The sequence below is a fragment of the Xyrauchen texanus genome, chromosome 13, assembly GCF_025860055.1.
Source record: "Xyrauchen texanus isolate HMW12.3.18 chromosome 13, RBS_HiC_50CHRs, whole genome shotgun sequence".
NCBI classification, from domain to species: domain Eukaryota; kingdom Metazoa; phylum Chordata; class Actinopteri; order Cypriniformes; family Catostomidae; genus Xyrauchen; species Xyrauchen texanus.
The window spans coordinates 9,847,073-9,991,251 of record NC_068288.1 but is presented as its reverse complement, the minus strand read 5'-3'; the positions used below and the strand labels follow the sequence as shown (position 1 = coordinate 9,991,251).

The window sequence follows — 144,179 nt, the reverse complement described above, 5'->3', positions numbered from 1 at the left end:
AGCACAATTCTGTTGGATTTATATTGTGATTTAGACCAACTCTTTGAAAGTGAACAGAATGTTGTACTGTTGTTAAGTTGAAGATATAGCAAGTTGTTAGCAGTTTGTTAACCACATGCAGGTGAAGTATGACCACAGCAAAATAAACTAGAGAATATGAAGAAACCATATGAACAAATGGAAGAACAATGTATTATGCATCATTTGTACTGGAGCATACATTTATGACCACATTAGATTGTATGTTTTTAAGATTAACATTTGAGTTATTAAAAATGCTCATTTGAATAGGTTATGCAGCCGAATACTGTAAAAGGTCTGTATGAAAAAGAAAGTCATGCAAAATAAACATACACAAACCCTTTATTAACAATAAAGTAAATACAGTAAAACAATATCTAATAAATATGATTTTTAAGATAAAGACGACATAAAAAGGTATTGAACTGTTTTAAAAGTCGCAATAAACTTGAAACGCACGTCATCGGTGTTGTCAGTGAATCCGGCCAATCGTGGATCAGTTGTGTCGTCATCAGAACCTGTGCAGCTGCGCTGGCTGAGACACAGAGTTTAGGATCTCGCGCACTCTGCCTAGTCTCCACAGCTTGCATTGCATAGGGAATCATACAAGCGGTACACTGTTGTTGCAAGATGGCAATGAAATTAGCTTACTGGGATATACGTGGGCTTGCTCAACCAATCCGTCTGCTGTTGGAATACACTGGAACTAAGTATGAGGAAAAAATGTATTCTTGTGGTGAAGCTCCCAACTATGACAAAAGTTGCTGGTTTGATGAGAAAAGCAAACTTGGAATAGACTTTCCTAATTTGCCTTACCTAGAGGACGGTGACAGGAAAATAGTCCAAAGCAATGCTATAATGAGATACATCGCCCGCAAACACAACCTGTGTGGGGAAACTGAAGAAGAGCAGGTGAGAGTTGACATCTTGGAGAATCAGGCAATGGACTTCAGGAATGGTTTTGTCCAGCTCTGTTATGGAGACTTTGACAAAATCAAACCGTGTTACAATGAGTCACTGCCAGGATCTCTCAAGCAGTTTTCTGAATTTCTTGGTGACAGGAAATGGTTTGCTGGAGACAAGATCACATTTGTGGACTTCATCATGTTTGAATTGTTGGATCAGCACCGTATGTTTGAGCCCACATGCCTGGATGACTACAAAAACCTAAGATGTTTTCTGGATCGTTTTGAGAGTTTGGAGAAGATTGTAGCATACATGAAGTCAAGCAAGTTCATGAAAACACCTGTAAACAACAAGATGGCCAAATGGGGAAACAAGAAGGAGTGAAAATTACAAGATATATATTCTTCATGGTTACAGTACCAGTATATGTTAGTTAAATGATTTTCAGTGCACATGTGGTGAATATTCTTTGGTACCACTGTATTAAATCTTACTGATAAGTGAGCAATATAAGGATAATTGGTTACAGTTCTGTGTTACAATTAGGCATCAATTATTGAAAACATTACAAAACTGTCAGAATTCTTGCTGTCTATAGAAATAATGCAGTTGAAAAGCACTTATATTTGAATTAAACCCATTTAGTGATAATTTTGCACCTTTGATTCAATAAAAAGGAAAAGCATTTAACTGTTTTATTAGAGATTTTGCTGTTTGAAGTCTTTACATTAGAGTTGTAACACGGAATAAACATTAAATGCAATTCTTTAATTTGAGTCAACCTTTTTTGTTCATTGAATTTAAAAAATGCCCTTAATTGATGTTGACAAATTAAACTGATTGCATTTTAAAATTAAAAAAAAAAAAAAAGAGAAGCTGCGCTGGCTGAGTCCTCCGGCTACTCTCGAATCGCTCTCGCGGTACTTTGATTGCATACGTCACAGTCGGCGTCGGCGCTGTATCAAGTCGGACAAAATTTCTAACCGGCATGCACTGCTTCAAGTCAGCCGCCGATCGGTCTGCGCAGAGCTGCATGAAGTCGAACAAGCCTTTCGACGGATGAGAGAGAACGTGCATACCGGAAGAATCCAGAATCCTCACATTCTGATTGGTCAAAACAAGTTACAATGTAATGACGTAAGGGTAGACGTAGACTAGCAGACGTAGACCACCCATGAGGACACCAGTGTAGTATGTAAAGAAGTACATTTGAATTTTTGGACAACTTTGCAATGCCAGTTATGCAAGAGTGTGCTCTGTTTGATGCCATACCTCAAAAAGTTAATGTGATGCGAGGCCGCATATGTGAAACATAGTTTGTTTATAGGAGATATTGACATACATAAACACAACTGAACTAACAATCATAGGTGAAACAGCTACCAGTAAAAGTTTATTATGGACATCTGTATAAAAAAAAAAGAAGAAAAAAAAACTGGAACAAAGCAAATATTGGAACAATAAATATTGTTTAGGTAAAATAAGTCACATTTAAAATGTTACATACATATCCAGCTTAAAGTGTACTGAAGATTTTAATTAGATACTATTAGACTATTTCTGTGATTTGTGTTTATTAAAAAAAAAATCTTTCTTACCATTCTATAAACACAAAGGTTTTTGGGATTTATATGGCTAATTTAATTAGAAAGAAAACTGATTTTGTGTTTAGGCTGAAGGATTTTGGCATTTGTTTACATTATTCTGATGATGGTTATAATACTAATACTAATAAGAATAATAATAGATGTATTTTTCATTCCACAAATTATTGTTATTTTTAGGAATATTTGTACATAAGATGAAATTGTCAGTCTCCAGGCCAAATTTAATTCCTTCAGGAGCGAAATATTGTTAATAAAAAAGCATAGAAATAGCACATTTGATGAATGAATTTGGACACTCTGGCTGTTTTGTGTATATATTTGTGTTAATTTGTATACTTTGTTTTAGCAATAAAAATGCAAAGAATGATGAGATAATCAGTATTTGTGTTGTTTTCACATTTTCCTTTTAACCCTGTCTCTATAAGAGCGTTTTCTATTATAGATTATTTCAGATTTTGTGTGTGAAAAAATATGGAGAACTGGAAATATTTGTTGTAAAAATAACATCACTTCACATTACAAATTCATGTTAAGAACACATTTTCAACATGTTTTAATTTTCTTTTTTAACCACAATTAGTTTTTCTTGAGCCAGAATTTAGTCTTAAGAATTAAACCTTCTGTTTCTTCTGTTTACATACACCATGTTAATTACTATATAAATATCAACCACCTGATTTCATCATTATGCCCTGATTTTTTTAGGGGTAGTCCTAGCATTGTTGGTAAATGTCATTAGACAAAATAATTAATTTAAAAAGAATATTTGTTTTGTACAACCTTTTTTGATGTAGGCTATTTTATATAGTATAAATACTGTATATTAAGGGAATATAAGTTGTTGTCTACATGTGTTTACAATATTGTTTTCATTACAAATTCATAGTTTGCTTGTTTTAAGAAACTATAATTACATCTTACCATAGTAATGATGAGCATGGTTTTAACTGTGATTACCATATTTTACTAATACCACAGTTAAACCCTGGATCCCATCCAAGAACTGTGGTAAACTTTCATAAAAGCACAAAGAAGAACAAAAAGAGCTTTAAAACCTGGACCCCTGTGAATTAAAGATAAAGCTATGAGTTTTTCTAATCTGTTATCAACTTTAATGGAAGGGAAAAAAAGCTAAATATATAATGAAGAGCAAATATATCAATATCAGCATATATAGGGTGCGTGCGTGTATTTGAATGTACAGAAAAGTTTAAGGGCTCTTAAATGTTGTGTGTCATATCACAAACAGTAATGATCCATGTACGACATCACCGCTTCTGAAGCAAAATTCCAGGGCGTTGGAAACCATACAGATGTGTCACATACTGTAAGACACCACTCTTTTGCAGCTGAGTGCTGCTGTGACAGCAAGGCCACGCCTTCCCATCTCTGGCTACGCCCACACACAGGAGTGAGTGAACTCGCTGCTCATGCACTAGTGAGTACACCTGTCAATCTAAGGAAGGATTTGCCCACTGGTGCTGTGAGAGATTCAGAAGACCCACTGAGACAAAAGTGATAGAAACAGATACAGCAATTAATTCAGAATTAGTTTTTTATTCTGAAACCAAAAGTACCGATATTGGTGGGATAACTAAGATGAAATAAGTTGAATTCGGCTCGTAATGCGTTCTTAACATGACAGCGGGAGGGTGATGGTTCAACCAATTATTTCCTCCCCTTTCTGTACTACACTACTATGAATAAACAATAATGAAACTAATAATAAGGATGTATGTGTTTGTGATCAACAACTGAAAAATGTTGCACATGGAAAGATATAAAGAATGTGCAAAATCAAAACCAAAAACGTGAATATCTATAGAGAATAACATGCTACCCAACAACATTTAACAAAACATAAAAATGTCAGCATATGACCTTTTACACACAAACTTACCCTCGATTGTGAACTATATCGTGAATGCACTGATCTTTGTGGTATCGTACAAACTGTGTACAAGTAAGACGAATCTCTTCTGGCACAACAGTGGACTCAGGGCTTTCATCCTGAGCAAAACCACACAGAGCAGCTAGCCTACACACACACAAAGTAGGTACTGAAACTACAGCCAGAAATAGTAATGTTAGAGTTAAGATTAATCCAGTGGTTCTCAACTAGGTGGCCAGGAATGGGCCCATGGAATACAAAAATATTTTTTGGTTGTATTCAAAGCAGAATACAACCAAAATAAAAAGAATACAATACAATGGTCAGGAACTGAATAGAAGAGAATCAGAAGAGAACAGAAAAAAGAATAGAAACTGAAAATAATTAAATAGAACCTGAAGAAAATAGAATAGATCAAAGTAAAATTCAACTGAATAGAACAGAATAGAATAATACAGAATAGAACTAGAAAAGAGCAGAAGAGAACAGAATTGATCAGAATACAACCACAACAAAATCAGAACAGAACCAGAAGAGAAGATACGATAATCAAATATAATGGAATAGGATCAACCCCTGAAGAGAACAGAACAGAATATAATTACAAGTAGGCACATTTCTATTTTTTTCCAGCTTCAACTTTTCCCCCCACATTTTTTCATCATTTAAAAACACCTCCAAAGTCTAAAATCTGATAGCACAGACCAACCCACACACACTCACCCGGGCTATGAGGCTGACACTGCTGATGTTAAAGCTCACATTCTGTAGCTCCTTCACCAGGGATGTTGCCTCCATCCATGGAATAGTCAGTAACCATGCCGACGCATACATGATGGGTGCAGACAGGAATGTGCTGTTGACCACCTGAGGTCACAACACACACAAAAACATGTTCTGATCCGTCTAGACTCCATGTTTGTGTAACATTTGCAGAAACAACCTCCAGTGACTCATTCAGCATATCAATCAGTGAAAAACAATATACATGTTTTCTACACTCACCACCTCAAGCTTCATATTGTATTGGGCAGCATAGATGGCCACACTGGGAGTGGTAGGGAAGACCCCATACAGGAACACATTGTCAGACAGATTGGAGTGAATCACAGAGCTGGTATTACCAGCATCCAACAGCTCCACCATGTCCTTACACATCAACGGCATAATTAGCCTGGACAACACAAACATAACATTTTACAGAAACACATTGGAAATGCTTTACCACACCAGAAACTAAAACATGAATACCTAATCACTTATGCTGGTCGCAAGTAGTAACCTAATGGTTAAGGATTTGAGTAACCTAGCATTAAGTGCCTTTATGATATCCTGAATACTGACAGCTCGTCAATACTTACCAAATAAAATGACAACATTTTTAAAAACAATTGTAAAAAATACAAAAGATTAGATGTATTAAATTAAATTTTAAAAATATTATTATTTATTAAGGATACTGGCCAAATTAAAAAACAAAATATATCAAATTATGTATAAAATACCACATACTGTATAAATTACGCGTACATAATGAAAAAATACCAAGTGAAAATAAGTGGTTAATAGTAAATCATAAACCATTGTTATAGTTAAAATACATAAGCTATTATTATCTTTGTTATTAACAATAATATTATTAAAAATAACAAAAATAAATTAATATTATTGTTCTTGTTGTTGTACAATAACATCCGGATATGTTTAACTCTTCTAAATCTTGTATGCTATTTACAGTAGAAAATAAGTCTTCTGTCTTTTGATCGATAAACGGGTTACATGCACTGACCTATATATATATATATATATATATATATATATATATATATATATATATATATATATATATCAGTGGTTACATATCATTTCGAATAAAAACAAGTCCGAAACATCCATGCTTTAACTCTGATTTCAGCATCTCAAGCGCTTCGGCACTCCGTTGCTTTCCAATGTCAAATAACTGGTTGACTGACGCTTTAGTCCGCCTATAGCGTCGACAAACCCCGCCTTATCTCGTCTGGTCATGGCGATGATTGGTGGAGAGGTGTACAGCATGCTCATATTCGTGGGTTATTCACATGTGATTGGTCACAGTCTTGCGTGCTAGCGGAATGGGCTTCGTGTTGCTGCTGATATATATTAATTCACCAATAATGGATAATTTTCTAACCGTAACCAAATTAATTTCAGTCAAAATAAAAATGACTATAAATATAAATGAATGATAATTAATAAAATGTTTTATATTTTATTATAGTATTATATCTATAGTTATATTAGTATAGTTATACATAATATAATATAGCATCATATTGTAATATAGTAGCCCATATTACAGTGGTATATCTTGCATTAACAACTGAATGGCATCAAGTGCCATTCAGTCCAGGATTTGAAACTGTAGGTTAAAGATTAAAGAAGGGTACTAAAGATGCTGACTACCACACCTGGAGTCACAAGTTCAAATCCAAGGCTTGCTGAGTGACTCCAGTCAGGCTTCCTAAGCCACCAATTGGCTCGGTAGTTAGGGTGGGTTGAGTAAAGTTGGGTTAACCTCCTCGTGGTCACTATAATGTGGGGTGCGTGCTAAGTTGTTAATGGATGCCACAGAGAATAGCGTGAGCCTCAACAAGGCAACTGAGATTCAGCGAGTCACAACACCATCACAAGGACCTAGAGCGTATTTGGGATTGGGCATGCCAAATTGGGGGAAAAAGGGGACACAAAGCATATGATGAAAATATATATTTATTTGATTGAATATTGATGGAGCTATAAATTTGTCTGAAAATATATATATTTTTTAAATGATTAACAATCATTGAAAAAATATTACAGCAAGATTAACAAGCTGCACCCAGGGGAGTAATAGTGGTACAGTATAGTATAAATAAAGGGCCAATAATGATGCAAAATATGTCATCTTATGCGAATATCTTTAATATAACAAGAGATGCTTTCATTTACATTTTTAGTGAATACACAGTGCAATCCTGGAGCTTCGGTGTAAGTATAGACATATTCTTACATACAAAACAATATTACAATAGATAGGATAGAAGTCAAATTGGGCCCACATTGCACATCACTCAAAACAAATCCATTTTCCCCTTATGGTAAAATTACACTATATATATATATATATATATATATATATATATATATATATATTGCAGTACAGGAATCCTATATTTCCCCCAATGATTTTGTTGTTCTTTGTCACCATGATGGGACATTTGAAAAGGGGACTTTTACCCCCAAATTGGCTCCTATCTTATTAAACAGTTACTGAAAAAACTTCAAATGCTACATATAGAGTATAGCACTGTAAAAAAGATTTATAAGAACTTTTTTTTATTTTTTAAAAAGGGACAAAATCCATCTTTACTTCAATGTTTATTTAGAAAACATTTTCATCAAAACAATCTATTTGACAAAAGATTGGTTGTAATAAAGAAAATGTACAAATAAAACAAATATATTGTTTGAAACTGAAATGTTCTCGTACCGGCACATTAGGATAACCTCTATAGTATCGCATTAAGCATCTGTCACACACTGATGTCAGTGACGTGTGCAAATCACAACATCATAACTCAGAGGCCTCACCATTTTGTTGGTGTCAAATAATGTTTTTTCTTTTTTCGTTATGCAATAATTGTTCTGCATCTCATTCACTTCTTCTTATCTAATTTAAGACACTGCAGAAATTACATTACATTACTTTAATGAGTTATATTATCACTTCTGAATCTGTAATTGTCCTCCTTTACTGACTAATTTACTTTTCTTTCTTTTTTGCATTAGAAGGCTTTTGCCAACTCTTCTCTTAATGTGAATATTATAACAGTCAAGCCAGGCCAGCCAGCTCGCCTCACCTTGGCTTCTTGATTCTTTCCAGAAGTGCATTGAGGAAGAGGCAAACTATACATTTAACACAATGTACCTAATTTTAATGATTATACTTTTTGTAAGCTTAGTTTCTCTCTGACAGACATCATGCATCTTTGATATATACATAAGGCACCGCACTACTGAGCTAACAAACAAAACAAGCAAGTGCACATGTAAATGATAAAATATAACACTTCTTAAACACATCCTTGGCTTTTTGTCTTACATCAACAACACAGATACAATCCCATAATACATAAAGACACTTACATGGTAATGTAAGGCACATCATCCTTCATTTTAAGATTAGTCCTCTCTACAAAATCCACAGATTTTATAAATGCTATATATATTTATATAGCATTTCAATGCTCTATAATACCATGTTGTTTGGCAATTGGAATGTAGGGGGCGCCACAAATCATATCTTATTAAAAAGGTTCCTAATATTACCAATGCTCTAATGGGACCAGCACAGATTACTTTTGCATTATTTATTTATTTTAACGTTTTCAATTACAGCACCATCAAATTAAAATACAATATGCTTCTATGATGACTGCACCTTTAATCCAAGGGTATGTCTGCATTGATTTATAATTATAGATTGGTTTTCAGACAAAAAACAAAATGTTGTCCAACACAGAAAATTGCTGAAAAATATAAAGTAAAACTCTGCTGTAGTATTTCTCTATATCTCACCACTTGATATCAAAGCAAACAAACAATTGTTTTCATCAATCTCTAAAGCAAAAAAAAATAAAAAAAATAATTAGCACAAAGTGGCTATTACATGACGACAATTTTGTCCATTATAGAACACCCTTTGCTGTTTTTTTATGCATCTTTAATAGATCAATGGACTATTCTGGCAGAACATTATGAGTACATATAGTACAGACAGCACCAGAGAAAATTGGTACTGGTAGATAATTGGGAAAGGGAAGGTTTGTCAACCCCTGAATAAACAATCAATTTCTTTCACCTAGGAATAGGAGGCAGGGGAGGTGCACCTCTCTCTTTCTTTCCAGAACCTGAAACAGACAGACAGACAGAGAGAGAGAGAGAGAGAGCACACACACACACACACACATTATTCCAAATATTCAGTGGCATGTGGAAGAGACTGCTGTAGGTAAATTTAGTCACGCACAACAACAGTCAGTGTTAAGATCAGAAAACACGGCCCTGATTGGTTACCTCGGCTTTCGTTCTTGGCTAGTTTGCTAGGATAGGTCTTCTGACAGGGGATGTAGGGTTCTGGAGGTGGAAGATCTGATAAAGGTCGGAATGTGAAGCGAGATTCCCACTCATCTTGGATAAATATACAAACAAAAACAAATGCATACACAACTGTTACAATCAATCTGCTACATGATCTATACTGGAGTAAGACTGATATATCGGTTTTATCAGAGTGTTGAGAGGTGCAAATCTTGACGGCGATTCTTAGAAGAAAATAACATTTTCCGTGCAGAGTACGAGAGAGAGTTTATCGGCACACTGAAAATGAAGTCCAAAACAGAGCAATTTCTTTTTTGATCTGTCAAATACAATCAATATATCAGCCACACTGCAGAAAAAACACAATCAGAAATTAAAGGGGGACTATAAAACATACAGGGTGCAAAACATACACACCCCCTCACACACACAAAAATGAACTGGTGAAACTATAACACCGAGAATATTTTGAAATTTGTCAAATAAATCCAATAAATCAGCCACAATGCTGAACATACACATACTAAGAAATGAAGGGGTGAGACAATAACACACCCAAAATGCAGAACAAAAACACACAGAAAAAAATGGTGAGACTAAAACAGCCAGGAAGCAGGACACACAACATTACACACACACACAACATTACACACACACACACAAACATAAAGTTGTGCAAATTGTCTCTCAAGAGACATTAAAACTAGAGTGGTGTGCAAAATATGCAAAATATAAATCTGCAAGGTACTACATGCCAGCATAACTTCACACTGCAACAGATGCATGAAAGCATACAGACGTTGTTTTACTGTTTTTTATAGTTTACTGTTTGTTCTCTTTTTTGCATTTATTGTAATTCCTTCCTTCCTGATAACCTCACTGACTAGAAAATATTAGAAAAATAAATGTTAACTATAGAAAGTTTTAAATTTCAAAATGTTATTCTGTTTTATACTCTTAATTTCATTTTTAAAATGTTGCAGTTAATCTATGCTAACTACAAAAACTGACACTTCAAATCAATTAAAACAATTCTAAACTTTGACAAATAATAGTTTGATAATGTCTAAATACATATCCAAATGTATAACTTGTGATACAATATAAGATTAGGTTACAACAAGCAATCAGACTACACATTAGATGGCTGCATAGAACACTACAGCCACCTACTGGCCATTATTGTCACAATTTTAAAGTCAAGTTATTTATAGATTAAAAAACGAAATTCGGTAAATTCTGAAGATCTTCAAAAAACATATGAAAGTGCTCTTGAAAGATGAAATAATAATCCAAAAAGAAAAAAGGAAAATCAAGGAACTCTTCCAGAGTAAGTTACTTTTGTGTGTTGTTTGTGTTATTGTTATAGCCATTGAAAAAGGCTTTTTAACCATATTTTTGATCTGGAAGTGTGCCTTGATTTTGCTTTTTTCTTCATGTTATTTATATTTGTTCACTAGACGGCAGCAATCTGCCTCCAATCTCTCACATTCTAAGATTTTCTTTATGTTTCATCTTATAGTGTAGGTTTCTACTGTACTAAAGTTGAATACATTTGCATATGCAAATTAATAGTAAAATATAGACATTTACATGTCAATAAGATCAAAATAGCATAAAATCCCAAAAGAAGTGCATCATTTAATTTTTATTACTTCAGGGAAGAAGAAATGGTATCATTATTAACATTAAAAAAAAAAAAAGTTACACCTTTACACTTTCCGGTCAAAAATGACCAGGAGGACCATAGGGTAGGGCTTATTTATGAAGACCATAGGAGGGTTAAACCCAGAGCATTCATTTTATACAAATTTTATATTGTCTCCAAAGGGGTAAAACTACACATATCACAAGGCCTCTTGGTAAATTGTTGTAGTTCAAACAATCATAAACTTTGTTTTTTTATTTTGTAACATCCAGCCAATCAATTATCAATGGTTGAATCAAACAAGTACTCTGTGCACATAATCACTCACACACATCCCCATACCTATATGATGTCCTTGATTGTGGTAACCATTGTCCATAGGTGGGGGAGAAGGATGTAGAGGTCCACAGTTGGGTCTGTCGGGTGGGAGGGGTGGTCTATTGCCACCACGGTGAGGCTCCATCCCTGGTCTGCTTGGCGGTGGGGGAGCTGGTGATGACCTTATGCTTCCTCCTCCTGGACGCCCTGAAGGAGGTGGAGGTGGAAGGGGACCTGAGCACACAAACAAACACACAGCCACAAATATAAATATACAAACAGTTGGATCATAGTTGACGGGTCACAACCCAGAAATGGTTCACAGGTCTATTCTGATATTGTAAACCATACAATCATACATAGTTAGCTAAATAAATAGGCTTATCAACTTATAAATGAGAGGTGAAAATCCTTCCCATATCTTTTGTTGTTGACGTCAAAGACAAACCTTATGGTATTTTCACTTTGTATAAGCCAGTGAAATTAGACAGATACCAACATGGACAGATTGCAAGACATGCCCTTATCTTTGAAAACCATAAACAAAACTATGCATGGTGAAAGAAGATACAGTGGAAAGTATTCAGACCCCCTTAAATTTTTCACTCTTTGTTATATTGCAGCCATTTGCTAAAATCATTTAAGTTCATTTTTTTCCTCATTATTGTACACACAGCACCCCATATTGACAGAAAAACAGAATTGCTGACATTTTTGCACATTTATTAAAAAAGAAAAACTGAAATATCACATGGTCCTAAGTATTCAGACCCTTTGCTGTGACACTCATATATTTAACTCAGGTGCTGTCCATTTCTTCTGATCATCCTTGAGATGGTTCTACACCTTCAATTGAGTCCAGCTGTGTTTGATTATACTGATTGGACTTGATTAGGAAAGCCACACACCTGTCTATATAAGACCTTACAGCTCACAGTGCATGTCAGAGTTTTTTGACGGGAGGCGAGTTGGTCGGTTCAAGGCACCGGACTGGAGACGAGAGATCGTTTGTTTGCCATCAAGATAAGTTTGTTAAACCGCCATAAAACACCAAAAAGGTATTTCGGATAGTTTTAGACGGCTGTTGTGCAGTCATGGAGGAAGATTCTGAAGAATCGATAATAGAGGATAGGGAAGGATTTACGGAGGTATTGGGAAAAAGCCAAAAGAAAAAAAATTCAAAACGTAAGAAATTCAAGGATCAAGAGGATAGCGAAGATATGACGGAACTAATGCAGGATAAAGTAAAAAAAAAGACAAAAGAAAATCAAGAAATTGTAAGAGAGCAAACTGTACAAAATGTTAAGGAGTCTGGATTCAAAGTTATGTTGACATTTGAAAAGAGTACAGGAATACATTTGCATCCAATAAGACTATCCAAGGCAATCGATAAAATCATTGGGTCAGTTGTTTTGGCTAAATGTTTGGGACTTGGGAGAGTTTTGATCATAGTGAAAGATATTGGGAAAAAAACAAACTTCTCAAGATTAAAGAAATGAATGGAGAAAAGGTCACAACCAAAGAGATTGGAGTAGAAAAGGTGGAAAAAGGGGTTATATATGGAATTCCAACATATATATCCACTGACTGAAATGTATGAGAATTTAAGAGGAGGTAAGGTTATTAATGTGAGAAGACTGTATAAAACAAAGGAAGGACAACGACAAGAAAGTTTAAGTGTCTTGTTGACATTTGAAGGAAAATGCCTGAAAAGGTTCAAATGGGATATATAAGTTACCCAGTAAGAGTGTATGTCCCAATGCCATTGAGATGTTTTAAATGTCAACTGAATAGGACATGTGGCTGCAGTGTGTCGGGGAAGGTAAGATGTGTAAAATGTGGAGGTGAGCATGAATATGATAAATGCACAGAGGTGAATGGATTAAAATGCTGCAACTGTGGAGGTGCTCACAGTGCAGCATATGGAGGATGTGAGGTACAAGTTAAAGCAAGAGAAGTACAAAAATACAAGTCTGAGCATAAAGTCACTTATGCGGAAGCAGTGAAGATCTGTAAAAGTAAGGAGGTCAGGAGGGAAGAGAAGAGGGATAATTTCAATCAAGACCCAAGGGACCTAAGAATGGAGAAAGCTAAAGAATCAGAACAACAGTGTGATATAAAAGATAGTACTTTAATAATGACTAAAGAGAACTTTCTAGCCTTTATTGTTAAGGTAATTAATGTCACTGCTATGTTGCCAAGCAGATCGGCCAAGATTAAAACAATTCTAGAAGCTGCATCAGAATTCCTAGGGATCTCTGGGATTTCAGTGAACGCAATTCATGAAATTCTAACTAGAGAAGCAGCAGTAGTAGTTTCACAGGTATCTGAGTAGTTAAATGGTGATTCATGTAATGCAATGGAACGCAAGGAGCCTTGTAGCAAATGGTCAAGAACTAAAAAAACTGTTTTGGATATGGATCATAAACCAAGTGTAATTTGTGTTCAAGAGTCTTGGCTTAAGCCAAATCTGCAATTTGTACTACCAGGATATAAGTCTGTTCGAAAGGATAGAGTTGGGAAACAAGGGGAGGGGTGGTAACATTTATAAAAGAAGGAACTATTTATAGGGAATTAAGTGAGGTCAAGGATATGGAATGTGTTGTGGTTGAAATATATTTTAGAGAAGAATCAGTTGTAATATATAATTTTTATAATCCATGTAAGAAGATTTCTATTAAGTTGTTTGATAAGATTAAGAAAGAGACAAAGGAATTATGGTGTGGTGATTTCAATGCTCATAATTGTCTATGGGGGAGCTCAAATATAGATTATAATGGGGAAGTAATAGAACAGCTCATGGATGACAGATCACTAGTATGTTTAAATACAGGAGAAGGTACTAGGTATAATGTAGCAGAAAATACGGTTTCAAGTATAGATCTAACACTAATATCAAATGGTATGGCTGACCTATGTGAATGGAAAGTAAATAGCGAGAACACAATTGGAAGTGATCATTTTCCAATTATTTGTAAAATAAATATTGATAATAATCCAGAATGTGTTCTACAAAAGAAATGGTTGTATGAGAAGGCAGATTGGAATTCTTTTAGTAAGCATTGTGAAGAAAATAAAGATTTAGTGGTAAAAGATTCAGTAGAAACATTTTGTGATTCAATTACAAATATAATAATGGAAGCTGCAACATTATATATACCTCAAAGAAGGACAGGTCAGAAAAACAAAAATATTCCATGGTGGAAGGAAGAGTGCAGTAATGCAATTAAAGAAAGAAATAAGGCATTTAAACATCTCAGGGAAAATATGAATATGAGTAATTTGTTGGAATATAAGAAAGCAAGAGCTAAAACAAGAAGAATAATTAAGAATGCTGAAGAAAGAAGGATGGAGAGAATTTTGTTCTACCATAGGAAAAGATACTCCTTTGGATAAAATATGGAATATGTTAAGGAATATGAGTGGGAAAGGAAGGAAGTCTACTCTAATACCAGTTTTAATTGAAGAAGGCAAAGTTGCAGTAATAGATATAGATAAAGCAAACATGTTAGGTAAGGTATTAGAAAGTGCACATAGAATAGATTTGGGAGAAGAATATGAGATAAGGAGAAAGGAAATTTTAGACAAAAATCCTGATATAATGAAGAAAAGAAATAGCAATAAAAGCTGTATGGATGTAGAGTTTTCACTTACAGAATTGAAAGTAGCTTTACATAAATGTGTAAATACTACTCCTGGGGTTGATAGAGTAAGCTATAATATGATAAAGCATCTGTCAGATAATATATTATTAAAGATTCTTGAGCTATATAATAAAATATGGATGGAAGGAATTATTCCAAAAATATGGAAGAAAGCTGTAGTAATTCCAATTTTAAAGCCAGGAAAAATCTCAGCTAACCCAGGAAGTTATCGTCCAATTGCTCTGACTTCAAATTTATGTAAATTAATGGAAAAGATTATAGTTCATAGACTAACATATGATCTAGAGAAAAAGGGTAAATTAAGTAAGTATCAATGTGGATTTAGAGGTAAAAGATCAACCATGGATGCATTAATCAAGGTCAGTAATGAAGTAGAGAAGACAATAGCTATGAAAGAGATTATGGCAGTAGTGTATTTTGATATAGAAAAAGCGTATGACACGGTGTGGAGAGAAGGGTTGTTAATTAAAGCTTCAAGGATAGGAATAGATGGGAATATGTATAATTGGTTATCTCAATTTCTGTTTGAAAGAACATTTGTAGTTCAAGTGGGAGGGTGTCAATCTTTAATTTATAAAGCAGAAAATGGTATTCCTCAAGGGAGTGTTGTAAGTCCAATTCTTTTTAATATCATGATTAATGATATTTTTGACAATTTAGGATATGGTGTGGGATGTGCACTGTATGCTGATGATGGGGCTATTTGGAAGAGAGGAAGAAATTTCAAACAAGTGATGTCAGGTATGCAAACAGCTATTAAAAAGGTGGAAGAATGGAGTATAGAATGGAGTTTTAAAATGTCAACTAGTAAATCATGTTATATGATATTCAGTAGAAAAAAAGATTTTAAGGATAATGAATTACTATTGTATGGGAAACCTTTAGAACAAGTTAAAACATTTAAATATTTAGGAATGTGGTTAGATGGGAGATACACTTGGAAAAAACATATTGAGGAAGTTGATAAAAAATGCAGGAGGATTTTAAATGTGATGAGGGCAATAGCTGGGAAAGAATGGGGAGCAGAAAGAGACTCAATGCTAACAATATATCAAGCCTTGATCAGATCTTCTATTGATTATGGATGCATAATTTATGGGGCAGCTTCAGAATCACTATTAAAAAGTCTAGATAGAATTCAATATAGAGCCCTTAGAATATGTTTAGGAGCAATTAAAACTACTCCAGTCAATGCATTATTAGTAGAAGTGAATGAAATGCCATTGAATTTAAGGAGAGAGAAACTGTCTTTGGTATTATGGACATCTTTAATGAGTTACACTGGAGGAAATATAGCTAAAGATGTTTTAAATAATTGTTGGGAATATTTAAGTAGAATTGAGAGAGGATATGGATGGAAGATAAATCAGTTAACAGAGAAATATCAGATTGCAAATATTGAGTGTAGTGTGTCACCTGTATGGGGAGAGGTTCGAACTGGATTATTCCTGAGGTTAAAATTGATTTAGGAATATTAGATAAGAAATGGGAATGGGAGGAAATGGGTATAATTAAGTCTCAAGTTAATAAGTACATAAAGGAAAGATTTTATGCAAGTATGAACATTTATACTGATGGATCTAAAGATCCAAGAACAGGGATTACAGGAATAGGAGTGTATATTCCAGAGTTCAGAATATCAATATCTAAACGATTAACTTCTAGATTGTCAATTTATGCTGTTGAAATGGTCGCTATTATAATAGGACTAACATGGGTAGAGGAGGTTAGGCCTGACAGAATAGTGATATGCTCTGATTCTGCTTCTGTCTTAACATCACTACTTACTAATTGTACTTCTAGAGAAGATTTGATGTGCGAAATATTTTCATTAATATGGCGAATACAAAGGAAAGGAGTAGAAGTTGGATTCTGTTGGGTGCCAGCGCATGTAGGAGTAGCTGGTAATGAGTATGCTGATGAGTTAGCAAAAAATGCTTTAAAAAGGGAAGAAATAGATTTTAATGTTCCATTAAGTAAAAGTGAAGTTAAATCTATTATTAAGGAAAATATTATTAAAGAGTGGCAGGAAAAGTGGAATACAGATATTAAGGGACGATACTTATATAATATTAAAAAAATGGTAGATACTAAGAAAAGCATAAATGGTAGAAATAGGAAAGAAGAGGTCATTATGACTAGGATGAGACTTGGTCATTCAAGATTGAATGCATCAGCTCTTTATAATTGGAGTTCATGAGTCAGGCTTATGTGAGAATTGTGGGGAGAAAGAGTCAGTGGAGCATGTGATATATGATTGTAAAAGGTATGAGGAGGAAAGGAAGGAATTGATATCATATTTAAATGAAAGAGGGAAGGTTAATAGGGATTTATCATATTTGTTAGGTTATGAGTTTAATAAGGATAGAGAAGGATATAGAATATTAATGAAATACATATATAATACTGGATTAAGTGAAAGGATTTAGTTTAGAATAAGGATGGTCTGTTTTGTCCCAGATTTTATAGTCCAGTTTGGAGGAGCTGAACACGTAGCGCCAAGCGGACTATGGGAGATGGAATGAGATGGAGCATCAAATAAATAAGGATGATTATGTGAGAAAGAATCAAAGGAAATAATAATAATAATAAGGAAAACCTGATTAAAAGAAATCATGACTGCATAACAGCAAAGGTAGGTGGCGATATGCACTAAGAATGCAACGCGCCAATAAACGAAAGAAGAAGAAGAAGAAGAAGTGCATGTCAGAGCAAGTGAGAATCATGAGGTCAAAGGAACTGCCTGAAGAGCTCAGAGACAGAATTGTGGCAAGGCACAGATCTGGCCAAGGTTACAAAAAAAACTTCTGCTGCCCTTAAGGTTCATAAGAGCACAGTGGCCTCCATAATCCTTAAATGGAAGACGTTTGGGACGACCAGAACCCTTCCTAGAGCTGGCCGTCCGGCCAAACTGAGCTATCGGGGGAGAAGAGCCTTGGTGAGAGAGGTAAAGAAGAACCCAAAGATCACTGTGGCTGAGCTCCAGAGATGCAGTCGGGAGATGGGAGAAAGTTGTAGTAAGTCAACCATCACTGCAGCCATCCACCAGTCGGGGGCTTTATGGCAGAGTGGCCCGACGGAGGCCTCTCCTCAGTGCAAGACACAAAAAACACCTGAATGACTCCAAGATGGTGATAAATAAGATTCTCTGGTCTGATGAGACCAAGATGGAACTTTTTGGCCTTAATTCTAAGCGGTATGTGTGGAGAAAACCAGGCACTGCTCATCACCTGTCCAATACAGTCTCAACAGTGAAGCATGGTGGTGGCAGCATCATGCTGTGGGGGTGTTTTTCAGCTGCAGGGACAGGACGACTGGTTGCAATCGAGGGAAAGATGAATGCGGCCAAGTACAGGGATATCCTGGACTGAAAACCTTCTCCAGAGTGCTCTGGACCTCAGACTGGGCGAAGGTTCACCTTCCAACAAGACAATGACCCTAAGCACACCGCTAAAATAACGAAGGAGTGGCTTCACAACAACTCCGTGACTGTTCTTGAATGGCCCAGCCAGAGCCCCGACTTAAACCCAATTGAGCATCTCTGGAGAGACCTGAAAATGGCTGTCCACCAACGTTTACCATCCAACCTGACAGAACTGGAGAGGATCTGCAAGGAGGAATGGCAGAGGATACCCAAATCCAGATGTGAAAAACTTGTTGCATCTTTCCCAAAAAGACTCATGGCTGTATTACATCAAAAGGGTGCTTCTACTAAATACTGAACAAAGGGTCTGAATACTTAGGACCATGTGATATTTCAGTTTTTCTTTTTTAATAAATGTGCAAAAATGTCAACAATTCTGTGTTTTTCTGTCAATATGGGGTGCTGTGTGTACAATAATGAGGACAAAAAATGAACTTAAATGATTTTAGCAAATGGCTGCAATATAACAAAGAGTGAAAAATGTAAGGGGGTCTGAATACTTTCCGTACCCACTGTACATTCCAGACTACATTAAATTTGGACAAAGGATAAGAGGATAAAAATTGTTTGTGCTGAGTGACCACAATGTGCATGGAACACAATAATACAATACAATTTTTTAGAGATATTAAGAAATAATTTACCATTTTCCTATTCAGCCTATGTGAAGTTTGTAATTTTGGACAAAGTACTAGTATCTTAGTTCCTCCTAAGGTTTCTTGATTCCTGCCATGGTTTCTTCCTTATATACTTATACATCTTGGGATGATTTTCTTTGCCACTGTTGCCTTTTGCTTTCTCACTGTGGGGTTTGTAAAGCCTCTTTGGAACAACATGTATTGTTTGAACAACTTGCAATGTAAAGCGCTTTACAAATAAATGTAATTCAAACTGAATATTGTGTTGGGTCGCCACTTGATGTCAACATAAATTCTGGGTCCTAAAACAAAACCAGTTGAGGACCACTGCAAATACTCTACCCTTACCTGTTCGCCCAGTTGCATTCCTGCCAAATGCAGGCGGTCTCTCAGAAGGTGGTGGAGGAAGGGGGCCGGATCTCCCAGGTGGAGGGGCAGGGGGATTCGAGCCCAGTGACAGGTTCCGTTCAGGAAGGCGTGGTACAAGCTCCTCGGTAGTAGACGGGTTTGGGCGTCCCGGTGGTAGCGGAGGTGCTGAGCTTGCAGGTGGCCGCAGTGAGGCAGGAGCAGGAGTTGGAGGAGGAGTTGGTTTACTACTTGTAGATGGAGGAGGTGGTGGGCTGTCCCGTGTGAGGAGCAAAGATGAACGGTTTCCAAGAGGAACAGGTGGAGGACGGTCATCAATTCGACCGGGGGCAGGGGGAGGAGGGGGTCGGCCGGCGTAGCTCACTGGGGGTGAAGGAATGGAAGGAGGACGACAAAATCCACCCGGAACAGGTGGAGGTGCAGGCTGTCGACCAATAGGGTTTGGAGGTGAAGGGTTTGTTGCGGAACTTGGCCGGGGTGTCCCCGGAAGTGAGGGTGGTCCTCTGCTCTGTGGGCCACTCTGAAAGGGTCGTGGGGCACTGGGAAGAGGGGGAGGTGGCCCACCAGGTGTTTCAGGCCGGGGTGGAGTCATCCGTGGCCGTGGAGGGTCAACGGATTCACTGCGTGGCATAGTAAAACGAGGGGCCGAGCCAGATCCTCCCCCAAAGGGCCGTGGACCTGAGCTACGAGCGCCAGGTGGAAGAACTGGAGGCCTGACACTAGCAGAGTCTGAAAGAATAGAGCGTTAATGTAATTATTTAGTGATTAGGAATGTCACAAAATATCAACATATCAATTATTGATCGCCATGTTATGTTCTCTATACATTTTAGAGGCATCTATATAGTGTATTAACATTGGCCAACATTTAAATTAGAAGCCTAATTTGTGTTCTTTCCAATTCATTGTCAGTTAGCCTTCTGTTTACTGTCATAGTGTTGGGAGACCACAAGGGGTAACATAACATTGTGGGTAGGCACAGGTATCACACAGGACGCACTGATGCGGTGTAGGTGGAAGTTGTGAATAAAATGACGTTGAGGAGTTTGCAGGTTAGTGTTTGAAACTGGTGTAACTGTACAAAAGAATTATTAGAAATGGCGACTCCGTGGCACTACAGAAATTTGAGCAGAGATAATAATAATTTCTAATTTGGGAACGCATCATGTCATCCGCCAGAAGCATCCGGTGTGCAACCCTTCAAGTTACCCTGTCACGCACACTTTACCAAAGTTGTATTTTACCAAAACTACTGTGCAACGAGTAGCCCTATTTTATCTGGAAAAATGCTGATGCAGATCGATAATCATTGGAAAATTTTCTGATTATTGATCAGTAATCTAAATGCACATTTAATTTTTATTTTTTTCACTTTTTAAAGGTCGTTTAATGGTTACACTCACATGGTCAGTGATTTCTTTTTTACCACAGAATGAATCAGGTTTAGGGCTGGAGCACTCAAACAATATACTTTTTTTGTTATGATAACTACAGTTATTCATGTATTTAAACTGTTCATTATAATGTTTTGATGTTAGATTTCATTTAGCATGTAAAATTCAAAATTAGAGTTTTACAATGGCCAATGTACAGTATAAAAAGAAAAAATGACAAAAGATTATATATACATATTGGTTATCAACCAATACATAAAATCTATCAGATTTCTATATTCTGCAGGTGCATTCCTAGTGAGTCTGAAGTTGAGTGTGCTTTAAAATACATGTGTGGGTTCTTACCATCTCTAGTGGAGCGCAGCTTTGGCATCCCCCCCTGGAAGAGCCCACCTAGACCAGCCGGGGATCCACCCCCAAAACCCCCCCCTCCTCCTCCTCCACCACCACCACCCCCCCCACCTCCAGACCCACCACCTCCTCCTCCACCACCACCTTTCGGTTCTGTCAAAACAAATACAGCAGTAAATATTACTGAATAAAAATGGATGTGTACAAGAGCCATGATTTGCAACCACCAAGGTAGAAAAGGCTAGACTAGAGGATAACCATGATATGCTCTTATTGCACTAAGCTCTTTAAATTATAGAAAAAACTGTTTTGAGTGACACATTTAATCATGTATTGTTTTGTGAACAAAGACGATGCTTTTGAAGAATGGGGCAGTGCTAACTATAGTTCACTTGACAGCAAACCAACATTTCACATGCAAAGAGGTCATAACCAATCGTAATTGAGTTCACTTACGCAGAAGTATTAAAATACATTTTTAAGAAATTATCAAATTTAAAATATTTTTATTCTCTCATCATTTACTCACCCATATGCCATCCCAGATGTGTATGACTTTCTTTCATCTACTGAACACTAACAAAGAATATCTCAGCTCAGTAGGCCTTCACAAAATGGGTACCAAATTTTTTTAAGCTCCAAAAAGCACAAAGGCAGCATAAAAGTAATCAATATGACTCCAGTGGTTAAATCCATATCCATATCTTCAGAAGTGATATAAGTGTGAGTGAGAAACAAATCCATATTTAATTCCTTTTTTACTTTTAATCTCCACTAGCACTTTCATATTCTTCTTCTTTTGTTTTTGTTGATTTGCATTCTTCGTGCATATCGCCACCTACTGGGCAGGGAGGAGAATTTATAGTAAAAAAAACTTAAATATAGATCGGTTTCTGACCCACATCTAACTTATCACTTCTGAAGATACAGATTTATCCACTGGCGTACGTTTACGTGGATTACTTTTGCATTACCTTTATGTGCTTTTTTGAGCCTTGAAATTCTGGTCACCATACACTTGCATTGAATGGACCTACTGAGCTGAAATATTCTTCTAAAAATCTTTGTTTGTGTTCTGCAGAAGATAGAAAGTCATCCACATCTGGAATTGCATGAGCGTGAATAAATGAGAATTTTCATTTTTGGGTAAACTATCCCATTAACAGTACAGTAACAAGTAATTCTAAGTGTCAAAGAGAAGGTGGGAAATGGTTCCATAAACATATTTTTTTCTTTCCTGCAAGAAAACTTGCTGACATTTTGAGTGATAAAAAAAATGTAATAAAGTTTAACTTAAAATACATATTTGTGTATATTTAGAATAAGACACAGATCTTACGATCAAGTATAGGGCACTGCGGTCATTAGTAACAGCTTTCTTCAGCTTTGCTCCTTTGCTGATGTCAGACAGCAGAGCGTTCCTGCCCTGTTGCTCTGACTTTTTCAAGGCCGGCTTCTCAGTGTTCGCCTGTGAGTGGATTCAAACCCAAACTGCATCAGTGCAAATAAGAAAACACTGATGCTACTTACCTTTAATATGTGTGAAAAGGTCATTTGTTTGTGTAATTATTTGTGGATGTACCTGAGAGAGGGTGGGCGGTGGGGGAGGTGGGGGAGGCACTGGCATTTTTTGTTTTTGGAATCACCACCTCTCAATGGGACCTGACAAACAGAAAGAAAAACACAAGTTTTTATATAAGCTCCAGAAAACATGAGTGGTGCTTGCCACCATGATGCAAGGGGGTGCTGGATGGTTGCCAGGGCGTTGCTGTGCAGTTTCTAGGGTGATCTTGGATCCCTCCTTCAATGTAAGTTGTAAGTTTACGTTTGTAAGGCAAAGTTTGTAATAAGTAATAGCATACGTAAGTCATAGCATACTTTTCCAAGTCAACTGATTTATGTTTGCATTACAAACAGTGGAGGACAAGTTTGAAGAAGAAGAAAAAAAGAAAAAACATAACCCTACGTATTAGTAAAACACTTAACAAAAACCCAACTGTGGCATAATTAGCAAGATGTGAAACACCACCACACTAAAAAAATAAAATAAAAAAAAAACCTGGCCAAATTCATAATCACTAAATCACTGTAGACTACACTCTAACCATGCCACATGACCTTCCAAACTGACTCATAGTGGTCTCACACAGCCGCAAAGTTTTTGCAATGGTTCAGTGGTGAGAGGTCTCTCTCTCTCTCTCTCTCATATTATATTATACTGTATATATCCTATAGTGTTATATTCAAGTAAATTTTTTGTGTTGTCAAAATGTGGGAAAGTCCATAAAAACAAAAAGGTGAATTCTGAGATGTAGAAAACATACTGATACCATACCGACACTACTTATGTAAGCACTCTCTCACAAACACATAACATGTTACTGTACACAAGCTTTTTGTTACAAAGCTGAATGAACTAATAAAGTAATACACTAAAGGAAATGTTTTTAACACCATATTCTATCACACCATTTCATAACACCCACAATTACATACTTTCTTCTTTCTCTCTCAATATGCAAGTTCTATGAAGGTCCCTCAGAGTTAACTTCTGGAAGAGAGCGTAAACAGGAAGAGCTCAAGCATCTGTACCGCTCACTTCTCATTCTCTCTATCATATACATACACTGGTGCCCAAAAGTTTCAAATAATGAACAGGTTTTGCTCTTATGGAAAGAAATTGGTACTTTTATTCACCAAAGTGGCATTCAACTGATCACAATGTATAGTCAGGACATTAATAATGTGAAAAAGTACAATTAAAATAAAAAAGAAATAAAAAGAAATCAGAACTTCTTAAACTACTTCAATGAGTTCTCATCAAAACATCCTCCTTGTGCATCAATGACAGATTTGCAGATCCTTGGCATTCTAGCAGTCAGTTTGTCCAGATACACAGGTGACATTTCACCCCACACTTCCTGTAGCACTCGACATAGATGTCTTGTTGGGCACTTCTCACACTAGCTGATCCCATAAAAGCTCAATGGGTTAAGATCCATAACACACTTTTCTTTTGTTTCAAACGTGGCTTGCACCCCTGAGTCTTCTCTTTACTGTTGTACATGAAACTGGTGTTGAGCATGTAGAATTCAATGAAGCTGTCAGCGGAGGACATGTGAGGTGTCTATTACTATACCTGACTATACATTTAATCAGCTCAATACCACTTTGGAAAAATATTTACATTATTCCAAACTCTTGGCCCCCAGTGTACATACATAAACAAAATCTAGACAAAGAAAAAGTGAATGATTTAAAAGATAAATCACTTGAAACCTGGGTAATAATTTAGCCCAATATAATAATAAAATATAAATATATTATGTATAAAGCCTATTTTTAATATGGACAAATAAGATTTTTTTTTTTTTACAACAGTATTTTCATGACAAAAACCCCCCTCCCCACCTCCACTAATAATGTGTTTAATAAATATGTATTGTTTAATAAAATATAATTAAACGTATTTAATGTTTTAAACATTATGTATTATTTAAATTATAAAGTATTTATACATAAACAGTGTTTATTGTCTTTAATATATTCTTCAATAAAAAACAATGTATTATTGAAATCCTTTTACTGTAATACTGCCACAAATGACTATTACAGTAATGACAATTTAATTGAGAACATCGGGAATCACAAAAAAATGATTATATTAAAAATATAAGGAATAAGAACTTGGACCTTTTCTTTCAGCAAAATACAACTTCTTATTCTATTCTTTTTATTTCAGGGTCAAATGTGACCTGGACATGTTTTTGTGACACTAACCCTTAAAGAAAGAATGAAAAAGAGAACAAGCAGATACACACAGAGAGATGAATGGTGACACTCACAGTTTACAAGCTCTTTATACCATCTGTTCTTTCATCCCTTCAAGATGTCTCAAGTTTAACAGCACGAGTAACAGACAGCCACAACACACTATTACGTTTCTCTCCCCTACTCTCTTTCACTTCCTCTTTATTTCTCTCTCTCTCTCTCTCTCTCTCGCTCTCTCTCTCGCTCTCTCTCTCGCTCGTTTCCCTCTCATAATTGTATTAAATTCTGAGCTGAGGTAAGCGGACATCCCGTCAGCATGGCAAATGCTCTGCTCACTAATGCAAATGCAGTGGGAAGTGAAATTCATGATACTGTGGAAAGTACCATTGTTACGGATTACACACTGTCAGGAATTCAGTACAATCTCAATCAAGCAGAAATGTAATTTAAAGGTGATGTAATTTTTTCTCTATATTAAAAGCCATTTGTTGGTTAATGCCCCCTAAAATTAAAAGCACTGTAGCTCTGAGGAGCTATCAAATCATTGCTTGCATTGATTGGTTGAGCAGCCCAACACAGCAACACTGGCTCAACCACTGGTGTGAGTTTGTGTCTGTTTTCCGACCAATAGCAGACAGGAGGAGTGTTCAGGAAACCTGTTTGAAAACAGTCGTTATGTTGGCTTGACAAACATAATGGCTCTCAAATTTCAAGGCTTTAACACTTTTTTAAACTTTCAGGCAAGGCTTTTTCAGGTGAACATCAAACTTTCTTTGTCTAGTAATTCTTGCGAATCATTTTGATGTAATTCTAGTAACATAGAAATTACGCACTTCACATTTAAGCCATATGAGAAATCCAGATTAGGGCAAAGAGTGAAGATGACAGGAAGAGAGAAAGAAACAAGAAGAAAGGGTGAGAGGAGAGGGAGCATGGAGTGGAGGGGAGGACTAAAGAGGATTCTGCACAGTAAAAGTTCTTGGACAGGGACTTTATTTACATTCCAGTGTCTTTAGCGAGCACAGTGGAGATAGACTATGTAAAATGCAATGCTGGCAATTCAACCTGATACAGCTGCACTGTTCAAATGCTGCTCAACAGACAACAGTCTGAAATGTCATCATGCCAGGCACTTTGGCTGGACATTATGTTCTTTTCGGAACTTCTTCCAGGTCTGTGTTTTAGTGTGGCAGTGTCTTATACAAGGCCATAATGCATTTCACCTTTGTAGCAGTTAAACCCTATGGCCCAATTTGCATAATATATCTGTCCCAAACAGTATAAAAGATTAGAGCCATTACATACTAAATCAGAGCAACAGTGTTTCCCTAGGATTTATTTTTCCACCATTTTTATTAAACATAAATACAAATAGATAAAATACACCGATTTAACAGAACATAGGGCTGCACGATAATGACAAAAATGGTAATTTTGATTATTTTCCTTGATATTGTAATCAAGATTATTAATTTCAATTAATTGAAAAAAAAAATTGGGCTAAATTACAATCCGTAACTTTTCTGTATGCTATACTGCCAAAAACAAGCTAAGAACTTTAATTATTGCTATGTCATGTCATTATATTATAATGGGATAATTCTAATAATTAAGTTTAGTTGCACCATTATTGATAGGCTTATGTACTCATCATGTCTGCGATTGGTTACAATGCTCAACCACTGACATTTTTATTTTATTTTAAACTTATTTTATTAAACAGGAGTAAATCTAAATCGAATGCTGAAATTAACACTGTTCATGATTAGTTCATTTTAGCAGCCATACATTTAATCTTCATTCTTTTTATTAATTGTGCAGCAACAAAAGAACATAACAGCAAAAGATACATTAAGTTTTCTCTCCCAAAAGTTGATGAGACCATTTATAAATATGAGCCTTTTATATTTATTATCCTGTTTATTTCCTAATATCAAACATCACTAAAACAGAATGTATATTACACAGGGGGGAAACTTTGTGCAGGATTAGTCCACAAGTCTTGGTGGTCTAGACTTTAAAACCGAGACTTTTCAATGCCATATAGGCCAAGCACTGAAGACCTTGGGTCCGCATTATTGATTTTACTATGAAAGTATAACATTTTTGTCATAATATCACTTCTAATGTTACTACTGTAAAATTGTGATAAATTTTAGCAAGGATGAAGGTGTGCCATTTAAAAATACATTTATTTTGCTTCTTTGGTGCTCAATGCTGTTTAGCATGTCAGTGCGGTCTACTGTTTGAAAGGTTAGACTTTCTCCAAAACGCTTCTCACTAATGGATCAGTTTTTTGGTCTGCGCCATGATATTGAGGGAAACCCACACTCCAGCAAGTGGTTCAGTGATGGTACGTGCCAAACTCAAGCGAAAACCAGGCTTCAATTGCACCATGAAAATACAGCAGATATACACTCACCTAAAGGGATTATTAGGAACACCATACTAATACTGTGTTTGACCCCCTTTCGCCTTCAGAACTGCCTTAATTCTACATGGCATTGATTCAACAAGGTGCTGAAAGCATTCTTTAGAAATGTTGGCCCATATTGATAGGATAGCATCTTGCAGTTGATGGAGATTTGTGGGATGCACATCCAGGGCACGAAGTTCCCGTTCCACCACATCCCAAAGATGCTCTATTGGGTTGAGATCTGGTGACTGTGGGGGCCATTTTAGTACAGTGAACTCATTGTCATGTTCAAGAAACCAATTTGAAATGATTCGAGCTTTGTGACATGGTGCATTATCCTGCTGGAAGTAGCCATCAGAGGATGGGTACATGGTGGCCATAAAGGGATGGACATGGTCAGAAACAATGCTCAGGTAGGCCGTGGCATTTAAGCGATGCCCAATTGGCACTAAGGGGCCTAAAGTGTGCCAAGAAAACATCCCCACACCATTACACCACCAGCCTGCACAGTGGTAACAAGGCATGATGGATCCATGTTCTCATTCTGTTTATGCCAAATTCTGACTCTACCATCTGAATGTCTCAACAGAAATCGAGACTCATCAGACCAGGCAACATTTTTCTAGTCTTCAACTGTCCAATTTTGGTGAGCTCTTGCAAATTGTAGCCTCTTTTTCCTATTTGTAGTGGAGATGAGTGGTACCCGGTGGGGTCTTCTGCTGTTGTAGCCCATCCGCCTCAAGGTTGTGCGTGTTGTGGCTTCACAAATGCTTTGCTGCATACCTCGGTTGTAGCAGTGGTTATTTCAGGCAAAGTTGCTCTTCTATCAGCTTGAATCAGTCGGCCCATTCTCCTCTGACCTCTAGCATCAACAAGGCATTTTAGCCCACAGGACTGCCGCATACTGGATGTTTTTCCTTTTCACACCATTCTTTGTAAACCCTAGAAATGGTTGTGCGTGAAAATCCCAGTAACTGAGCAGATTGTGAAATACTCAGACCGGCCAGTCTGGCTCCAACAACCATGCCACGCTCAAAATTGCTTAAATCACCTTTCTTTCCCATTCTGACATTCAGTTTGGAGTTCAGGAGATTGTCTTGACCAGGACCACACCCCTAAATGCATTGAAGCAACTGCCATGTGATTGGTTGATTAGATAATTGCATTAATGAGAAATTGAACAGGTGTTCCTAATAATCCTTTAGGTGAGTGTAGATGGAAGGATATTTAGCGTGTGTAAAGTGCCGAACTGGATATTATCATAAAAAGTTCCCCTTGCACTTGGGTGGCCGTCGAAAAATGTTCAATGCAGGGACAACCATGGCAGTGCTCTTTCCATGCGGTCCGCAAACCTCTCCGACCAGATCTAGCAATACTTATGCTCCGTCAAGAATATTAAAGAACCATGTGAAATAGCAGCAGTGGCGCTCATAATTCAGCAGTGGCAAGGAATCCTTGCAATTTGCCTCAAACTCATTAAATTGACTGAGCCAATAGTTTTATGTCTGGTCCAGTTGTATCACTCAAACCAAGGAGATCTAGAATACCTGGAGAGAGGTATCCGTTTGCATTCCTTCTCATAACTGAATATAAAAAGGAACAATTTTGATTTCATGTTGACTTCAAAGGTTAAAGCTGAAGTGTGTAATTTCTGTGCCACTAGAGTTACAAGTTGGAATTACTCAGATTTCTGGGTTTGCAACATGGAAGTACTAGTGGTGATTGGGAGACCACAGCAAATATTATTTTTGTGTTCCCATTTGCTCCTACAACTAAAGAAAAATTCCACTATTACTTTTTTAAATGCGTCATCACAGTCTGTGGAAAGGGTCCATATTGCCGTGTCAGGCTGGACTTGCAGCTCTAACAAACAGTGAAATGTTTTAATAGTGTCACAGTGAACAGAGCACATCTGTGAAATCAACCTTATTTATAGTTGACTCTGCATTTTAAGTATTTAAAACGCATCAGCTTTAAACTGAATACACCAAACTCTCATCGTGTTAATTCAAGTAAAAACTTGAGATGGGTGGAGTCCTTCAAAGAGCCCACAAATTTGCTACATCATACATGCAGAATCATACAGGAAGGGGCCACCCACAGAGCACCATGTGTTGTAAAGCAGAATTTCTATCATTTGCTCTTTGCAATGCTTGCTGTCTGCAAAAAGTGGCTTAGAAATGCTTAACTAGCATAACGTGAGCATGTTCAAGCCAAAAACATGTATTGTATTATCCACTTCCGTTCTGACACTCATCATTGTTGACACCTCTGGCTACATGCAAGCTTGAATTGAATGGGTGCACTCTGACCCCAGCTTAGCTAGGATATGTGAAAACTAATAAATTTCACTGTATATATGCAAAAAACTTTGTGAGCAAAATAAAGGTTTCTATTTGATTCTGATCTCAATGATTCATCACATGATTTCTGCATCACACACGTTGCTTGAATAGATGACTGAGGCAAACAATAGAGAAGTAGAAGTCATATCAGTACTTCTCTCAAAGAGAGGAAGTTAATGTAGAGAGAACTCTATTTGTGCGGTTTTTGAAACCTAAAATGGCTTACTTCTACTTCAGTCCTCACTACAAACTACATGCCTACTGTCAGCAGTGCACAGTGATTGTAATCCAATCACAGTTGTATAACAGTGTCAAATTTCACACTTGCTGTAAGCCACATGAAAACAAAAATCACAGGACAAGATGGGGTTGAAATCAGCAGTCAGGGGAGTTAAAAATGGCATATCATACTACTATTACTATTTTTGACATATCTATATAAGGTAATGCTTAATAGTAGTATTATTAGGAGAATCATTCCGAAGTCTGAGGCATAGTCTAATACAATTCTTTAAAGGAGTAGTTCACCTAAAATTCTCTCATCATATACACAGACTTCCTCAGACTTATGCCATCCCAGTTGTGTATGACTTTCTTTTTTTCTGCTAAACAAAAACAAAGATTTTTAGAAGAATATTTCAGCTTTGTGGGTCCTCACAATGCAAGTGAATGGTGACCAGAAAAACCAGCTCCAAAAAGCACATAAAGGCCATATAAAAGTAATCAAAACAACTCCAGTGATGAAATCAATGTCTTAAGACTATGATACATGATAAGTGAGGGTGAGAAACAGATCAATATTGAAGTCCTTTTTTATTATAATTTTCCACATTCACTTCCACATTTTTCATCTTTTGTTTATGGTGATTCACATTTTCCTTGCATATCATCACCTACTGGGCAGGGTACCTATCAGATCGCTTCTGAAGATGTGGATTAAACCACTGGAGTGTAATGGTTACATTTATGCTGCCTTTATGCACTTTTTGGAAGTGCCTAAAACTTTTGCACTTTTGCTGTATTTTAAGGCCAACCTTCAAACTCAGTGCCTCTTTGCTTGACAATCAAAAGATCAATCAAAAAAATCAAAAGAAATCAGCCAAGACCTCAGAAAACAAATTGTGGACATCCACAAGTCTTGGTTCATCCTTGGGAGCCATTTCCAAATGACTGAAGGTACCAGGGGTGTACCCCAGAAGGCAGGTTATGCAACATACCTAGGTATGTTTACGGATAAGTTAACGTATAACCTCAGCTTTCGGTTCCAAAAACGGAGGTAACTTTCAGGGTATGTTAGTAGCCATATCAACTTACTCTCTGAACATAACCTACTCCGTAATAGGTAATTTTCCAGAGTTAGTTTATTTCAGGTAGATGTTAGTGCATTTTAGAGGCTGTCAGCGCATACGTGCCCTTTTAATAGTGGCACAGTGGGCGAGAAAGTTTAGATTACACACAATATTATAGTTTTTAAGTCAGTATTACGGTAAACTGCAATCTTTACCTCACAAATCTTCTTTACTCTGGCATTTCCAGTCTCACACTGCAGATTTGCATTCAAAAGTAAACAAACTGTGCACATTGTGCTTTAACTTTTAATGGGAAGGTTTTAATACTGTAATATTTTTAATGCAGTACACACTGAAAAGTCCCCCACACTCTTCACTGTGAAGACAGGGCTTTATGTTTTTATATTTAACCCTTCTAATAAAAAATTATAGCACCCACATTCTATTTACAGTTCCTTCAGTCAGTGAATATGAATGTTATTTATAAAATGACATTCCATATGTAGGTAATGTCTGCCAATTAAAAGCTTAAGCAAACTCGTGGATACAGTGATCTGCTGAGAATGCCTTTCTAAGTACACCATAAATGTGCACAAACTCAGAAAGGCATTCTCAGCAGATCACTGTATCCACGAGTCACCATGGAAACAGACGTGCAAAGAAGAAGAACGGCGCGCCATATTTCAGCGAAGCTGAACTTTAAGTTTTAATGACTGCAAACGAGCATTATTTTATACTCAACCAAGAGTTTGAAACTCAAAGTACACCATAAATGTGCACAAACTCTGAGTTTCAAACTCTTGGTTGAGTGAACTAACCCTGTGCAGGTGTTCTGGATCCAACATACCCAGAGAAAGAAAGAAATGGGTTAATCAACCGAGAGTTCAGTGTATATGTTACGGTAAGTTAACCCTGCTTTCTGAAATACAGCCCAACTGTACAAACAATAGTACGCAAGAATAAACACCATGGGACCACACAGCCATCATACCGCTCAGGAAGGAGACACATTCTCTCTCCCAGAGATTAAAGTAGTTTGGTGATAAACGTGCAAATCAATTCCAGAACAACAGCAAAGGACTTTGTGAAGATGCTGGAGGAAACAGGTAGACAAGTATCTATATCCACAGTAATACAAGTCCAATATCAACATAACCTGAAAGGCTACACAGCAAGGAAGAAGCCACTGCTCCAAAACTGGCATAAAAAAGCCAGACTACAGTTTGCAAGTGCACATGGGGACAAAGATATTACATTCTGGATAAATGTCCTCTGGTGTAATGAAACAAAAATTGTACAGTTAGGCCATAATGAGCATTGTTATGTTTGGAGGTAAAATGGTGAGGCTTGCAAGCCATAGAATATGGCAGTTGTGGGTGTGCTTTGCTGCAGGAGGTACTGGTGCATTTCACAAATAGATGGCATTATGAGGAAGGAAAATGATGTGCATATATTGAAGCAACATCTCAAGACCTCAGCCATGAAGTTAAAGCTCAGTCACAAATGGGTCTTTCAAATGGACAACGACCACAAGCATACCTCCAACATTGTGGGAAAATGGCTTAAGGACAACAAAGTCAAGGTGTGGCCATTGACCTCATTCCGATATAATATGTGGGCAGAACCGAAAAAGCCTGTGTGAGCAAGGATGCTTACAAACCTGATTCCATCACACCAGTTCTGTCTGGAGGAATGGGCCAAAATTCCAGAAACTTATTGTGAGAAGCTTGTGGAAGGCTACCCAAAAAGTTTGACCCAAGTTATATTAACTTTTAGTTAAAATACTAAAAAAAGTGTATGTAAACGTCTGACCCACTGGGAATGTGATGAAAGAAATAAAAGCTCAAATAAATCACTCTCTCCACTATTATTCTGACATTTCACATTCTTAAAATAAAGCAGTGACCCTAACTGACCTAAGACAGGGAATGTTTTCTACGATTAAATGTCAGGAATTGTGAAAAACCGAGTTTAAATGTATTTGGCTAAGGTGTATGTAAACTTCTGACTTCAACTGTACATCTGGGATGGCATGAGGGTAAGTAAACGAGGAGGTAATTTTCATTTTTGGGTGAACTAAGAAAGCCTCACGGGTTGTCAGCTTTAAGTATATTTTTATAGCAGTAATCTTTTAGACTCACTGACATTTACTCCGAAGTGTGCCTTTTATGTTTTACAATGCATTCCACATGAGTAAACACTCAGACCCACACAATACAAAACAAGACGCTTTTATGAAACCTATATAAGGAAGTGAATTTGCAAAATAATGAATAATAATCTGTTTTGAATCATTAGTAAAATTGACAGCACAGAAGTACCATAGCCTTTCGTTCCCATAAATAAGGAAGTAGAAAAAAGGAGAAAAGGAAGGAAAAAAAGCATATGACTTGCTTTGGATCAGACTGTGGAGAACCCATGGCCTTTCAAATTAGAACCACATGCTCCAACAGCAACAAACAGTCTTTAGAATTGGACCCTCTGCTACAATATATCACAATGTGCAGATGTTTAGTAGGATTTGATTGCCAGACAAAAACAATTCCATTTTTGCTTCCCTAAAAATACAGAGAAAAAAGATTTAACTCGTTTACCCTGCCACATACACACGCACAAACTGGCAGCACAGGAAGTGGGGGAGAACTTTCTTCCCCTAAAAGTTGGCGGTGCTCGCGCTTTTGTGGATAAAAAATAAGTTGGCTATTAAGCAATTACACTTTATCCGAACATTAACAAACTAAGCGAATACTTTCAAGTTTTGGAGAGTAAATAAAACACGGGGGCATCAAATTAGTTCCTTAAGTTGCAAGTTTTTATAAGTAACAAGCCCACGCTAACACTCACCGGCGTTGTGCGTCTTTTCCCCCGCGTCCTGCAGAGCTGCTCATGGACCAAATGCAGCAACAATCATCATCATCATCTTGAAGCATCTACACAAACACAGAGGAACACAAGCTTTGGGCCACTCCTTCGTAGCAGAAAACACACACACACACAAAACTCCCCACTGTTTCCGCCCGCGCGCGCTGCGCTCACTTACAGTCCCATCATCGCATTTACTGGGGGGAAAACTTTCGAAGCGAATTCACATTGCATGGGGAAATTCAGTAAATCCCCCCAGTATCACATCTCTTTAAATGAGTGAAGCTGAGCGCGAGACGCGAGATCTCCTAATTCGTTCTTTACCCAAGTTTTCATTCATCCACTCTTCGTTCCCTTTATACGGGAAATTCGTCTGTTATGCACCGTTTCCAGATGCGCGAGACCGCCTCGAGCTGCGCTGTCAAAACAGCGTGTTTGTGTGTGAGACAGAAAAGCTGAGCTCGGAATAAATGTGTGGTAACATTATCTAGATTGAATTCAAACATTTCGTATTGCTTATCAGAAAAAAAGCATGAAAATGCATAGAATTATATAAAAATAATAATGCAATTGACAAAAACAATGATGATAATATTCATATTACAGTAATACAACAAAAACACTATGATAAGAGGAATATCGTATGCATTACAAGATAAATGTTCTATTTTTCAATCAAGCCTGCATGATTAGCCTTTTTGTTTTTAATGATTTGTTAAAAGGGGGGATTGTGTGTGTGTGTTTTGTTTTTTTTTTTTTACCCTCCACTCTTGTTGATTTGGTTGACTTTATTTATATCATATGTACATATTGCTGAATTATATAAAACACGTTATATGTTATATTATGTTTTGTTATATTTATGACTATGCATCTGGGTATATCTGTGTATGTGTAAAGTGGATATAGTTCTTTCCAAGTAATTTGTTAAAGAAGTAGTTCACCCAAAAATGAAAATTCTCTCAACAGTATACTCACCCTCATGCCATCCCAGAAATGTATGACTTGCTTTCTTTTGCAGAACACTAATGAAGATTTTAGGAGAATATTTCAGCTCTGTAGGTCCATACAATGCAAGTGAATGGTGACCAGAACAGATAGGTTCCATAAAGCACATAAATGCAGCATAAAAGTAATCCAGATGACACCAGTGGTTAAATCCATGTATTCAGAACTGATATGATAGATGTGTGTGAGAAACAGATCAATATTTAAGCCCTTTCTTCTATAAATCTACACTTTCTCTGTCACAGTCAGCCACCTACTGGTTGGGGCTGTTCAAATGATGAGATTTATAGTAAAAAAGGACTTAAATAATGTTTGTTTCTTAACAATCTGTTGCTCACATATAACTATCATATCGCTTCTGAATACATGGATTTAACCACTGGTGTCGTCTGGATTACTTTATGCTAATCACCATTGGATCACCATTCACTTGCTTTGTATCTATTTAGGACCTACAGAGCTGAAATATTCTTCTAAAAATCTTCATGAGTGTTCTGCAAAAGAAATAAAGTCATACACATCTGGGATGGCATGAGGGTGAGTAAATGTTGGAAGAATTTTCATTCTGTGAACTATCCCTTTAAAGGAAGCACACACAAAAAACACCAGCATGATTAATCATAAAAGCCTCCAGAAAAGAAAGAAACTTTAACAATTAAATATTTGTAGTAATTTGGTCAAATACAAACACAGAGGGATAAACAGTCACCAAAATGCATATACAACATCATCATCAACTTCAACCATTTCCATTTATTTGATGTTCTTCAGGTTCATTTCTTGTTTAATATGCAGTTTTATACAATCAAATACAGTTTATTCGATTTCTTCTCTTTCTATATGTAAACCCATTCAAGTACATTGGTTATTAACCATGGAAAACAGACCAACAACAGTGGTCTTCAAAAAAGCCAAACTAAAACACAGGGGGAAATCTAATATAAAATGTAAACAGAATACAATAATCTACTTCTACATAAAATAACACCACAAATTCTCATATTGCTGTCTTTACGGTCAGATCCATTCTGTCAAGTTCTGCAGATACATGTAAATACAGTATATTGAGAATCTGGGAGGAAGGAGCAAGCAGCTGTGATACAGAACCGTAAATGGGGGAAACAAATCTGTGAATGTGTGTGTCTAATTTTCAAGTTGTTGACTAATCTCACTGTTCCATTCACATCTGGTCTGAGCAGGCACTTTGCTAGAGGCCGGCTGAGGCCGGCATTTCACTGCAGTCCCTGCGGCTTCTTTTAGGCCTTTGGGCTCTCACAGCATACTGAGCTCGATCGGGCATCCGGCAAAGACCCCAACTGTGCCAGTAATACACACTGCCATGAACACACATAGAAGAATGTGATCCAGTACCATAGTGACAAACTTCCATTCCTCTGCAGCCTAGAATAAAAGAAAGAGAGTTAAAAAAAACAGATGTGGTCAGATGTAGGGAGATGAGAAAGAGGTAGCAAACGTGAAAAATAGGAATTGAGAAAGGGAGAGGGTAGAAACGAGGTGAAAGAAATCATGAGAAATATAAAGATTGTGAAAGGATGCGACGGCCAGGGATAAAAGTTCTCACACTGTTAGACTCCTCGCCGCTTTTCCTGGTGTTCCTGTGATGATCGCTTCACCGTGGAGAAAAACATCATGCTTGGGATGGTGTCTAGGGAGATCTGTGAGAAAGAGAGTAAAAATCAATGTGCATCTCTGATCCAACTAGATATCTCATCAGGTTTATCAATGGTTTAGTGTAAGTCAAAAATATCTAAAATACACTTCCAGTTAAAAGTTTGGATACACTTGACTTCATTAATGAAATCTTAAAAACCTTTGAATCTAAAGAAGGCTTATGCTTAAAGGAATATTTTGGGTTCAATAAAAGTTATGATCAATCGACAGCATCTTCCCATATTTACCTTGCGGACCCAAGCGGGCATAGTGTGTGTGCTGAGGTAGCGGTGGTGTATGTTAATGACAATCACAGTGATGATGATGGAGGCGATGACAAAGATCATGATGAAGAGCATGTATTTGCCAATGAGTGGAACGGCAATGGAGGTGGAGGGGATCAGCTCAACAATCAACAGCAAGAACACAGTCAGAGAGAGCAGGACAGGGATACTGAGGGTCATCTTCTCCTACACACACAGAGATGCACCATAAGACAGAGACACAGGAATTACTTAAAGGAATAGTTCACCTCAAAATGACAATTCTTTCATCATTTACTCACTCTGATGTCGTCTCAAACTCGTATGACTAATTGATGAATTGATGGGGTCCAATGGCCAAAATGTTACTCCTTTTTCACTATAAAACTTGACATCTGCAGTGTCCTTGGCGCGTTCATTATTTAAAGCTCGATTATACTTCCTCGGGTTTGACGCATTAGCTGAGCCATGCATGATCATGCAAAGGAGACTGCAGATGACAAGAATTATAGTGGGGAAAAGTAACATTTAGGACTCACCCAAAACCAATCAAATTTCTTCAGAAGACATGGATTAGACCACTCTTGTTTTATGGATTCCCTCCATAATGCCTTTATGTCATTTTTGGAGCTTGAAAGTGTTGGATCCCATTGACTTGCAATATATGGACAAAACCTCATATCTCCTTCAAAAAATAATTGGTTGTGCTCTGCAGAAGAAATAGTCATACAAGTTTGAGATAGCATAAGAGTGGGTAAATGAGCTTGTTACATGCACACCAATGTGCTGATTACTCCCCAAAATAAACTTATTTTAAAAAATCCAACAAAGCAAGAAAAACCCATTTTCTCACCCTTATGCAATCCCAGATGTGTATGACTTTTTTCGTCTGCAGAACTAAAATTAAGATTGTTTTGAAAAATATCTCAGCTCTTTTGGTCCATACAATGCAAGTGAATTGGTGCCAAAATTCTGAAGCTCCAAAAATCCCATAATTCAGCATAAAAGTAATCCATAAGACTCCAGTGGTTAAATCAATATCTTCAGGAGCGGTTTGATAGGTGTAGGTGAGAAACAGATCAATATTAAACAAAGAAACACGAAGGAATGCGAAAATACAGAGAGTGACTTATTCCAAACAACAAGACGAGGATGAAGATGTAAGGGGTGTTATTAGGCACAACACAAAGCTGAGTTTACATTGTTGACAGTTGAAAAGCAACATGATGCATTAATAAAGAATTAAAATAATTTACCATCACAGGTGTGCCTATTTTTACATATACATAACGTATATAATGTATAATGGCTTTAAGCTTGACTCATCCATCTAGAATTTAAAGACAGGCCTATCAATTTAAAATGTTAGTTTGACTTTTTTTACTTTTGTTTGAGCCTTTTGTTTTTAATTTGTTGTGATATAAGATTTTGGTCATATTTGATACCTCAAATCATGTGGTTTATTAAGGAGTGCCAAGCTATTGCTTTTATAAGCATTCAGATTTACAATTTTCACCTGTTGGATGCTAAAACAAATGTCTCCCATAGACTTCCATTAAAGGAAAGGCACAGGCCATATCTAGAGATCAGGTCTTGGGGGTGGGATCTTTCATTTTGGCTGGTTTCTAACCACTTGGCAACCGCCCTGAAATATTGTTCTAAAAATCTTTGTTTGTGTTCTGCAGAAGAAAGAAAGTTATACACATCTGGGATGGCATGAGGGTGAGTTTATTTTTGGGTGAAAAATGCTTTAAATGCCTTTATAGGTAAAGTGAGCATTTTTTTTTATTCTCATATTCCAGATTAATATGCAGAGACAATTCTAAGACATTCATTGGTTAATAAACCAATTCAAAACATTGCTCTGTTTGTTTGAGCGCCCCATCCAGCCCAACATAGCAACGTTGGCTCAGAGCAACAATGGCTGCCTGAAACTCATGCCCTAAACTGGGAGTGCTTAAGAAACTTGATTGAAAACATTAATTATTTTTGCAATACCATTTGATAGTGCAGAAAATACACACTTCAACTTTAAGTGAAAGTTTGTGATATTACTTTGTAACGGGAACCTAAAAAAATACACCAAATAAATGTATTAGTGTGTATGCATGTTTATGTCAACAACATTGCAATGTTAACACCCTTCTGCTTTTTCTAAAGTTTTCTGAAACTGAATTGAAGAGAGAAAATGTACCACACTGATAAGCTGAATGAGTTGTAGTCCTACAGTGACGACCACTGGATTTTAATATGGCTGACAGGACAGACCACCTTGTTATCTCCTGTGAACAGAGTCTTTACTAATCTTGTCTCATCATCCGATCACAGTGCTCATACTGGTCCTGCAACACACACACAAACACACACTGGTTAGTTACTCACACACAAACATCCATCCTCAGCTGCACACAGGATTAAAGTTAATGGAGACAAGCAACTGCGTGTGAAACTCAAGAACACACATTAACACAAAGACACGCAAAATGATGCATCTGTGCCAACAAATCTGAGTTTGAGGAATGTGAAACTACTGTTTTTAACCAGGATTGAAAGAAATAGTTGCAAATAATTGACATTATCATGTAACTGGGTTTCAGTAGGTCATGGAATTGAGGATATTTTTGTTTCTTCCTTTCTGAACTATTGTGTGGATAGAATGAAGCAGGAGAAAATAATTGCGGCCTTGTTACATATTTCTGTTCCTTTTTTTCAGGGCTGGCAAAGGCCCTCTTCCTCTTCTTCCTTTTTGAATACACACAGAGCCATTTAACAACAACAAAAGCAAGTGTATGAGAGATTTTGCGATATTATCTTGTGGAATGATTTTATTTCCACATTTCAATACCATAAGTCTGAATATGCAGTTTGATGCCCGGGCTCCCACAGGTGAGTGAATGAGTGAGCATATAATCCCACTGGTGGATCTATTTTCGATAAACACATCAACTGAATTTTTTATCCACTGTATCAATTCATCCTGCATAATGTATACTGCAGGCTCAGTGGTTGGTCTCAGTGGTTAATCACACTGAATTATATATATATATATATATATATATATATATATATATATATATATATATATATATATATATATATATATTAATTCAGTGTGATTAATTTTATTAAAAATAACGTATATAAAAAATGTACGCAAGTAATTGCAATAATAAAAAAACATAATAAGGAAGATTCCTGAGAAATGTTACTTGTAGTACCACCTGTTTACTCCAGAGGGCAGTAAGTGAAACTTCAGCTGTATGAGCAACACGCAGTTTATACATTGAACAAAACAACCATCCAGCAGCAGCACAACACAGACATGCGTTATGTTCTTGCGTTCAAAACACTTGATGGAGCGCAAATTCGAACTAATGGATCTCAAGATGTGTTCTAAGTATCAAACTATATTTAACTTGACACAGTGTCCTAAAAATTTTATGTTTATGATGCAACGCACCCGAGACGCTACACAAGCATGTCTGACGCAGGTGTAAATTGACGGGTTCTTAAACAAGCCCTCACAATAAATCTGGAACTGATTGACAAATTCACAATTCAGATTGCTGTGAACTGTGTGCCAATGATTGTCTTGATCAATAATATGGTAGTAAACAATACATTGTATTCTAAAGTTGCTTTTTGTATTGTCTTATCAATGATTAACTCTTCTGCCACAAGAATGTAATGCATTATAATTATCTGAATATTTTTATTTTATATATATGTATATATTTAAAGATAACTATGTATAATTATTTAATTATATATTGAATTATTGTTATATGAGGGGCTTTCTCAGCAAATATTTGTTGTAATATACAACAATTGTGATATTGTGAATTGTAATTTAATTGTGATTAATTAATCGGGACACCATGTAATTCATTACATTACACATTTTTATAGATTGACAGCCCTAATATATATATATATATAAATAAATTCCAAGTTGAAATATTACCGAATCCCAAGAATGACCCACATAATAGGCCACTGATGTCTCATTTAGCCACAATGTTATTGAATGTGACCAACAGGCCGCGCATTTGCACCTGTCAATCAAACAGGACTCATAGTGTGCATTCCACATACAGTAGTCTACAGAATTTTTAAGGGCCAGGGTGGGATTGGGGATTGGGAGGGGGGAGGGGGAACAGTGGGGGTTAATGTTGATTCTGTGTATATATGTTTTGTTATTCTATGTTCAAAAATGTGTATCAATAAAAATTGTTAACCTGAAAAATCTTAAAAGAATTTAAAAGCATGTGAACAACTCGTCAACGTATGAGTCTGGCTGAAAAGTAAATTGTGTCAGTTCATCATGAAAAGCTTGGATAGAAAATAATGATTTTTTTTTGTACTGCAGCCGGGGCATTGCTAGACTTCAGTGACATCTAGGGCTTAGCCCACAGTCCATATTATAATAGAAAAATAAGAAGAATCCTTCCTTCCTTGACCACCCTACATGTTAAATAACAATTAGGGCCTGTATTATGCACACAACACTGACACCGGATCAGAACTTTATATGAGCAAACATCAGGTGCACTATACATTAATCAAAAGCGTTTTTAATTTAAATTGCAATTGTCGTCTCATCATTTATAGTGCAGAAACTAACGCTTAGGTTATTTAATTTAAATTACAATTGTCATTTATCATAATACATTGAGAATTAAGTAAAAAATTACAAAAAGAAAGTCAAAGCATTTTGAGATTAAAGTCGTAATATTTTGAGACTAAATTGAAAGGAACGTTATGTGGTGGACAACAGCAAAATGAAGTGTCCAGGTTTTTACATACACCATCACTAACCAGGGAGATAACTTGGCTATGCAATCGAGCTGAATTTGTGGGAAGTTTTGCGAGCTCTCTGTTCTGTGTGCATTAGTACTTGAGTTTTCAACATGTGGGCGCCTGTTAAGGGAGGCACGAGATATAGGCTCACACTCAAGTGAGGCAAAAAATAATTGGAACTGCTGTGAATTATATTCAGTAGGTCCATTTCAAGACACTGTATGTGGTAACATCCCCTCAGTTACAATATTGTTTAGAGAGGAAACCCAATAACAATGCCGAGCGGGAATGCTCAAATCTGTAAGGTTTTTTCTCCTGAATAAATGTAATTTTCTACATAACCACTGCAGAGTCTAGATACTAACAACTCTGTACCAAAAGACCAAGGATTTCTTTATTGCTAAATCCTAAACTAAAGTAGGCCAATGATTTAACATCCTCCACATCCATCTCTTACATTAACAAAGCTGTGTGGTGTCTGTTCTATTGTTGTGATAATGACACTCTGTTTAGCCTAATATTGAGATTTTGTTTCCCTCTAATATTCTACATTATTCTCACAATGCTTCAACTTTATTCTCGTAATTTTGACTTTATCCGCAGAGCATTTTCCGAATTATTAACACAATATTATCTTTTCATTTTTTATTTAACGTGGCAATAAAACGCCATCATGGGATCACCAAGTAAAGTTTAAAATAACGATTTTTTATAAATGCATCTCGAAACACCTATACTGGGTTTCATGATTACAGTTTGTTATTAACAAAGCAAAGATTCAACGCTTGATAAAAGGTTGCTCTGGTGTGCAGATTAAGTACAATAATTTGACAAGTTCAAAGTAATTTCATTTGCAACCATTTAAAAACCAAGGCACCACAAAGAGGCAATTTAACTCCACACACATGACATGGAAATGTGAACCAGCCCGGAAAGAGCGCATATACAGGTAGTGACAGTTTGATCATTTTTGTTTGAATTTATCATTTTAAGACTTTTGTTTTGTGCTATTTATGCTTATAGCTCACTGTGCTGCTATTTTGAGTTGTGTTTGAGGAAATTCCATTGCAATAAACGCTGTTGTTTTTCAACCCTGATGTAATGAACATTAAGCCTTACTTTTTCATCACACACACACACACACACACACACACACACACACACACACACACACACACACTCACACAAAAAAGAAACATTCGGGGCTTTTAACAAAAGATCCAGGGTTTTAGTCCTTTCAGCCAGGGTCTAGTACGCCGCTGTACTGCAGTACTCATAGAGGTTATTTCTAGACACCCTCTCACTGTATTGGCTTCTATAGCAGTTAAAACATAGTATAATATTAATTAAGGGGTTTGCTGTATATTTCACAGATAACTTACCAATAGAAAACAAAGTGGTTATACTCACCAAACAAAGTAAAATTAATTATAAAAATTTTTATTTTTTTAAATGAAAGTTATAATCTCAGAAGTGATAAAGTCCGCGAAATGCCTTGAATAATTAAATAGTTTGTAAGAGTAAGCACAGCTAAATAGATCTGTGCATCCAGGCGCTTGAACAGAGGTGGCGGCAGCCGATTTTGCCGGGGCTTCATCCCCGAATGTTTTGAGTGTAGCCCCGAATGTATTTTGAAAAGTTGACTGACAAATATGAAACCGGACAATAGCCTATGTAAACCCCCGAAATCATAAGTTGCCTTATTTCATTGTGTTTTGGCTTTGCACATACTTCATACAGCCTGTAAAAATAGACATAGGCATAATCTAGCCTATAGAATAAGTTTCTTTGCTGTCGGTAGCCTATGGGCGACTCCGTTTCTTCCTCTCTGTTGAATATGCAGCAGGTAGGGGAGGAGCTGACATCAACTTACGTTACTTAGTGGCGAGTTAACAGCAGTTAGCAGGAAAGACAGCAAAAACCTTGTCTCTGGACAGCATGTCTGCTCCCTGGTTCAGGGCGCCTGGCACATGCGCTGCTCTCAGCGAGCGCAGGTGGTATTGTGACCATAAGATGAGCTCCCTGGCCATAGAGTGCAGGGAGCTCGACCTGAGTCCACCCTGGCGATTTATATACTGAAACTACCGTCATGTTGTCCGTTCGGACCAGGGCGTGTTACGTTTTCAGGTACGGAAGCAGGGCTCTGAGAGCCAAGGCGACCGCTTTCATTTCCAGACAGTTTATATGTAGGCGCTTTTCGGGTTTGACCAAAAGCCGGATACAGGCCTGCCCTCGTAAAGGGCCCCCCATCCTATTTTGGAGGCATCTGTCGTGATCATTTTTCTCCGCGTATTTACGCCCAGACTCACGCCGGTTTGATACCAGTTGACGGCTTTCCAGGGCGTCAGGGCTTTTATACAGCCGTGATTCGCTCTGATCAAAAAGTGGCCCGAGCGCCACGCGTGAGTGGGGACACGGCTCTTGAGCCAGCGCTGGAGAGGACGCATGTGCAACAATCCTAACTGGAGTACAGCTGATGCCGAGGCCATGAGACCAAGCATTCTTTGAAATCGTTTGATGGGGGCGTGTGCGACCATTCTGAATGATGTTGCAAGGCGTCGAATAGAGAGCGCGCGCTCTGATGAGAGGTGCGCTGTCATCTGCACTGAGTCTAGCACTATTCCCAGAAAAGAGATATTCTGGCTGGGGGATAGCACGCTCTTTGCAAAATTGATTCTCAGACCCAGGCATTCTAGATGGCTGATAATCCAAGATCTGTGCGTCGTTAACTGACCCTCTGATTGTGCTATGATTAGCCAATCGTCGAGGTAATTCAGTATTCGCACTCCCCGCTGTCTCAGGGGGGAAAGTGCCGCGTCCATACATTTCGTGAATGTACGGGGGCCAATGCTAGGCCGAATGGTAGTACTGTGTACTGGTATGACTGTCCCTCGAAAGCGAATCTCAGAAAAGGCCTGTGATGAGGTGCTATCGGAATGTGAAAGTAAGCGTCTTTCAAATCCACTGATAGAAACCAATCCCCGGGGCAAACTTGCGCAAGGATATGTTTGGTTGTTAACATTCTGAACGAGCGAATCATTAACGCTTTGTTCAGATGTCTGAGATCTAGGATGGGGCGAAGGCCACCGTCCTTTTTCGGGACGAGAAAATAGCAGCTGTAAAAACCCGCCTCGCTCATAGAGGGAGGAACAGTTTCTATAGCGCCCTTCTCTATCAGTTTGAGCACCTCGGTGCGTAGAACATGTGACACATCTTTCCTCACTTTCGTCTCGACCACCGCTGAAAAGTGGGGCGGTCTGCTAGCGAATTGAAGTGAGTAACCGTGTTTTATTATGTTCAAAACCCATTTCGGCATGTCGGGGATTTTTTCCCAGGCTTTTGCTCGCACAGATATGGGCTGAATGCTGGCTGGGGGCATGTCGCTGTGACGTATGGGCCCCACCGGCAAATTGCCTTGTGCTAACACTGAGTTTACAGCTCTCAGAGGCGCAGGTGCGCGCTGAGCAGCCGTATTGAGTGCCGAGTGCAGAGGTGCATGTGAGAGTACAGGCACGCGCGCTATCTCCGAAATGCTTGCAGCATGAGTCGAAGAAATGCTTGAAACTGTATGAACAGAGTTTTCGGGTGGGGGTGCATACATCGTAATAGGCACGCACGCTACATTCATAAAGCTTCCCGCTTTTAGCGGGGCGTCTCTTGGCTCGCGCATCGCATCTGTGATGTTTGCGGCATGAGACAGAGAACTGTTTGAAACTGTATGGGCAGCACTTATGGGTGGGGGTGCATATAATGTAGTAGGCACGCGCACCACTTTCATAAAGTCTTCCGCTCGCGGCAGGGTTTTTTTGGCTATGCATACAGTGTTTGTGTGTAGGGGTGCATGCAGGACAGCAGGCACACGTGCTACCTTTATAGTATTTCCCGCTTTTACTGGGGAAGTGTTTATAACTGTGGGAACAGTGCTTGTGTGTAGTGGTGCATACATGACAATAGGCACACGATCTACATTTATTGGACGTCCAGCCTGAGCTGGGGAAGTATTTGGCACTGTTTGGACAGTATTGGTATGTGGGAATGCGCACTTTAGTCTGGACATGTGAACCCTTAGTGACACAGGCAGAAAATGACTCTTTTCGTGATTTCTGTGTGTCGCCGTTAAAACGGTGTTTGATTGCAGGTGAGCGAGTTCTGTGACTGGCCTATTGACTGCTGTACAGACATTTCCAACCGCCTGTAAGGGGACTGGATAATGTTTTACATGTGGTCCGGCCTTTGCGAGACACGTACTCTCTCTTTTTCTTCCTATTGCTAGGAAGACTTACGAGGCTCCGGGTTCAGCACAATCTTGGGCCGAGGACCTCGTTGCTCAGGCGGCTTTCTTTGGCCAGCGGAACGCGAGCGGCGTCGAGCGTCCGTTTCAGGTCTGCTCTTCGGCTTTTGGGAGACGGGAGGGGCCGCCCTGGCTGGCTGCTGCTGCTGAGGCGGTCTCTGGTGAGACGAGCTGGAGCGCTTGGGCAGGAAGTGACGCATAGCTTGCGAATCCTTCCGGGCCTCAGTGAAGCGTTCAGCGAATTCTTTTACCGCTGATCCGAACAGGCCGCTTGGAGCGATAGGCGCGTCAAGGAATGGCACCTTATCCGCGTCCTTCATCTCCATTAGCGTCAGCCACAAATGGCGCTCAAGGACAGTCAAATTAGCCATGGCCCGGCCGATGGATTGGGCGGTGGCCTTCGTGGCTCGCAGGGCTACGTCAGTGGCGCTGCGCGGGTCCTTGAAAGCTTCAGGTTCAGGTCCAGACTCGTCCATGGTGCGGAGAAGTTTGGCCTGGTAAACCGCCATTGAATGAAGTGCTGACGCAGCTTGGCCGGCAGCGGCGTATGCGCGACCGGCGAGAGCTGAGGTGGATCTGCAGGGCTTTGAGGGATGAGAAGCTTTGGCTTTCCATCCGGCGGTGGAGGGTGGGCACAGATGGTTGGCCACAGCCTCCTCGAGGGGCGGAGTTCCCTCGTAGCCTTCTTCTCTTGCGCCGTCCACTGAGGAGAGCGAGGAAGAAAAAAGAAGGCTTCAGGCGAGCAGAGTGCGGGGCTTTCCACGACTTTGTGAGTTCGTCGTGCACTTCGGGGAAGAAAGGAGATGGTCTCTGTCGAGGGGCCTGCCGGCGCCCCTGCAGGAACCACTCGTCCAGCCGGCTGCGGGTGGGTTCTTCCGGAGAAGACCAGTCGAGCTGAGGTCTTCTACGGCTTTGGAAAGGATGCGGACGATCTCAGAGCTCGTGTCCGCTGATTTCGATGGCGCGGGGTCGAAACTCGAGCCCGGCCAGTCGTCGGATGCAGCGTCAATAGAGAGGCTGTCATCCTTTTCATCATCATCCCCTGACGCGCCGAACGAGGCGAGACCCACCGCTCTGCTGGAGGGGTGCTGGTCCGTCTTCATAAAATGGACTGGCGGCGGGGAGATCTCAGGCAGCGGTGAAGCACGCGGGGACTGGGCCGGCGTGACATCACCGAAGTCTATGTGCTCTGGCAGCCTCTGTGAGCGGCGCTTTTTCTTGCGCGGCTCGAACGGAGGGGGCGGCAGCACGGTGGAAGCAGGCTCGATTGCGGCAAAAGCGGCAAAGCGAGCGCGCAGCTCGGCGAGGCCCAGGGAGTCATATTCGGGGCATCCGCCCTGAATGAGAGCAGCTTCTTCGTGGTCCGGTCCCAGGCAGCGAGTGCAAATGATGTGACAATCCCCATCAGGAAGAGGGCCTCTGCACGAGGCGCAGGCTGAAGGCATTTGCAACAACACCTTGAAAAAATTGCTCTTTTACTAATCAAAAGCGTCGCAGGGGCGAGCGCTTGCAGTAAAGGATATAGCGTTGCGCGCCGGATGGCATAGCAGAAGGCTTTGAAGGCGGCTGAAGATGCCGGCGTCCTCTTAGCAGTCCTGCTGTAGGCTTTTCGACGGCGGGCAAAAGACTCCAACAATCCGGAGAATCCAGCGAAGAGAAGGTCTTTGCTGAAGGAGATTAAATCTAAAGGAACTCGCATGACGGGGTGCCCATTATATAGCCTGGCTATGCTAATTTCGGCGGGCTCTGAGCGTGCGAGCGCGAGGCGCGCGCCCATTGGTCGCGCGTTCAGAGTCGCCCCGTCATTGGTTCGAGCATTTGCCGCAGCACAGCCAATGACCGAGCTGCCTCGCTCATTACTGTCTGCTGTGCAGCTGCAATGCGTTTTACATAAAGACTTCAATATTTCTCGAGACACTGAGTTTTCCCATAGCGTAAGCTACTTACGCAATAGGAGAGACCTCTCGATAGGGAACCAATAAGCATTAGCATAAAATGGATGTGTGACTTGTTTTGTGATATTAGTTTGTAGTAAATATACACTTTGAGGGTAGCAAAGATGTGTCAGAATCAGGCATGGAAACTGGTAACAATTAATCAGTCACTTTACTTTAGAGAAAGTTAAAAGTGAAACATTGTTTATCCCAATGCTCCTAATGAAAGGATTTTGACAGATGAACATGGAGAATTATATACCGTTCGATGCCATTGTGTCTATGAACTTAGACTAAAGTCATTCATGTATTGATTTAACTTAGGATCTTATACATCATTTTGACTATTTATGTCAAAAAATATAAATTATTTATATTAAAAAACATTTTTTACTTCACTTTACTCACTATAATATAACTCTTTTGTGATGACTTTATGTTAATGTACATGAAAATTCAAGAATCATGATAGATATTAGGGCAATTCCACTGATCTGCTCTTCCCAATACATTTTCTTCAATGGTATTGATCTACAATTTGATATATGTAGCACTTGATGAATTAGTTGTTTGAAGCTGATTTGCAATAAGTTATGTGCTGTATCAGTTCTTTTGCATCACAGATGATTCAGGGAGGAGAGAGGATGTTGAGGATAGAACTAGAGTGGAAGATTTAGGAACTGTAGAAACAGGCCCAGCCAGAGCAAAACTCAAAGAATACCCTCTCACCAGCTCTGGACTACAGGGAAGTGGTTGCTAGTGTGAAAATAAAATGGTTTGGGCTAAGCCCAGGATAAGTCCTTCAATGCTGGAAACGCCTCTGCGCTTGAACCGTGTGTTGTGGCACGAGCTGGCAGCTGTCAAGAGCCTCAGAGCAAGACAAACATTGCAGAACGTGCTAGATGGAGTTACATATGTGCCAAAATTCTGAATTATATTTTGAGCGTACAAAAAGTACGCGTTTGAACTCAGTTTTGTGAAGCAATGTATCTTCTTGCAAATATTATTATTAATTTTTTTGCATGTGCAAGATCCCATTCGTTCTCTCTCTCCTTCTATGTCCTCTGGATGCTCAGAAAGTAAGACTCCACAGTTGGTTTTCCAAGTGTATTCCGACAAGTCCCACCTCCTACATCATGACTGGCTAACAGAAGCTGCTTGCAAGCGCTCTGCGATTCGACAGTTGAGGTAGCTAATGTAACCATGAACATCTCAGTGTAAATGTAGCAGAAGAGACAACAGGCACAATGCTCAATTCAGTACACACTTTATAAACGCTATGCAGTTATTATTACAAAAGATATTTACCCCATGGGTTATAGACATACCAGGAATACTGTAAGGCTTAACTTACTGTAATGTAAGTTTTTCAAATATAGCAGCCTGGGATCATGCAATGCTATTTATTTCTATTTTTTAAAACTTTTGCTGTCTCAAACAGTTGAGGTTCAATGTACTGTACATTTAATTTACCCCAAAATATCATATATAATATATTTTCCAGAAGATTTGTGGTATGGAGTGGTGGTGGCGTAGTGGGCTAAAGCGCATAACTGGTAATCAGAAGGTCACTGGTTCGATCCCCACAGCCACCACCATTGAGTTCTTGAGCAAGGCACTTAACTCCAGGTTGTTCCGAGGGGATTGTCCCTGTAATAAGTGCACTGTAAATCGCATTGGATAAAAGCATAAATGTAAATGGTAGAATGCATAAACTTCATAAAAACAGCATACTGAACATGTCAAGATACCCCACTTTGTAATGCAGCTTTGTAATGCAAACATAAACAAGAACAGAATGTTAATTTAGGCAATATTTATAATATTCATGATATTTATAATACACTAGGCTGTCTAGTTACAATACAAAATAGTAGAGAAGGTGGACAAAATAACATGTTTATTAAAGAAAATAATATTTCATGTAATAATAACAAAAATAAGAAGGTTCAGTGTTTGCTGATCCATGGCAGACTGTAATCTGGTCACATTTATTTTAATAAACTACTCCCTCAGAATATCATGTGGGATAGATATAAGTCAAATTAAGTTCCCCCAAAACTATGTTAGTCTTAAAGAGTTTTACACATGGAAGAGATTATATCAATATAACTTCAGATGAAAATGGTAGCTAACATGGCCAAGCAAATAGCTACTCAATTAAAACTTGGTAACCAAGCGAACCATACTAGAAAAGCTAGCCAGATAAGTAGCCAACTTGTAAGACTATTGGCAGTGTACAGACTAAAAATATATTTCATAAAGGTTAAATAAAAACAATTGTCTACAAAATAGCTGCTTTCATGTGGTCATAATGTGTTATGCATTTCCTTTCTTGAAAACAAACTTCCCCCTTCTCTTATTGTTGTGTTTATTTGCAGTGTGATCTGTAATCTAGCTAAGCAATCAAAATGTACCACCTCATCCATGATTGGCTGAAATTCAGGCACATTATGATGTTGTGGCCTTGAGCAAACAAGCAGTCAAACCTATGAGCACATGCAGAGTGGGTAGGAGAGAGCGAGTGAGATCTTGCACATGCAAAAAAGTAAACGTCAGAACTCACATTAAAATAAAACTTGTAATATACTAGTAACTAATTTATCTTTGTAAGAAGATACACTGCTTTTCAAAACCAAGTTCACACATGTGAAAATTGTGTGCTCAAAAGAAAGAAGAATTGTGTGCTCAAAAGAATTGTGGCACACATATAACTCCATATTGCTAGGCTTCTATTCAAAGCAGTTCACCTTTAAGAGCACTAATTCACATATCTGCTGAATGCGTCAAACGCTTAAACAATCTCTTGCGTTCAATTATTTAAATCTGTTGTGTACCACAATGTTTTAAAGAAATGTTCTCCCAAATTTTCCCAAGGAAAAGGTACCTGGATAATAATTTATATCAGCAAGCAATGGATTGCATTTATAACCAATATCCACCTTGATGATTTAAGTAATCTGTATTAAAGCCGTAAAACATGACTAAAATTCCAGGTAAGCAATTCTGAGTATTTTGTAAAATAGTTTGTTCATTTTCAGGTGCACCATATAATGTTTACTTGAGAAATAACATCCCTTTTAAAACACTCTCCAAATAACTTGAAATCCACAATGGATTATCATTGGTACAAGATCTCAACACAAAAAGTCAAACATTTTAATTAGTGAAATACATGTATTTATTCTGTAATTAGATACATTTTTACAATACATGGTTTTTATCTTATCAGCCTTGGAAAAACTTGGAAAATGTACAATTTTAATGACACCAACAAAGAACTCTTTTGGTAGCCAGTGTAAAACATGTGTCGTCGCAGCTGTGGAAAGAGGTGGACAGAGCAGTTTTCACATGGCAAACAGAATGAGGAAAGCCACCATCAAACAGAAGAGACCCATAGCCTCAGACAGGGCAAATCCCAAGATAGCATATGAGAACAACTGCTGCTTCAGAGATGGGTTCCTGTGGGGAAGAATTAGAGGTCACTTATCGCCAACTGTAACTTGCAAGGAACATAAATCATGGGTCAATTCTAAAATATTTACACAATACTGTACTTGCATTGCTGCAATATTATCCAGAAGCCTGATTCTTAAATGTAACTTTAGATGCAACTCATTAGAGGATATCAATGGTTTCCATGCCATTACATGCAGCCATTCTTTTTCAAATAAAACGGCTAATGGCAGCAATGGCCCAAGTAAACATCTGTTCTTGGGTCAGCTGTTAGTGGTAAACATTCCAGGGATCATATCAGTGTTTCTTGTTGGCCCATTCTACCTGGCATATCCAATGATGAGGCTGCCGAACACTGTTCCGATTCCAGCTCCTGAACCCGCCACCCCGACGGTGGCAGCACCAGCACCGATGAACTTTGCGGCTGTGTCGATGTCACGGCTTACTGCGCTTGTCTGAAATCCCCGCACTGCAAGCTGGGACACGGCGGTCTGTGGCAGGTAGACTGGGCTGGCCTATAGCGAGAAAAGACAGAGCAAAAAATGAACAACTCCACACTTATGTGAAGGATGAACATGACAGCTTTGCTGCGATCACTAATCAGAAATATTATCTTTGAAATTCAAGTAAAATTTCTCACACAAGTTTATAATGCAAGAATGTGTTAAGCAATGAGTCTTAAAAGAATAGTTCACCCAAAAATTTAAATTCTCTCACAGATCTTTCTTCTGTAGAACATAAGGATTTTTAGAAGAATATCTCAGCTCTATAGGTCCAAACAATGCAAGTAAGTGATGAAAAAAAGTTTTATAAAAAAAAAAAAAAAAAAGGCAGCATAAAAATAATCCATGAGACTTGAGGGTTTAATGAGACTTCTGAAGATTTCCAATCAGTTTTGGATGAGAACGGACTTGACAATTGAGACATCAGTAGTATTCTTGGCCATCTCAAATTCAAGCTCGATTACACTTTTTAGCACCATCTATTGCTCTGCATCAAGCACTAGGAAGTGTAATCAAGCTTGAAATCATGATCATGCCTAGAGACTGCAATGCCAAGATGTACAGCGAAGAGTTGTTACATTTTAGACCGTTCACATGCAAAACCGATTGAATCGCTTTAGAAGACATGGATTAAACCACTGGAGTCATATAGATTACTTTTATGCCTACATAGCGGAGATATTCTTCTTTAAATCTTAGTTTGCGTTCTGCAGAAGAGGATGAGTAAACAATGGGCGAACCATTCCTTTAAAGGGGTCATATAATGCCATTTTTGTACAAGTTAATATGAATCTTTAGGGTCTAAATGAAAACTTTGTAATATACTTTTATTAATGATTCTCATTAGTATTTTAAGAAAACACTAATTTTACCTGCTCAAAAACAGCTCTGTTTTCAGCACGCCGTTTCAGTGCATATGACTTTAAATGATAATGAGCTTTGGTCACCCCGCCCCTTCTTAGCAAAACCATCTTTATACTGACCCTCGTTTATGAAGCAGTCTGGTGAAAAATGATTCGCGCAAACATGAACGCATTGACGTTGCTCGTGGGGAATATTCCCATCGTAAACAAAACTCAGCCACTGCGTCTTCAGCGGTTCAGATTTAGGAACATCAAAATGACTGCTGTGTTCGTTATTACACCGAAGAACAGAATACCACAATCGCTTAGGCACCATTCTGCTCCAGTGTATCAACAATGATGACGGACTATGATTGACAGCTCGCTCACGAGCGTCTGTGTTGAAACACTGCTGTCAATCAACAATCCTGGGAGAGGCGTCCGACCGTGTGACGTCACATGGTCGAACGGCTCGATTTGAGGCAGGGGAAAATATATAAGGAGATTAAAACAAAAACACTGGATGGATTTTTATCATAATAGGATGGTTGTGTACAGGCACAGCCATCACACATTTCAGTACAATCAACTTGAAAAAGTGCATGTACCATTATATGACCCCTTTAAGGTGCTGTACAAATTGAATTCGTCATAGGGAAAACACTTTATAGACAAATTAACTACTAAAAAGGCATAAACCAGTTTTGACAACACTGAAAGCTCCAGGACTCACTCACCTCTACAGAGTTGACATCTGGCCTGGATAGCACAGAAGAAAGTGGTCTGTACAGCACCCTTGAGCCAGAGCGGACCTGAGAGTCACGAGAGTCATTAGGCTCATTTAGAGAGACGTGATTAATACTGACACACAAAACCCAACTATTGTCAGTTGAGTGAAGTACCACATAAAAGGTACACAAGTTAGTTAAGTATGCATGACATCTGTCAATCGTGTCAAATGCAAACCAAATCATCCACAGTATCACATTAAATTCTTTGTGCTTTGTAATAATCTAAATGAATGAAACCCTCTATGTGTGTGGCTACTCCAGTGCCACAGCATAAACAAGGACAACCAACCAGGATATGAACGTTGTAGCCTTCATTTATTAACTATTAGTGCTAGATTTGTCCTTTAGCTTTAGAGTAATACATTTCAGAATAGATCTGTTTGTTTTACATTTCATCAGTATACTTGGCTGTCATTTGGACATGACCTTGACTTCACAGGAACAGCCGTAGAGATATTAGCATTAGCAAACGAGCTGTCCGAGTAGTCAAACAAAATGACACACCAAAAAAAAAACTGTATTTTTTGGTTGCTATGCAAAATCATGCATATAATTACAATGCATCAACATGGACACCGCCAGCAGGCCTTTTGCACACCCAAAAATCGCATTATCAGGAAGAATACTTTTATCTGCGATTTACCATTGCATTTCATTTACGAAAATGCACATAAATACTCACCAGTGCAGGTGTGGATACGAACTTCGCACAGGCGTACATGTTTAATTGAGTTCGCTGACTGTGGTGAGGAATAAACCCGCTTATGTCTCTATGGAGAGAAAAAAAAAAGATAGTTTAAGGTCAATGCAATATCAGGACGTTCAAAACACAGCCTAGACTAAATAGCTCAACTTCCTGCAAAAATACAATCAGTAGAATTAGATATTGGCCAGAAGATTCAAGTAATTAAATCTAAAGCGTTTTGATGGTATAAGATTGTGATAATTTTGCTTCACCGGTTACCGTTTAGATCTCCTTCGCTTACCGCCAGCAGAGGTCGAACCACTGAGGAGCTACTGCGCATGCCCGACCCTCAATTTAATGACGCGTCCGGATGCGCTTATGAACAAAGTTTTTCATGACAAGTAATTCCACTCGGTGGCCATCTTTGGAAGGCTCCCTGGGATGCTGGGCAGCTTGTTTCAAAGCGGCATAAAACTACAGCTCCAATTTACTTGAATAAAGATAGAACAAAATATCCTGAACGATTTGTCAAAATTAAGATACAATAAAAAATTTAGAACCAGTAGTAAAATACGACAACTACACTATCATAAATTGTTCTTTATTGGCCCAGATAACGCTAAAAAGCGATCGTTTTCAGGCTGATTAATCTAAAGCGCATGCGCGTTCTTGAATTGACAGACAGACGACGTCTGCGTCTAAAAGGCAATTGGCTCATTTAACTGTAAGGCGGGACTTACTATTCTACATCCGTTGGCCATTGTGCCTTCCAATTTCTCTCATTAATTTCAATACGAGTGGTCCGTCTCTGCTAAGTGACCTCTTTTATGACGCGTTTGAAGGTCACTCCATCAAGCTTTATTTAAACAAAGACATACGGCAAAGACAATTTAAAGCTCTAAGAGCTTTAGAAAGATCTACTTTTCCTAGTATTGGCAAAGTTTTCAATTGGGGAGGTTGTCATAAGGGTAATATTTTAGTGAGTAAGTTTTTGCATGTATGTATGTATATAAATATTACATATTTAGTAATATTCTGGGTTCAATACAACTTAAGCTTAGTCGACAGTATTTGTGGTATAATGGCAATAATTTATTAAAACTTAAAAATGTAAATAAAAAAATATCTGGGTTACAATGTTCAATGGAAGTGAATGGGGGGCCAATCTGCAAACGTTAAAAAACTCACTGTTCCAAAAGTATATCCACAAGATGTACAATAAATAATAGGCATGTAATCATGATTTTAGCATAATAAAATAGCTTCTTAACATTTTCTGTGTAAAGTTATATCCATTTTTTTTTAACCTTCGTTGCCATGACGACGTAAGGCGCAAACCCTAAAACAACATTTTCTTTAATTTCTTTTCTTTTGTTTTTTTTTAAAGTAGGGCTGAGTAGAATTTCATTTTGTGGTGATGAATATTACGATACAAATTCTGTTGATTAAGCTTGACTTGAATTGAACCCGGAATATTCCTTTAAACAAAAGGTTGAATTGTGTTTTCAAGAAAAGGATATTTATATGTCTGTCCGGAACAATCTGTGACATGTGTTTAAATGTTAAAAATGTATAATAAACATCATAATTTAATAATGGCCATACTTTTTAGACAAAAAAATGGCTTGATTTGTTTTGTGTGTTTAATTCTTTGCTGATTTATGTTGTTTAGTGTTCTGTTATTTACACTTTTTTATTTCGTTATATCTTCAGAAGCGATATGATATGTTTGGAAGAGAAACAGATCAACATATTAGTTCCTTTTTTTACTATAAATGTCCACTTTCACTTTTGGCGGTTCACATTCTTCGAACATATCACCATGGGCAGGGAGAAATTATAGTAAAAAAGGACTTATATATTGATCTGTATTTCACCCACACCTATTAGTTTGCTTCTGATGACATGGATTTAACCACTGGAGTCATATATATTAATTTTGTGCAGCCTTTATGTGCTTTTTGGAGCTTCAAAGTTCTGGCCATCACTCATGTGCATTGTATGGACTGACTGAACTGTCTTCTAAAAATATTGAGTCATACACATGCAGCATGGCATACAAGGTGATTAAATTACGAGAGCATTTTTTATTTTTGGGTGAACAGTTCCTTTAATATAAACTGGACTAAAGACTTCAAAGACATACAGTGCTTATTATTCATTAAAGGGTAACTAAACCCTAAACCAACTTTTTTTAGTTAATGATCTGTAAGAATGGGGCTTTATTAGTACTGGTCATTGATTCATGTAATTTTTTTGACATTTGTGTATAAAGTGTTTTAATTCTACAATATATGGTGTAAAAACGTCTGCGTGCTGCCCTCTTCAGGTTGAACGGTGGCTACTGCAGTTGAATTTTCCTATTGGCTGTTTGCGGTACTTCGTGACGTAACCGGTGACAGCTGACGTAAGCAGGTTCCAGCTCACCACGCCCTTGGTACGAGCTACCACGCCCACGGCAGTATAAAAACCATCTAGTTTCGTCAAAACCACTGTAGCGAGTCAGGAGTTGGAATTGCAAGTATTGAAAACGATCAGGATAGTATTTTAGCATCTATTTAGCATAGCATTTATATAGTTATTTAGATTATTTAGTGTAGCCTAGGTAGTTAATTAGCATATTTGTTAGAGTAGTATTGTTAGAAGCATAGTTAGTTAGTAGCATAGTATTGCGTCAGTTAGGATAGCTTCAAGTTAGCGTAGATTATCTGTATTTAGTACAGTGGTCAGGATGGTACGTAGGTGTAGTGTTGCTGGTTGCAACAGCACTGCTGGACTGTATAGCTTTCCAGCAGACTTGGAAATTAGGCGCCAGTGGTTGCATGTCCTTGGCCTTGAAGATCGCGAGTTGTAGGAGTGTGCAAACTGCATTTTACGCGAGATTGCTTCTCCAACGCAATGGAGGTGGAAATGGGCTTCTCCAAACAGCTCGTTGTCACGAACCCCGTTTCCCTCGCTCCGCCCCCTCGAGCTTCCACACTCGCTCCGCCCCCTCGAGCTTCCACGCTCGTTCCGCCCCCCTCGAGCTCGCACGCTCGTTTTGCCCCCTCGAGCTCGCACGCTCGTTTTGCTCCCTCGAGCTTGCACGCTCGTTTTGCTCCCTCGAGCTTCCACGCTCCTTTTGCTCCTACGAGCTCTCTTGCTCGTACACTATCTCCCCCCTCGGGCTCACATTCCCGCTCCCAATGGCCAGAACATTATGTACACCTGCGCCCGCTCTCAGTCACCACATTAGTTTCACCTGCACTCGTCTCATCACCTATCATTGTTTACATCTGCACTCGCCCCTATATATATCACAACCCGTTCGTCTCACTCTTGTTGGTTATTGTGTTTAGTTTCCCGTGTCTTTGCCCCCCGCTAGTCTCGTCTAGTTTTGCTCTCCTCTTGTTTACCCCTTAGCTTGCCAACTCTAGTGTTCCCCTAGCTCCCCTGTTTAGTATCTCGTTGCTTTGATTCTGACTACCCCGGCTTTGACCCCACGCCTTCCTCGACCTCTCTCTTTGGATTTGCCCCCCTTGTTTATATCTTGATTCGCCGGCTTTTGACCTTTCGCTCACCCTGACCATTCTTCTTCTGGATTTGCCTTGCTGTACTTTTGCCTGCCTGCAATAAAACGCAGTTTTGACTTACATTGTGACTGTCTCTTCTTTTACCGAAGACAGTCACAATGCCCCGCGCTGAGGATTCGCGCAGCTCACTAGAGCGGAGGTGCACGTCACATTCGGCGCGAGGAGCTACAGTTTGGAGGCAGGACCAAGCGCTCGCGGCCCAGGGGCAGCAGGTATGTTCCTTGTCTGATTTATGTCACCCTGTTTCACCTGTGTCTGCCCCTGAGCCCGTTTATGCCTCCAGTGCATTTCTGAGCGCCGTAAGCCTTCAACCCCCTGAGAGGTTTGATGGCTCTTCGGGTGCTTGCCAAGGGTTGTTTATGCAGGGCAGCGGTTGTAGAACTTTAAACCGTGCCCTTAACATTATGGACCCAGCGGCCCAACTCTTGGTTTTAGCGTCAGGGAGTCAACCCTTGGAGGCTTATGTGGTTGACTTTTGTGCCCTGGCTAACCAGGTGAATTTTGATGAGGTGGCTCTAAAAGACATTTTTCAATATGGACTGAATGAGCCAGCCTCATCATTCATGCCTGGTGGTCGCTGCTCTCTCAACCTGGCTCAGTTTATTGACCTCGCCCTACTGTACGCTGGTTCCTTGTTTACTGTGGGGGAGGCAGACACTGAACCAGCGCTCCACACCACGGCCCCGTCTCGAAGCCTACCACGGCCCCCGTCTTGAAGCCTACCACGGCCCCCGTCTTGAAGCCTGACACGGCCCCCGTCCCGAAGCCTGACACGGCCCCAGTCCCAAGGCCTGTCACGGCCCCAGTCCCGAAGCCTGTCACGGCCCCAGTCCCGAAGCCTTACACGGCCCTAGTCCCGAAGCCTTACACGGCCCTAGTCCCGAAGCCTTACACGGCCCTAGTCCCGAGGCCTGACACGGCCCCAGTCCCGAGGCCTGTCACGCCCCAGTCCCGAAGCCTGTCACGGCCCCAGTCCCGAAGCCTGTCACGGCCCCAGTCCCGAAGCCTGTCACGGCCCCAGTCTCGAAGCCTGGCACGGCCAGCGAGTCAACGCCCATGTCTGCCACGGCCAGAGAGCCAGCGCCCATGCCCGCCACGGCCAACGAGCCAGCGCCCATGCCCGCCATGGCCAACGAGCCAGCGCCCATGCCCGCCACGGCCGGCGAGCCAGCGCCCATGTCTGCCACGGTCAGCGAGCCAGAGCCTGTAGCCTCGACCGTCCCCATGGCCACGTCCCCTGTTGGCCGAAGACGTAAGAGAAGGAAGAGGGCCCCTTCTCCCCAGTCTCGTCTTGTGCTCAAGACCGCAGAGGTTCCCTCAGAGTCTTCCACAGCTCTACCGACCTCTGCTCCGCCCTCAGAGTCTTCCACAGCTCTGCCGGGTTCTGCTCTGCCCTCAGAGTCTTCCACGGCTCTGCCGGGTTCTGCTCCGCCCTCAGAGTCTTCCACGGCTCTGCCGGGTTCTGCTCCGCCCTCAGAGTCTTCCACGGCTCTGCCGGGTTCTGCTCCGCCCTCAGAGTCTTCCACGGCTCTGCCGGGTTCTGCTCCGCCCTCAGAGTCTTCCACGACTCTGCCGGGTTCTGCTCCGCCCTCAGAGTCTACCACGGCTCTGCTCGCCCCTCTGAGCCCTCGCGGCCTCCACCTCACGAGCCTCCCAAGGCTCCTCCTCCCAAGCCTCCCACGGCTCCTCCTCTCGAGCCTCCCAGGGCTCCTCCTCTCGAGCCTCCTAGGGCTCCTCCTCTCGAGCCTCCTAGGGCTCCGTTTCTCGAGCCTCCCAGAGCTCTACATCCCAAGCCCCCCAGGGTTCTGCCTTTCAAGTCTCTCGAGCCTCCCAGAGCTCTAACCCTCGAGCCTCCCCTTTCGAGTCTTTCAGGGCTCCTCCTCCCCTCGAGCCTCTCAGGGCTCCCTCCCTCGAGTCTTTCATGGCTCCACCCCTCAAGCCTCTCACGGCTTCGCCTCTCAAGTCTCTCAGGCTCCTCCCCCTCTCAAGCCTCTCAGGGTTTCCCCTCTCAAGTCTTTCAGGGCTCCTCCTCCCCTCGAGCCTCTCAGGGCTCCTCCGCCCCTCGAGTCTTTCATGGCTCCACCCCTCAAGCTTCTCACGGCTTCGTCTCTCGAGTCTCTCAGGGCTCCTCCTCCTCTCGAGCCTCTCAGGGCTCCGCCCCCCAAGCCTCTCGAGCCTTCCAGGACTCTGCCACTAGAGCCTCCTACGGCTCCGCCTCTCGGACCTCCTACGGCTCCCCCTCCAGAGCCCCCCACGGCTCCACCTCCCGAGCCTCTCACGGCTCTGCTCCCAAAGACTCCAGGGCTTTTTATGGCTCCACCTCTCGAGCCTCCTACGGCTCCGCCTCTCGGGCCTCCTACGGCTCTACCCCCCGAGACTACAGAGCCTGCCAGGTCGTCGCCTCGGGGACCTCCCACGGCGCCACCTCCCTTGGCTCCACCTCCTGAGCCTTCCAGGCCTTCGCCCCTAAAGCCTCATTCGGCTCCACCTCCAGAGCCTTCCAGGCCTCCACCTCCAGAGCCTTCCAGAACCCCACCTCCAGAGCCGCCTACAGTGCCGCCTCTGACGGCACCGCCTTTCACGGCTCAGCCCGGACTTCCTGACCCCCTCCCTGTCCTGTGGCCTCTTCCCTGGCCTCCGGACCCTATTCCTGTCCGGTGGTCACCTTCCAGACCCCCGGACCCAGTCCCTGTCCTCCAGTCGGCATCCAGACCCCCTGACCCAGTCTCTGCCCTTTGGATGCCCCCTAGATCTCCCGACCACCCGCCTGTCCGCTATGTTCCCCCTGACCTTGCCTTGAAACTGCCCATTGACCCCATGGACTGTCTCATTTCCCTCTGTGCCCCTTGGACTGCCCTCAATTTTGTTTGTTGGGATCATCCAGCACCACTTCCCAGAGGTCGCGCTCCTCGCTACAGAGTGCGGCCGTCAGGAGCCGTCCGTTTTAGAGGGGGGAGTACTGTCACGAACCCCGCACCCTCGCTCCGCCCCCTCGAGCTTCCACGCTCGCTCCGCCCCCTCGAGCTTCCACGCTCGTTCCGTCCCCCTCGAGCTCGCACGCTCGTTTTGCTCCTACGAGCTCTCTTGCTCGTACACTATCTCCCCCCTCGGGCTCACATGCCCGCTCCCAATGGCCAGAACATTATGTACACCTGCGCCCGCTCTCAGTCACCACATTAGTTTCACCTGCACTCGTCTCATCACCTATCATTGTTTACACCTGCACTCGCCCCTATATATATCACAACCCGTTCGTCTCACTCTTGTTGGTTATTGTGTTTAGTTTCCCGTGTCTTTGCCCCCCGCTAGTCTCGTCTAGTTTTGCTCTCCTCTTGTTTACCCCTTAGCTTGCCAACTCTAGTGTTCCCCTAGCTCCCCTGTTTAGTATCTCGTTGCTTTGATTCTGACTACCCCGGCTTTGACCCCACGCCTTCCTCGACCTCTCTCTTTGGATTTGCCCCCCTTGTTTATATCTTGATTCCCCGGCTTTTGACCTTTCGCTCACCCTGACCATTCTTCTTCTGGATTTGCCTTGCTGTACTTTTGCCTGCCTGCAATAAAACGCAGTTTTGACTTACATTGTGACTGTCTCTTCTTGTGCGGGTTACACTCGTGCTGAAAAGCGACGCAGTGCCAAACGCTGCTCCTCCTGCATGGACTCCACCACCGCAGCGGCGTCTTGAGGTGAGTGATCATATATATTTGAATCTCAATTTACTGGATTTGCTGGATTTTTTCACATAGCGGCAAAATATGAATATGCCTACAGAGCGCGTGCTATTGACATCAACTCTATAAAACTCATCAGATTCATGTACATGCTTGCGACCGTGTGAGGAATAATAATAACATAATAGTAATACTCCTGGAGAAAATTACCACTCCAGTCACTCTCCATTTTAGAGTCTGACAGCAGCTGTCAATTAATCCGTCACTACGGGTCTCAGGTGCACCACCCCCGCTCAGCCCCGCCCTCGTTTCGTCCCCTCTATCCCCGCTGGTGTCTGCCCACTTTTCCAGCATTTTTCAAATATTGCTAGTGGGTGGAGTCAGACTCTGAGCAGGGGTTTAGTTACCCTTTAAAGACTTTGATGCATCTACATTAACCTAGCACTAAATAACCTAACCTAGCACTAAAAACTCAAAGCAGCCTGCAGAATTACAGATGTAAAAGCACATGGCTCCAGAGTGAGAACATGGAGTCACAAACTGAAAAAAAAAAACAAAAGCTGTAATGAACAAACTTTGAATTTGAGTGGATTTACATTTACATTTATGCATTTGGCAGACGCTTTTATCCAAAGCGACTTACAGTGCACTTATTACAGGGACAATCCCCCAGAGCAACCTGGAGTTAAGTGGCTTACTCAAGGACACAATGGTGGTGGCTGTGGGGATCAAATCAGTGACCTTCTGATTACCAGTTATGTGCTTTAGCCCACTACGCCACCACCACTCCAATATATATGCATAAATTGAGCAGCATAAATGCATGCTCAAGACTGTAAACAAGCAAATCAAGTATCATAAATATAAATTGCTTAAGATGGTGGACCATGCTCTCCAAGGATAGAACATAATATCTGATCAGCAGATTAAAAAGAAGTATTCAGCATTTTAGACATTCAGGAGAATCTCAAACCAAGTACCTGACCATTGGTGAAACTATGTCTTGCTAAAAGTAATATTGCAGATTGTGTTGCACCACACTTCATAAAAAAAGCATCTTTTTGTTTATTATTTCTGTTCATACAGGCAAAAAAAATAAGATGAATGTCAAGATGGATTATAGATGCTACAAACATGAGACATAACAGTTCAAAACACCTTCCTGCCTTGTAATATTGATAGTCAAAATTGTGCTTTGTGTATGAGAGTGGTCAGTAAATGGGCAATGATTGCGTTTGTGATTATGTTACCCATAGCAATTGGAAAGAGTATAGTATATTTTGGCACCAAAGCATCATGCAGTGCATGTGTTTGAATAAAATGCGTGTGCATGTTAAGTCGTTTTCTGGGACCTGAGTGGTTTCTGCTGAAACTTTGAGCATTTCTCCAGGGCGTGCCAGACACTACAAATAATAACAAAACAAAATCATAAATAACATAATAGAACATTCATACACAAACACAATCTACTATACCCACACATACTGTAGGACATGCAATATGAAATAAAAAATAAATACAAAAAATTATTTGTAAGCTTTTGTTTGACAGCATAGCTCTTTTCCAAAACCTAGTGAGCTGCCTCGCTGCCTACATAGGCCTTCCAACAATTCCTTAGGCTTCTGATTTGGAACACCATACACTGTGCCACACAAATAGTGTGGAAAACACAATTTACAATTGTTTTCGATAAAGACGTGACCCTATGACGGCACAATACTCTAAGCATAATAATTAGGGCTGTCAATCGATAATTTCTTTACATAATATTCCGATTAATTAATCGAATTCATCCAAATTTATCGCATATAAAAATATCTGCTAAAAAAGGTCCTCAAATTACAATAATTCAATTTATAATGATTAAACAATTATAAATAGTTAGATTTAATAATTATAAATATTATATATATTATAAATATTATAATGATAAAAAACTAAACACAGTAAAAGCATCTCTGATTAAAGCCAACTTTACACTACCAAGGTGGCACAGAAGCTGCATTTAAACTGGCACTTAAATGCATTTACACAGACTGTTTAATGCTGATCTGAGTAAGCATAAATGCATTTTCCCTGGAAATTGCAATTGCATACATAACACGAGATTCATGTTTTTTATTTAAAATCTTGAATATAGAAATATAAAATAAATGAAAATATGAAATTATATGTAAAATTATTGGGGGGTTCAGAAGTAGGAAACTGAGTAATAGGGAACCTGGGTGATATGTGGTGCAGAGGCGTTTCCAGCATTGAAGGACATCCGGTGCTTAGCCCAGACCATTTTATGCAAAAGAAAGCTACCAGAGAGACAAAAGGTGTTTAATGTTAATATTAGTTTAACATTATGTACACACAGTCACACACATACACACATTCTCTCTCATCACTTGCTGTTGTCTCTCTCATCAATTAATTGTCTCTCTCATCACTTGCTGTTGTCTTTCTCTCTAGTACTATCCTCGACTAACTCATCCTCTCTCCTCCCTGAATCATCTGTGATGCAAAAGAACTGATACAGCACATAACTTATTGCAAATCAGCTTCAAACTACTAATTCATCAAGTGCTACATATGTCAAATTATAGACCAATACCATTGAAGAAAATGTATTGGGAAGAGCAGATCAGTGGGATTGTCCTAAGATCTATCATGATTTTTGAATTTTCATGTACATTACCACATCACAAAAGAGTTATATTATAGTGAGTAAAGTGATGTAAAAAAATATTTAATATAAATAATTTATATTTTTTGACATAAATAGTCAAAATGATGTATAAGATCCTAAGTTAAAGCAATAGATGAATGACTTTAGTCTAAGTTCATTGACACACCATGGCATCGAACTGTATATAATTCTCAATGTTCACCTGTCAAAATCCTTTAATTAGGATCATTAGGAGCATTGTTTCACTTTTAACTTTCTCAAAAGTAAAGTGACTGATTAATTGTTACCATGCCTGATTCTGGCACAGCTGCTGCTGCTGCTCCTCAGTCTGTAGCTCATCTTTGCTACTCTCTACAAAACCATTTAATCAAATCAAAGTGTAAATTTACTGAAAAACTAATGTCACAAAACAAGTCACACATACATTTTATGTTAAAGGTCCCCTGACATGCTTCTTTTTGTAGGCTTTGATATAGGCCTTAGTGGTCCCTAGTACTGTATCTGAAATCTCTTTTACAAAATTCAGCCTTGGTACAGAATTATAGCCACTACAAGCGAACCCATAATGAGCTTTCCTTCAGACGTGCCGTTTCGGTGTCTGTAGTTTTAAATGCTAATGACGAGGAGAAAGGCGGGGCAAGGTGTAGTGTGGGTGTGGTCTTGACCAGCTTGCGGCAATGGTACCATGCATGTTTACATTGGATATATTGCAATGGCACTTAGACACGCAGTCGTTCAAGCGTTTCAGTTTGAATCAGAATCAGAATGAGCTTCATTAGCCAAGTGTGTGCAGATAGCATGGGGAAAAATCTGTATTTTTGTGCCTAACGTTAGATGTTCTAGTACGCAGAGATCTGAAACGTCTGTAATTTTGTAAACATATCACCAACAGGAGAACGGATATCCAAATAACAAAGAAGTGTACAACACTTGCGTTACAGTGTGTGTATTCACACATATACCTGATGCTATCTACCTTTACATTAGCGACAGTAACTCGGCTGTTAGCTGCATAGCTAATGTTACAGCCACATTCTACGTGTAACAAGCTAGGTAACCATAAATAGTAAAGCAACACAATTATATATAATTAGTTGACTTACTTGTCCGAGGTTTGTAGGTGAGCCAAAGAGAGTTGGTACTGATCCAGACTTCAGTTTCAGACGTTCAGCATGCCCAGCTCTGAACTGACCCATGTTGTGAAAACAGTCGTCTGTGAAATGTTTGGCGCAGACATACAAAAATTTGGTGTGTTGTGTCGGTCCATTCCCAGAGTAAATGAAATTTATCCATTGATCCTTCTCGGGATTGGATGAAGGAAGTAAAAAAAGACTTCTGTGATCATTTGTGCATTCAATTATTGAGCAACTTTTGTGCTTCGTTCGCTCACACGCCATGATATCTCTCGAGGATAAACTAAAATTGCGCGCGTTCGTACTTCCTAGCTCGAATTCTCTGGGCAGGCAAAGCAGAGAAGGGGGAGGTAACCTTTCCCCCGTATGACATCATACAGGGGAGATTCAAGATCAGCCCGTCTGAGATCTCATTTTCTCACAGGCAGAGAAAGATAGCCAAAACTCGGTTTACACCGACTGAAATTTCTAGACACGAGGGGACCAAATACAGGCTAGGGGAACTAATATTAATGTTAAAAAAACCTCAGAAAGTGAAAATTTCATGTCAGGGGACCTTTAATGCTTATTGGTTATCATTAGAGAAAACAACACCTGATAAACAAGGAAAGTATTCAGTGCAGTGGAATAAAACTAGTGTTTCTGGCTACCTACAGCATAAACAATAGCAAGGTTATGTAGCCTACACTTTTCTAGAAATTGGCACACTTATCTCGAAATGTATAGCCATTGTTTATCTTTAAATGCGATGATAATCATGCTGGTCCAAGTGCTATTGTAGCCTATGGTAATAACTAGCCTTGTATGGCCATGCGGAACTGGTGGCACTGAGTTACCGAGCGATACGGTACCAGTGCCAGTTGGGCATCGAGTACGCATATCGTTACCAGTTGGTCAACGGGCTGGCGCGTATGGTCGGAGCTATTATGACATATAGATTGCTAGTTGCAAGTAATTTGTGAAGGAAGGATGTCTGGATGGTAAGTCAAGAATGAGATGCGTTAGAGGGGATCCGGTGTCCAGCTACGGGGGGTGGCAGGGAGGTGGGATGGAAGATGGACCAATTAGGACAGACAATATGGACATGACTGGAACCGCCATGGATAATGAGCAAAGGATCCTTAGAACTTATAAAGGCCTGTGGATTCATCAAGGAAGGATAAAGTGTGGCAGGAGCAGCCAGACACTAACTTGCACTGCAGCAGCAGGTCAGACAAGAAGGATACAGAGTCCAGTTGAGCACCACAGCGCTACTGAATCCACTGTTGTGTAGGGGCAACAAGAAGACCAGTACCGCCAGCAGGACATGTCAAGCCTGCAAGGTAAGCCACAAGAAGAGACAACCTTGTGGCAACCCACAGGTAAGACAGGGAAGACATGACAATGAGAAGAAACCAGGGAGGAGGGAAATCAAGTGGCCGAGATCTAATGATAAAGATGCATGGAGCAGACTAGACCTGTGTTCCACCTCAAAGAATACCCTTACTGGAAGGGTGGAGGCCTAGCTTAATAAGTTTAGCGTAATTGTGTATGAAGAATGTATAGGTAGATTTGGTGAAATAGCAGTAAGGAAGAGTGAACCCAGGGTGATGGTCAGAGAGATAAAAATATACTTCTTCTCTTGCACAGCTTACTTTGTTATTACAAGACACAGTTGCAAGCTGTTTCCTGTTCTTCAAAAGGATGTGTCTATAAGAATGTATTTCCTGTTTCTGTACTCTCATGTATCACACGTAGCAGCTCAAACATATATAATTATGAGCTGGACAATAAACTTTGGAGAATGATCTGATATGCTCTGGTGTGTGGGTCACTTCTTTCTCCCCTTGCGAGTATCCAGATTGAGACAGCGACTGCAGATCTGACTTGATACTTAGGGGCCAATTCTAAAAATTTCCTACAGAGACTGTTGAGTGTTGCCTGGAAGAAGCGGTGTATACCCGTGGAGTGGCAAAGGTCAGTGGCCATTTTCAAACCCAAAGAGCAGGGATGCACCAACAATAGTCAGTTTAGCAGCATTGCTCTATTGAATGTGAACTGAAAGCTTTTCTTCTCTTTGGTAGCAAGGATGATGTCTGACTACCTCCTGAAGAATGGATACATAGACACAAGCTGCCAGAAGGCAGGCGTACCAGGTTTTCCTGGGTGTGTGGAACATGCGTCATTAATATGGGAGCAGATCCAGTCTGCCAAGAGAGATAAGAAAGACATCAACGTAGTCTGGCTGGACTTGGCAAATGCCTATGGATCAGTTCCACACCCGCTTGTTAGCTATGCACTGGAGTTTTTCCATGTACCAGAGTGCATAAGTAGCTTGGTAGACAGCTAATATGGAGACCTGAAGATATGCCATACAACACAGGACTACACAACACAATGGCAACTGGAAAAAAAATTGTGATGGGATGTTCAATCTCTCCCACCCTGTTGCGTTCGAGATCATCCTAATTGGTGCGAGATAAATGGTCCAAGGAATCTTGAAGGCTCTTACCTATATATTCAAATTCTTCATTCAAAGCCATACCATTGTGAGAAAAACACTGCTGGCAAATCAAAGAATATCTGAAAGGATGAGAGAGGTACACAAAACCTGAAGTGCTGATATAATTTAGACTAATATCACTGTTCAAAATGTTTCTCTGAGTACAAGGTTTTGTCGATTAAAAATTTTTTTTCTCGATATTACAATCAATATTACAAAAGTTGTCAATCGGCTACATTTAATTACATGATATGCCAATTAATGAATTAATTTAATCTCATATATAAATACTTGCTGAGAAATGCACTAAAATAACTATAATTCAATATGCGTTGCATCATAAACACAGTGTTTTAGGTCGCTGTCAAGGTAAATGCAGTTTAAACATTTGGGGGGGGGGAGGTCTTTCCCTGCATTTGGAATTTCGCGCCATCCGGTGGTGTTTGTGCTGTCATTGCCAATACAGCTGGAGTTTTGCTTAATGCCCCTTGTTGAAAACAGGTGGTATTTCAAGCTTGGATTGCTTTTTATGTTCCGGGGACATGATTAACTGTGTTCATTTTTTAAGTGTTATTTTTTTCTCTAATTATTTGCACTGAATTAACATGTTAAATCGACAGCCTTAATAATTCTTTCTCCTATCCCATATTTATGTATTTGTAGTGTACAAAAAGCCTAAATACTGTGAAACTTTCAAAAAATGTCTCTGTTTAACCCTATATTGTGTGTATAAAATATGATACACAACATTTGATGGCTCCTGTTTCACTCTCTGTTCAAGCTGATGAGCCAAACGACCTATGGTATGGAAGTTTCACATGTTTATGGCACCTTCTAGTGGTTCTTTATGGAACAAAAGTTGTTTCAATGTTTATATTGATCTATTTAAAATGGTGGTAGACTTGCTTGAAAAGTGACTCTTATGTTGGGATAAATTTAATTGACAGTAAGATTATATTTTTAATGATATTTTAAAATTAGTATTTGCTGAATGTAAGCAACTTGTGCTTTTATTGAAAAAGCCAGTTGAAATCCTCATTTATCAAATATGATACAACAGGCTTTTGAGGTATGTCTCTCAATCACCAATACATTCCATTCATGCCCACCACATAAAAAAATAAAAACAATTATCATACAAAATTCTGACATATAATGTATATAAGATATATTTAAAGAGTGAACTAATATTTCTGTGTATTTTAATGTATGCAGCCTGCTCTGTTATTATACAGATCTTACCATAAGATCCTGAGACCCAGCGAAAATCTTCGACATTTTACAATTTCCCTTTTTTAAATGTTAATATAGTGTTGGGTGCATAAAATACTTTTAATAAAAATGGATTATTGAAAAAATTATTTTATACATATTTTATTTGATGCGCTGAATTTAACTGTGATACATTTCAATCCATATTTCTCGACCAAGGAGAGGATGTTTTCATGGCCAAACTCTCAAACATTTGGTATCTCTGAAAAGCCCAGCGAGTCATCTGACAATACTCCAAGATTTATCACTGTGTGGGCTAAGAAAACTAAAATAACAAATTTCCTACACAAAAATGAATTTCTGGGAGCGATAATGACCTTTAAAGCCTATTGTATCAAATATGACACATAAGCAATAATCTCAGATTTCTTTTTATAGTTTGTCACAGTCTCTTAGCTGTCCATTCTGTGTGTGGGCTAAAAAAAATCTTGTATTTGAATACAACCCTGGCTCTGTAAATGGGACAAAAACAAAGTGGATCGGACCGATCCACACAACACTACTCCATCCAATCACCAACAGGGGGTGGTTCTTGCGCATGCACAGGATGGGGAGTGGGGGCTGAGCGAGAGGGGAAATCATTAGAAGAACGATGGCAAATCTAGCTGATGCGAACGTTCTAAACTCCAAAGAGGACAAATGGCTGCGAAACAGACCAAGAGAAAAAGGTCAGATGAATATAAACAGAAAAAGAAGGATTATGATAAGTCGAGTGCTAGGAGCCGTGTCAACATCGGCAAGGCTTTTCAGCTGTGGAGAAACCTCAGAGAGGTAAAAGGCTTGAAGACGGATGCAGAAGTTGCTTTTTCTTCTCGATAGGTGGGTAACATAAATGTAGCTATGCTTCACAGAACACATATATGGTGTTGTTGTGATGTTAGATTTAGTAGCAGGGAGTTGTGAGTGTCTGGAGCTGGAGCTGGTGTACATTTTGGCAGTTGAGTTTGAATATCATCAGTGTTTCTCAGGATTCTCTGAGTGCACCTTTAAGCATCCTGAACAACTTAAGGCGTGAGTTTATCTGTTTTGCCAACCAATGGTAGATAGGAAGAGTGTTCGAAGAAACCAGTTTGAAAACAATTGTTATTTTCACAATTCTATTTGTTGATACTGGTGATGCAGAAATTACACCCTTACAAATTACAATGCAGGTGTAATGTAATAGCAGCATAATACCTGTTCTGAAGTCCATCTCCCACCAAATACTCAATGACTCTGTCCACAGTGGTGCGTTCTCTATGGAGGATGGGCTGACTGAGAGGTGGACCAGGGGGGCACATACCAGAGATTTGAAATTATCAACACTACATCATCTCACAATTCAGAAATATTGCATCAAACATGTCAAAATGTTGCAAATGACTTCAAATGATGCAAAGAAGTGACAGGTGTTTCATTTCTATTTGAGCCGCAGAAAACAGTGTTTTAGTGCGTGCATGCATTTGTACATCCGTTGTATAAAAGGCTCAACAGAAAGAGGCATTTATTATAATACTCTTATTTTGATACCTCCACATTCATGATACAGTTCCTGCCTCTGACCAACAGGTGTCAGTGTTGATTTGAGTTAGCTGCGTGTGCAGCTGTTTGTTAACGAGAGTTGTTGCTGTGTTGATTGGAGAGATACATACATACCTGTGGTTTCGACGTGTGTTGGCGTTATTGGATTCTAAATGTCAGTAATTGACCAGAAAGTGAGTATATTCGGTTATATCCATGTGTTTATTGTGTTAACCGTCTATTGCTTGAGAAACTTGATCTTACGTTTTTCCCCGGGGGGCATGCGCTATTACGTCATCAAAGTGCGCTCACTAAGTAATGAGATGGCTTGTGTTACGTGATATGTTACACATTAAATGTCTTATTACAACTATATCTTGATCTTCATATTGAGCCAAGATTGGTGAATGATGTTTATAAGGTATTTTACTGTTGTTTGTGTTTTGTTTAGTGAAATCAAATGCTTATGTACAGTTGAATACATACTTGTGATTGGTCAAAGGTTTGACAGTGATTCGTTTATCTGTACCCCAATTACCAACTCATTGTTCTTTTATCTGCTGGTAAATATGTGTTTTTGAAGATGCTATTCAATATATACAGTATGTGTAGGTAAATGTTTGTGGAGTTTGGGTTAACCCTTGATGTCCCAGAAAATTGTTAAAAGGTGTGTTTGCCAGGACTCTATTTAATATTTGTATTTGAATATTGTGTTTTGCAAACTGAATAAATACACTTGGAAATAGATACTCTTGCTTGCTCATTATTTGTGTCCTAACTGACATTCAGGGGTGTTTACTGATAAATCTAACAAGAGTCAGTGCCTGCCAATCCTTGCCTCTCCAATATCCATTGAGGAATGCGCTAATCACTGAATAAGTAGCTTGTGGGTAGTAACAGGCTTATCTGCATTCACCCACAACAAGACAATTTCAGCACATGCTCTCTACACTGATCAGCCATATTAAAACCACCTGCCTAATTTTTTGTAGGTCCCCCTTGTGCCACCAAAACACTGCCAACTCGCTTCTCAGAATAGCATTCTGAGATGATATTCTTCTCACCACAATTGTACAGAGTGGTTATCCTTGTTACCGTAGACTTTGTCAGTTCAAACCAGTCTGGCCATTCTCTGTTGACCTTCTTGTCAGCAAGGCATTTCTGTCCACAGAACAGCCGCTCACTGGATGTTTTTTGTTTTTGGCACCATTCTGAGTAAATTCTAGAGACTGATATGCATGAAAATCTCAGGTGATCAGCATTTACAGAAATACTCAAACCAGCCCGTCTGGCACCAACAATTATCCATGCAATTATCTAATCAGCCATTCGTGTGGCAGCAGTGCATAAAATCATGCAGATGCAAGTCAGGAGCTTCAGTTATTGTTCACATCAACCATCAAAATGGGGAGAAAATTTGATCTCTGTGTGATTTGGACTGTGGCATGATTGTTGGTGCCAGATGGGCTGGTTTGAGTATTTCTGTAACTGCTGATCTCCTGGGATTTTATATATTGTGGCATTATTACATATCTCGGGTCACTAAAGACCCTATACACTTTTTGCTAAATATTTTTTTTGTTGTTGCAATTTTGGCATTTTCTTATTGTTAGACGATTTATAAGATTTTAGGTTGAGGAATACTAAAGAAGTGGAGGATTAACTCCAAAAATGGATGAGGTAAAGAGGTGGAATGAGGTCCCAGGTCACTAAAGACCTGAGGTATTCATTTAAGGGTCAAAGTGGTATGATGGAAGACACAAAAAAAATTAACATACACTACCAGTCAAATGGTTGGACAAGCTTTACTAAATTTATGTTTTTCAAGATTGTAGTTAAAAACCTTTTGATCTAAAGGTTTATGCTTAAACGCTTGTAATTAATTCTGAAGGCAAATTTAAATTGTGCCTGCATATGATTTTTATTTATTTTACCAAATTTAAATTTTAATGTTTTTTTTTAATATTTTATGGATGTTGGACCAGCTAGTTTGACCGGTAGTGCATCTGTGCATCCTAAACTATGCAATACAGATGTTATAGCTGTATATATTAACACAACATTAATGACAATAATATTTGCAGGCAATAAAATATAAATTAAGACTCACAGCGCAGGAAAGGCCAGTAAAGGCAAGGCAGTGATAAGTCGAGCACCCCACTGCTCAGGGAGGTACAAGTAATACACACACAGACAGGTGATCAGGTACAGACAGGGTTGGAATACAGATACATATACAGAATACACAGAATACATGCTGTAAAATGTAATTTGTAATGTATTCTGTTTGTGTTACAGACCTTGAGTAATCTTTCTAAATACTTTGGATTACTTCTTCAGCACTGGTAGATTTATTTCACTTGTTTTGACTCTAAAAACTCTGCCAGTACAGTAAGACAAAATACACATGTTAAAAATACATTCTCTGAAAAACCTAAATATCCTATGCAGTGTTGTTTCTAAAACAAGATCAATCGTTTTAAGGCTTTTTAGATATTTTTTTTTTTACCAGAAAACAATACAGAAATTATTATAAAGAATATGATTTTTGCGCTAATATCAAAGGTCTTACTAGAAAAATTTTTATTATGCTCTAACGTGAATTTTCTTGATAAAAAAAAAAAATATGATCGTGTCTGGTAACATGTGCATGTAAAATGACTAGAAATAGCATTTTAGCTTAGCGTAAAGCTGAAAATGTACACAAGGTTTATTTCTATTTCTTCTGCTCCAAACTTACTTCAAACCTACTTCTCTGTCTGCTCGTATGAATGTAACACATCATAAGAAAGTGTTTCACCACTGTTCAAATGCACTTTGGATCGCATCATTTATATGTATAAATGTTTTCCATCTGAAAGGACTAAATATTAAATGAAACAAATGACAATAAAATGCAAAGTAATGTCTACAGTAATCAAAATACTTTTTGAATGTAACTGTATTCTAATTACCAATGTAATTTCAACAACTATGTTGTTACAGCATGACATTAAAGAACTATACATAACATAAATCTGTGAGACTTTGACTCGGTTGATACAAAACATGTGAATACTGAATGCTGCACACAAGCTCTCTTGTTTACAGTTGAATGTGATGGGTGAAATGAAATATAAAGCCCTCTGAGATGGCACATTGTATTCCTGTATCTCACTCTAAACTGAAGTGGTGTCCACTACTGGACAGTTAAGGTCAACCGCAGCAACCCAGCGAACAGATGGTGCAGTCAATACAGTCTGCAGACAGAGTCTTTGGGAGGAGAGCCAGGAATGAGTAAAGCAAGGTGAGGGAAATGCAGCCAGGACAGGGGTTAAGATTATGATATATATATATATATATCATACACTAATATCAAAGGTCGTGATGTGCTCTGTGATGTGTGATAAGTTCATAATGTCTGAACAAGAGTCTGAGGGGCGGCTGTGGCTCAGGTGGTTGAGCGGGTCGGCTGCCAATCACAGGGTTGGTGGTTTGATTCCCGGCCCACACGACTCCATGTGCCGAAGTGTCCTTGAGCAAGACACTGAACCCTAAGTTGCTCCCAATGGCTGGCTAGCGCCTTGAATGGTGTATGAATGTGTGAGTGAATGGGTGACTGGGACACATTGTGAAGCGCTTTGTAAGTGCAGACCTTTTACCATTTACAGTGGAAGGCTTTGTCTGTTGGCGCATTATTATACATAGAAAATGCAGGGAGAAACACAGTGAAAATGCAAGAATTGCTCACCTTCCACCATGATATTATGGTTCCCAGTGTAAGTACTGCACAGGCACACCTAAAAAACAGAAACCAAACCATTCAAATTACTCTTATAACTGCAAAAACTATCTACCACCTTTAAAAGCATCTGTCTGACCGGCTTCATTTGCACATTCATGTTATGAAACACAAGCTCTCTTGGCATAGGGATCAAGTAGTTTATCAAACACAACCCCAACATGAAAACCAAGAGCGAGAACACACACAAGTGACTAGGAGAATTCAGCTGAGAAACAACAAAACTTCCATTAGAACAAGAATAACACAACAGCGACTGGCAGACAACACCTGTCCTACATTCTCCACAGTCCTAAAACTGTTCTGAATACAAAAAACACTTACAGTAATATAGTAAGCTGTGTGATTTAAACACATATGCACTGCATTAATATGCACTGAAACACATTATAAGGTCACTCGTTCTCTTGCCTGATCTACAGAGATGGGTCAGAGGCTGAGCGACCAGTGTGTGATGCAGACAAAATCAAAGGTTTTCGGAAGTTAATTTGAACCTTTTAAATAAAAGCCCTGAAGGCAGCGCACAATCAACAGCACGACACCCAATTATTTAATATTAATTGCAGCATGCAAATAATTGTAACTTATTGGTCTACAAGTGGATTTAAATAAGCATACTTTGTTTTGTGGATCAATAATATGTATAGTAGAATACACCAGAGATCTTCTATTCTGAGATAACTCCACATTTTTTACCAAAAGAGGAAGCAACAATCAATCTGATTATATTTCTAATCAAATTTCATATTCATAAATGTGAATTCAGTAATAATACCCCCAACTTCATGGTTATACTGAGTGAAATAAAGCTGAACATTAACGACAAAAAGCTATAAAGACCATAAACATTTGTGAATTTTACAAAGTATTTATTTGAAATATACATGTATTTCTATACCTTTTATTTTACTTATATATTTATTTATCTTCCCCTGGCACTTATTTTTATTTAAAAAATATATATATTGTTATTTGTTATGTTCCATTAGTAGGGCCTAATGTATACATTTCCTGTTGTAAAATGTTTACTATTCTGTAGAGAAATGTATGCTGAAGTGTATTGAATAATAATAAATAAATAAATAAACTGGCGTGTTATATACATTGGGGAGAGCCGTAAACCGACACAGACATGTCGCAAAATAGTCCGCGTCCTCCCTTAAAACAGCAATATTATCGTGGTAAACTCCACACATAGTTCGTTCCAAACGGATTTAGTGTAAGATATGTTGAATATTAGCGGACATGCGGTCAATTCTTTAAGTGATTAACTGTTTTCTCACAAAAGCAGTTTATTCAGCATTCTCAAGCATTTCCTCCATAGACATCCATTAAAAAGAAACGTCCATTTGTCTACTTAGAAAGGAGACCGGGGCTAGTTGTCACAAAAGGACTACATTCAGTAGGAACCGTGAGCATGCAAATGCTTGTTTTCCTTATCCGTTTTTTTTAATGCTGGTTTGAAACCGTCTAGTTCAAAACTGAACTAAAAATGTATAACGGCTTATCTGCACAACATAGGCTAATTACATAATAGCCTACAATTTTTATAGGTCATGTTAATTCCTTGAAACCAAACAATGAAAAGAAAGGAAGGAACTGAAACAAAGAAACTGAGGTATAATATAAATCTACAAACAGGAGAAGAAGGATCATTAGCCGAGAACAATTAAGCTGTGAAAGTGGAACATTTAGGCTATACAACCGGTTTACAGTTTTTTTTTTTTTTTAGCCTACAATAAATCTGAAACGTAGGCCCTACACATATTTCAAGTAGATAGCATAAGCATTCATTAGCAAGATACAGATTTTTGAGAAGACATTTTTGAACTAATACGAGCAGCCCATGTCTTGTTCCGGTAGTGATCACAAATAGTCGTTTAGAAATAAAAATTATCAGACCATTTTTAGACAATGAAATGCTATGTTCCTATTGTATGTCATGTAACGGCTCCTGTTTTTATGCGCAAAGTGTGATTGAGCCATCTCACTGCAACCGACGGAAACAGATTGGAAATCAGATAAGGCGTTATAATAAAATAGGATTCTGCAGTTATTTTAGGCGTTCCCTCTATTTCATTATATTTCATTTATTCGTTTTTTATTTAGAGTGTGGTTAGCTGGCAACGCCACTGAGGGGTAGAAAATCTGCGTTTTCTAAGCTCTTCACAGCTCAAAAGCTGATTTACAGCTCAGGTTGTAAAACGGTTTTACGAGCCTCGCGCGCCCGTCATTGGGCACCACAGATGAGACGCGCTTCGGGCTCGCGGTAATATTGGCCCCTTTCTTTCGTTCTCACGCGCTCTGTTGCAGAGGAAAGCTCAGTATGAGGACCGTCTGTCTCTTTCTCTACTAACACTTCTACAATTTTACTAACAATAATTTAATTGATTTAGTATAGTGGGGCTATTTTTTTAATTGCTCGTTCTTTGCATCAAGTGGTAAGTGCAGCAGCAAACTAAGATAATTATGCATTTAAACAATGTTGTTGGATTTTGTTGACGAATCAGTCTCTTTATCAATAAGATAATGTTCATTTTAAAGATTAATGTCTAATATGGTCATCCTTATCTTTATTTACTGAATGTAAGTGACGGTCTACACTGCATGAGAGAAATCTAAAATGTGATTATTTAAACAAATTCAAACTAAGCTTAATATGAAGTCAGAAAATTCAAAGTGTGTTTTGAATCTATTTTTTATGAGGAGCCTAAACCTGAATTCATTATTTTGGTTGGTTTGTTAACGAATAATTGCAATTTGAAAGCGAGAGGGTTCTCTTAATTTACAACCTTATACTGCATTGCGGCGAGAAGAAAAAGAAAGAGAAGAGGAAAAGAGAGCGAGAGAGGAATTTGACTTTCTTCTAGCAGGTCTCTCAAATATACCTCATATATATATTTATACACACACACTTACTTGTGATTTGAAAATATTTAAAATAGTTTTTTTTTTTTTTTTTTTTTAAAGAAGATACATTTAGAGACTAGACATTTGAAATTGGCAAGAGAAAGAAAAACATTGTCAATCAGTGCCTAAAAATGTCATTATTTAACAGATTTAAGGGTCGTTTTGTGTTTGAATGTGGTCGAAAGGATTCAATAAAATTCTTTGTCATGTCGTAATTGTTTACTAAACATTTGATTTGTTTTATTACAGGGAATATTCGATTTTCTCCTTTAAGAGGGCTACACAACTGCATAAGGCAACGCCTTATATTTTTCTGGGCTGTGAAAATGGCGTGCTATTAATTTTTATTCCAATTCTGAGTAAATATTCAAGCTGCAAGCTTTGTCCCGTCGTCTATATATACCCTGTAGAACCGAATGTGTGTTAACACACCACATTCACAGATTCGGTTTTAGGGGAGTATATGGACGATGCAAAAACGTCTGCTTTTAGCTAAAATTACATTGCAGAAATTGAATAACTACATAACGTTTAAAAAAATTATTTGTCATTTATTTTAACCAGAGGGCGTTTCAATTCCACAGGTTTTAATAGAGAGATCAATTTTTTATTATTATTTTTTTTTACTATTGCGATTCAACCATCCAGACACTTCTAAAAGACTATATCTCTGCAATGTCCCGATTTTGTGTAACATTCAATAATACTCCAAATAATTAGAATATGACTTTATTATTATTGGGGGATGGGGTCTCTTCCTCTGCAGAGAACAGGATGAGACCCAGACTGCAGCTCGAACCTGGAAATACTTGTTCGGCAGCTGTTTCGTTTAGGGCTCAGCTGAAAAGGGATTTTAAAATGTTTGTGACCAAATGTAATAAACTTTTATTAAAAATGAGAGTGCAAATGTGTCCTTTCATTTTCTTTAACGTCAATCATGCAAGTGCTACATATTTGTATATTCATTAGTGGGCTATGTTAATATTGTCAACACTATTATATAAATATATATATGAAAAAAGTCTTAAAAACTTGTGATTTAATAAAAGATGATTAATGATGGAAATTATTAACACGCGCGCGTTTTGCTATATTAGTGAGGACATCTCATAGACTTCCATTGATTTTATAGCAGGCTAAATATATATTCTATATACCCTAACCCTCGCAGCTAAACATGATTTGGCTGGTTTATGAGCCTTTTTGTTTTTACAAGTGAATGTGTAATGCCCTCACTAGTGGGTTTTATAGCAGTTACACTATATTAGTGAGGACATTTTCACACACACACACACACACACACACACACACACACACACACACACACACACACACACACACACACACACTTTTACTTATTATACACATATATTTATATACGTATTTCCTTCTTTACAAAACTGTATGTAAGGATAATAATAAGCCATATCGTTAACATCATTTGACACAAAAAAAAAAAAAACAATTGAGATGCGGCTCAGTGGAAAGCGCGCGCCCGCTTCAGTCTAGCGCCAATGATTTACGGTCCGCGCACAGTCCTAATGGGACCACTATGAACACATGCAGACACCTCCTTCACTATCAAATACATTATCATATAACTACATACAAATACATAGAAACGCATAAAGATTATTTTCCCTTATGTTAAGAGCGAATGAGTTAAAATTTTCTGAATGATATCAATCGCAGTGCTGCGAAAAAGGCCGCTTTCATATTACGCGACCGGAAGTGGGAGTGCGTGATATGGTATGGGAAATGGAGGGAAAATGGTTAATGGATTTCCTGAGTGGAAGATCCATCAAAGTTAAAATAGGATCAGAACTGTCAAGCAAACATGTTGTAGAATGGAACACCTCAGTGGAGTGTTCTAAATTCCACTTTATTTTCTGTGATGATAAATTATATATTTTTAAATATACCAATGGACATGGAATCACTGTTTGCAGATGATGGGGTTCTGTGGAAAAAAGTGAGAAATGTGGAACACATAAGAAAATACAAGATGGGATACAACAGGTTTAAATGTTGGGGATGAAAAAGGGATTTAAATTTTCAGTGGAGAAGACCAAAGTGATTCTTTTTACATGAAAAAAAATCAGGCAATCTGATTTTGGGTGAAACAGGATGAAATTATATGGAAGTAACCAGAAATGAGTTGAAAGTTTTAGTTTCTTGGGAGTGCATTTTGAATCTAGATTAACCTGGAGAGATATTAGAAATGTGGATAATAAGTGTAAAAAGTAATACATATTATGAGATACCTTGCGTGAGTGAAATGGGGATCTGATATTGAATCACTGAAATATATTAACTCAGAAAAAAAAAGAAACGTCCTCTCACTTTCAACTGCTTTTATTTTCAGCAAACTTAACATCTGTAAATATGTGTATGAACATAAAAAGATTCATAATGCAGAGGAAAGCTCAGTATGACATAAACTGGACACGTTTCACAGACATGTGACTAACAGAAATGGAATAATGGAATAATAATCAAAAGTACCTGGTGTGGCCACCAGCTGTATTAAACACTGCAGTGCATCTCCATCTCTCATGGACTGCAGCAGATTTGCCAGTTCTTGCTGTGAGATTTTACCCCACACTTCCACTAAGGCACTTGCAAGTTCCCAGACATTTCTGGGGGGAATGGCCCTAGCCCTCACCCTCTGATCCAACAGGTCCCAGACGTGCTCAATGGGATTGAGATCCGGGCTCTTCGTTGGCCATGGCAGACATTCCTGTCTTGCAGGAAATCACGCAAAGAATGAGCAGTACAGCTGGTGGCATTGTCATGCTGGAGGGTCATTTCAGGATGAGCCTGCAGGAAGGGTACCACATGAGGGAGGAGGATGTCTTCCCTGTAATGCACAGCGTTGAGTGTGCCTGCAATGACAACAAGCTCAGTCCGATGATGCTTTGACACACTGCTCCAGACCATGATGGACCCTCCACCTCCAAATCAATCCCGCTACAGTGTACAGGCCTCAGTGTAACGCTCATTCATTTGACGATAAACTTGAGTCCGACCAGCACCCCATCTGAGACAAAACCATGACTCGTCAGTGAAGCGCACTTTTTGCCAGTCCTGTCTGGTCCAGCGAAGGTGAATTTGTGCCCATAGGTGACGTTGTTGCCGGTGATGTCTGGTAAGGACCTGCCTTACAACAGGCCTACAAGCCCTCGGTCCATCCTCTCTCTGCGGACAGTCTGAGCACTGATGGAGGGAATATGTATTCCTGGTGTAACTCGGGCAGTTGTTGTTGCAATCCTGTACCTGTCCCGCAGGTGTGATATTCGGATACCAATCCTGTACTGGTGTTGTTACACATGGTCTGCCACTGCAAGGATGATCAGCTGTCTTTCCTGTCTCCCTGTAGCGCTGTCTTATGCGTCTCATTGTACGGACATTGCAATTTATTGCCCTGGCCACATCTGCAGTCCATGCAGCATGCCTAAGGCATGTTCACGCAGATGAGCAGGCACCCTGGGCATCATTCTTTTGGTGTTTTTCAGAGTCAGCAGAAAGGTCACTTTAGTGTTATACGTTTTATAGCTGTGACCTTAATTGCCTACCGTCTGTAAGCTGTTGGTGTCTTAACAACTGTTCCACAGGTGCATGTTCATTAATTGTTTATGGTTCATTGAACAAGCATGGAAAACATTGTTTAAACCCTTTACAATAAAGATCTGTAAAATTATTTTATGAATTTATAAAATTATCTTTAAAATACAGTGTCCTAAAGAGGGGAGTTTATATGTAGCTTTAATAAGATCAAGGCTAGAATATGAGAGTGTGGCGTTTGGATCAGCGCCAAAATCAGGCCTTGAGAGTACGTTTAGGGAGAGTAAGAACATCACTGTGTGTGAGTGTGTACTTCAAGTTGAAGCAGGAGAAATGCCATTGAGTTTCCTACAAAAAAAGCTGCTTGTAAATTACTGGATAAATCTGAGGGGGCATGGAGATAGTCATCCAACTAAAAGTGTGTAACAGGCCAGCTGGGAAAGGGAGAGAGTGAAAAAATTATGTTTTGGCTGGACAGGAGATGCAGCAGCAAGAGACTTGGAAGTGCATGGAAAGGACTTCTGTCCAACTATGACCTATTACCCCTGTGTGGATGCTAGAAAATCTGGTGGTAGATTTGGAACTTCTTCAAATCAAGGCAAGAAATAAAAGTATAGATCTGGTTAGTGAGTTTTATAGATATAAGGAATCTAAGTACAAAGACTATGAGCAGATTTTTACAGATGGATCAAAGCATCCATTAACAGGAGGTACAGGTTCTGCGGTTGTAGTTCCTAACCAGAGAAGTGAGATATACAGACGGACTTCAAATTACTTAAGTGCTTATACTGTTTAATTAAATGCCATATTGATTGCATTAGAATGGGTGGAACAAAACAAAACCAACAGTCCTAGTTTGTAGTGATTCAGTCTCTGCCCTGTACAGCCTTATATCAGGTATGACCAGTAATCATCAGGATTAAATCAACAAAATAATATCATTACACTCAAGAATAAGGAAACAAGGCACTGAGATCATATTCATTTGGATTCCCGCTCATATAGGCATTATGGGTAATAAAAGAGTAGACAAACTAGCCAAAAAAAGCTGTTAAAAAAGAAAACATAGATACAAATATTAGTATCTCAAAATCAGAAGGCACATTGAAAGGAGGTAAATCATTAAAGAGTGGCAGCTGCAGTGGGATCAGGAGATAAAAGGAGGACATCGATATTCCAGTCAAAATAGAGTTGATATTGTGAAAAGTAGGGGAGGAAACCAAAAGGAGGAAACAATCAAGACTAGGTTAAGAATAGGACACAGTAATCTGAATAGTACACTTCACATTATAGGAAAACATGAAATGACATGATGGAAGAAATGGAAAGCTTTGGAAAATCAGGAACAGGAGTAAAGTGTAAACTGGAGTGTAGTGGGAATGGACAAGGTAGAAGATGCTTGAACAGCTTCCTAATAAGAACAGGATTTATGGGGAGAATACCACATACTGGACAATTTAGGAGTTAGATATCACCAGAAGATGGCAGTAATGCAACATTAATGATGCAAGCTACCGGTAAAACACGAAGAAGAAGAAGAGCGTACGTGATTGGCTAGGAAGCAGGAAAAACTTCTGAGTGACGTCACTACACGGGGACAGGAGGCGGCTTTGCCCTTGCGTGGGAAATTAATGCCATTTGGTTTTATTAAATGGTTATTAGGCCTCTGATTTAGGTCGACTTTTTTCTGCGTTGCCATGTCTCTTGCTGCTGAGGCTTTCGTCTCTCAGATTGCAGGTAATGTTTACACTGAGCGTAATGCGCAATAAAGTCCACAGGCGTGTAGAAGCTGGTGTTTCAGAGAGGGGCATGTTAGTACATTATCAGTGCTTACTGTCATCATTACATTTTTCTGCATATCAGTTTGTTATTTTGGGTCTGTACCTCCTCGGTTATTTGTTATATATTATATCCTACAGTTGTTACAGTCTTTGTTTGCGGTGGTATTTTCAGGGTCAAAGAGAGAGAGAAAAGCCATTAGGTTTATCAGTGAATGATGCGCCTACATATAGTGGCAGGATCTTTGTAAAATTAAATTATTTAGTGTAATGTAAGTAGTTTGCGCCTTTTATTTGATTATCTTTTTGTTCCAGCTGCTGAGCCATGGCCTGAAAATGCCACTCTGTACCAGCCTCTTAAGGGTAATTGATATTTAGAATTAGATCTTTACAATCACACAGACAATAAACACATATTAATATGCTTACCTGCGTTGTTTTGCAGAGGATCAAATCCTGCTGTCAGATTCTGCATCCTCTCTGGCAGTTCAGGTGAGAAGTTCACACAAATCACACAAAACAGACACATACACACACTTGAAAATACAGTGTAATATTACACACTAAACACTTTTTTAAAACCCTTTTGATTATAATTATTGTTTAGAATGTGTGAAATGTTTTAGTAAAGTCGGTCTTGTTGCAGACATTCCTAAGGATGTGCGGTCTGCCAGTGCAGGTGTCATGCCGATCTAATGCTGAATATATGTCACCATCAGGTAAGTGACCAAATCACTCTTGCCTTCCAGTCTTTGTTTTTCAGGAAATTGTCTTAAAGGAACAGTTTACCTAAAAATGATCATTAACTCATCTTCATGCCATCCCAGATGTATATGACTTTCTTTTTTCTGCAGAACACAAATTAAGATTTTTAGAATGATGAATATGTCGGCTCTGTTGGTCCATACAATGCAAGTGAATGGTGACCAAATGTTTGAAGCTCCACTGTACATCTTGTTATTGGAGTCTCTAGGCACTACTAAGATTTTAAGCATGATTACATTTTCTAGTGCTTGACGGATGCACAGAGTCCCAGAAGGTGCTAGGAAGTGTAATCAAGCTTGAAATTGTGATTGCCAAGGAGACTGCTGGTGTCAAGACTTATAGAGAAATAGGAGTTATATTTTGGTTTGTTCTCATTCTAAACTGATTGGATCACTTTAGAAGACATGGATTAAAACACTGGAGTATTATGGATTACTTTTATGCTGGCTTTATGCACTTCAAAGTTTTGGTCACCTTTCACTCGCATTATATGGACCTACAGATCTGCGATATCTTCATTTTGTTCTGCTGAAGAAAGTCATACATATCTGTGATGGCATGAGGGTGAGTAAATAATTAGACAATTTTCACTTTTGAGTGAACTATTGCATTAACTTAAATTAATGTTGCTAATAATTTATGTTGCTTATATTTGACTGGGATGAGTGTATTGGAATAAGTGTGTTGTTTGTTGTCAGAGCTTGTTCATACATTATGTCTTCTAATTTTACCCTTTGTTTATTAGGCAAGGTTCCTTTTATCCATGTTGGTAATCAAGTTGTGTCAGAATTGGGGCAGATTGTGCAGTTCACAAAGGCAAAGGTATAAAAAAAAAAAAATAGTTTTTTTTTATAAAAATAAAAATAATACAAGGATATTTGACTGTAATCTACATTATTATGTCCAAAGGGTCATTCTCTGAGTGACGGGTTGGATGATGTTCAGAGAGCTGAGATGAAGGCTTACATGGAATTGGTCAATAACATGCTTCTGACTGCAGAGGTAAAAGCCTGTACACACCAGCACTTCTTTGTGTGGAACATACTGTATAAATCAGACAACATATACAAATATCAGATTAAAATATGTGTGTAATAATTACTCACTTTTCCCCATATCATGTATCATGGCTTGAGTACTATATTTATGTACCTATATAATTACATGTTTTTCTCTGTATTTATATGTACAATAAAAGGGCTGTCAAAGTTATTAATTTTGTCTTTAGTTAATTGCATATTTATTTTAATACAGTTGTCATTAATGAAACAACATTTACATGTATTATTTTCTTTTTAAACGTTCAGAATGCGTTCAACTGCCAACAAATGATGAGATTTATCCAGATTAAATACTTGACAGCCTTAATGTTTTTGGATTTTTTATATAAACTGCATAAACATTTTGAAAAGTCCTAAATTGTGCAGATCCATGAAGAAAATCTATCCTCTTTCTAGTTGTATATCCAGTGGTGTGATGATTATACTGCTACAGAGGTATGTTTCAGGATATATTTTAAACACAAAACAAGATTCACTCACATTTATGACTGCATACAGGGTCATTGTTCGCATCTAATTGATATTGTGTGTGTTCAGATTTCTAGGCCACGATACAGTAGTCCATACTCATGGCCCCTCAATCACATTCTGGCCTATCAGAAGCAGTGGGAGGTCCGGAGGAAGATGAAAGCCATTGGATGGTCGGGAAAGAATCTGGAGCAGGTATTTTTGCATGTAGAAAAGTGAAATCCATTAAACCAGTCAGTGTGTTTGGTTGTTTGTATTTTCCCTTAAAGGGTAATTATGTCATTTGTAATGTATGTCTCACTAGTGTCACCAAACGGAATCGCAAATGTAACTAGAATGTTAAAGTTTTCCAAGATGTTGGCTTGACAAAAAAACCCAGAAACAAAACAAAAATATCATTATATTAGTTTTAAGTTTGATGATTATACAGACATTACAGTAAGACAAACAGCTAGCCTAATAGTCAGAAAGACTGTCACATAGATAGTCAGATAACCACCAGATAGTGTGAGAGAGAGAGAGAAAGAGAAAGATGGAGGGTTTGTTTACATTAGAATTTTTGACAGTTCGAACATTCCGTTGGTCCATTTGAAGATTCTGTCAATGTAATTGAATGGGATTTTTCCAATTTTTGGTCATCCACTGTGCAAAAACTATATGTCTTATCAGTTAGAAAATACATGGCACGCTATTTCAAAACATTCTGAAGGTCTGTGCCAAGTTTGTTTGATGTTTCAGACATTTTTATTATTGATTGTTGTGGAAGTTATCTATGAATTAATCGTTAACGTTAATAGAGCAAAACACACATGGAGACCTCAGAATAATATGTGCATGTATCTTGCTGTTTAAATAAAATGTATAGAAATACACTTATGGAATGTAAGTATTGGTATTTTCCTCTTAAAATATTCTTAATTCAGTTTATTTTTAAAACATTTAGGCTATGTTTATTAAGAATTTGTGAATTCTATAATTACTGTTAACAATAATTGTATACGTGATATTTAACATGTATACATACTTGAGTTCATTAAAACTTCACGCTGTTGATCGTGGGGTATTTCGAACTTTTTTTATTTGAAATTAAGTAAAATCATAGCACACTACGTAAACACCATAACCTAGAAAACAAACTGCTTTTCAGGTGCTGGTGAGATGTCAGGTTAATGTGCCTTTGTGCTTTCTTGGTGATCACTGATGTAAATTTAGGTTGGGATAAAACAAGGAGACCAGCAGATCAACAGTGCTTGTTGTCATGTTGTGCTTCAACACATTTATCACGGTGTATTCGGAAAACAATGTTAATTTATAGAGAAACGCTCCAACACTGATTATATTGAGCTCGCTTCATCTGTGTGGTTCTTCTGTGATGCGTACTACTGTATAGACAGCCTTATCAACATCTGCTGGCATGATTACTCAATGCATTTGTTCTGAAATTAATCAATCACCTATAGATAAGCTTAATGGATCAAATTATTAACAATTAATCAACCTGCTTACAGTTTGAGTTAAGAGAGTATTATAACATCCAGTGTTCACTACAAAAAGGCAGTCTGTGTTTCCTCTCCTCAGGTGTATGAAGATGTGAGTCAGTGTTGTCAGGCCTTATCACAACGACTTGGAACTCAGCCCTACTTTTTCAACAAGCAGTATGTTTCACAGAGGCACACAAATGTAAAACTCAGTTATCACATCATCTTTTTGCTAACTGTTGCATTGTGAATGTTGCAGGCCGACTGAACTGGATTCTCTGGTGTTCGGTCATCTCTTCACCATACTCACTACGCAGCTTACCAATGACGAGCTCGCTGAAAAGGTTAAAGCCTACACCAACCTGCTATCTTTCTGCCATCGTATTGAACAGACTTATTTTAAGGAGCATGACCGAGAGAGCCAGTCAGGGTCCTCGCGCCATTCCAAAGGCTCACTTCCATGAGTACCGCCTCTCGCCCACCTTTAATCCCTCCTCTGATCTGAAGTAATGAAATAATTGACAGCTTAAATATCCTATGTGGATCAAAATACTTGATTTTGTAGTAAACCAGTTCTGTTGAGGTTAAAACATCTTTATAAATCAATTGGAGGGAGAAATGGGCATTAAATAAAGGTTTGTGAATATTCAAAGTGTTTCCAGTTACCTCTTCACCTTGTTGGAATGCTATAACAGGAGTTTGCCTGCTGGAATAGAAGTAAATTGATGTATAAGAATTCAGTTGATGTAAACTTTTCCACTGTGTGATTATCTGATTTAATCTGTAAATGGAAAGTGCCTACAAAGTATAATAAATTCTAAGATGGACATCTGTTTTTGTGTGTGTGCTTATGAGAACGTGTTCATGCAAAGAACTGTTAAGTTAAATTTTCAGGTGTAGAAATTATGTTTTAATTCCAAGCTATCTGCGTTTTGTCAGTTTTAGGCCTGTTTTAATTTTTAAAAATTACATTTTTTAAATGACTTGTTTTAAGCTAACTTGTTCTTGCCTGCTAACGCTGACGAATAGCAAAATGCCAGACATAATGCTAATATGTAATTGTTCCGCAAGGTAAACTACAATAAAACGTGAAAAGAATGCTAAGTAATGCAAAAAGACCCATTCATTAGTGTAACGTAACTTGGTTATACAGAAAATATATACATTATGTAATTATAATACAATAGCGCATTGATATATCAAAATCGTAATTTTGATGGAGTCACATCAATACTGAATTGTGTCAACATTTCTATTTCAGTCTATTTTATAAAGATCTACTGTCATATTCCACCAAATTTGGCTAACAGCTATTGATAAAGTTGGCTAGCTAGCTAACGCCGACATAGGCACTACTAATCAGAGTTTTAGTTCATTCCGGTTCGGTTTCTGAACTCTCCGACTTCAGATCGTATATTTACAGACTCTATACATTTTACTTATCCAAACACAACAATAAACCTTCTTCAAACTCATAAACACGTAACGTTAGCTAAGTTCCGTTCCGTTCCGTTCCGTTGTCTAACAGAAAATATGTAATTGAGAACCGTTTTACTGGACATTCGGCTATATACTTACATAAAAACAGTATGAGCACGGTTTAGGGGAGATAACCGTTATTATAAACTGAAGTAGGCTACAGTACCAACAAATTAGGCAGAATGCAAATACGACGCGATGACGTCATTAATATGCTAATGACGCATGACGTCATCTGGCGACATTTAGCTACTTTTCGAGCAGGCTTTAGCTACTTTCCATTGAAAATAGTTGGCAACTCCGCATAGGCTATCATATAAATGCAGTCAATGTATCATGCAAAGAAAAGTGATAACTTCAAACTACAGTCAGACCTATATCCACACTTTGTTGTAGCCCTGTTCCAGCACTGGAGAGTCAAATATAATATACAGTCTCATATTTTGTAGTAAAATAATCATTACTGTGTCATTTTAATTAGGCTATTATCTGTCTATGGAGGACAAAACCTGCAAAAATAACAAAAATATACGCAAATACATATATAAATAATTAATCTAATTATGCATAAATACATACAAATAATTAAATGTTCTAGGAGCTATACAAATAAATAAATGCACACATTAATGCAAAATAATACAATATAAAACGGTTGGGGGAAATGTAAAATTAAAAGCTGAGTTTTTTAATTCTATGCTTCTTTAATCGTGAATTTAATATTTTATCCTTCCTGCAACACGTAAATAAGAGGATGTCAATCAAACATCAGTAGGCGGACTTTATGACACTATTGGCTGATCATGACAAAAGACAATACTGAATTTTTACAATCATCACTGTAATGCCTGAAAATGTGTTGACATCCTCTCATTAGCATGTTGCCTGAAGGGAATGAGTGGTGGTGGTGTAGTGGTCTAAGCACATAACTGGTAATCAGAAGGATGCTGGGTCGAGCCCCATAGCCACCACCACCATTGTGTCCTTGAGTAAGGCACTAAACTCCAGGTTGCTCCAGGGGGATTGTCCCTGTAATAAGGGCTCTGTAAGTCACTTTGGATAAAAGCGTCTGCCAAATGCATAAATGTAAATGAATGAAAATTAACTTTCAATTTTGCATTTCCTTTAACAATTTGTATTTCTTCAACCATGTATTTATGTGCGCACGCACACACACACACACACACAAATTGGTGTTTTGTCAACTTTGGGCCCTTTAAGCATTGTGTAGCCTATTTAATTTTTCACTCTGAGCATTTAAAAAAAATAATTTTTCTATCTACTGACAAAGTGTAATTTCCACCACATCTCAAATTTTAAACTGTGTTTAATAGGATTCCATGGTGTATTTATTTTTCTTTTCATTATATCTGGCAAAATTACAGCTTGATTGGAAATTATACCAACTAGAAATTGTCTGCTCACAAGTAATATTTACCTTAAATTTTCTTTGCTTTCTTCAAACATCACTTGTCTCATAATTCATCTCAAGCATGCTCTTTTCACAAAGTTAACAAGTATACTAACGTTATTTCTATTATTTATAGAAATAATTTTCACACAATAAATATTGAAATGGTTAATGTTTATTTCAGTCTGCTTAAATTGTCAGTCAAAATTATAATTTTTAAATGTATTTTCATAGATTAGTATTTTAAGAGCTTAATATGGATGCATGAATGTAGTTTTGGCTTGGTCTAGAAAAAGGATAAACAATCAAATCTATTCAATAAAGCATTTGAAAAGTTACAAAAAGAAATGAAGGCCTGGTAAAAAAAAGTGTCCAATTCAGTTTTGATGAGAACTTTATATAACAAAAAGAAAAAGGTGGAAATCAGTTTGTTTGAATAAAAACAAAAGTGCCCGAAGTTACAAAGAAACTCCCATATATATTACTTAACTCTCAGAAATACTTTAGACTGATCAATCACAGCATTCTGGTGTTAAATTTTGTTTGTGTAAAAAATAAAATGTATAACATTTAAAACAATGAAACAGACCACTGTCCCAGGCAACCATATGTTCCTACATCACTGTACTAGTTTGCACTCAACAGTCTCTTTCTTCTCCCATAATAAAATAATTTAAACTCAAATGAATATGTCTTTCTTTCTTCTGTAAGTAACTGTGTAATAAGTAAGACAATCTACAGTCAGCCGGTCATTATCACAAAATAAGCCACTTGATACAAGACCCTGATCACTGTACATCATCTCATACATTTTTTCCAAATGATAAAAGTTCTGAATATGCATCTTAAACAGCCCTCAGAGAAGCTGATGTTTTTCCAACTATTCCGTTTATGCAGTATTTCAGCATTTTCAGGCTGTAAATAAATAATCTCTGCCTATTTCAAAACTATTGAAATTGAAAAAATAAATTGACATGCCACACTTCGTCTGCCTCAGATTACACCAAAGTAAGAGTTGCAGGTTACCACTTTTTCATTGTAGATTTTGTGGCTTAAAAAGTAATGTGTGGCAGAAAGTAGACTTCTCTGACTCAGGCAGGTGTAATGATTGCATGTAAATGCATGTTCTCTGCATTTTAGTGTGTGAGGTTACAAAAACAAGTCTTCCTAAGAGAGCTTTGCTGTAGTGTGTTACACAGCTATAGTAAATCCTGTGTCATTGTGTTTTTCTTGTTGCCTGTGTTACGTGGCAGTAGGTAAACCATCCCATCAGTGCTGTGCTGTAGTGTGTACTCTTTAGGGTTGTAGGAGTTTCCATGTTCATCTTTCAGCTGTCTGAACACCTCACTGTAGAGTTTCCTAAGCTTCTCTTTCATCTCACAAAGATCTCTAGCATTCCTCTCTTTTTCTTCCTTCCTTTGATCCTTCTCCTTCTTCAAACCCTCAATCTCGTCCTCGAGATCAAAAAAACTATCCAACTTGCGTTTGCGACAGCTCTGGGCAGCCATCTTGTTTTTGCCACGCCTTCGAATATCTCTGATAAGGGTAAGTTGGGCGTGGCTGAGTTTTTTGGAGCTGACGGTTTCGTTAAATGCATCCACAGGCAGGTTGATGATTTCATGCACACTGAGCGGCAAACCCAATGCTTTAGCGCGCTGTTCATCACGAGACAGACGACGGACACCTCCACTTCCCGCCATGAGGTTTGACCGTTGTTTACCGTTTTTTGTTACATTTTGAAAATATTCATTTTGGATTTGATGTTTAGCATCATGTTGTGCATACGTAACAGTTTTGTATATTGTTGCCTCAACAGACTCTGAGTGCAGTGATAAAGGAAGCAGATCGGTGTAATCCGGTTGGCTGCTCTCCATCTCCTCCTCATCTGACTGGCCATTATTTGAGTCAGCAGCATAGAGGGATGTATCTAGATCTGCAGAGCCAGCAGAAGAAGAATCCTCAAAATCAAGCAGGACGGGGCTGTCAGTAAATCGTGAAAGTGACCCAGGAGCACCGTTTGACTGTTCAGGTTGACTGAGTGTGCTGGTAATAAGCTTGTATGTACTTGGAAGTGCAGGGAACTCACTGAGGGTTGACTGGCTTGAGTTTAGCTGGCATTTAGTTAAACTCATTTGATTAAGATTCTCGGGGGGACTCGAGCTGAAGATTGAGTTCGAGGCTGAATCTGTGGGATTGCTTGGATGTGAGAACATTTGTATGCATGTTTCCAGGACATCTACTGGATCAGAGGGTGTGAGTGACAGAGGTTGAGCAACCTCAAAAGAGTCGGAAACTGTCAGAAACTCATCTGTTGAGTTCTTCCTCTGTGGCATGGAAATGTTCTGGCTGCAGATTTCGGTGATATCATCTGAGCACTCAGATGCCAAGAGATCCCAAATTTGCTAATGTGGGGAAAAGAAAACAATTAACCAGTATCAGTATACAGCCAGATACAGTTACACAACATACAGTAGTATTGGTGAGAATTTGGGCAATGTAAAATTGTAACTTGAGGTAAATTGTAACTCTTATTTTTTCCTTCTTGACATAAAGACTACAACTAATTGATATGCTCTGCATTTTTTTAAGCATATCCAGTAAATGTGTAAAGTAATAGTGCTATTAAAAGGAATGTTCCGGGTTCAAGCTCAATCGACAGCATTTTGGGCATCATGATGTTTTCCACAAAAAAATATTTATAACTTATCACTTTTTTAATTATTTATATAAAGACATTTATAGGGAGGTGTTTACAATGCAAGTGAATAAATGTTAGTGGCCAGTCCATAAATGTTAAAATACACATTGTTCCAAAGTATACCCACAAGACGGAAACATTATGTGTTAACACTATTTTAGTGTGATAAAATAATTTACTAACCTAATCAATGGAAATTTATATACAATATTACATCTTTGTTGCCCCATAATGACAAAGTGAAAGAAGTTTGTTTGAAATCTTTGCAAATTTATAAAAAAATAAAAATACAAAAATAAAAATTATCACATGTACATCAGTATTCACAGACTTTGCCATGACACTCAAAATTGAGCTCAGGTGCATCCGGTTTCCACTGATCATCCTTGAGATGTTTCTACAACTTGATTGGAGTCCACTTGTGGTAACTTCAGTTGACTGGACATGATTTGGAAAGGCACACACCTGTCTATATAAGGTCCCACAGTTAACAGTGCATGTCAGAGCACAAACCAAGCCATGAAGTCCAAGAAATTGTCTGTAGACCTCAGAGACAGGATTGTATCTAGGAACAGACCTGGGGAAGGGTACAGAAAAATGTCTGCAGCATTGAAGGTCCCAATGAGCACAGTGGCATCCATCATCCGTAAATGGAAGAAGTTTGGAACCACCAGTACTCTTCCTAGAGCTGGCCACCTAGCCAAACTGAGCAATCGGGGGAGAAGGGCCTTGACAGAGCTCCAGAATTTCTCTGTGGAAAGAGGAGAAACTTCCAGAAGAACAACCATCTCTGCAGCACTCCACCAATCAGGCCTGTATGGTAGAGTGGCCAGATGGAAAAGGCACATGACAGACCAGCTGGAGTTTGCCAAAAGGCACCTGAAGGACTCGGACCATAAGAAACAAAATTCTCTGGTCTGATGAAACAAAGATTGAACTATTTGGCCTGCATGGCAAGCGTCATGTCTGGAGGAAACCAGGCACCGCTCATCACCTGGCCAATACCATCCCTACAGTGAAGTATGGTGGTGGCAGCATCATGCTGTGGGGATGTTTTTTAGTGGCAGGAACTGGGAGACCAGTCAGGATCGAGGGAAAGATGAATGCAGCAATGTACAGAGACATCCTTGATGAAAACCTGCTCCAGAGCGTACTGGACCTCAGACTGGGGCGAAGGTTCATCTTCCAAAAGGACAACGACCATAAGCACACAGCCAAGATAACAAAGGAATGGCCACAGGACAACTCTGTGAATGTCCTTGAGTGGCCCAGCCAGAGACCAGACTTGAACCAGATTGAACATCTCTGGAGAGATCTGAAAATGGTTGTGCACCGACACTCCCCAACCTGATGGAGCTTGAGAGATCCTGCAAAGAAGAATCAGTGAAACTGCCCAAAAATAGGTGTGCCAAGCTTGTAGAATCATACACAAAAAGACTTGAGGCTGTAATTGGTGCCAAAGGTGCTTAAACAAAGTATTGAGCAAAGGCTGCAGTGGGCTATAAAGGATATAGATTTGCAAAGATCTCAAACAAACTTCCTTCACTTTGTCATTATGGGGTATTTTTTGTAGAATTTTGAGGAAAATAATGAATTTAATCAATTTTGGAATAAGGATGTAACATAACAAAATGTGGAAAAAGTGAAGCGCTGTGAATACTTTCCGGATGCACTGTGTATATACACATATATTTACACACATACACACAACAATTAATTCCGGTCCTCGAATCTGATTGGTCATCCTAAACTAAAGTGTAAGAGCAGTGCAGATCTGTTAAGAGCTAATGTAGGCTAAGTGTCTCTTTTTACATCTATTTGTTTTTTGACATTATATATGTTAGCCAGCAGGTGGTGGCAAAAGATAATTTTTGTGTGTAATATGAGCCAGTTGGTGACATGAAGTTAATCCGTTGGTGAGTGTTTACATACAATAGTGCTCCATGATCGTTCGCATTACTAAAGCTAGGAAATATCTTTAAACAGCTATAAACAAACAACTTCAGCATTACGGCTCATCACAGCTGAGAGATACAACAGACTGATTGATTACAGAACTCAAGTTTCCACATTGGATACATACTGTTTAAAATGGCAAAGGACATTTCTTTTCTATATATATACTCCCGCTTGGATGGCTATTTTACCACTTAGAAAGCTGACCTTCAGGATGCTGACAGCATCTCTGCTTGGGTGTGGCAACATTTGATTGCACATGCTCCGTCTCTCTCTCTCTCTCTCTCTCTCTCTCTCTCTCTCTCTCTCTCTCTCTCTCACACACACACACACACACACACACACACCCCATCCATCCATCCTTGTTTATCCAATAATTTGTTTGAAACAGCACAAGGCATGATACTATTTCTGAAGAGACATTTTTTAATTAATAACAAACGCATGGATGCATCATTTGGTTTGAATCAGCAGCGGCAGATTCTGATCAGTCACGTAAGAAAGTAGTTCCATGCACAAATGTGTTTTAATGACCGTACTCAGTTTTTCATAATTGTTTTAAATTTACTTGTTCATTGAACTGTTGTATACAAGCAATATCACACTCGCAATAGTGCTATATGGCCCTAAGTCAGCACTGCTGTGATTACCCACGGCACTCGTCCTGCGGTTTTTCGAAAGTGTGGCCAGGTAGGGGCAAGGGATCAGTCTGTGGTTACACAGAAATGTTTGAACAGCATTTTTACATTGTCAGACTGGCGAGTGGATACAATGACACTCGGGACAGAGAGGTTTGGTGACCTTGGTGTGCGCACATGTTAAGTTTGTACATTTGTACAGAAATGATTTCACCTCTAAAGATCTACATTGTGCCAAAAAATGACCAAAAAACCCCCAGACTAAAACAGCAATTGCGAGTGGGGTGGCCTGTTGTGTTTGTGTAAGACTCAATAACCACACTGTGTAGCTCTGTTCATGTTGTGTTTACTGAACTGTCGCAAAAACATTACATTTGTTGACCCTTGTCGTAAATCACTGCCGTAAGCCTTAAAGGCACCGTAACCTGTCACTCGCAGTGCATAACATAACTGAGTCCAACAGGAAACAATACTGAACGTTTTCAGACATAACATTTTCTCCCCCCCCCCCGGAAACTGAAACATAACATTCAGCCCCCATTCCCCAGTGTCACAATCACCCTGTCACATAGTCCCCATGCCAGACGGGCGGGACCCTCATTCTCTGAGGGCGTGCTGGCCGTGAAGCTGCATCGGGCGGTGCTGGTGGAATACCCCCAACCGGTTAGCTCTTGGCCTGGGCTGCCAACCTAGAGCCACTGCTGGGGATGGAGGTGATACCGGTGCTGTGGGGGCTGCGACTCTGTGCAGGCGGTTTGAGTGCCAACGAGTCCCATTCTCCAGTCTGTAAGTGGCAGGACTTACTGCTTAGTCACCCGCAGGGGCTCTCACCAGTACGACTGCAGCTTATTTTGGCGGTGGAGGTGTTTGATCCTGACCCAAACCCCTGCAGAAAGTGAGGGGTTTTGCACTCTGTGCGTGACATCAAATCTTGCTTTCATCCAAGCCTGCGAACCTTTCACCTGAGCTCTGGCTTTCTGGAGCCCTGGGCTTCCACGTGTAGGAGCAGGCTCAGCTCTCAAACAGTCCAGTGGTTGCTTTAGTTCGCGCCCAATCATGAGCAATGCAGGTGACACTCCAGTGGTGGAATGTTTGGATGCCCGGATGGTCAGGAGAGTTTGGTCGAGTGCGTTGCTGAAGGTTTTCCCTTCCTCCAGACAAGCTCGGATTCCATTTTTAAGGGTTTTATTCAGTCTTTCCACCCCCCCCCCATTACTCTCTGGGTGATACACTGCCGTCCTGATGTGCTTGATGGACCGTATCATTAGAAACTCAGTGAACTCTGTCGAAGCAAATTGGGGCCCGTTATCCGTTGTGACAACACTGGGGAGGCCCCAGCACCCAAACAGGTTGTCCAGGCGGTCGATGATGGAGTGTGCAGTGATGGAGCTCAGCTGGAAAACCTCTGGCCATTTCGAATGAAGATCATGCACAACCAGCAGGTAGCGAGCGTGAGCAGGTGCCCCGTGAAGTTCTCCACAGAGGTCGACCTGAATATGTTCCCAGGGTGAAGACGGCCAAGGGGTCGGGGTGAGAGGGGCTGTGGCAGGCTGACCAGTTTTCCCACTCAGGAGGCAGCAGGCGCAGTTACGCACCAGATCCTCAACATCAGAGTCTATGTGGGGCCACCACACTGTGTCACGGCAGCGCTGCTTCACCTTGACCACCCCCAGGTGCCCCTCATGTGCCATGTTTAGTACTCTGGACCTGAGAATCTCCGGAACGACCGCACGGTGGCCATGGGCCAGACACACTGCCCCCCAGCAGGAGAGCTCGTTGCGGAAGCGGTAATAGGGAAGCAACCTGTCATCCACTTTGGCCGGCCAGCCGTCCTGGACGTAGTTACGAAGAGTTGTGAGGGCCTCGTCTGTAGCTGAGGCCTGCTGCAGCTCCGCCAGAGTGACTACTGAACTGATGGGGCCGTGCAGGATGTGGACCCAGTCTTCGTCGCTCTCTGTGTCTGGTGTCACCTCGGCCATCTCCTTCGTTACAGCTCTAGACAGGAGGTCGGCCACCGTGTTGGCCCGCCCAGGCATAAACTCCAGACTGAAGTTATACTGGTTCAGCCTGTCAGCCCAGCGCAGCAGTCTCATGGGCCTGTGCCCCGAGCCTTTAGTTGCCAGCAGTGCCGTCAGCGCTTGGTGGTCCGTGCGGATGGTGAAAGGCCTCCCGTATAGGTAAACATGCCAGCGTTCGCACGCCCACAGGCAGGCCAGGGCTTCCCTCTCCCCCACCGAATACTTCTGTTCTGCTGGAGTAAGTGCCTGTGAGGCGAAAGCCACCGGGCGTTCCACCCCCTCTTGAATCTGTGAGAGCACAGCGCTTAGCGCCACCCCGGAAGCGTCGCAGGTGACCATAGTGGGCGTGGTCAGGCTAAAATGGGACAGTGTGGGTGGGGACGTGAGCTGCCGTTTGAGGATGCACACGGCTTCGTGGCAGGCCGGGGTCCAGTCCCACGGAACATCCTTCCTGAGAAGCTGGCGGAGGGGGGCCGTTGAGTCAGAGTAGTGTGGCATGAATCTGAGGTAGTAAGCGGCCATCCCCAGGAAGGAAGACAGCTGGGATGGTGAATGCGGGTCTGGCAGGGACAGAATGGCCTCAGTGTGGGACATTATTGGGGCGATGCCCTCCTTCGAGAGCCTGAAGCCCAGGAACTCGACCTCCTCAACCCCAAACATGCATTTCTCAGAGTTCAGTGTGACCCCATGCTGTTCGAAACGCTGAAAATCCTGCTCCAGGCGATCGTCATGCAGTGCGGTGTAGGGCGCATGCACCACCACGTCATCCAGGTAGATGGATACACCCTGGATACCAGCCAGTATGAGTGACATTATCTTCTGAAAACAGCTCGGGGCTGATGTAAGTCCAAATGCCATACGTTTAAACCTGAAAGCCCCCACGTGCGTGACAAACGCCGTAAGATCCATGCTGGCCGGTGCCAGAGGGACCTGGAGGTAGCCGTTTCGTAAGTCCATCTTACTGAAAACAATGGAGCCGTGGAAATGGCTAGTGAGCTCCTCAGCCGTAGGTAGGGGATACTTATCAGGGATGATGGCTTTGTTGACATCTGTGAGGTCGACACAGAGCCGCAGTCCGCCCCCCTTTTTCTTGGCTATCACCAGGTTAGACACCCACGGCGAGGCGTCAACAGGCTCTATGACGTCCGCGTCACGGAGGGCCAGGGGAATGCGCCGTAGGGGCTGGATAACAGGGCGGACTGATGGTTTTACAGTGGGCTGGTGTACAAAACCAGTCATGCGGCCCAGCCCATTGAACAGTTGTGGGTAGCGGTCAGGCCAGGAGGTGGCAACTTGCAGGACATGCAGGCCCCTAGCATCACTCACACTAAAACCCAGGGCAAGGAACAAGTCTAGGCCCATAATGTTAGCTCCCTTCCAGGTGATGCAGAACTTGGTGGCAGGCGCACATTGTTGATCATACCTGACGGGCAGGCGGGCCACACCCACAGTGGAGATGGGAGAATGACCGTAGCCTAACAGGGGTTTAGCCACTGCTTCCAGAGGCACGCGACTGAAAAAGCGATCATATGTGCATTTGTTTAGAATTGACACTTTCGCCCGTGTCCACGAGGAGTGGAATGAGAGCTGTCCACACGGCATGTGCAGAGCTTGATCGAAGGCTGTGAGGTCTGTACAGTGTTTATGGGGACAGCCGCAGTATCATGGCAAGCAGGGGAAGAGCGACAGCAGCGTGCAAAATGGTTCAACTTGTTGCAGTTACGACAACGTTTCCCTTGGGCAGGGCATGACTGATCTCTGGTTGCATGTTTAGGTGAGCCACAGTTACTACAGCTTTTGTGCCCACTCTCCCTAGGCCCCCTGTCCACTCTCTGTACATCCAAACGGTCACTCACCCAGTCAGCCGCCTCTGCAGTCTCTGTGTGCTTAACTGACGGTGGTGATGATGTCACAGGATCGTGCGCAGCGCGGCCGAACTTGCGCGCCTCCATTGGGGCCGTTTCCAACTGCTTTCCAATTACTAAAGCGTCCGCTAGTGTCGTGGAGTCTGGCTCTAGTAAAAGTCTCTCCCTCAGTTGGTTACATGACGTTTTCTCTATTAACTGGTCAACTATAAGTCCATCCTCCAAAGCCCCAAAATCACAAAGTCTAGCCAGCTCACGTAATGCTGATACATAGTGGACAACGGTCTCACCCGGCTTTTGCGTTCTCTGACGGAACTCAAAACGGTGCATCCGCCGGCTTCTTCCGGAGCTGAAGTGGGCCTTCAAGGTGGTCATGGCTGTGACGTACTTATCATCCGATAAGGTGAGCGTGGCGAAGATTCGCTGTCCCTCCTGCCCGAGACAATGGCGCAGGAGCGCGCACTTCCTCGCCTCCGCTAGGTCCGAGTGTCCCAAAGCTAGCAGATAATCCTCAAACGACGTCAGCCAGCAATCCCAAGGAACAGCTGGATCACCGGGAACAGGTAGGAAAGGTGGCGGTGGTGGTAAGACGAATTCAGACATCCTTGTTCGCCAAATGTTGTGTTTGTGTAAGACTCAATAACCACACCGTGTAGCTGTGTTCATGTTGTGTTTACTGAACTGTCGCAAAAACATTACATTTGTTGACCCTTGTCGTAAATCACTGCCGTAAGCCTTAAAGGCACCGTAACCTGTCACTCGCAGTGCATAACATAACTGAGTCCAACAGGAAACAATACTGAACGTTTTCAGACATAACATGGCCAGGCTTCGGTCCATGGTTATGAAGCCAAATCAATCTCATTAATAATTCACGCACAAAAAACGATTCACACATGCATAGACAATTTCACATGCGTGAAACCTAATTCACGTATACACAAAAAAAAAATTCACGTGCGTGAAAAAAAAATATATTCACAAAAAGCTATTCACATGCGCAAAATAAAAGTATGCATACGTAAAATACATTTTACAAACGCAAAACATACTTCATAGATATACAACTAGTTGCAAAAAGTTTCGATGGTTTAAAATGTAAGAGTGTATCCATGAATCTGAATGTTCAAATCGTCATTCACGTGTGAATCACCTCGGATTTGTGTGTGTGTGTTTTTGAGACTTTCCTGGCAGAGATCTCTTCCCACGTGGGTCTGTCGTACTCTTTAGCCAATCAGCCACTGATTCTGCGCACCTTTTGCGCAATATGGATTAATTAGAACGGAAATGAAGGCTTTTTTTTTTTTTATTAAGATTCAAACAAACAAAGTCAATGTACAGTCAAAACTACAATAATACATATATAAAGAGAAAAACAATAAAGCCAAGGGGGAAGGCTAAACATCATGTAAATATATTGAAGGACTCACATATAGAAACAGTTTTAATTGCTTTCTTATTATGTGAATTAAAAATAGTCTTTATATATATATTTGAATTTCTTTTTCAAGAACCAATATCAAAGGTTGGGATTTAGTGTACTTACATTTATGTATATGAAATTTAGCAAAAATTAAAATTTCATTTATAATATAGTAGGCCTATTCTTTCCTTTTATTTGAGGGGATATTAGTAAAACCAAATATAACATTATCTAAACATAATTAAAAAGTGGGTTCAGTGTTATCAATTATAAATCTGGTCAAATCTTTCAAAATGTCCTTACATGAGCACAATGCCAAAATAGATGAAACAAAGTCTCAGGCAATGTATTGCACAAAGAACAGTTCAAATCAATATCCTTTTTAAATTTAACAAGAAAAATATTAACTGGGTAGTATCGGTGTAAGATTTTGAAAGTTATTTCCTTAACTTTATTTCCTAATAAATATTTGTTTGGTAAAGCACAAATGGCCTTCCATAATAAACCTTCCACCAGTCTATTCCAATAAACAGTTTGGCATAGTGACAATGTCTTTTTGTAGTAAGGAACGAATAGTTTTATTAATATTTAAAACTCCAGTGGTAGGAAATGAAGCTTTTACATCAGTAATCCAGCATGGCGAACGAAGAACGGGAAGCACGGGTAAGTGAAGTAAAATGTTTTTGGACAATAATGTATTGTGACTGAAAAAATAATGAGGACAGTATTAATACTTTTATTGAATAAATAAAATAGGCAATTAACTAATACTGAGAAAAAAATCTGAATATGTATGTTTGACTAATAATAAAAACAACAACAACAACAACAACAACAATAATAATAATAGCAGCACAAAAAAAAATTACTTCCCGTTCTTCGTTCACCATGCTGGATTACTGATGTAAAGGCTTCATTTCCATTCTAATTAATCCATGTTGCGCAAAAGGTGTGCAGAATCAGTGGCTTATGATATGATTGGTTAAGCTCGCATCTGACTGGCTAAAGAGTACGACAGACCCACGTGGGAAGAGATCTCTGCCAGGAAAGTCTCAAAAACACACACACACAAATCCGAGGTGATTCACACGTGAATGACGATTTGAACATTCAGATTCATGGATACACTCGTACATTTTAAACATTCGAAACTTTTTGCGACTAGTTGTATATCTATGAAGTATGTTTTGCGTTTGTAAAATGTATTTTACGTATGCATACTTTTATTTTGCGCATGTGAATAGCTTTGTGTGAATATATTTATTTTTTTTCACGCACGTGAATTTTTTTTTTTGTGTACGTGAATTAGGTTTCACGCATGTGAAATTGTCTACGCATGTGTGAATCGTTTTTTGTGCGTGAATTATTAATGAGATTGATTTGGCTCCATACATGGTGGCCACGGCCACCCCCTAGCTTCGCCACTGCCTGCGGCCAAATCACAGCAGTGCTGATGTAGGGCCATATCGCACTCTTGCTTGTGTGATATTATTTAAATATATATATATATATATATATATATATATATATATATATATATATACACAAACACACACACACACACACACACACACACACACACAATATACTAAATGCATTGCCATTGCAATAACTTCTGCCTACCCTAAATTAGTCCACATCCTCTCTCCAAAATCACACCCTCCACAGACATGCCAGCAAGCCTGATGCCAGCAAAGAGCTCCTAAAGGTTATGCTTATTGATTTCTCTTGACATATCCTTTTTGCTGTTTACAGAGACTTATACTGTCACAGAAACAGGTGTAACAGGGCAATCTCAAGGCACCTATTTCATTAATATCTTTCTGGTAGTAGAGGCAGCATGTGCATGCTATTCAATAAAAAAATATATCTAACAGAACCTTTAACCCACTGTATCACAGAGTAGATAAGAACACACATCAAATAAATATTATTATTGCTTTATTGCTTAATAATATTGCTGCATTTGTCTTTATATAGTACTAATTATTTTATTTGTCATGAATATTGTGTTTAAAATGAAAGTTTCATTAGGACCTACACTATAATTATTTGAAATTAGTATAGTAATTTTAGCAAACATATCTGATCAGCTGATAGGTCAACAGTCTTCAGCTAGATAATTTAATGAAATAATTTTCATTTAAAAAAATGTATTTATTTTTTCATGCCAAGATAAAATCTTGTTTACACTTCATCAGCATTGTTTAATTTCAGTTTCTCACAAAATGAAATGATCTTTTTCACTAATTAATTCATTATTAAATATAATCCTGCCTGGTGACAGGCGCATACAGTATAAGGGCTAGAAATAGCATTTTAGCATAAACAAAGCTTAATGGTCACATGACAATTTACAAAGTTTACATGTTCTGCTGCTCCAAACTTACTTCAAAACCCCATAGAGTGTATACAATGACATCTTTTTCTGATCATTTGTGGATTCTGTTCATAGAATGAGGCAGAAAATATATTATACATAGCTTTCTACACATTTATGCTAAAGGCTACTTTAGTTATCATTTCCCATATAAACATCCTTTATCCTTGTGAAAAATAACCAAACTTCAAAAAAACATTGACAAACCATATATCATTGTACCCATTTATTTATTGGATTCATGTTTCATCTGTCAAAGCATTTCTGTTTTCTGTTAAACTGAAGAAACATGCAGTAGATCCCAAGAGGAAGTTCCTCAATGACATCATATCCACCTATTCACTCACAACAGCCTGAAATCGCCTATTTCTGCTTGTATAAATGAAACACATGCACAAGTGTTTCAAACCACTCTTTAGATCTCATCATTTAAATGGATAAAAGCTTTCAAACTGAATCATCTACATATTGCTTGACAAATTACAATAAAATGCAAAGTAATCTCTTGAATGTAAATGTATTCTATTACCAATTAATTAAATTGTGACTGTAATGGAAAACACTTACTAATATTTTGTATTTTAAGTACGTAATCCCATATCCACATGTTTTTCATTACTTCCCAACCATGTTTGTGATTGAAGAGACTGGCGACATTTCACATTAAGATTGTATTCGTTAACATTAGTTGGTGTAGTAGTTAACATTAACTAACAATGAAAAATAATTTGTAAATGTTAAATTGTACATTTACTAATATATTTTTTTATATTAAAAGTTGTATATGTTAACATAAGTTAATGCATTATGTAGTAACATGAACTAACAACAAACAGTAGTCTATTTAAAAATTATTATACAACAGCTAGTTCCGGTTCTCAAATCTGATTGGACGAGAGACATTCCATGAGTATTGATGTCTCACACAATCAGCACTCAGAGGTTTCACTGTTTGTATCACTTCGCTTGTGTTTGTGGCATTCTATCCTAAAGTGTAAGAGCAGTGTAGATGTGTAAAAGAGCTAGATGTCTCTTTTTATTTTTCCCTGTGACATTAATAATTTTTGCCAGCAGGTGGTGACAAAAAGCATGTGATGAGGAGGAGGGCGTTGCCAGGCCGTGATGAAGCATGGCCGGCAATGAATCAACTGATCAGTGGGAGAGCGAGATAAAGGGCAGCTGGAGACGCCGGTTCGAGAAAGAGAGAGACACACGCAGCCACGTTGCATATGTGTCTGTGTTTGTTTACGTTTGAGTTTTTCATTAAAACTTAATGTTTACTCTTCAGCCAGTTCCCGCCTCCTCCTTGACCAACCTTTAACCGTTACAGTGGTGCCGAAACCCGGGAGGGAGGAGGGACATGCTGTCGCGGAGTCCTCGCCGCTGCCATCTGCCTGGAGAGCGAGATAAAGGGCAGACGGAGATGCCGGTTCGAGGGAGAGAAAGATGCACGTGGACGCGTTGCATATGTGTTTGTTTTTGTTTACATTTGTTTTAAACTTTAACTTTATGTTTACTGTTCAGCCGGTTCCTGCGTCCTCCTTGCCCAACCATTATTTGCTACAGACCATTTTTATGTTAAGTTTGTGAAGCCAGTTAAGTTTGACATGCATCAAGTCAGCACACGTCAGTCAGTGAGCGATTTCTTTAAAGTCAACGGCATTGTATCTCACTCCATGAATGCTCGGATTACTACTACTACTACTACTACATTACAGCTGGGAAATACAGTTATATCTAACAGCTTCAGCATTAAGGCTTACTACATCAGAGAGACACAACAGATGGACCAATCAAAAACATATTCAAGGCGCTTACCTTTTACCAAAGTTTCTGGGTTGGAAGGAGATATAAATATTCAACATAGTGGAGGATAGTATGGTTTCTATAGTGAATGATTCTTGCACACCAGCTACTGCAAAATACTCAGGGAGGACCCTCGCACAGAAGGCTATTTATACATAGAGTCAAGCTAACTAACACTACACTACTGCTTGGGACAGAAAATGGTAGTCTCAATCGCAACTCAAATCACTTTCACTCTCTCACACACACACACACACACACACACACACTATCAAAAGCTACACTTTGATGCTACGCTTGATTTAGCGCTTTGGGAACGTCTTTTAGGAGTGACCAGCTGTGAATATGTGTGCAACACGTCAATTAAATTGACTGGTATTTATAGCCTCTGCTGGTGACTTCATCAGGATGCGCAGGTACCAGGGGCTATAAATAGATGCGCCACAGGTGCATCGTCAGGTCTTTTGTCTTCAGACCATTCTGTGTGTGTTGTGCTTCTCAAGCCTGTCAAACTATCTACTTTCCTCTGATAGGAGTTAGAATTGTTAGGCAGTGTGCAGCCTCCAAAGCAAGACCTCAGGACCATTATCTCCAGAAAGAGAAAGTCCTGACGGTCTTGCACCCAGCCTTGTGGTGGGAGCCCCCCCTCGGGATGGGTTGCATGAAACATTCACCTGCACCTTCCTGATACCCCCATGAAACCTCTCCATTACGCCGCCTCTGGTGTTTTGGGAGTTAGCAGTTTCCAGCGAAATGTCGGGTGTTCCGTTGCTTCCTGCCTTCAAGATGCTATCCGTCAAGATGGTCGTGTCTCAAATCTAACATCACGATTGGTTGGTCACGATCGATCTCATGGATGAATATTTTCATATAGAAATTCTGGGGAAGCTTTCCAATATAGTGTTCTTCCATTCAGCCTTATCTTATGACCCCGCACATTCACAAAGTGCATGGATGTAGCACTGGATCCTCTGCGACTCCAGGGCATCCGCATTCTGAATTATATAGATGACTGGCTGATACTAGCACAGTCAAAAGAACTGGCATTACAGCACAGGAATATCGTCTTAGCTCATTTGGTTTCTCTGGGTTTGAGACTCGAATCGAGACCATTCAGAACACCCTTTTTTCAGTATCAACGAATACTAGGTCTCATGGCATCTGCGTCCTCTGTGATTCCATTGGGCCTTCTGCACATGAGACCATTTTAGTTGTGGCTCAAAGCCAGAGGATTTCAGCCAAGGGCCAGTCCCCTAAGGCAGATAAGGGTTAAGCACCGCGTACGCACCGTGGGTCCCACTCTAGGTTATTAACGACAGACGCCTCCCTGTCAGGCTGGGGAGCAGTCTTAAGTGATCGTCCAGCTCAAAGGGAATGGGAGGGTCATCAGCTTGATTAGCACATCAACTGTCTCGAGTTGATGGCTGTATTTCTGGCCCTGAAATACTTCCTCCAGCATTTGAGAGGCTGCCATGTCCTTGTGCGGGTGGACAACACAGTGGCAGTCTCTTACATAAACCATCAAGGAGGTCTACGGTCACGCCAGCTAAACAGACCGGCACGGCAGATTCTCCTTTGGGCCCAAAGTCTCCTGTCAATCAGAGCAGTTTATATCCCTGGAAGCCTGAATGTGGGAGCGGATTACTGTCCAGACAGAAAATACAGATGGGGGAGTGGAAACTCCACCCCGAGGTAGTGAGACAAATCTGGTTAAGATATTACAAGGCAGAAGTGGACCTCTTCGCCTCCCAACAGACAGCGCAATGTCCCCTCTACTTCTCCCTGAGTCACCCAGCCCCCCTGGGTCTGGACACGATGGCACATACATGGCCCAAAATGCACCTGTGTGTGTTTTCTCTGGTTTCTCTGCTCCCGGGAGTTCTGGCCAGAGTTTGCTAGCAAGGGTCTTGCCTCTTACTGATAGCGCTGCGTTGGCCGAACACTGTATGGTTTTTGGAGATAATATCTCTCCTCGACGGCTCGCCTTGGGCGATTCCGGACAGGAGGGACCTTCTGTCTCAGGCGCAGGGGACAATATTTCATCCCTGGCCCAAGTTGTGGAACCTTCATGTTTGGCCCCTGAAAGGTACCAACTGAGGTACACTGGGCTTTCACCTGAAGTTATCGAGACCATTCTCAGTGATAGGGCTGCTTCCACTAGGAAAAGTTATGCCAATAAATGGGGTGTCTTTGAAAGGTGTTGCACTGCACGTAATGCAGATCCAGTTAACTGTCAGATTGCTTCAGTTCTGGACTTCCTTCAGGAGAAATTATCAGCAGGCACACGCCCCGCCACTCTCGGGGTTTATGTGGCTTCTGTGGGCTTGCCACGCCTGATTGGCGAGGTACCACGGGGGAAACATCCTTTGCCTGCTCACTTTTGTTCGTGAGGCAATGCGACTGAGGCCTCTCAGTATGAATCTCTTTCCGCTTTTTCAGGGAACAAGGGTTACAGTTAAGTAACCTGAGACGTTTCTCCAATAACTTGTTAGGAACAGCCCAGGCATCATTACTAGTTCTAAAGTGATGTTTTTGAATTATGTGCACATCTTTTGAACTAGCAACGGCAGATCCTGATCCTTAGCATAAGAAATAGATCCATGCACAAATGCGTTTTTTTTTTGGCAGTCCTTTTTAAAAAATTTTAATTGACTTGCTCTTTGAACTGATTATTTGAAATAATCGCAATCGTGATCTATGGCCTAAATCAGCATGGCCGTGATTCCCTGTGACCAAATCGAAGATTAACAAATTTGCCTTAACAAAGATTAAAAATCATTGTTCATTGTTGGTTCTTGATATCAAATACATTAACTAATGTTAACAATACATCCTTTTAGTAAAGTGTTACCAAGAAATGTTGTATGTTACAACAGCCCCGTTACAACTGGTCACCTCTAGATTATAATAAATTTGGCTATGGTTTTCAGGTTCAGTGGCTATGTGCTTTTAGATGCATCATTGAACTTATTATAATTACTACTGTGTAACAACCTAATACTTTGTGGGGAAAAATTGCAGTTGCCAAAACTGTGTGTCTGCCTTGTGTGTATATATACCTGTAGGTCTGGCAGCGACAGTAGTTCACTGAAGTCCTGCTCCTCAGAAGGGAGCTTCTGAGTTTTTGAGAACAGCAGGGCAGATAGCAAAGGATTCTGCGTGACTGGTGAATGCTGAGTAGACACTGCAGAGGGCACCGGCGTTGACATGGGCATGGCCTAAAATGAAGTAAAATGAACTCTGTAGGCAACACTGTACATTAAACACCAAATAGAGTGTGGGTGTGTTTAGGTGTGTGTGCAGGCATTATTCTACGGTAGTTTTTTCCCCTTTTTTTCTTTTAATTGAATCCCCCTTTTCTCCTCACTTTGGCATGCCCAATTCCTACTGCTTACTAGGTCCTTGTGGTGGCATGGTTCCGGGTGGCCGAGGACAAGTCTCAGTTGCCTCCACTTCTGAGATAGTCAATGTGCATCTTACCACATGGCTCGCTGTGCATAACACCGCGGAGACTCACAGCATGTGGAGGCTCATGCTACTCTCCGCGATCCACGCGCAACTTACCACGTGCCCCATTGAGAGCGAGAACCACTAATCGCGACCACGAGGAGGTTACCCCATGTGACACTACCCTCCCTAGCAACCGGGAAAATTTGGTTGCTTCAGAGACCTGACTGGTGTCACTTAGCACACACTGGATTCAAACTTGCGACTCCAGGGGTGGTAGTCATATGCTACGGGAGTTTAAGGTTTATCTGTATTAGTTAAGGCAGGGCATTATGTGTGAACTGGTTGAGATTCTGTTTTCTGCTAATACCATGTTATATAACGTAAACAGCCCAATGAAAAATTGACAGAGGAAAAAACAATAGCATACTGAACATACAAACGAATAGCATGCACACTTATCACAATGCTCTACTTGTGCTTTTTTAAAACATATTGTAAACACGTAAATTATGCAAAGTCGCAATTAGTCACATTAATATAAAATAAACTAATGTGCATATATTAGCTTCTAATTTCATTTGACAAGTTGTATTTATAATGTATTACTGTTTTATGTCTTATTATTTTAACTCAAGAGTTACATAATATGAAGCAGCTGTTTTTACACTGATGCTGGACATTTGTTTGAAATATTTTTAGTTTGTGACTGTGAAGGAAGATTTTGGTTATACCATCAACCCCTATGGTCTCAGCAAGTTGTTAATTTGTGCCTACAGGTTAAAATATGTAATCCTATCTTGGTGAAATTGTTACCTGTGTGTTCACTGGTGAAGGACTAGGCAAAAACTCTCCAGTCTCCTTGTCTAGTTTCTGTAACCTCTGCATAATCCTTTCTAGCTCTCTCTCTCTCTTCTGTTCACTCTCCCTCGCTCTCCTGGCATCCTCCTCCCTCTGCCGAAGACACCCATCAAAGATGTCTCGCTCCACCCCCAAATCAACATCCTGCCTCCACAAAATATCAATCAAATCCTGAACAGGGAGACATAATGAACAACAGATCATTTACCATGTTGTCTTTGTCTGTGGCTCTTTGTCTGTGGCCATACACACAGACACACACACACACACACACACACACACACACACACACACACACATACATACATAAGGCAGTGTTTACATGAACCTTCTGTGCACTCTCACAATATTACTTATGTAGTTTTTATGTTAGGCATGTGACATTTTGCATTTACATTCATTTGCTTGGTAAGTGTCTTCTTACCAAGGCCACCTTCAAAATGCTTATACTGTATGTTCATGAGTACATCAGGTTACCAGTCAAAAGCTTGGACACACTTACTCATTCTTTAACTTTATCATTACTTTTTCCCACATTTTAGAGTAGTGGTAAAGACATCAAATCTCAAATGTATGTATGAGAATTATGTAACATTTATGTAACCAAATCTGTTTAAATAATAAAACTCAAAACAAATCTTATATTTCAGCTTTTTCAAAGTAGACACAACTTGCCTGGATTAAAGCTTTGCAAATTCTGTCTATTCTTGGTCCAACTCATCAATTTCATTTCTTTTTTTTTCTTTCATGCCATTCATATTTGTCTACTAAACTAATTAAATGTAAGTATTCATGTAAACCTAAGACCTGGGGTGAAATGGTTTGGTAACACTTTAAAATAAGGTTCCATTAATTTACATTAGTTAATGGACTGGGTATCATGAACAAACAATTAACAATATATATTTTTACAGCATTTATTAATCTTTGTTAATGTTAGTTAACAAAAATACAATTGTTATGTTAGTTCATGTTAGTTCATAGTGCATTAAAACATTTTAACAAATACAAATGTTGAAAGTGTGTTAGTAGTAGATGATGCAAACATTAACCAAGATTAATAAATGCTTAAATATATTGTTCATTGTTAGTTCATGTTAACTAATGTTAACAAATGGAACTGTATTGTAAAATGTTACCAACAGTTTTTAAGATCATTAGAAACATAACTTTTGGCAAGTGTGTCCGAACTTTTGACTGGCTTGACTTGTGTTCATAAAAACAGCAACACTTTACATTAATGCATTTGTAATTGACTTATCAGTCATTAATGAACTCCTTCATAATCCTTTAACAAAGGGAACATCAAAGGGATATTTCACCCCAAAATAAAAATAATTATCGTAATTTACTCACTCTCATGCCATCCTAGATGTGTGACTTTTTTTCTTCTACTGAACAAAAACAAACAAACAGCTCTGTTGGTCCTTACAATGCAAGTGAATGGTGATCAGACCTTTGTAGCTCCAAAAATCAAAGAAATGAAATATAAAAGTAATCCATATAACTCCTGTTTTTAAATCCATATCTTCAGAAGTGGGTGAGAAGCAGAGCAAGTCCTTAAGTCCTTTTTTACTCTTAAATCTCCACTTTATCTTTCAGATGTAAAAGTGAAAGTGGAGTATAGTGTTACCATAAAAACTGTATGTATTTCATTAAAAAAGTACGTGTTCATTTCTCCTTATCAGAATAAATACAAATGCACAAAAACAATTCAACTGAGCAACATATACAACTCTTGTAATCATTTCCTTTGATTTGATAAAATGGTAATTGGAGAGTTTATGGGGACTGATTGTACATGTGGCCAGAGGTTGTGCTGCCACTGAGGGAGCTTATCCACAATGATATATGGCACCAGCCCAATAAAGTGCTTTACTGTGTCTCTGCTGTGCTTTCTACTCAAAGTAAACTTCAGTGACATCACTGGTAGAAATCTGGTGCAAAAATACAATTTAGCCATAAAATAAATGTTGTATCCTGGGGTAAACAAACATTAAAGAAGCTAAGGGTAGGGGGAGTGGGTGAGTGGGCCATAATTCTGTAATACAAATATTATTATTTTTTTCATAATAATAATATTATATATATATATATATATATTGAAAAGGGGCTCCCTGCAAATATTGATGTCAAATGATTTGGTAGGTATACCTTTGTTATCAACTAGAATAATTCTTTTCTAAAAGTAACATGGCTGCATTTTGTGAAAAAGCAGCTGAACTTGAGGTAAGCGTTCCTATCTTGTCATTTTCATGAGGGATGCATGACACATTTTTAAATAAAAGCAATAGTTTGAAGAAAACTATTTTATTATTTTTCTTAATCGTATTAATTGTAGTATTATTGTATATTTTATTATTTTTTTACACATTTCAATTTCATAAAAAAAGTCAAATTGAATTAAGAAACGTTTGACAAAAAGCAATAAATCAAAATTAAAATATTTTGTTTTTATTTTATTTTATTAAAAATGTGCATATCTTGAAACTATTTTTTTTTTTTTGGGTGAATTTGAGAGCTGTTTCTCAATTAGGAGCTCTCAATGTTCTTGGAATTCTTGGACTCATTCTACATCATCCACCGGCAAAAAAAAATATATAAGGTTGTTGAATTTACATATCATATGTCAAAACTTGCATAGATGCGTTCTACATCCTCCTGTACTATAAGTTGATTCTTTCAAGCTAGCTAGGCAAGATTGGTCTTTCCGAGAACAAAAGTCCACACTTTTAAGGAAACAGATCTAATATGTTGGAAAATGGCAATAAATTGATTTGCTGAGATATTTTTATGTTCCTGGCCTTTTAAGCATTAAATAGATGGGGAAGAATAGGAAGGTGAGGAAGAATGATTCCATTTAATTAAATTTGAATTTGCAGCTCCAAAAGTGACATTGTTATATAGTTCCATCATAAATTCATCTGTTTGAATAAATCAACCCTATCAAAAATTCACACAGTAGAGAACAACAGCAGTCAATAAGTTATTATTTACTGTAGTTTCAAAGCTTAATTTGTAACTCATTTTTAATGCCATTTCAATTTAAACAAGACCACAATCAGTGATGTTAAGATACTACCAACAATGTTTACAACGAGAGAGATACAGAGAGCTGTGCACATTGTATACATCATGTAGTAAAAAGCATATTTGATCACTTTTATTGACCCCAAGAACAGGGGCCCTAAGTGTATGTCCTTCTTCACTGTTTCTAGGTAATGCTAATGCACCAAAGGCCATGACACTGCGGTGAGTGAAAGTTACATGTGCTGGGGCACAAATAAAACTGAGCACAAACCAAGCTAAGCTCAAAGCATTTCTAATGGAGTCGTTTGGCCTTGAACTTTCTGCCCTCATACTGGAGTCACGCAAGTAAATAAATGCTTCAGATTACACGTGACATTATGAATGGTTTAGAGAGATTTGTCTGGCTAAGCAACATAGAGAAAACCATCCATCAGATAATAGTAAATAAAGCCAGAACAAGAAAGACTGGGAGAAAGGTATAAAGGTGAGTTGAGTGAAAGGTGAATGTACACACCTACAGCTGGGTGGTGTGTGATGATGCAACTGTGTGAAAGTGTAGAAAGCGTGATAGAGCCTTGTGCGTATAAAGGACAACTGAAGAACTGATATTAACTCTTATCACTGGGGATACTGGTTACCCACCCTGAAACATGCAGCAGTGTGTGCAGATGGCTCAAGTGCACCTCTTAAAATGTTAATTTAAACAGTCCTGTCACTTGAATTCATGACACCTGGGACAACATGTGTTAACAAACCTCAGCCCAGGGCTTTTCTAATTGGGTCCTCCCTCAACAACTAATGAACAGACAATTTCAAAATGGTAAAATATACTCTAATTGCAGATTATTAAGCATGATGAGTAAAATTATTATATCATACTGTCCCCCAAAAAAGTGTGTCTGGACTGGATAGCAAAATTTTTAAATAAATGGCAAGCAAACAAATTATGATAGATCTTTTCTCAGAACAAACTTCACTTGCTATTACTCTTAAACAGAGTATAATTTTTAGTTACGACATCAGTTCTCTTCAAGTTCAAGTTGATCATCATGTTAACTATAGACCTGTTCCACTAATGTTTGACAGAATGTATCAAAATAATTAAATATTTACTATTGTGTCTTCATTTTGAACTGTATATTTATTGTTTATATCATTTAAAACCTAACAAACTTGTTTTTGTGAAATGTCTTTCTTGAAAAGTGTACTTGTGCTATCTTTCTATAAAATAAATGCCCCTTGGTTTGATATTTTGTTATATAATGCAATGATAATAATATGTTTTAAGGGTGACTGTACTGTATAAATACAATAGGGGATGGAGAGATATTCACCCCCAAATTTTGGAGAATTTCAAATTGTCAAAATTACAATTAGTATTGTTTAGAAAACATCCTGTTTTTTGTTCCCCCCAAACATGAAATGAGATCAACTTCATGGTGATCATTATAAAAGGCCTTTTATATTATGATACTGATATGTTTTTTTATAAGCTCTATGTTGAAAGGGACAGAATGGTTAGTACAAGACAAACATAAATATATAAGATATATTTTTAAGGCTCTCAGTCGATTAAAATTGTATTGAATTAATTACAATTGACAGTGAATTTTTACTTTTGCATTTACACATTTGCTCTATGACAGACAGCTTAAATACATTCACCCTGTGAAAAAGTGAGGGGGACATGCCCCCCTCATCCCCCCGCATATTCTACGCCGATGATCTTTCCCGGAAAACTACTTCAATGACGTTCCTTCAGATGTTCTCTAGCTTTTAACCCAATGAGTCTTTTAATAATGTATTTCATACCTGAGAGTTTCATAATTTCATCATTAAGGCAACATTCTATACACATACTGTGCATTTTTTGTTTAGACTTACCGGCTCATGTTGAAACTTGGCTAAAGGGTTTTCTTCCATGTTTTCTTCCAGTTGCTGTTATGAGGGGATTGTTAATTGTAACACCGATGCAAGTCAAGATTTGACAGCGCACATGCGACTGCCAAACTTTTCTGAATAAAATCTGACGACACGCGCGTGTAACAGAACAAAAATACAGACTGGACCCGCCTCAAATGACCATCAGCCAATCAAACCACAGATTACATATTCAGACGGGAGCCACCCCAGAGAGCTTTTATACCTATTTAACAACCTCAGCGTTTTTTACCATAGAAGAGAGCATAACCTTCAACCAATTTTAATTTAAGTACTTTATTAGCATGATTGTGTTTTCATAAATTATTGCCAAAGCATTAATACACAAAACAGATAATGACAAACAAATAATAATAATAAAACAGTAACAAATAACAATAAAAAATCTAATTAAAATAAGGTGCCAGGTAATTAATAATAATAATAATAATAATAATAATAATAATAATAAAAACAATAATATTTATATACAATATAAAATAAAACGAGCATTTAACAAGCCATTATGAACATAAAAAAATAAAAAATACTGTGTCCGGAGTACAATAAAGCAGTGATTGGTTTCTGAGGGTGCATGATTGTCCTCTCCCAGTAACACCTGTATTTGATCTGTTTCTGCTGAACTGTGGCATGAGGTTTGAGAGTTTGTCAAAGTATTTCTCTCTCACCTCTGTAAATTTCTCACAGTGAAGGAGAAAATGTGTCTCTGTCTCGACCTCACCAGTGTCACATAGAGCACAGACTAGTTCTTCCTTTGGAAGAATTTGGACGTTTGTCTGTGTCTGCCTTTTTCTATGACCAGACTATTATCACTGACTCCGTATTTGGTGAGGATCCGTCTCTGTTTTTTTATCTCTTACAGCATAGAGATATTCTGCCAGATTATACTTTCTGTTTAGGGCCCGATAACATTCCAATTTACTTTGTTTTTACATTCATTTTCCCAATGGTCCAAATATGCATTTTTGCTTTCTTTTATGATTTGGTTTATTCTGATTTGGTTTTGTTCAGCAGTGCTGGTCTGAAACTGGTGTTTGTTAGTTGTTAGTGGGATTGTGAGTTTCAGAGCCAGCTGAGAGATCGTTTTTCAATATGTATAATAAGGGGGTATCTGCCTAGTTTGGCCGGCATGCATCAGTAGGTGTTCTTCTCTGAACTCTTAGAATGTTTCTACAGAATTCTGCATACAGGGATGCTATGGGGTGTTTGTCCCATCTAGCAATCTGCCAGAAACAGTGGACCTCAAACCTCACATCCGTACAGAGCAATAAGCAAAGGTTTTACACCAAATTGTTATAGGAATGTCTATTTAGGTAAAATTGCCCTTAATAGCATAGAATGCTCTTCTAGCGTTCTATTTTAGTGCATGAAGCACTGATTTTTAGACAGAGGTAGTCATATTGTAGGGTGTGTTCTATTGCACTGTTTCCCAGAGTGAATGTGTATCTGGTTTCCTGTAATCTGGCTTTTGTCTGGAAGATTATAATTATAATTTTAGTTTTTTTTTTTTTTTTTAATTGACTGTCAGGGCCCAGTTCTTACAGTAGTTCTCCAGCAGGTCCTTATGCAGTAGCAGACAGCAGCCCCAGATCATCTGCATAGAGAAGAAATTTAACTTCAGAATTATTTAGAGTAAGACCATGTATTGCAGATTGTCCCAGTAGCACTGCTAACACTTTAATGTAAAAGTTGAACAGAGTTGGACTCAACTGCAGGCCTGTCTCACTCCACGGACTTGAGTGAAGAATTATTTTATTTAATTGCCAATTTTAACTCCACACCTGCTGTCCAAATACATAGAATTGATTGTGTCATACAATTTACCCCAATGCCGGATTGTAGACTTATATAAAATAGACCATCATTCCAAATGGGATCAAATGCTTTTTTTAAATCAACAAAACATGCATACATTTTACCTTAGATTTTTTGATGAATGTGCCGGTTGACTAGTAGCATGTGAATGTGGTCAATGGTGCGGTGGTTTGGTAGTAATCCAATCTGACTCAAGACATTGTTCTTAGGAAAGCCTGTATCCAGTCATTCAGGATACAACATAAAGTCTTCCCCAGATTACTGTTCACACAAATACCTCAGTAGTTATGACAGTCAAATTTGTCTCCACTCTTATGTGGGTGTATTAAGCCAATACTCCAGGCATCAAGAAAGTAGCCAGTTTGCAGAACTATACTGAACAGTTTTAACAAGGCTCCTGCATTACTGCAAGGCTGTCCTTCAGCATTTCTGTTCTAATGTTGTCTAAACCACACAACTTTCTGGGTTTTATTATCTTAAAAGTATCTGTCAATTCTGCTCTGCTAAACTGATATTCTAAAGGGTTTTGGTCCTTTTTTATTGTAGATTCCAATTGACATCTTATTACTTTTTTTTTTTTTTACGTTTTTATGGTCAGGAGTGAGATTTTCAGGAGAAATCTCTTTGAATAAGTTTTAAAAATTGCCTTTCCATAATTCTCACTTTTGTATGGCTATGTCCTGGCTGTGTTGTTTATTTAGACTGTTTCATTTTTCACAATCATTTTGCCTGGTTTCAGCTTTGTGCGGCTCTGTGTTTTTGGATGGAGAGATGTCCAAGTAGTTTTCTTTAATTTTATATTCTTTAATAAACCAAATTTTATCCTCATTTTTTTTATTTAGTTTTATTGTTTGTACAAAGTAGGTTTGCTTTGATTGAGCACCTTTGATAAATATCATTTATTTGTTGTACTGGAGAAAATCTTGTTAGCCATTAACTGTGTTATTTGAAATCAATTGATTAGATTGGACAATTCTTTGGAGCTAATAGCAATAAGGAATTCTGACTCACATTTTGTGTGTTGGTTTAGTTTGAACAGATTGCTGGACTCTTGGTCTGTTCTATGATGTTGAATTTTCTTTAGGAACACTGTCAAACTAATTTGACAGTGGTCTGATAAGGAAGACTGTGGTCTGACAGTGAATTCATATAGGTAGGAGGGGTCCATGTAATGGCATAGTCGGCTACACTAGCCCCAAGAGCTGAGCAGTATGTATATCTACCTAAAGAGTCCCCTCGGATCCTACCATTAAGCTTACAGACCAAGGCCTCACTGAGACACCCCAAATCCTTACTGTTTTTATTGACTACTGTCCGGATTGTTCTGCAGTGGTGGAGGTTAGATGTGTGTTAGCTTTCAGTATGTGGTTATTCCCATGTGTTTCTATTATGCCAGATTCTGAACCTGTCCTTGCATTTAGGTCCCCACATAACATCACATTCCCCTTGGCCTGGCTGGTTTCCATTTGAAGCTGATCAAAATTATTGTCCTTGTAGTATGGAGACACTGATGGAGGTATGTAGGCTGCACAGATGTAAAAGCCCTTATCACAATCTATAATGCCTATTTTTTCTAGAATTATTTCATGACTGATATGTTGTTTTTTATAGTCTCTTTGTACCAAATGATAACCCAACAGGAGTCTTAGCCAGCGTGTTACGACAATACGTCACCGTTTGCGGATAACATACAAATTAATAGACAGCCGTAAACCGACATCTTCCTGTCACAAAATTGCGCGTCTCCTTTTATACAACCGCAATTTTATCGTAGTAAACTCTACACGTAGTTAATTCCAAAAGGATTGTTTAATGTAAAACATGTTGAGGATTAGCTAACAGGCAGTCCATTCATTCAGTAGTGAGCAGTGTCCTCACAAAAGCAGTTTATTCAGCACACTCAAGAATCTCTTCCATAGACGTCCGTTAAAAAGAACGGTCTCTAGTCTCCGCGCCAGTGTACCGCCCATAGATGCATTGCTTTGCTAACCTTGTAGGCGAGTTTGATAGGAGGGCTCTGGTCACCCCTTTCAAAGATCAGCCAATCAAACAGCAGAACCCAAATATTCGACGTAAACCGCCTACTACAAAGCATCGACCAATCATAACCGAGTCTTAAAGAGACACACCTTCATAACTTTACAACTTGCCTTTACAACCTTGTTCCCCCAACAGTAATATCACAGCTGATAAAAGTTTTTTCTTCTTCTTTAATCATGTAAGCTAGTTCACATGTATAGCATACAATCAAAAGAGCTCACGTTTACCTCACTGAAATATAAAATGGCGTAAATATTGTGTATCGTCATTTGCTACTACGAATGAAATGTGTCAACGGATTTTCTTACAATCACCTAAACAATGCCAAGTTGGATATGTGTATTTATTTTGGCCAAGTAAGGTCTAATGATGACTTTGTTTCGGTGAATTGCTTCCAACATTAAACAATGCAAAACATTCTAAAATACAGCTTAATATATTTTAAGTAGGCTACTCTGTTGAAATCCCACATTGCGTGTTCTTCAAGAATGTTTCCCACCTCCAGCTTTCAACGCGCCACGAAATGTGACAGGTAGCTGTGAGGAGAGCCGTGCCCACACTACCTATGCCAAGGGTACGAGCTTAGGAAAGAAAGTATGAAAAGTATCTCCATCGAGCGCGTTCATGTGTACCCTCCACGTTCACGTTTGGCAGATCCACGTCGACATTCCTTTAGCGACGGAGAGAGGGGGTCCCGCGATATCCAGTCTGTTTCGAGACACGGACAGGACAGACACCGGTCGACCCATAAGGTAAGCAGACACTTAAAGATTCAGATAAACTATTCAGCATTAAACTTGTGATTGGAGATGATGCATTTTACTCAGAAAAGCATGCGCACACAAATGTACAGTACATTTAGACAGAACTTAAAGTGATGCCTTGCTTAAAATATTATTATTTATTTATTTTTTTTAGCAATTTTTAGTTTTTAATACAATCTGGACTAGAGAAGATATCCTGTGCAACAATCTTGGAAACCTAGTGTTTTAATTATTTAATTCAAGTTTATGAGCTTAAGTTCATTGTAGGACTAGGACCTTTAACTTGCTGCTGAAAACTTAATTACAGAATTTTAAACTTATACTTAGGTGGAGAAAGGTATGTGTATGTATGTATTCACATTGAGATCTTGGCTTTAAAAAACGTTCATGTTTTTCTTAGTCCACCATGCCCCAATTAACACTTAAGGCTACTTTGCTGTTGTATAAAGTAAGACATCCATTACAGACTGTGTCAAAGTATTTTAAGGACTTTGTTGCATGTCATTGTAGCAGTTGTTAATGCATGGAGACACGTCAGCTTATTCTAGAGAGTGGACATAAATTCCAACATGTGTTTTACTTCCCAGGAACTTCAGAAGCTGATTGGTCTTGAGTGGGCTACCATCTCAACCAAGGCAACTGACTGAATATATACTAATGAGAGTATATATTTTTGTAATGCAATATCCTACTGTTAATTTTTTTTAGATTTCAAAAACATTAGTGCATGCATAGACATCCTCTGTCATGGTTGCACATACTAATGTACTCAAGTTAACATATGGACAGACTTGCAAATATGGAAACATACACACAGACAAACAAACCCATACTCAATACCATCTAACATACCATGGCTCCTCAGGGAAAGTTCTGTGATCCACTCTGGCTGTATGTGTGTGTGGTCAGTGCATTACAGAACTTTGCTTTGGAGGCTCCGACCATCCAACCTGCATCAATCTCAGAGAAAATAAAAGCATGATTTTATGACTTCTGACTGGTGTGAAGAGATATATATATATATATATATATTAGTAACAAGGACTATACTCTGCACTTGTTTTACAGACTTAACAGAATCCTTCTACCCACAGTAGTATTTATATACATGCTTGTGTTTAATATATGCAATATTTACAAAAATGTAAGAGATATTCATCTATATATCTACATATATGTGGTTGTGAGCACTTTTTAAACAGTTCCAGGTATAAAAGCTGAGATGGAATAGTGGACAGTTCAGAAGAAATGCAGTAAACACAGTTTACAATGAACAGATCCTTATGATGATGTCATCATTTAAGTTATTTCCATGGTTAACTGCTAGCCTATTTTGATATTGGAACTTATTAAATCATATAATGTTTTAAATGCAATGTTTTGTTTTTCTAGTTTTTACCCTGTCAGGTACATTTACAATTTGGTAATCTTGGCTATGATCATCTGTTAGAACTCAAAATTGTATATATTGCTAGGTTCTCAAACGAAATGGTTTAGTTAAAAGATTGTATACTGTTGTGAGTGTTGTGTTTGCAGAAGCTTGCCTGTCAGAAAGAAAAATACATCTTTTGGAAAACGCATTTGTAATTCTATTCAAGAGTAGATAAACTATCTTAACCAGGGGCGTAGGAATGATCTGAAATGCCCTCTAAATCTCATCAGCCTCTCTACACAATACGACAGTTTTAAAGTTTTTACTATGAGATGTAATTTGAAAGAAAGCATATCAACTGAACTAATAAGAAACATCTGGCATTCAAGCATCAATCAAGCATTTTTTATGATAGAACATGAAAATTTTGAACTGAAATGTAGCAACCATGAAGGAAAATTTTATGAAACAGAAGAATTATCATATAATTTATGACCGCTTTCAAACATGAGTCCAGTCAGACAGAACCAAAGAATCAAAGCATAAAATATCCATTAATGTCAGTGTCAAATAAGATCTTGCTTGATCAGTTTCAGAAGCTCTGTCTACACTGTTGACTTGCTCACTGATCTATTTTTCTTATAAAACAGATATGCCACAAACATCACTGTTTCAATTAATCTACAGTAAATTCAATATAAGGGCCAAACAAAAAACATGGCAAAGTCAAAGAACAATAGCATTGTTTAGACACATACAATGACATATGATTATTGTTGTGAAACACATGACTCAAATGAAAGAAATCCAAAATGTCTGTCCACTTTAGTTTTTTGCTTGGTGGCTGTACATGAGACATTATTGGTCATTCGATGTTACATTGAAAAAGACTAACAGTAAAGAGGACTGAGGTTAAAACTTTTCATCAATTTACTTACAATTAACTTACAATAGTCAAAGAAAACTTCTCATTTTGCTCACATCTTGTCTCAGATTGCATATTGTCAAGAGCATGGGTGTCTGTCTAACTAATGGCTGGAATTGTATTATGAGAGGACACTCCCCCAGTCATAATGGTTGCTACCCCCCTGATCTTAATGTTGTTTTATTGTATTGACTCAAAGAGACTAATCTTTGTTGACTTTGCTGACTAATCTTGGTCTAATATGAATGTAATGTTTGCAGCCCATTAGGTAGAGAATGTGCAGATATGAATTAAGCTGCACATAATTCAGTACGTCAACACCCGTGTAAGTGTGTGTGTGTGTACAGAGAAAGACTATTGCTATTTTGATTTCAATATTTCATATAGAGATGCACATGCTTTGGCAATACAAATGTTTTGTTATACCAATGAAGCATTCTAAATGTATTTTTTGAATAGAGACAGACCAGGTATGTTGTCGCATACACTTAGGGCTCTATTTTCATAAGCGCAAAGAGATGCCCTCGAAGACCCATGCACTATATCTAATCCAATTTTCTTGAGAGTGTTCATTCTAAGCACGCAAAGCACAAGTGCTGTGGGTGGGAGTGTTTGTGCTATCTGTGTGTGTATTGGATGTTACTGAAGTAACAAAAAGTGCAATTTGCTATTTTCCTGAGAAATAGGTCATTGAGTTAAGACGTTTCAAAAGCACGTCTGTTTTCAACACAGTCTAAATTTAGTTCCTACATTTGCTGTTTGAAGATTTCACTTGAAAATTAATGTCCAAACTCTTAAAATATAGAGGAATATCAAATTATGTCCTTGACAACCACCGTTTTATGAAACACAAATTTATTAGATTTGTGTTAATCTATAGTTTAACTACTATATATATATAATTTCAATAATTATTATTATGTTTATATTTACAGTTGTATTTATGATCTAATTTGTATTGTTTTTTTTATGGAAACCCTGAAATGCAGGTGGGAAAAAAAATTATGGTGGAAAAAATATAATAAAAAATTGTGTCTCCGTTCCTTCCTGAGCCTAAGTCTTATTTTTTTTGCTCTCTTCCAAAAAATTAAAAAAAAAATAAAAATAATAAAAAAAATTCTCCCTTCAAAAAAATATATTTTTTCTCTCTTCAAAAAAAGTTAAGACTTAGGCTCAGGAAGAAACTGAGACACTATTTTATTTTGTTATTTTTCATCGTTATTTTTTCCCCCTCCAACTTGCGGTTCCGGGCTTCCGTAGTTTTTCTCATCTGTTGTAAGAGTGATTTTTAAGTAATAAAAATGGGCCTGTGGAAGAAGTCGGAGAGGGATGTTTGAATTTGATATGATTTTGACCACTTTTATATTTTCGTTTCAAGTGTAATTTGAATGTATATTTTTGATATGTGTGTGTGTGTGTGTGTGTGTGTGTGTGTGTGTGTGTTTCAATAAATGAATTATATTTTTCCCAATAAAAATCGACCAATACAAGTGAAGTGCGTATCAATACAATCACTGTTCAAACTAGCCATGATTTGTGTGTCAGTAAATGAAAATGATTCACAATACTTACAGTTTCTATAATTTTGGAGCCTATCCAAATTCTGAACCACTTCTTCCATGCGGATAAAAGGAGCGTGCACGTCACTGTCATAGAAATGTGCCAGACACTCGACAAAGTTAATGCAAATAACTAAGTTTATATTTCTATTCTTCTAATTCATTGTATACAGTCCATTTACACTAGTCATATTTCAAGTCAAATTATATGTATTTGTATAGCACTTTTCACAACACACACCGTTTCAAAGCAGCTTTATAGAAAATTATGCTGTAACCAAAAAATATGCTAATAAAGTCCTCATTGTGATGTTATAATGATAATTATAACATCACAATGATTAATAATTTAATGCCTTAAATTATTGTCTTATGCCCATATAGTCTTTTACACTACCAACTTTATATGAATGTGCTGTCTTTGTTTATTATATCACTGGTGCTTGACAGAGAATGGACTATATAATAGGACGCAGACGTGCCAGAGATAAACCTCAGAATTAAATTGCACTTGACCCAGCCCATTAGCGTTTTGCACACGATTTCGCCAAAGCCACTTGTGTCTAGACGACTTAGCTCATGCTTGCACGAAAATAGCAAAACTACCGCTAACGCTGTGTGTGCATAAAATCAGTGCTCACTGGAGAGAGAGAGAGAGAGAGAGAGAGAGAGAGAGAGAGAGAGATAGCTCGCTCCTGACCTCTAGTGGAGTCCTATAGTAATGTTCTCAGTCTTCGGCTAACTATTGGTTCTCTGAGCTTTTATGGTTAAAGGAGCAATGTAACATGGATGTCAAGCGTTTAAAATGGGTACTGCAGTCCAAATTCAAAACACTGCAGGGAGTTGTCTCCCCCGCCCCCTCCTCCCCAGACTCGAAGCTCAAACAGGTTGCCAGGTTGAGGACACGCAACAGGAACGAGCAAACTGACAATGGAGAGTGACCAGCCTTACACTGTATGTTGATCATCTAATGTATACTTTACAATGTTTTTAATGTTTGCAAATTATAAACCAGCTTGTGTGGATTTTTTGATAACTCTGTCAATGTTAGCTAGATGTATTGCTGGCGTCTATGGCTGCAGCGTGCTGTTTGCCTGCAAACTTGTTTCAAATCAGGGAACCGCAGGGTGTTAAAAAGGATACTATTGGGAAATGGGCACTGGGCGGGATCACACAGGCCAAAACACAAACAGAAATTCCAGCCCAGAACAGACTTTTCAAAGTAGAATGTAGGCTACAGCATTGTTTTCGGAGAAGCCAGTATTTCAACAGCATTTTTCATAAATCTCTGATAACTTATAAGTTGATGCTTTAGTACAGTAAATATATTATATATTGCACCTTTAACTGCTAGCATATTTTAAATGGGTAAATCTATGAATGTTCTGAATGCAGTGTTTTGTATTTCTGTTCATGTATCAGGTACTTTCACCTTGAAGATGTTGATGTATTTCTCAAAAACATACAGCAAGCCTAAGACACGGCCATGATTGTAGACACTGTAACCTGACCCATTACTTTCACATCTTTACATGTGACAGAAACTCCTCTCTGTGCTGTACATGTACAATACAGTATATGTCAAATCCATAAATCAAGATATTCTCGTCTCATTTATTTACGGTTCCTCTGTCATTTGCTATGAATATACAAGATGTATAACTTTAAAGGCACACTAAGGAAATGACATCTATTACAGTCAACCAAAAATTCTAAGTGTTTTCATTGGTATATTCTAAAGGTACTGTATGCTGTAATTGTATCTATTTTTACCAAAATGCATACATGTATACTGGTTGATTTTATTAACAACATTTACCTTAAATTGATTCAAAATATAGAAGGTATTTATTTAAATGTTAAAATTTTCATTTTATGAATAAGCTTCATATCCAATGCGCTACAAAACATGTACATGTTTATTAAGCAACCTTATGTTTCCCCAATAGAATAGCTGTTACGTATGGCAAGTTACAAAATAGCATTACGCAACCAATATTGTCCTGTAGGTGGCGGCATTTTCATTTGAAATGACATTGAGAGTGCAGCACCTTTACTTGGCCACACATGTAATATTGTATTTCTGTAAATAAAACACGTTTATGTTATAAATAGCATGTCTTTAAAAAGGTTATATATATATAAGCTGGTCAGACTGGATCTGAGCAGCTGTAAGTGTTGCACTGTAGCAAAGTTTCTCTAGCAAGTCAGTCCACTGTCTGTCATTTTTGGAACGCTCTCGGGAGGTTATTTCCAGTCATGTCAGTGCTGCTCCTATGTACTTGAATGAGGGAACACCGAAATCTCAAAAACGGTTCGTCAAGATTACGACCAACAAACGTATTTCAAATCAGAAATAAATTGAGCTTCTTTACCTCAGATCACGTTAAAACACGTATTTTCTTCCTGCCTGTATAGCTTATACGCATACGCGTTAGCGAGTTGATTGACAAGCGATGTCTGTATCTAAAGGTGATTGGCTGGTTTACCTGTAAGGCGGGACTTCCTTTCTACATCCGTTGACCGTTGGGTGCTCAGAGCTTCTTGGTAGAAGTGGCCCGTCTCTGCTAAATATTCTGTGAATTTACTGAGAGGAATTCGGACCGCCATGTGAACTTTTCTCTTGACGTGCACTCCACGTATCTCCTTATAATGAAGTTTAATCATAGCTGATAGTAACCCAGTATTTCTTACAGATTTAGTTTTCCTATCAAGTACAGTTTTGCAAGTTGGCTTGGTGGTGGAGTTTTTGTAAAGGTTATTACACATTTAGAGCTTTTCAAAACCTGCACAGTTTAATTTACAGGGGCATAGTGAAAAAAGGAGAGGTAGGCCTAATGTAGAGATTCACTCTGCTCTGGTGACCTCAGGACCCAGGTCACAAGTAACCTAATTTAACCAGCAAGTAGATGCTAAAGAGGAAATTCATCTTTTATCCATGGATACAGTAAGCAAATTACATTCATAATGTTTGTGTAATGAATCTAAAAAACAGAGGCCACTAAATATCTATTTATGTCCAATCATCTAAATTTTTTATTTGAACAATGATGCTTTTTAGTGGGATCAATTTTTCCATAATACATTCTTTTTATAAAATTACCAAGTTATAATACATCTATAATAGCTGTACAATTGATTCCCTCATTTCCTGAAAGACTCAGCTGGGGGAAACAATTCTTTGGCTTTCATTATCAAACAAGAGTGGCATCATTTATGATTCTGAACTACGACCATAATCCAGATCAAGTATCAGCAGCACGTGTGACTTTCTAGGAACTGGAATTAATTTAGAAGAATTTTACTTCCACACATTAACAATTTGTTGAACGTAGATAAAACTATTAGCATTTGAACGTACAAACGGATGATCTCCATAATATAGCACATACCTGAATCTTAGGCTAGTTCACCCAAAAATGATCAGTCATTATTTATTGTTCCATTGTACATGTTGTTCCAAATTCATGACTTTTTCTTTCTGTGGTACACAAAGGAGCTATTTCGCATGATGTTAGTCTCATGCTGCTATTAATATTTATTGCATCTTTTTCCATACAATGAAATTGAATGGTGAATAAGGCTAATCATTTTGCTTTTATCTCCTTTTGTAATATGGGTTGGAACAAAAGGGATCCAAAAGGTTGAATTAATAACAGGATTTCCATTTTTGGGTGAACCATTTACATTTATGCATTTGGCAGACGCTTTTATCCAAAGTGACTTACAGTGCATTTATTACAGGGACAATCCCCCCTGGAGCAACCTGGAGTTAAGTGCTTTACTCAAGGACACAATGGTGGTGGCCGTGGGGATCGAACCAGCGACCTTCTGATTAACAGTTAGGTGCTTTAGCCCATTACGCTTCCACCACTCCCATACCACCATGCCCCAGCTGACTTCCACTTAAGTCTCAGAAATGCTAAAGATTTGGTACTCAAATTAAACTGCTCATATAGAAACATCAGCTAGTTAGTGCATTTGATTTGAACATAAAAAGCTGAAAGAATATACAAGACAAAAAGGACTGTTTTGAATTTTATTTGACAGTTCAAATCCATCTGGTAAATACAATAGTCACCAATAAGCACACTGCTTTCTCAGTCACTCATTGTAATGCAAACAATTACAGGGTTTCATACAGTTCAATAATTTAATGTATAACAGCTCCTGTGAAACCAGGGGACACATTTTTCATTCCCTCAGTGAAAACACTGGGGATCTGCAGTAACTTGACTCAATTTGACATTATTTAGACATAAAGAAATTAAAATTCTTACTGTTGAAATGAACTGGCATTGGAAGCATGCCATGTGTTATACCTAAAAGGAATAGTCCTGGCCATTTGGGGTCACACTGTTTTTAATAGATATTGTTACAGACCCAAATACAAACATTTAATTTAAATATTTCCCCTACATTTCCATCAGCATTATGATGTGGATGACTTTAAATATGCAATAAGGTCTGCTCTCTCGCCCTTCTTCTTGATGCCAGCGAAGATCATCTTTGTGCCTGGAATGTACTTCTTGGGGTTTTCCAAATATTCCATCAATGTATCTTCGCCCCAAACGATCCCTGCGAAAGTGAGATATCATAAGAGTAATGAAATGTCAAATGATCTCATTGTGAAATCCTCTTAAAATGCATATACTGTACTTGAGTCAATTAACAGCATTACCTTTGCTCTTATTGGCATCTGTATAGGAGTAACCCTCTGCCTGACCAGTCTTGCGGCCAAAAAGACCCCACAGATTTGGCCCCACCTTGTGCTTGCCTCCATTCTCAACTGTGTGGCACTGGGCACACTTCTGGACAAAAACCTTCTTCCCCTTTTCAACGTCACCCATATTTACCTAGAAGTAGAAAATATGTTAAAATACAAAAGGCTTCTGAGGAAAGGACTGGGTCAAAATATTGATTTTACGATGCATCGCAGTCTTCATTTGACTGATCTCGATGATTGAATCCCAAGATCGATCTTTTGAGAGAAAAATCACTTGCATTTTCATCCAAATTTTGCACTATGAGACTACAAATATCTGTGATTCGCCACTGGTTGGTAAATGTTCAGATTTAACTCTGCAGGGATTGTTCGATTTGTTCACTCAAAAAAAATAAAAAATAAAAAAGCTAAAATGTGACCAAAATTATGAAAAACTAATAACATTTAATTAGTCAAATTCATGTTTTCGTAATGTACCTAGTTAGATGGTCCCCTGTATAGTAAACAGTATTAACTGGGAGATAATGTCTTATGTAAGCAAATTGAACATTATAACGGAAACTGAAATATACCGATATGTCTGTACCAATACCCAGCGTGGTTTCAAAGACGTGATTGGGGTTCCCTGTCCATTTTCCGCGGTAAACATCCGATTATCATGTTATTTATCCCTGGATTAAAATTAGAAGAAGCCTTAATCACAGATTGGAGCCGGGTGGCTCGCCAGAAATCAACCTGCGGTCGCTATTTTAGAGGGTAAAAAGTCGGACTAGAATTTCTGTGTCAAAATTTGCATTTAACTCATCGAGGGACTCCCAAAGTAATAATATATTTATCATTTAAAGTCGTATCTCTTTAAAGCTCTCAATCGTAAATTTGCTTCATTCAGAAGCTTCATCAGGACCGCTTAATTTCGCCTAAAATTTCACAGCTATTATATTTAACGCGACAACCAACTTTAAACTCATGTGATTTCTCCAAAATTACCTTTTAGGCTGTGTGAGAGGGCTCTCTTGTGGGTAGCGGGATTCTGCTCGTGCCGGTCGGCAGACCGATTCTCTATCAGGACGCGAGAGGAAGGTCACTTCATTTTACAGGCGCGAGAGGGCTCCGGTGAATGACGTCACTATCACGCGCTGGCCCGTCATGTGCTTCATTCCGACGAATCTGCTCACGGTCGCTACCATAGACTGTATGGGTGCTCAGCGAGATCCATCTGTGGAGTTGACAGGGATGAATAGTGCTTTGAAAGAGATGATCAGGTTAGATAAAGCGGAATTCATAGTCTCGACATGTTACTTGTGCAAGTACATATATTAAACCTTGTGCGACCTTCGGGACATTTTTGTCTTTTTCAGTTTTGTTTTTTCGATCATTTTGGCTGTGTTAATGCCAACATTTAGCCAAAGGTTTGTATTTTTGGGGGAATTTTGATATTTCAACCTCAGTTCCTATAACACAGCTATATAACACTGTAAACACAAAGTACTACACTCAGGACATTCAGGACAAAAATGTCCCCATTAAAACAATATTTGTAGTATTTGATCTCAGTGCCATTAAAGCATAACATCATGAATTATATGATATTATGCTTTCATTCCAGAGCCCTGGCTTCAAAATGATTTGTTTTATATGTTCCACCAGATGGCGCCATTTTTCTCATATTTAGCCTATGGAGCAAATACATGCTTTTTTCCTATTTTCTGTTTGCTGTATTATAGAGCACAGCAGGCCAATTGAATAAATGATGCAGCTAAAATTGTGTATGTGTGTCGGTATGGATGTCAGAGTGTGTTTTGATAGTGTGAATTGAGACATTTTTGTGTTTGTAAAAAAACAACAGTAGCATTATGTAAACAAACTAGCATTTAAAGGGTTAAAATCTTGAAAATGAATGAATATTTGGTAGTTATGATCAGGACTGTTGGTAAAAAAAATCTAAGTGTTTTAAGGCTTCCCATGGAAAACCTGGAAATATCTGGGATTTAAAAAATTATGATTTCTATTTTCCAGTCTTGCAAAAAAAATAGGCTAATAAATGAATTCAAAGTCATGGACATTTGAGTAGTCAGTATACATTTTTCTAGTTATGCTCAGCAAAAAAAAAGAAGAAGCTCCTTGTGAGTGCTTTGTCTACTGTATATATTATTAACTACGTTTTAAAAACGTATCACAAACAATTGGAAAAGTCAGAAAAAAGTTGTGGAATCCCTGAAATATTATGATTAATGAGCGCTTTGCTGACATCTATAGTATATTGTATATTATTGTATAGTTACACATGCCTCATTACCAAACTATGCCTTAAGGCACCTCTACTGACCAGCTATAATGTGATATTGACATTGCGTCACGAGGTCAACAACAGAAGTTGACAGGTGACTAATAAACAAGGATGACAAATGACAGGTCTTCCCATACGTGAGAAACTGTTGCCTAATAGTTTGTTCCTTAATCATATGAATGACAGACAACTGTCCTTGAAAAGTACCAGTTAGTTGACACAGTGACAGTCATTTCAGGAGAAATGCTATGAAAGGGCTTCTGTTTTGTTTTAAGAATTCAGTGTGGCATAATAGATCACCACTTAACATAGGGCCTACAATGAAAATTAAAACAAAACTAAAAACTACGCTTTATAAATGACCCTTATTGAATTTCTGTAAGATTTAAGAGGTCTATATTGAATACGTTTCTTATAATTGCCCAAATTCCAGGTACAACCCCATTGGAACTGGAACATATATGTCCAGCCTTGAGCAAAAACACTACAGAACACTAGGCTAAGCATACTTTATAGATGATTGTAATATTAGTTATTGTGATGTTGTTGTGAAAACTTAAGGAGCCTTTACACTGCAGAATTAAGGCAACATTGCACAATAATCATGTTTTCAGTTGTGTGATAAACAGTCTGTGCCACATTTAACGTTTTTGTAAACACATCTCTTCGTGCTACAGTATACTGTATATTAGCCTAGGACTGTTGAGGGGTGGTTGTGGGGGGTGCATGGCGGCAGCCTCCTCTTTGGCTATGCCTAGAAACGGCCCTGCATTACCCTATATGCCATTTTATATGCGGCAACTGGGCCAACTTTGCGGTGTGCAGACTGCTTTAATTTATATTTTATTTTTCAACTGTAAAAACATACTGTGAATTTCAGAACTCAAAAATCCCCAATGCAGTAAAAGCATTTATTGACACCAAGCTGCCAAAATGCCTCGTTCTCTACTTCTGTAATATTGTGATGTCACAAAGGGTGCTCATTAGTTCATGACCACCTATACAGCAACAACAGCAATGCCTACTTTACATCATCGCACCCTTGGCCACTTGGGCTAAGTTCGTACTCAGAGAGAGAGAGAGAGATAGAGAGAGTAGGACAAACAGGCCTAGTATGGCCTAACTATTCCTGAACACCGCCCATCTACACTATTTTAATTGTTGGTGTATGTGAACACTCATTAGATATATGTCTTTGACAGTTCTTTGACAGGTCATAAACCGTTATTGAAGGATGGGGAATTTAAAACCCTCTGACCAAATCAAAAACGTAAGTAAACAGTTCCATTCATGAATATTTAAAATGCCTGTTTGATAGTTTATGGGGCTGACACACTGTTTACGCCGGACGCGTCTGTTGCTGTGATAGGACGCAATTGCTTGAGGTTGTCTATACCGGGCTTGTGGACTCAAACTTTTCTAAACTGTTTATTTGTGTTGTTGGAAAGGGACATCTGCTTACTGTTGCAACGGACACTTCCATGATAGACAGCAACATTGATTATAATGGGTTCTATTGCTATTGACATGACTCTCGCGTCCAGTGTAGACAAGGTGTGAGTGTTAACTGCTCAGTGAAGGACCGGTAATCTGGCATTTTCCGGTGGGAAGATGCACTTTGGGGCCAATCAGGGGCAGACTGGCCATTGGGAGAACCGAGCGGGCCGGTGGGTCGGCCGCGAAACGTGCCGAATGGGCTGCGATAATTACAAATGAGCTGCCACGTTTAGAACAGACCACAAAATGGTGCCACGATATGCAGAAAAGGACAGCGAACCCCCTCCCTCCCCCGCTCAACAACTTTCGGAACAACATCAACCCAAGTTTTGGGCCCGTTGCCATGTAAAATCCCGGGCCGATTTCTCTTCCCAGTTCAGCCCTGTAAGAGCTGTGCTTGAGATGAACAGTTTTATATATTTGGATGCAAGAGGTTGGATGCTTGTTATCTGTAAACCCTGAAATTTTGTTTTATAAATGTTGTGGTCTGGTGGAGTTTGTTCATTCTGTGTTTCAAATATGACTGAATTTGAGGGGCTGTATGATGTTAGCTAATCAGAACAGTGGGCATTTACATTGACATTTAAAACCAAACTTTTCAGACAGAGGGCTTGAGACTGGGTGGAAAATTATCATATATTTTGTTTAGTTTTAATGTAAAAAACATTACTAACATTATTATTGGATCTCAGGGAAGATAATAAAACTATATATAGAAAAGAGCATTTCATGACAGCTTTAATTAATTTGTGCATGTTAAGAGGAACTGATTCATGCCTTGCAATATGCTCTTTAAACTGTTGCTCTACTATGACAGTAGTTAACCTGAAATAGAAATCTCAGTGTTGAAGAAGAATTATGCTAATTCCCACCTTGGTGCCTCTTGTGGCAATCTTGAGAATGCAACACACAACTGAATTGTGAGATGACACATTTTGCAACACAATGATGTACAAAATCAAGCTTGTGTAGGTAGAAGACTTAAATAGTACTGGCTATTAAGACTGGCTTAATTTTGATACAGGCCAGTTTGCGAACCAATTCGGACAAATTTTGCAAATATACCGGTTCTTTAGCCCAGTTTAAAGGGGTCATGACATGAGAAACCAAATTTGCCTTGATCTTTTGGTATATAAGAGGTCTTTGTATCATTAAAACGTCCTGCAAGTTTAATATTTTAAGACGTCCTCCCCATTCTAAACGAATCATTTATTTAATCAAGCTCAAAATACAGCTCGTTCTGGATTCATGGTTAGAAGTGACGTGACGGTTAGAAGTGACGTACCAGCGTTTGCATATGACCGCCTCCAGCACAAGATAACTACGCTTTAAGCGCAAGACAACTACGCTCATTTCAGTATCGCCGTCGCCTCACAAGTGTTCAGTCGATGGACAGCGAGCTCTGACAGAGACTACTTGTGCACAGGAAAATTACGATGCCACACAGATGTGCTGTTCCTGGCTGTGGTCAAACAAAACCTCTGAATAAGCTGCCGAAAGATCCAGACGTCAGGGAAAAATGGATGCAGTTTATTTTTTGCGGACGTCCCAGTCACGGCAGTGTTAACTTAAGCGCTTGTTCTGTACATTTTAAGGATGACTGTTTTGAGAACAAATCTCAATATGATGCTGGCTTTGCCAGAAAACTGTTGCTCAAAGATAAGTCCGTGCCGACTATTCTGGGAACAACGACGACGCAAACTGTAAGTAATCTATTTTAAACTTTAAACTACTTTTTAAAGCGCAATTTCATTCATTATGAATAATCACAGTGTTTTTACTTAGTTTACTTGCATATTGTTCTGGCTGGGGGCGTCAATAATTGATACATAGGCACTGACGTTAGCCAATCATAACAGTGGGCGTTAACACTGAAGTCTTAAATGGAAAACGCCCCAAAACAGACTGTTTGAATCAGAGGATGAGAAACAGGGTGGGAAAAGGTCATAAATCACTAGATTTTAAAAGTTTTTCTTAAAAAAAATATATTAATACTATAATTGCACCTAAGGGAACATAATAATACAATAAAAAAACCCATGTCATGACCCCTTTAAACCTGGTATTAAGATGCATTTTAGGCAATCAGTTTGAGAAAGGATAATTTAAAAAAACAATCTCATAAATGTTACACAAACACTATTAACAAATACACAGTCTTTTATTTTAACAAAGCCCACACAACTGTCTCAAATACAATTGTGCATGTCCTTTCATCTAACAGCTACTACAGTATACCAGAACAAATTGTATTTTCTTTTATACTGTGAGCCTCTGGGCATAATCAGAGCTCATTTCAAGGCTTCATGCATTGCTGCTCTTGTTGCCATGACAGCAAGCTAGTTGTGGACTGTTATATTATAGCAACATACAAAAAAGGGCTGGTTTAAAAGGCAAGCTTTTTCAAATTCACCATATCTACTACCCTAACATGCCGTCATTGGGTATCCCCTCCACTGTTGGCCAGCACGAACGCACACACACACACACACACACACACACACACACACACACACACACACACACACACACACACACACACACACACACACACACACACACACACACACACTTTATTAAAATCTATTAATACACCAAAATTTAGATCAAGGAGTTTATTTCATTCTCAAAAGCTGTGAGAGAAGTGTGACAAATTGAGTGTGAGAGAGTTTATGTCCTCTGATAACCTTTAATTATTTATGAACCTAGTTTATCCATCTAATTTTTTCCAGAGCTGTAAACTCTTAATGATAAATGTCAAAAATTATTCACACTGCTTACAATATGATTTTTTATTTTACATTCTTAAAGGCCTCATTTTCAAGCCCTCCCCTTGCTGGTTTAGAGGTGACTGTGTCCTTCTCATATTATTCCATGGTGCTTCTTACAACACTCACTAACTACACCTCCACCACATTTCACCAGCACTGTTTCCTCTCCCCTGAAATTTTGTTATGTTTGCAGATGGATGGTGACACCTGCTGCTCATGAAGAGAACTGCACTGGAGTGTAAATACGGGTTTTGTAAGTGTGAGCTCTAGTGGCTAAATGAAAGAACTGCAGCGTAGAGTTTAAAGGGATAGCTCACCCAAAAATTCAAACTCGCTTATCATTTTCTCACCCTCATACCATCCCAGTTGTGAATGACTTTCTTTCTTCTGCAGAGCAAAAAAAATAATTTTTAGAAGAATATCTCAACTCTGTTGGTCCTCACAATGCAAGTGAATGGAGATCATTACTCTGAAGAACCAAAAATGACATAAAGGAGGCATAAAATTAATCAATGTTCCTCCAGTGTTTAAATCCATATTTTCAGAAGAGAAATAATGGGTGAGAATCAGTTCATTATTTAAGTCCTTTTTGACCATCAATCTTCAACTTTGACAGCTGTAGCTGAAATTGAATGTGAAACACCAGAATGTGGAAGTGAAGGTAAAGTAAATGTTGATCTGTTTCTCACCCACACCTATCACTTTGCTTCAGAAGATATGGATTTAACCACTGGAGTCTTATGGATTACTTTTATACTGCCTTTTGGGCCTTCAAAGTTCTGGTCACCATTCCCTTGCATTGTGAGGACCAACAAAGCCGAAATATTTTTCTTATTAAATAATTTTCTCTCAATAAAACTTAAAGGTGCACTCGGTAATTCTTTCTTCATTAAAAAAGTTTTACTCCTAAAGAAATAAATTATATTTTTGAAACATATGTATAAATTTGGACACTCACATGAGTTGGAGACTCCAGTTATATTAGTAACCTTATAAAAGCTGGTTTATTCTACAAGGAGAGGGTCCCATCGTGGGGGCTGCCATGTTAGAATCACATGACCAGTCATATAACACTCTTTGTGCACCCTTAAAAGGATAGTTCACCCAAAAATGAAAATGATGCATATGACTTTATTTCTTCTGCAGAACACATATTAATTTATTTTGTAGAATATTTCAGCTCTGTTGTTCCTCACAATTCAAGTGAATGGGTGCCAACATTTTACATAAAGGGAGCATAAAAGTAAACCATTTGACTCCAGTGGTTAAATCCATGTGTTCAGACACTATATGATGGGTGTGGGTGAGAAACAGACCAATATTTAGGTCATTTTTTGTCATACATTCTCCTCCCTGCCATTAAGAATGATATGAAAGAAGGATGTGAATCAACAAAAAGAGAAGGGGAATGAAGAAGTGAAAGTAAAGTGGAAATTGACTGAGCAGGGAGGAGAATTTATAGTAAAAAAGTTCTTAAATATTGATCTCTTTATCACCCACACCTAACGAATCACTTCAGAATATATGGATTTAACCACCAAAGTCGTATGGAGTACTTTTACTTTGCCCTTATGTGGATTTTGGAGCTTTACAATTTTGGCACCCATTCACTTATATTGTATGGACCTACAGAGCTGAGAAATTATTTAAAAAATCTTCAATTGTGTTCAGCAGAAGAAAGAAAGTCACACACATATGGGATGGCATGAGGGTGAGTAAATTATGACAGAATTTGGGGTTTTTACATTTTAGCACCTGATTCACTGTATTATCAAGGAAGGAAGTATGCAGATCAGGTAAAAAAAAAATTGTGTGAAAAAAAAATTGTGCTAAACAGAATTTGCATGGTACAATTTTCCATCCTTCTCATGGGTCCCAGATTGTGGAGGATGCAGTAGACTGATTAAATATAGCACACTTTACTTGGACTGTACAGTGCATCACTCCATCATGCTCCAGGTACCTGAAACTTACACTTTAAAATGCCAAAAGTGTGCTCAAATGGAAGGCATGTCTGGATAAATGCAGAGTTATAACGCTATACTCCATCTTTTGATCATCATTTCAGGAAACAATGCGGCCATGATCGCTTGAAAATGTAAACAAACATCTCTCAGTCTCTTTTAGACAAAATTCCATTCAAGGTCATTACCATTTGTGGCAGGGCGGAGGGCGGGGCCGGGTCGTGATCATACACGCCCGGTCCTTTATCAGGCTAATCAAGCCTCCGAGAGGGATAAAGGTCGACTGCGGAGGATTGTGCGGGAGAGAGAGATAGTTTACAGACATGTCCGTCATGTGTGTGTTTATGTTTGTGCTTTTGTTTTGAGTTTAATGAAATTATTATTTATACTGACAAGCCGGTTCTCACTTCCTCCTTGCCCATCTTAACCTCCTTACACCATTAATTATCGTTAATAGTGTTGACTTTTGTGAATCAGGCCTAATTTACATAGAAAGGAGGCGTTAGCTGTGAAAATAATGACAATGACTCAATTTGCATACACATTGTGCCAGTGTATATAAATCTGGTTTAACTGAATTGTGGGTGGCTAGTTATTAAGATTGAGAAGATTAAGGGGTTTGTGCTGAAATACAGTGAACAAAAGTGACACGACTGTGAATTCAGTGCAAATATATTTTTAGAATTCAGCCCAGAACACAACAGAGCATGGTAACTGAGCTCCACCAACAACATGACTTGAATGGTTGTCAAGTAATTGTAGACCATCCTGGCTAATGTCTTAAAATTGAGGGAATAAATTAATGAATTAATGAATTCACTTGAAAAAGAGTCCATCTGCATATTGATTTTCATATACACAGGCATATTGTAATAAAAAAACGCACCACAATCTCATATGTAGTATCAGCTCGATTGGTGTGACCACAATCTTTGAATGCCAAAAACCTATTCACACATTGGAAAGGTAGGTGACAAACCAAAGGATGAATAAGTTCACACTTAGTGCTTATGAAGCTATAAGTATGAAAAGAACAATACCAATATGAAAAAAAAAACTTGAGTCAATTATTTCAGAAAATTGTATTTATTCAGTTTTACATGACATCTCAGAAAAGAGAAAAGTGAAAGAATATTTCAAAGAGCCATCATTCAGCCATAACAGAGGATTGTGTTGCTAGTTGATTTTAAGTTAATTGACCATATGTCTTATATTATGTACATTAAGTACGTACAAGTGTACATGTAACAAAGTCAAATTCATAAAACAAGGCTATATCATATAACAGAGATGTGAAAGTGATTTTCCTCTTTGAAAATGGCAATAAAAAAATAAGTCAAAAGCTCTTTGTTGAAAAGCAGGACCAGGTTTTTGCTCAACTTTGCACAATAAATTACAATTAACACTGCATAGAAAAAATGAACAGTATAATATTTAAGTCCTCCTTTGGCAGTATTCCCTACATGGAGGTAATGAACAGTTTAACACTGTACTACTTAAGTGAGTTACGTAAAAGACAAAAAAAATTTTCGGACTATGATCTCTCTCAAGTGATTTAGAACATTCAGGGAGAAAATGATGTGGTGGTTTCGGTGTCCAGACCAACAGAAGATCTTCGTTTACCACAGTGAGTGTACAGTAGATGGCTTTTCTTGATGCAGCCCAAGTCTTTCAATAGCTTCAGAAGATCATTGCGAAACTTTACCCCAATGAAAGCATACAGGAATGGATTCAGACAGCAGCGCAAGAAGGCCATGGCCCTTGTCACATCTAGAGCGTACAGTCGGCTGTTGTCTTTGTGGCAATCCATTGTTACTTGGGAGGTCACCCCCATGACTACATTGTAGGGTAGTTGGGTGAACACAAAGACTGCTACCACAGCAATGATGACCTTGAATGCTTTATTCCTCTCGAAGTTCTTAGCTTGGATGAGAGTCTTGATGATGCAGATGTAACAGAACCCCATGACAAGGGCAGGAATTATGAAACCCAGGACCATTTGACTAACCAGCATTCTAACGTGGTAGTCTTCGTAGCCGTTACCGTTTGCTACACAGGTTCCATTGACGTTGACTTCAGAGAACAACATGTCAGGGACCGAGAAGGTCGCTGCCATCACCCAGGTAACCAGAGAAGACACCTGTCCATAATAGACTGCACTGGAGCGGCAGCGATGAGCAGAGACAGCCTTCGTTATGGAGAAGTAGCGATCTACACTGATGCAGGTGAGCAGGAACATGCCACTGAAGAAGCTGACCTTGTAGATGGTAAACATGGCCTTGCATGGATACAGACCCAGATGCCACTTGCTCATGAAACTGGCTGCCCAGAAGGGAAGAGAAATTGCAAACAGTAAGTCAGCCATGGCTAGATTGAGCAGGTAGACGTCGGTCATCGTCTTCAGCCTCTTAAAGTAAAGGTAGGTTAGGATGACCAGAAAGTTCCCCATGAGGGCCAGGAGGCAGATGATTGTATAGATGGTGGGCAGGAACCAGGCACGGAAGTAACGGTTGGCGGCCTTTTCACACATCATTTCAAGCCCACTGTAGTCCACCATCTCTGTGGAATACTCATACTCTTTTGTGGATTTTTCTTCCGCTAGGTATTCAGTTGTCTCATTGGACCAACTTTTCTGAAATAAATGTAAAGCAGAAGTTTCACATAAACTCTTATAGAGGTTGAAAAGAATGAGTCACTTAGCAAAAAGAGTAACACCACAAGAGCATATTCAATTTGTAAATGCCTTCTATGGGCCTTGAATTAAAAAGTGTTTGAGAATCTCTTTCTATTGTACAACCCTGTATTTTAACTACTTTTCAAAGAAATGGGTAGTCCTCCCATTTAGTCTCATTTAGTTTTAGTCTTACTAAAAATGAAAATTCTGTCATCCTTTACTCACCCATATGGAAATATATGGACAAAAGATGCAATGAACAATATGTGAATGGGGACTGGGGCAAACATTCTCCCAAACATCTCCTTTTGTTTTCCATGGACCAAAAAAAAAAAAAAAGTTAAACAGGCTTGGAACAAGCATGAGGGCGAGAAAATGATGACAGAATTTTTATTTTTTAGTGAACTAAGATCTTAAATGTTGAAATTAAAGGTGGTAAAATCTTATGTGAGAGTAGTCTGTCTTGTTTTACTCCATGAAATTACCTTTATGTGGCACGACCAGATCAGCAAAGCAGGACAAAAAACTGTCAATGAAGGACACAGTGTGTCAGTAAAAGAAATAATACATTACATTTATAGACAAGTGAAAGTTTTAAAAACTGCATCCAGCAGTTTCTCTTGTTTGACCAAATTTTTTAGAAATATGTGCAACTAATTGATAAAAGAAACTTGATATCAGCAGTTTATTTTAAAGACTCAAATGCTTACCGGTAAAGGCATTCATGATTTCAGATGACTTTTACTTTTATTGTTTCAGCAGAACTGCTAACGACATGAGAGCTCTCTGCGTACTGTTGAAATGGTGAAGCACCGTTTTTAGCTTTGAAGCCAAGACCAGAGGAAAGGGTTTTCACCACAACCTGTGCAGTGTTTCAAGAAAAACAAGATCTTCATTTACATTTGCACAACCAAAATAGGGTTCTTGTTATACGTTGACATTTTCCTTAACAGGTTCATTAAATGAAATACTCCAGTAATGTTTAATAATTAATAGATCTATTCACAATCTTTTGATATTTTGTCAGTGCCTGATAATAATTTCTAATTTAATTTCTGAAACATGGTGTCTAAGTATTGTGTCTGATATAACAGTTATCAGAAGCTGATCTGTGATGTTTTAACATGAGAAGTAGTCATATAGTACACACTTTTATCCAATGACGCACTGGTTCACTGCAGTACATAGTAAAATGTGTTCATATGGTGTTCACCTTTGCCTTTAATTTGATGCCCCCACTTTCCTAATAAATTATTGATTTTTGTCCACTTGCATAATAAATAATTTATTTGAGAGAGTACATTTTTATTAAAACGTGAAGTGTGTCATTATGGCACCACAAACGTCATCAAATGAATTGCAAATACAATAACAAAAAATGTGTGGTCTTTGCACAGAGCAACAGTATTTATATATTTTGGACACATCAACCTACCAATAGAATACTTTTAGCTATCTCTGCATATTAGGGTGGGATGGGACAAAGTATTTCAAAATATAAATATACACTCACAGAGCACTTTCTTGGGAACATGGTCCTAATTAAGTGTCTTCTGTTGTTGCAGCACATCAGAGACTGTTGTTCATGAAAATCCCAGTAGATCAGCAATTACAGAAATACTTAAACCAGCCTGTCTGGCACCAAAAATCATGCCACGGACGAAATCAACGAGATCACATTTTTTCCCCCATTCTGATGGTTGATGTGAACATTAACTGAAGCTCCTGGCCTGTATCTGCATTATTTTATGCATTGCACTGCTGCCACATGACTGACTGATTAGATAATCACACGAAAGCGTAGGTGTACAGGTGTTCCTAATAAAGTGCTCGGTGAGTGTTTTTAGGCCTGTATACACTTAACCTTTAAGAATCACATTAGGAATCACATTCAGATCACAAGCTAGTCTGGTTTTTGCTTTTACTTTCCTGTAATGTATTATAATGATCTTTTACAATTCCTTCCAGTATCTACTCACTTACTGTGGGTTTGTAGAAAACAAAGTTCAGGTTCTCAACAACAACAGTTCATACAACCTGCTCTTTTTTTGTTTCTTCTGTTCTTTAAATTTCCCTGTCCCCAACCATTAGCACTCCCCTCACCCAGTTTTGGCTTTGCACAGGTATACGCACTGCTGCACGAGTGCAGTTGTGGCTTTGTGTGTACATTACTGCCAGGAAAAGAGGCCTAAGCAGGAAGACGTGTTTCGGCCACAACTCAGGTAATTTGCTCAAAGAAATTGTGAATAAACCTCAGTTTGTATAATCACATGTACAATTGCTATACCAGTTTACACAAGAAAGATTTTTATTTTATGTTTATAATTGATAAAAGACTGTGTGGTGGAGCAGAATCTTTCATAAATTAATAGAGTAGATGCACAAAAATTAAAAAGAGTGTTTGGCCTCATACAAAAGAATCAGATGGAACAAAATTTACCCACAGATTATACATACAGTGAATGCTGATATGTAAACAAACACTAAACATTGGTTCCATCAGAACAAATTAACTCTTTAAATTCAAATGAAATGGATACACACATGTAATACTATTAATTATCAATATTAATTAAACTAAGGCGTATTAACATAAAACAAATATTTGAATTAGATGAGCTGGGTAAAGTTTTATTGTTTAAATGCAGGTCATAAATTCTTTGCAGCTTTCACATTTTTAAACTCTTGAGGTGAGACATCAAAGAGTGGGAGAAAAAAGAAACATGCAACCCCCCCACCTAAAAATGACAAAAGAAAACAACACTGGTGCAAGTTCCCTTTTTTCAAACCACTTGTAGTAAAAACAAACCTACGCATGTCACTGGAAAGTTTGTCAAGGTGCACGCAAGCATGCCGTTCATGACTGTGGTCTAAGGTCATTGTTAGACTCATTTGTTATCCATTTTGAAGGTTGCTTGGCTTCCTCTTAAATGATTTTGTAAATCATGTTGAGCTAACTATTTGACTGGTTTTTACTATAAATAGGAAGAGGTTAAAATGTTTGTTAGTCTGGGGATGGAAGGAAGAAATGTTTGTTGATGTGACAGGGATGAATAGTAAGACTAGGATGAAAAACCAAAGAAAAAAACCCATATTACCTAGTAATTTGAATTGTGGGGGGTAGGGGTGGTTTTGACCCTGAGACAATGCAATATACCTTGTAAACCAAACTACAGTAATGTGGTATGAGATATGGCAGACAAAAGAGATGGCAAACCCTCAGAGAAACCATGCATTTCAGCAGGGCTGTAGCAAGGAATTCTGGACCCCCTAACTGCATATTGCTCTTGGCCCCTTACCTATAAAAAAATATAGTTTTGAATTTGTTGTGGGCCCCCCTGGACATTTGGGTCCCTAGAATTATTTCCACCTTTCACCTCACTAGCTACAGGCACTTCATTTCAGTAACTGAGGAAACTGTATAAAAATAATCAAGAACAGTTTTATCATTTGGTATTTAATTGCTATTTGTATATGTAAAAGGATGTGTTGAGATAAAAGTTTGAAGAAGTGAGCCAAATCAGGATTGATGCTGATGGCAGTTTTGTAGTCGAGACAAGCTCGTCTGAGTCCAAACCTAGACAACAGTAGACCAAAACCAGAACAGAGTCCAAATCAAGATCGAGAGATGGATGGATGCAAAAATACTTTGGTACGGTTGGTCCCTTAGTTTCAATTGATTGTAGTTAAATATCCACTTCATCCAAAGACAATTTTTTCCTCAGTGTTCTAAAATATCCCGATGCTGTTTTACTGAGCAAGAAACCGCTGCAAGCGACTCTGTAATGTAGCACTGAATGAATAGTGAATCGATTCAGAACTTTTTTACTAACCCTTTTGGCCAATTCACTGAAAAGCACGACTCAAAAGAACGATTTATTTGTGAATCGGGCATTACAATTTCTGATTCTAAACGGTTGGTAAGATTAGCACTCATGTTATATTTTTGGAAGGGACTCGACTGGTCTCGGGGTCAAGTCCGAGACTTGTTAGAGTCTGAGTCAAGACCAAATGCTCGCAAGTCCAAGACAAAACCAAAGCCATAGAATATGGTCTTGAGACTGAGTCCGGTCTTGAGTACTACAACACTGCATGATACTCAGAGGCGGCGTTAAGGAGGGCTCACAGGTGCTTCAGCCTCCCCAGCAAAGTCCGTAGCACCCCTGTAGCATCCCTTTCAAAAATTTATAAGCCTATTCATAAAGATTTAAAACAATTTCCCAGGCCGTTTTTCAGCAATCATGTCCTTTGGAGGTTACCATATTTCTGTCGGCTGTTTCAATCAAATTCAGCTTGAAAGATCATACGTTTAAACATTTGGAGTGGTTTCTCACTCACATATATACAATGGAATAACCAGAACAGAGAGCAAAGAGCACGGAATGAAGTGAATATTTCCATACAATAAACTAAAACTTGACTTTCAAATGAATCTAATTGTTTGCCGGCGATGAGGTACTTTATTATGTTCAAGACCTACTTGTGCAGCTTTTGTAAAACACAAGGTTAATATTTTACAAATGACGTTTGGAGTAGAATGTTACCCTAAGACCATGTGCTACATGGACGCATTTCGCTGTTGCATACCATCTCTGTGTTTACATCGGTTAGATTTTTTGCTCACGAGGGCCTGGCCCCCTGGGCACACACCCATAAAAACCATTGGATGATCCCTGATAATTATTGACTGTAGCTCAGCTCCAAGGGCGTAGCAGCCGCAGGGGATGTGGGAGACAGGCCCCCCACACTCTTTATAAAGGTGATTTTTGTTTCCGCATGTTTCCAAGCGAAACCCATACCGAGTCCAAATGGTGGATTTGTATACATTATTCTTTGCATTTTGTTCCTTTGGGCTGATTGAGCGACCATCCAGCCAATCACAGGTGTTTTTCATGAAGCGAAACATCCCTTACGTAATAGGCCGTCAGTCAGACAGTCTAATCAACGCAGCTCCGTTAATTTTTACATAGCTGCTTTCAACAATGCTCATATATCCATGTTTTTTTTATCGTCATTGATGTTGATCTAAATGAATAATCTAGAGATGAGGAACACACAAAGTTTTTTATTTAAAGAGATATTTATTTGCATATCGTTCTTGATTGGCAGCATTACATTAAATGCACTGCAAAAAATAAAGGACAATCCTTCTTTTAAGCACATAATGTAAGTGGAGTTTATATCAGCGCATGAGTCTTCATTATGTTTTTACATTATGTTTGTGAGGTAATAGTTTGATCAGGTGTTTTTGTCAATTTAAGCAGATTACTAGATCTGTGTTAAATATGTAAAGCTATTTTAATATCAGGTACTGTTTATAGCTCTATGTTGGTGTGCAGTCGACAAACTGTAGAAAAAAAGATAGATCTGCTGTGTTCTTAGAACACATGCATTTTACTGAAGTCAATGGATATGTAAACACACTTTATCATACATGAAAATGTACGGACGATATTAAAACTCATTATAATTATTATAAGACTATTATTGTTGTTTTTTGATAAAAGTCATGCTCAGCAGCTCACAAACTGTAGGGAAATGATAGATTTGCTTTGTTCTTATAATGCTTAAAACCTCTGCTAAAGTCTCTTTTTAGGTCTGTAGACACAGATTTTAAAGGATTAAAATTGTATTTTGATTGTTGAATCAGTGACTAACTTATTTCACACAAGAAACTAATTTGTCACCACCTTCTGGCATCACTAGAAATGGTCACTCAATCATTAAATGGATCTTATTTAGAACGAATTTTGGTGAACATACGCAAAACACTGGAGCCACTTGGATAGATTTAAATCCCACAATGCGCAAGCACAGAGTAAAAAATACAATTATGCGCATGCGCATTTGTCATTATTGTGATTGATTAAATAATTTATTCAAGGCATGCTTGTGCTAAGTCTTTTATTGTTAGATGCACTTTATTTAATTTTGCAATTATTTTGCAATACTTGAATGTTTAAAATACTACAAATATTAAAAGAAAATAGTATGTATATATTAATATATATTATAATATATTAATGCTGCACTGTGAGTGCTGGGTCTGTGCGAGGCACCTACTCACAGCTTTTCAAACTTGAAACACTTTTGAAGATTGTTACACTTAAAAAGTACAGAACATACAAATCATAGTATGTGAGCATGTGAACTGTTAACGGGTGATGATTGAGGCTTCACATTGCTGCTCTCTTGTGGTTCAGACAACATGATCACATGGGATTTCAGAATCTTAAAAACAGCAAATAGAAGTTCAAGGATGTAAACACTGAGTATGACCTCTGAATAAGAATATAATAATTTTGACGAATAATTAAGCACAAATTTTTAGACTGAAATTCCTGGTTACCGTGCTTTTGTGTTACAAGTTAAAAGATAGTAAGACTGTCAAATTTGTTTCTGTGTTGTATGTGTGTCCTTGAAGAAAAGAACCAGCTTCTGACACTGAAAC

General features: G+C 38.8%; 8 protein-coding genes and 1 pseudogene across 11 annotated transcripts in view; 2 read left to right on the top strand and 7 right to left on the bottom strand.

Moving 5' to 3' along the window:
- LOC127653532 (integral membrane protein GPR155-like) overlaps nucleotides 1-5,708 on the bottom strand; it is an 8,484-nt gene extending 2,776 nt beyond the window's left edge. The window contains exons 1-3 of one of the 4 annotated variants that reach the window (XM_052140227.1): nucleotides 5,431-5,691; nucleotides 5,149-5,292; nucleotides 4,435-4,572 (exon numbers count right to left, since the gene is read on the bottom strand). Coding sequence is in view for 1 of the 4 variants with exons in the window: in XM_052140230.1 (XP_051996190.1) it covers nucleotides 5,149-5,292; nucleotides 5,431-5,616 (330 nt within the window). In the remaining 3 variants the exon portion in view is untranslated. Of the gene's footprint in view, nucleotides 1-4,434; nucleotides 4,573-5,148; nucleotides 5,293-5,430 lie in introns of all 4 variants that reach the window. The other 3 variants (XM_052140228.1, XM_052140230.1, XM_052140229.1) reach the window with 3 other exon arrangements.
- On the top strand, nucleotides 573-1,705 carry LOC127653534 (glutathione S-transferase Mu 3-like). The gene has a single exon (XM_052140231.1). The coding sequence runs from the start codon at nucleotides 652-654 to the stop codon at nucleotides 1,309-1,311; it is 660 nt and encodes a 219-aa protein (XP_051996191.1). The 5' UTR covers nucleotides 573-651; the 3' UTR covers nucleotides 1,312-1,705.
- A 2,100-nt stretch (nucleotides 5,709-7,808) lies between the features above and the next one.
- On the bottom strand, nucleotides 7,809-34,343 carry LOC127653531 (WAS/WASL-interacting protein family member 1-like). The gene is given in 10 exon segments (XM_052140226.1): nucleotides 7,809-9,353; nucleotides 9,520-9,633; nucleotides 11,534-11,743; nucleotides 19,585-20,331; nucleotides 21,342-21,500; nucleotides 22,687-22,701; nucleotides 22,704-22,815; nucleotides 22,930-23,009; nucleotides 34,013-34,098; nucleotides 34,209-34,343. Coding segments are annotated over 8 exon segments (1,455 nt in total). The 5' UTR covers nucleotides 22,975-23,009; nucleotides 34,013-34,098; nucleotides 34,209-34,343; the 3' UTR covers nucleotides 7,809-9,300.
- A 1,967-nt stretch (nucleotides 34,344-36,310) lies between these two features.
- On the bottom strand, nucleotides 36,311-46,389 carry LOC127654314 (acetylcholine receptor subunit alpha-like; annotated as a pseudogene).
- A 4,765-nt stretch (nucleotides 46,390-51,154) lies between these two features.
- Nucleotides 51,155-54,633, bottom strand: atp5mc3b (ATP synthase membrane subunit c locus 3b). The gene is made up of 5 exons (XM_052140232.1): nucleotides 54,554-54,633; nucleotides 54,272-54,359; nucleotides 53,536-53,610; nucleotides 51,778-51,968; nucleotides 51,155-51,459 (listed from the first exon to the last, which is right to left on the bottom strand). The coding sequence occupies exons 2-5, from the start codon at nucleotides 54,308-54,310 to the stop codon at nucleotides 51,345-51,347; spliced, it is 420 nt and encodes a 139-aa protein (XP_051996192.1). The 5' UTR covers nucleotides 54,311-54,359; nucleotides 54,554-54,633; the 3' UTR covers nucleotides 51,155-51,344.
- Nucleotides 54,634-82,419: 27,786 nt separating this feature from the next.
- On the top strand, nucleotides 82,420-87,208 carry LOC127654152 (metaxin-2-like). The gene is made up of 10 exons (XM_052141188.1): nucleotides 82,420-82,568; nucleotides 82,925-82,972; nucleotides 83,055-83,101; nucleotides 83,256-83,328; nucleotides 84,120-84,196; nucleotides 84,284-84,376; nucleotides 84,832-84,870; nucleotides 84,973-85,098; nucleotides 86,482-86,558; nucleotides 86,641-87,208. Exons 1-10 carry the CDS (start codon nucleotides 82,529-82,531, stop codon nucleotides 86,843-86,845), a joined length of 825 nt encoding a protein of 274 aa, XP_051997148.1. The 5' UTR covers nucleotides 82,420-82,528; the 3' UTR covers nucleotides 86,846-87,208.
- A 2,248-nt stretch (nucleotides 87,209-89,456) lies between these two features.
- nfe2l2b (nfe2 like bZIP transcription factor 2b) lies at nucleotides 89,457-113,440 on the bottom strand. The gene is made up of 4 exons (XM_052141324.1): nucleotides 113,278-113,440; nucleotides 108,319-108,534; nucleotides 107,115-107,273; nucleotides 89,457-91,673 (listed from the first exon to the last, which is right to left on the bottom strand). Exons 1-4 carry the CDS (start codon nucleotides 113,314-113,316, stop codon nucleotides 90,471-90,473), a joined length of 1,617 nt encoding a protein of 538 aa, XP_051997284.1. The 5' UTR covers nucleotides 113,317-113,440; the 3' UTR covers nucleotides 89,457-90,470.
- Nucleotides 113,441-125,840: 12,400 nt separating this feature from the next.
- LOC127654180 (cytochrome c) lies at nucleotides 125,841-127,654 on the bottom strand. Its single transcript, XM_052141237.1, has 3 exons — nucleotides 127,523-127,654; nucleotides 126,491-126,665; nucleotides 125,841-126,387 (listed from the first exon to the last, which is right to left on the bottom strand). Exons 2-3 carry the CDS (start codon nucleotides 126,657-126,659, stop codon nucleotides 126,242-126,244), a joined length of 315 nt encoding a protein of 104 aa, XP_051997197.1. The 5' UTR covers nucleotides 126,660-126,665; nucleotides 127,523-127,654; the 3' UTR covers nucleotides 125,841-126,241.
- Nucleotides 127,655-136,143: 8,489 nt separating this feature from the next.
- Nucleotides 136,144-138,538, bottom strand: ccr7 (chemokine (C-C motif) receptor 7). The gene is made up of 3 exons (XM_052141307.1): nucleotides 138,439-138,538; nucleotides 138,214-138,254; nucleotides 136,144-137,686 (listed from the first exon to the last, which is right to left on the bottom strand). The coding sequence occupies exons 1-3, from the start codon at nucleotides 138,452-138,454 to the stop codon at nucleotides 136,619-136,621; spliced, it is 1,125 nt and encodes a 374-aa protein (XP_051997267.1). The 5' UTR covers nucleotides 138,455-138,538; the 3' UTR covers nucleotides 136,144-136,618.
- Nucleotides 138,539-144,179: the final 5,641 nt, after the last annotated feature.

Excerpts from the sequence above, each read along its gene's own strand:
- LOC127654152 (XM_052141188.1), top strand. The coding sequence starts at position 82,529 with ATGTCTCTTGCTGCTGAGGCTTTCGTCTCTCAGATTGCAG. Across the intron at positions 83,102-83,255 it reads CATCCTCTCTGGCAGTTCAG|ACATTCCTAAGGATGTGCGG; the intron begins GTGAGAAGTTCA and ends GTCTTGTTGCAG. Across the intron at positions 86,559-86,640 it reads CCCTACTTTTTCAACAAGCA|GCCGACTGAACTGGATTCTC; the intron begins GTATGTTTCACA and ends TGAATGTTGCAG.
- ccr7 (XM_052141307.1), bottom strand. Across the intron at positions 137,687-138,213 it reads TCTGGTCGTGCCACATAAAG|AAAAGTTGGTCCAATGAGAC; the intron begins GTAATTTCATGG and ends CATTTATTTCAG.
- LOC127654180 (XM_052141237.1), bottom strand. The coding sequence starts at position 126,659 with ATGGGTGACGTTGAAAAGGGGAAGAAGGTTTTTGTCCAGAAGTGTGCC. Across the intron at positions 126,388-126,490 it reads AGATGCCAATAAGAGCAAAG|GGATCGTTTGGGGCGAAGAT; the intron begins GTAATGCTGTTA and ends TCACTTTCGCAG.
- LOC127653534 (XM_052140231.1), top strand. The coding sequence starts at position 652 with ATGGCAATGAAATTAGCTTACTGGGATATACGTGGGCTTGCTCAACCA.
- nfe2l2b (XM_052141324.1), bottom strand. The coding sequence starts at position 113,316 with ATGGAAGAAAACCCTTTAGCCAAGTTTCAACATGAGCCG. Across the intron at positions 108,535-113,277 it reads CCAAGTTTCAACATGAGCCG|GATTTGATTGATATTTTGTG; the intron begins GTAAGTCTAAAC and ends CTCCCTGTTCAG. Across the intron at positions 107,274-108,318 it reads CTTCACCAGTGAACACACAG|GCCATGCCCATGTCAACGCC; the intron begins GTAACAATTTCA and ends ACTTCATTTTAG.
- atp5mc3b (XM_052140232.1), bottom strand. The coding sequence starts at position 54,310 with ATGTACGCCTGTGCGAAGTTCGTATCCACACCTGCACTG. Across the intron at positions 53,611-54,271 it reads TCGTATCCACACCTGCACTG|GTCCGCTCTGGCTCAAGGGT; the intron begins GTGAGTATTTAT and ends CGTGACTCTCAG. Across the intron at positions 51,460-51,777 it reads CTCATCATTGGATATGCCAG|GAACCCATCTCTGAAGCAGC; the intron begins GTAGAATGGGCC and ends TCTTCCCCACAG.